The sequence below is a fragment of the Dasypus novemcinctus genome, chromosome 6, assembly GCF_030445035.2.
Source record: "Dasypus novemcinctus isolate mDasNov1 chromosome 6, mDasNov1.1.hap2, whole genome shotgun sequence".
NCBI classification, from domain to species: Eukaryota; Metazoa; Chordata; class Mammalia; order Cingulata; family Dasypodidae; genus Dasypus; species Dasypus novemcinctus.
In genome coordinates, this window is record NC_080678.1 from 27,588,145 (window position 1) to 27,720,359 (window position 132,215).

Here is a 132,215-nt window from a genome sequence, read left to right on the forward strand (position 1 = left end):
CTATCCATTGGGCCAAGTGCACTTCCCTCCCCATAGCTTTTATGGACCTTCCTTTACTTAATGAAATTTGGCAACAGAACCACTAACCACCCTTATTTTAAGGCTATCAAAATGTTTAAACTGGGGAATTACAGGGGAAACTGATTCTTAATTCCCCAGCCTAGTAGATGGAACCGGCCCCACATAGTCCCGCCCTCAAAGCTCTTGCAAAGAGAAGGGCCTTTCCCAATAGTTCCTATAATCAAATTTCTATATGACCTTTCCATCCTGCTTAGTCTAATTTGGGCTCTAGGAATATTTATTCACACATATAACTGCATATTTAACTTTTAGCAATTTGAATAGAGCTTTTTTAAGTATTTTCATTTAATTTGATACTATTATTATCCTGATGTATGAAGATATACACTGAGCAAATAGGCAGACACAAATAGAGTTAGACACAGAAACACAACTCATTGATGTTACTTATAATTTGCATTATTTTATAAATCGTTCAGTTTAATTTAGGTTCTAGAAATATATATTACTTATATAACTGCATATTTAACCAACAATTTGCGCAGATAGGCAGGCATGAATAGTTTGACACAGAAACAGAACTTAGTTACTTAATATTTTCATTTTTTACAAAACAAGTGTGACTGCAAAATAATTGAAGATTTCTAAAAGGTCTTTTCTTAATTTGTACTGTAACCGTGCAGTTTTGCACCAGAATTTTGTTTCTTAACTAATGGCTTGTAACCAAAATGTTTCCAATGCTTTAATAGAGTTTTCCTTTGTTTCAGAGCCTTATATTTTACTTTGAATTTGATGAGAGAAAGCAGGGTTACTAATACTAATAGGACAGGAGACAGGGATGTCTCACGTCTGCTTTTCCTTGGGCTATAGGGGCAGAAGCTGTTATGAAATAACCATAAGCAAAGGCAAGGGGTGAGGCTAGGTTTGAAGTGACCATAAACAAAGGTAAGGGAGACAGATTTGGCTCAACGGATAGAGCATCCACCTACCACATGGGAGGTCCAAGGTTCAAACCCAGGGCCTCCTGACTGTGTGATGAGCTGGCCCACGCACGGTGTTGATGCATGCAAGGAGTGCCCTGCCACGCAGAGGTGTCCCCCACATAGGAGAGCCTCACACACAAGGAGTGCACCCCGTAAGGAGAGCCACCCAGTGTGAAAGACGTGCAGCCTGCCCAGGAGTGGCGCCACACATGGGGAGAACTGACACAGCAAGATGATGCAACAGAAAGAGACAGATTCTTGCCTCTGACAAGAATATAAGCATAGAAGAACACACAGCAAATAGACACAGAGAGCAGACAGTTGGGGGGAGGGGGAGGGCAGAAAGGGGGAAATAAATAAATAAATAATAACAATAAAAAAGAGTGAGACAACTGAGCACCCAGTCTTCTGATCCTCAGTGCTGTCCTAAAAAATAAATAAATAAATAAACAAAGGTAAGTTTAGTTTAGAATTTACACTTACAATAATAGGTTCAGGCTAAATTCACCCAGTTATAATTTCAGTTATTATCCTTCTGCTGTTCTATAATATAAATGTGTCTATAAATGATCTTAACTCTTAGTTACAGTTTTCATTAAGTTTTAACCTTAAGGTGAATTGAATATCTTTATTAATTAAGTTACAAGAATTTTATTAGTAACAATTCTCGTGAAGTTCTGCCTTTTCCTAGTAATGGAACAAATTCTCATCTGCAAGTTATGCATTTAAATCACCAGCAAGAGAGTACTGGCATTTAAAGATTCATTTTTAAACTACATTTTATCATGAATTCTTAGGCACCTACAACTGACAAAAGACAAACACAGATTTGATTTTATTTTTCTGAGTCAACAATTGGTTTTATTTACTAATTTTTTAAATAATTGTCCTATTATTTTATTTTTTGTCTTTATTTTTTAATGTTATGTTAAAAAAATATGAGGTCCCCATATACCCCCCACCCCCCTCACCCCACTCCTCCTACAACAACAACCTCCTCCAACATCATGGGACACTCACTGCACTCGGTGAACACATCTCTGAGCACAGCTGCACCACATGGTCAATGGTGCACATTTAAGTTTACACTCTCCCCCAGTCCACCCACGGGGCCATGGGAGGACACACAATGTCCAGTAACTGTCCCCACAGCATCACCCAGGACAGCTCCAAGTCCTGAAAATGCCCCCACATCACATCTCTTCTTCCCACTCCCCACCCCCAGCAGCCATCATGGCCACTTTCTCCAATTCAGCACCACATTTACTTCCATCATTAATCACAACAATTCCAGAATAGAGCATCAGCAAGTCCACTCCAATCCATACTCCACTCCTCCATTCTGTGGACCCTGGGATGGCTATGTCCACTCCACCTCTGTACCAAGAGGGTGCTTAGATTCCACTTGGATGATGGATGCAGTTTTCCTGTTTGCAGTTGTAGGCACTCTTGGCTCCCTGGTGTGGTGGTTGACCTTCTTCACCTCTGTTAGCTGGCTGGGGTAAGTCCAATAAACCAGAGGATAGGAGTTGCAAGTCTGTTGAGGCTCAGGGCCTGGCTGTCACATGGATAGTCCAGGGATTCAGGTCCCTTGAGTATACACTAAACCCCAGCACCAACCACAGGTCTGGTAAAAGTGACAGGAGAGGCTTGTGAACAAAGATCACAGCTGAGTCCAACTCCATCACACTCAGGAACACAAACTCCAAAGTACGGCCAACTGCCATGGCACTGAACTCCATCTGCCATGACCATAGAACCTGCAAACACAGGTTTTAAAGTGGAGGTTTATCCCTTTTTTTTCCCTCTGTAGTTTTACAACACAGACATTCCCAGCCAGACCATTAAAAAAAAGGCTAGTAAGTGATTAGAGGTCTATTGTTTCAAGTGATAGCCTCCTTTCTTTAGAGAAGTTTACAGTTCTAAAACATTTTCAAGCATTTTTGCATAGACTCACAGACAAATTCAGAAAAGCAGAACCTGGGCAGGATGCAAACTTATTTTGGCCTTTGACACCTTAGGGAGGGAACTTCATTGCACTTATTTTGATCTTACTCTGCATCCCCTTCACCTCCCCCCTTCCAGGTGGTCAGGTGCACAGTGATCAAATAGGAATGCTGTTTATGAATAGAAGGCATGGACTCACTGGAAAGGGGCAAGCCGCTCCCCCCTTTCCAGCTTTCCGCAAAAATGGGCCAAAAGAACCTACTCAAATTCAGCGCCCCTCCCAGGGACCCAGCCACCGTGACTGGGGCAGCCCCAAGAAATCCAGGTGTTCAGCGCGGACACAGACAGCCCCCAAGCCCTGGACGAGGGGTGGACGAGAGACAAGACAGCAGAGTATGCGCAAGCATCCAGACTCCACAGTTTTGTCCCATAATCAATTCACCCCCTTAGGGAGGGTTCCAGCTCAACTAAATTCCACCACTTTACATAACCACACAACTCCAACACCAGTATTGAGCTAACACAGACAGAAGCACAAAGGTCACTAATCTGACCCCAAGTTCTATATATTTATATATATTCTTAGCACAGCTGCCCCCACAACCATTATAAACTTTAGAAAGAGAGAACTCTTAACATTAACATCTGATATAAAGCGAATTCGTTAGCAATTCAGCACCATAACAAAAGATTCCAGCTAGACCTTTTTTACTGTTTAATTTTACACCCAGACCAAGCTTCACTAGAAAAGCCAATTCATTTTCCTGTAACCAAGTTTTTCAAAATCCAGACCAATTTCCAGGATTTAGGACTCAAACCTATAACCATCCTTTCTTATTATAATCAAGCCTCCACTCTTTCAGTGGAGACAAGACCAATACTAGATTCTAACACACAGTTAGACAAACCCAAAATTCCAGGCTTCCCTTTTTTCTCCTTTTTCCAGACCTAAAGAGAACGGTTTCCCCCCACATTTCTGGAGGTATTAGGGCTCTCTCTCTCAGACGGTGATCAGGCTTCCACCCTAGCAATTAAAGCTAGGGTTTTCCTGATTATGCTCCCCCCGGGGAGTCTTACCTTCTTCCCTGTTTGGAGTTCTTTTTCGTTCCCAGAATTTTTTCTCTTTAGACCTTCCATTGCCCTTGATTTTCATTGGGAAGATTCCGGTGGAACCCACATCTTTTCTGGATTAAATTTAATCCAGGGACACCCTGATGATTGGGGTTCACCTGATCTGGAAGGGGCAGCAAAATGGTATCGTCTCTGGCCTTCATTTGCAATCCTGGGAGAGCCCTGTTAATGTTGTAGAAGACGAGAGAGGTTCAGTTATTTGCGTATAGTAAGGCCAGGACTCAGGAATGATTTTTAGGGAAGGAAAAATGATTTATTTATGACCGGCTGGGCTTGGAGCTTCTCATTCCAAAACCCAAGCCCCGAACAAGATTTTTTGAGTTCCTTTTATACAGAGGAAGGGCCAAAAGGTTCTTTGTTTCAGTGCTCAATAGGCTCAAATTAGCATATATCTTCCACATCCTAGGTAAGCTTCTAGCATGGCCTTCATGCATTCTAGATAAGCTTTTAGCACATTTGGTTTGCATTTCCCCTGAATATTTAAAGTTTATAGAGTCTGCATTGCTAAACTGTTTCTCCGGGGACTGGAGTTGTTGTCATGGTTACTAAGGGCAGGGCTGCAGCCTTTCACTGTCCCAAACGCATGGCTCAGAAAACATACAGCTCAGGTTATCTACAGAAATATGAACAGCCCCCACCCATAGCCTATATCAAAATAAGTTCAGAAACCCGAATAAGATCATACAGCAGAGCTAGGGTGCAAAACTAGGGTTTTGGCTTTCTGAGACCAGGGCTCACTCTACTATACCTGAGCGCAGACCCAGGACATCAGACTTTGAAGATTGCGCTCTAAGTTCTTACCCTGAGGCAGCACTGCTGTTCCAAGCACAGAAAAGTAGTAGGTAAAAGATGAAAAGAATCCTTGCCCAAATGCATGACAAATATCTCCATGGGCTACCCAAAATGAGTCTGAAAACCAAAATTTGTCATCACATGAAGAAGCCTAATTCTAAGAAAGAAGGCCAAAAAAAAATCAAATGATTGGAAAGAAAATTTAATACAAACAAAATATTAGGGTTGTCTGTCAAAGATTTTTAAATAATATGATTAGGTTGCTGAAGTGAAGGAATACCATACACACAGAAACAAAACATTATGAGCCAAAAACAAACAAACAAACAAACAAAAACAGGCCAAAAAAAAAAAGAAGAGGTGGATTATGAAAGAAAACTGACTAGAAATCTTGATTATATACAGAGTCAAAATTAAAAACAGACTTCTACTTCTGGCAAAGCTGAAGTAACAGAGGCCATATTCATCCTCCAGAAACAAACAAACAAACACCAGAAAAGAACAAAACGATGACACTATGGTTTTCAAGACGCTGAACATCAGGCAACAAAGGACAGTGATCCCTGGAAGATGGCAAACACACACAGTGAGCCCCCCTGCTCCGGCTGACTGCCTCAAGAAAGCTCAGAAAGGGAGTGGTTAGGCAGAGCCCGGGGGCTCCCTGAGTTGAGGAGGCAGAGCTGAGAGCCTGGAACACCGAGTCGGCTGAAGTTCAGAGGACAGAGCACCAAAGATGAGAGCTGTGCACGCAGAGAGCAGCTCAGAGACCCGCGGAGGGTTCCCCTCACGTGCTGCCGGGCGTCAGTCAGTGACTGTGTGTGAGGAACCTGCCTGAGTTGGAAGAGCCATCGGGAGGACGGGAGAGCTTGCACCTGGCAGCACCAGGGGCTGGAACCGCGCCTGTTCCCGCCAACCAGAACAGAAACGCTCCTCTCCCACAGGCTGCCAGGTAGTCAGGGGGACCCTGCCCTGGGGAATATTAGCCTAAGGCTGAGCACTGCTCTGCAGCCACCCTACTAAGTGTAAAAGACCCAGAAGGATTAAACTCTTTCCAAGTAACTTAGCTGCATTCCAAAATAAAGTGCATGAAGGTTTGCAGGAAGACAAAAACATCCAGTACCCAGCAGGGTAAAATTCACAATGTCTGGCAGCCGTCAGATTCCTAGGCCTGCAACGAAAAAGGAAAGTGTAACCCGTAGTAGGGCTGACCGTCAACCAACTGAGGCCAGTCCAGCAGTGACACAGGTGAGGGAACCTGGCCCAGGGCACACGGGTCGGGGTCCAAGCTCAGGCCCCGCCTGAATTTCAAAAGCTCTGGCAGAAAGGGTGCGGGAGGCCCAGTGTCTCCCTGGGAGGGTGCTGCCTGCTGAAGGTCTCTGGCCGGCCACCGCAGAGCCCAGGCTCTCGGCTGGGCAACCTCAGTTCTCAGGCAGAGGGAGTCAGTGAAGGAGACAGGAGAAAAAAGCCGAAGCCACCATCCAACAAGTGTGGGGGTGCACGGCGGATCCAGGTCCCCCACGCTGGAGCCAGGGCACTGCGGATAAAGGGGTCCTCTACCCCTGAAGAGCAACTCGCCCTCATCTTTCCCAGGTCCACCTCTCCAGCCCCCCAAAGGGCAGCCAGCTCCACCAGCCCTCGGAGTCCCTGGAGGCAGCGCTTCCACATCCCGCGTCCCATTGGCAGATGTTCTCCTCCTTTATGACCCCAAGAAATGCACCAATAGTTCATTTAGCCTTAATTAAGAACTGTGGCTCGGAAGCAGCGATGAGAAGAGCCTCTGGGGTCTGACTATCACCATTAGAGTTAAAGCTCTTGGCTTTCTGCCCCGCCTCGCGCCTCCCCATTTCCACAGCCTCTGAACTCACGGTGACACCTTCTCGCTTCATTAGGTGCTGATCAAGGTCTTCGGTGATTTCTGGGGCCTGATCTTATAGCAGTAACGGTTCCCATTCACTGAGGGCTCACCCTGGGCCAAACTCCACACCAGACACATGACCTGCTATCCTACCGATTCCTCATGGTCATCCAGGAAAGAAGTACCCTTACTGGGGCCATGAAACTCAGAGAGGTTTTTTGTTTGGTTTTTACTTTTTTTATTGCCCACCCACTTTGCAGCTTGCTTGCTGCCTGCTCTCTGTGTCCAATTGCTGTGCGTTCCTCTGTGTGTCTGTATTTTATTTTTATTTATTCCCCCCTTGTGGCTTGCTTTTTGTCTGCTCTCTGTGTCCATTTGCTGCATGCTCTTCTGTGTTTCTGCTTGTCCCCCTTTTTTGTTGTTGTTGCATCACCTTGCTGAGTTGGCTCTCCATGGCGTGCAGATGAACTTGTCTTCACAAGGACACCCTGGGACGCGAACCCAGGGCCTCCCATATGGTAGACGGGAGCCAAACTGATTGAGCCACAGCTGCTTCCTTCTCAGAGAGGTTTTTAACTCGTCAGAGTTCATACAGCAAGTCAGTGGCATAGACTCTAAATCATATGTATTTTCCTCTGAGCTACCTGCCTTGGTCAGCTGATGGTATGCCAGGAGCTCCACAAATGTAGGGCAAGGACTCCAGCCGCCTTAGGTAATTTCTGGACCCAGGAGGGAAGAACTGAAAGTCAGAGTCACCTGCCGTTTCCTCTAGGCCCTCCAGCACAGTGATTACCCTCACAGGCCTGAGCCCAACAGGCATTGAGATAAATCCTGGCTTTGACGCTTCTGGGCTGTGTGACTTTGGACAAGGTACTTAAGTTCTTTGAGCCTGAATTTCCTCACCTGTGAAATGGAGCAATCTCCTCTATTGTGCACCGCAGACTTGCAGGGTTGGATCTGAATCAATTCACCTGGCAGTGATAGCAAGGAAGCCCTAATGAGTATGCTACAGCCTAAGAGGCATGAGCAGGCTCTGGAGCCAGACTTGTCGGGTTCGAATCCCATCTCTGACACTTACGGGCTGGTGACTTAGCCTCTCTAAGCTTCAGTTTCTTCAATTATTGAAAAAAGAAACTGTTAGGCTCTGCATCTTCCTCTTCTCTCCCCTCTCCTTCCTGAACAATTCTTGGGGAACTTGCGGGGTTGGGCTGCTGCAACTCAGAGCCCAAGCTGTGAGAGGAGCACATCCATGTGGGACGTCCTCCAGCCGGTTGTGAGAGAACAGAAAGGGGGCAGAGAAGACGCCTTGTGGAGGGGTGGCCTGGCATAGATTGTTGGAAACCAAGCAGGTGAGGAGGGAAGCCACTGGGAGGGGGACGTGGAGCCCAAGGCAGGGAGCTCAGAGATCAGGTGCACTGAGGGTGAGAGTCACGTGGGACAGCCTGGAACAAGGTGTCAGAATCTAAGTGGTGTGAAGGGCATGGCCATGTGGGGGCCAGGTGTGGGGAGCCTGAGCCCACAAGCCTGATGAGGAGGGGGAACAGCTCTGCGTGCTGGAGACGGCAGCCTAGAATGGGGAGTCAGAGTCCAGGCAGTGACAGATCACCTGTGTGAGGCAGGCACTGGTGGAGGACATGGGACATGGGACATGGGTGACATACTGGGTGTGTGTGTGTGTGTGTGAGATTAAATACGTGAGCATATTAAGGGTAATGGAAGCATTTCTTGCAAATCCCAAGTCCTTCACACACTGAAATACATTTGTTGTTGGGTTCATGCTATGCCTCAGTTTTCCTGAGAAGGGCCCAGAAAGTCTCATTTTTGTACACCCTGGGAGAGCTAGCAAGTTAAAGGACTCCTGCTATGAATCTATTTCTAAATGCATCATATATCTCTTCCCTGTTGAGTTTTGTAACGCTGCTCTTCTGTGACTTGCCAAAGGCAAGAGGTACACAAACATCACTGGTCATTGCCTGGAAAATTGGCATTAAACAGGCAGGCCTTTCTCAGTTTTTCCCAAGGTGCAGATGTTGGTACCAGCACAGGGTGTTGGCGCTGAGAAAAGACTCAGTGGGTAGCAAGTCTAAGCGCCTTCTCACTCTACTGCCAAGAAGGTGAGGCCCTGAGAAGGGACCTGACCTGCCTAGATCGCTCCCATTAGAAGCAGGTCGAGGTGGAGACCTAACCCAGAAAACTCTCTCCCTATGTCTGTATTCTCAGCATCAGACATAGGGCCTTGAGGGTTATTGGAACTCAAAGTGATGGTTGGCTGGATTCAAATCCTGGTTTCCTGGTGGCCAGTCCCAAAGATGCCACTGGAAAAGTTCTATACCAAGCAATACTTTGTCAGAGCCTATTTGCAGGTAACTGTGGTAGATTAAAGATGGCAATATCTTGGCCATTCTTCCCGTCGAGAAGTAGAGTCCAATTTCCCCTGCACTTGAAACTGGGTTTGCCATAGGGACTTGCTTGACAAATTGAATGGTATCAAAATGATATTCTGGGACTTTCAAAGTTATGTTGTAAGAAGTCTAGCAGCTTGCACTCTAGCCTCTCTCTTGGAATCTTGAACTGCCATGTAAAATGTCCAACCACCCTGAAACCTTCACACTGGCGAGTCGATGTGTAGGCCTCAGGCTGGCAGTCCCAGCTGCCTTCAGCCTTCTGGCCATGCCTAACAATGCATCAGACATGTGAGCAGAGCCCTCTTGAACACTCCAGACAAGTGCATTCACCAGCTGAGTATCACCAAGTGACCGCCGGCAATGCCACATGGAGCAGATGATTTGCCTGGCTGAGCCCCACCTAAATTCCTGACCCACAAAATGGGGAGATGTAATAAGATTGTTCTTGTTTTAAGCTACCGAGTTTGGGAAGTTTGTTACACAATAATAGATAAGTATATGGTAACTTTACATCTTAAACATGCCAGAAAATAGAGGAGCTAGCTGCTGAGCCCTTTCTAAAGTGAGTACATACACCCCAGAGGTTTTTTTAAAGATTTTATTTATTTATTCCTGTCCCCCATCCCCCACTGTTTGGGGTGGCTGGCTGTTCTCTGTGTCCATTCATTGTGTGCTCTCTGTGTCTGCTCATCTCTTTAGGAGGCACCAGGAACTGAACCTGGGACCTCCCATGTGGGAGAGAAGGGCTCAATCGCTTGAGCCACTTTAGCTCCCTGGTTTATTGTGCCTCTCATTGTTTTTCCTCTTTGTGTCTCTTTGTTGTGTCATCTTGTTGCGTCAGCTTGCTGCACCTCCCTGTCATGCCAGCTCACCTTCTCCGGGCACTGGGAACTGAACCCGAAACCTCCCATGTGGTAGGTGGGAGACCAATTGCTGGAGCCACATCCACTTCCCAACACCCCTGAATTTCATACTTTATAAGCATGGATTTCATTAAAGTTCTTCTTAAACTTGTCCCTGACCCCAAATATTATAAATGTAACTTGAATGTCAATTGACACAGATAATTAAACCTAATTTTTATGGAGTATCTACTGTGTGCAAAGCACTGTTATTTAATTCTCAAACCACCTTTTTAGATAGTTCCAGGTGGTGGCTCCAGTTTACCAGGGAGAAAATGGAGACAAAGAGGTTAACAAACTTGTTCAAGACCATACAACCAGCAAAGGAAGGATAGGTTTTTAAAACCCAGGCTTTTTCCCCCAGACTCTATGTTTATTGACTCCCCTGTTGGGGAGGAGCTTCCCTGAGGCCCTCCCCACAAATGTGACAACAGGTCCCATTGTCTGGGCAGGGTCTATTGGCGACTCCAGGGACTCTGGCATAGACACTGGATTGAGGGTCCCAGAACCCAGGAGAGCCACCTCAAGAATGATGAATGAGTACAGCCCCAGGCCCAGCCTTTCTCCACCTGCCCAGGCTTGGGTGCCCAAGCCCCCTCCTCTGACTGTTGTGCAGCTGTCACCAGCACAGCCTCTGATCCGATTACAGGACCACACAGCCCCCCACCTCCCTGGTGCCTCCTCCTCCTTCCAGTCCACAGCGGGGAAGAGACCCATACTTCCTGGGAACAATGTCGAAGGCTGAGGACAAATCTGTCAAAGGCGCTTTCAGCTGCCATCACTCTCTGAGCTCATTCCCTGGGGTATTAGATGACTGGTGTTGAGGAGGGACGGAGTGAGGGCTGCCCTGGGGCTATGTGGGCTCCTGCGGTGGGCTTTGTGTAGCCGTGTAAGACCACACCAGGCCTGGGCCTGCACCTGCTGCTGGAGGAAGTCGCCTCCTACCTTCCGCCCAGCGCAGGCACCTCGAGCCTCACCTCCCACCTCCACCCAGCATGTGCACACTCACAGCATCACCTCCTACCTCCCACCCCGCATTTTCACGGATACACACAGTGTCCCTCCTGCCTCCCACTCGGCTTGCTCACAGACAGCGTCACCTCCTATCTCCACCACTGGGCACCCACACTGTGTTACTTACCTCACCCCCAGCAGCAGGAGACCACACAGGACTGGATTAACTCTGGACTTCATCAGTTCTTAGTTGGGGGACTCTGGGCTTGTTTCTAAGCTCAGTTTCCTCATCTGTAAAATGGATTTAATCATAACACCTAATTCACAGGCTTTTACATCAAATGCGTGTGGAATAAAACCAGTGTCACCACCCAAATCTACCCATTCATACGCTACCGCGCAGATCTCAAACTCCCCACCGTCGTCCACACTTCCCCTTCCTCCCCAGGACCCTTACCACTCAACTGTACTTGACCTGGGTTGCTCTCTATTAGGCCCCAACCCTCCCCTACAACCATAAGAGTCCTTGAGCTACTTTCCTCAAGGTCACACGTCTGAGGGCAAGGGCGAGTGGTCAGAGCAATTTAAGAGGTTTAGGAAATGTCTCCCATACTTAGATAGAACGCCGCGGCTTACTGGATGCTCTTTCCAAGCCACACCTGAGCACCAGGAACGGCCCTCCCAACAAGCCCCTGAAGGGTCATCTGACTCTCTAGAGCAGGGATTCTTAACAAGGGCCCCGTGAGCGTGAATTGAGACTCAAGAAAGCATTCTTGTGGGGACGTGATGGTGCAGGTGTGATTTTAATTAACAATCCACAATATAGTGTGGACTTAGTAAAGGACACGTGGTTTTCACCTGACTGGTAAAGAAGTCTGTGGAACAAAAAAGGTTAAGAACCCCTGTTCTAGGGAAAAGCAACTTTGACTCACTCTTTACTACTGAATTGGGCCCCAATTCTGTAAAACTAGATGTTTAACTTATAGAAAATTAGAGGATTGGTAAGTTGGAAATGATTCTTGTTCACTAGAAATGATAACCTCAAAGGTTACGGTTTTATTGCCCTATAGAATCAGCCTTGTCACCCTACTGGTTCCCCCTTAATGAGATGACTCCATGTGGAGGAGAAGGTGAGTCAGAGTGAGGCCTGTGGCAGACTCAGGCCTAGGGCTTCCTACTAGCACAGGCTGCTGGACAAGGGCCACTGCTGTTTTCAAGGTGGCAGGACTCACACTGCTGGGCTAGAGGAGACCACCACAGAGTTGACCCTTTCCCAGATGTTGGGTTCTGGCCGTTGGCTTTCAACGAAAGCTCCCTAGAATACCACTGGTTGTAAGAAAGGTATCAGGGCCGAGGTGAGCAGCTGTAGAGTCCTCTAGCTGCAAACACTGTAATTCCCCTGTCCCACCCCCACCCCCCAAATCCTGCCCACGGAATTGCCTGCAGGCATAGACTCTTCAGGTCTCTCTTACTGAGAAGGGCTCTTGGTGACTTAAGCTTGTAAATTTTAAAACCATTTCTTATCAAAATAGGCATTCGCTTAAAAAGCCCCCAGTAAATGGGGGAGGCAACTACCGCTGTGCTGGCCCGGAGGTAGGAGACCTGGGTTTACTCCTGCCAGTAATCCCAGCCCTCTAGCTTGGGGGCCTTTCTTTCCGAGGTTTTCTCCCAGTTGCAGAGACTCCTCTTCTGTAACTAGCTGCTGCCCCAACAGTTACCTTAGTTAAGGTAACCTTAATTAAAGTGAAAGCTTCAGTTTCCTCTGGGTAAAAACTGAAACAAAAAACTCTGGCGCTTTCCTTGGTATGGATGCCTCAGAAATGATTTCTCCCAGGTTCACAGACCAAACTTTGTTTCAAAGTTCAAAAGTCTCATCAGGTCTGACCCCACTCCGAGGCCAATAGATGTTCCTGCTGATTGAGAATCTCCAGAGGGAGAGCCTGGAGAAAAGGCATTTTTAACAACCACCCCCAGTGAATTTGATGATGAGGCAAAGCTTGGGTTAACATAGGTTTAGATTAGAAGCCCTCCAGTGTGCTCATGAAATAGTATATGGAGTCTTGCATACATTTCTAGACAGAGTTCAGACTAAATTAGTCTAGATTCTTATCTAGCTGCTAGGGTCAGTCCTAGGGTGGGGTAAAACTCTGTAGGGCAAATACAATTATTACCCCATATCCCTGCACTAATGTGTCTAATAGTTTGGCAACCTGGAACTCTTCTTAGAGCAACTTCCATTTCCCTTCCTACCTTAAATATCCCAAGTTTCTTCTCTAAAATCCCTCCGATACATGCAAACTACAAAGAGAAGCATAATTAAATGATTTGAGGGCCAAAAGACAAAAAGGAGGAGGCAAAATCATAGTCCTGCTCTTCAGAATTGAACGATGCCGGAGAACTGACCCCAGCTCTCCTTAGGAAAAGCGGAGCTCTAAGGGGCAGGGGCGGGGGCAGGGAGGGGGTGGGGTGGGAGTGTTCTGCCTGTAACCCTTCCAGTCCAGCCCATAACCTTTCCCTTTTTTAAGCTGGGAGGAGAGAACAGAGTTGGGGGAGGTGAGAGGAGCTGAAGGTTAACTCTTGGAGAACATAGAAGCAAAGGTGCTCAGCCAGCAAACTACTCTGCGAAGACAAAATAGGCATCATACGGAGTGAGAAGGAAGCAGCAGCTCTGAGCTCTGGATTTGCAACTCCTTCTCAGGTGCCCTCTGAAAGAGATCGCATAACCCAGGATGCAACAAAGCTGCCTGCTTTTGTGAACGGGACATGGAGGGAAGGGGCAGGAGGCACAGGCAGGAAATAACAAAGTTCCACAAATACACCCCAAATTTTAGACAGCTCTGAAACCCACTGGTTCCGAGGTGCCTTTCACTCTTCATTGTGGCTAGTCAATCTGCAAGTGTTGGCAATGACTTCATTTTGAGTTTTAAAATGGAGGTCAGAAAGGTCTGGTGGAGTAAGCTGAGCCCAGATTGTACCCTCAGCTCCACCACTTTCGAACAAGAACTTTTAGGCCAGTTACGCCACCAAACCTGTTTCCTCCTCTGCAGACTGGGGTTGACACCACCCACCTGAAAGTTTTTACCCTTCCTGGAGATGTTTAAAGGACCTGCCAGGTACTTAGTACGTGATTGACAACTACTAAGTTGCTTACACATGACTAGCCTGTACAAATCAATACACAGCAAAGGAAATATCTCCAAAAGATTGTAATTCTCCAGTTTCCCCCCCAAGCAATCAAGATAACCACCTGCAATCAAAGTCTGTTTAAATGGACAGACACCCCAGGAGCATGTCAACAAGAAAAAAGAAAACAAAGGGTAAAGATTACTGGGAAGACATTTTTGCCACTCCGCTACAGGGAGCTTTAATCTCACAATTGAGATCAAAGACAAGACATTCTCATCTCAGAACTAAAACCGCACTTTGCTTATTTAGCTACTTGCTCCTTAGTTACCACGTCTTCACCAGGCCATGCTCAATACCTGTAATCAGTCATAGGAGGACTAGCTTTATAGTTACCTGCTGTGTGACCTCGCCTAGGTACAGAAGGCAGGGGTGCCCTGCATGCACGCATGTTCCTACATACCTACTCACTGAGGGGAAGAACCATTTATACTTAGGACTCTCGAAAATGGACTTCTGGAACAATCCTAACGAGGATAATAGTGCCTTTTACAAATCTACAGGGGCTAGGTGACCTATTAGAAAACAAATGAGCAAACACTGTGTGAAAGAACATCAGAGACCCTAATTTAGACTCCAGGACTTCTAGGGAGATGATTTAGAAATTGTAAAATGAAGCAGTCAATTTAAGGCATGCACGAAAAGAGAAATAGTAAATAGTAAAACTAGGATAATTTCTTCTGGGTTGAGATTCTGAAGGCACAGGCAATAAAAACTGCTCTGAGGAGAAACAATAGGGCTGTTGCAAAGATTGACATTTTGTTGACAAGATCCCATTAAATAGCTGCGGGAGAGCTTTCTACACAGCAATACAGCCTGTTGTAAGCCCTAGGTACCTTGGCTAAAAGCATCCCATTTATGACTGAGCTGCAAGTGGTAAACATTTGGTTCATAAACTCCTACAACAGAGAACTCTCAAAATCACATCTCAACCTTCTCATTGCTCCAAAACTCTTCTAATAAAGGATGAGAAGAAACAGTACTTTGAAAAGCCAGTGAGAAAAATGAGAGGTTGGCATGTGTCAAGGGCCCCCTCTAGTGGTTCTAACTTGGCACTGAGGATAGAAGAAAAAATAGCATAGACAAAACTGAAAAAAGCGTCAACCCTCCCGACCTTTGTACTTACTTCTAATTCTGAGGTGGTTTGATAGTATCCTGTCTGAAAAATGTCTCTCAGAAAAGGTCTCTGCCTTAGAAATGTTATGGACCTTTACTATGTTACTACATGAGCTACCTCTGCAACCTTAGTCTCAAATGACTTGGTCATAAACCCATGTCTTTCAAGTTCAATTTTCTGTTTTGATTTCTTTCTTACCTGTAAGTACTTCCAAGTTTCCAGTCTTTTCAGCCATCATTTTTAATGGCTGAATAATTTCAGACTTAATTTGTGAGACTAAATCAGGACTTGGTATTACACTTGGTATCACCGCACACTTGAGTGTTTATGCTGGTGGTATAATCGACTTGCCAGCCACTGATCTGATGGCTTCTACAACCACATGAAATCCATAAAACATAACATTCAAATACTAAGGTTCAATTTGCAAAAGATTTATACCAACCGTGTTGAATGGAGAGAGTAAATACATCCATGTTCTCCTTGCAAACCTAAACTTTATGCTGCCTCATTGCTCTGTGCAATTACTGGCTGCTACATGGACTCTTACACCCAGGAGACTCTGTGTCTAGGAAGGGGAGACGGAGTGCCACATGGTGGCAGGTGGCAGATTTATGGAACAACACTGGCATCTTCCATGAAGAAGACTGGCAGCCAGGAGTATCCAGTCCCCCTAGGACATTAAGTGAGAAAAGTGATCATAGTGTCCCTAAACAGGTGAGGCCTAAAATACTGGGGACTGGCTGGACACAAAGAACACTAAAGATGGTGGTGACTCAGGTACTTAAAATGTTTCTCTCTGTAATGAAGAGGATCAATCAATAATGTACAAATGTGATAGAAGAGCTCCCTCATTTTCATGAGTGATTTGAAAGAAACAGAGTTAAAACACTAGAAAGTCTGCTCTGCTCAGACAGGAAAGCCAGGGTTTGGTAGTGGCTCTGCCAGTTACTAAGCTGAGTGTCCTCATTTAATAATTTTGGTTGCTTACCCAATCAAAGCCTCAAATTTCCTCATCTGTAAAACTGAGGTATAAAACAAAAAATTTTGTATCTCTAGATCTAAATACCCTAACTGTAAGGTCCTGATAGTTTTAACTCAGAAAAAGTATTGACATAAAACCATATTTAAGAAGAGGAAACGCTTCGCAAAATCTGAGCTCTTACCATACTCATATATATATTAAATGTAACTAAATCAATCCACTTTAGCAAGAAATACTTAGCATGACCAAAATAAAGGCCATCAGCACACTTCTAGACAATAAGACACCTGATATTAACTTATTAGTAGTTTTCCCAGAAGAGGAAGAGTTACCAGTTTCTCCTAAAAGTTTGAAACTAAGGGAACTAGGGTATCACTATTGCTTAATCTTCACACACAAAAAGGGGATAAATATCTAATTACATATAAAATGGAAAAAGCCTCACATAGAGAAATAGACTCCTAATTTCTAGGTATTAGGTTAACAGTGACACCATTGCTGTCACCAGTTTTAACTGTGTGACTGTGCTTCTAGTTTCCATTTACTCTTCCCCTACTTAACAAACTACACTCAGAATGAATATGCAAACTTGGATTATTAATGTTCCAGGATAAGGAGATATGCCTGAGTAAGAAGTGAAGAGAAATAAAAAATGAATACTATTTCTACTGTAACAAATCCTTAAGACAGAACATACTCTCTGCACCTCTGTGGCAATCATCTCAGCAACCCGACGCTGCTCCTGTATAGGGGCAACAGTGAGATCTTAATAATGTTTTCTTTTCCTGAACACCAGAATTCTCCTTTACAGTGAACTGAATGAAAGTGCTAGTCCCTATCTAGACAGTTGTTAGCAGAGAAACTGCTTTTAAGAAGTAACTGAGTTTTTATTTTTTTTAAAGATTTATTTCTCTCCCCAAACCCCTTCCCACCACCCCAGTTATCTGTTCTCTGTGTCCTTTTGCTGCGTGTTCTTTTTTTTGTCCGCTTCTGTTATTGTCAGCGGCATGGAAATCTGTGTTTCTTTTTGTTGCATCATCTTGCTGCGTCAACTCTCCGTGTGTGCGGCGCCATTCCTAGGCAGGCTGCACTTTCACACTGGGCAGCTCTCCTTATGGGGTGCACCCCCTATGCGTGGGGCTCCCCCCATGGCAGGGCACTTCCTGCGCACATCAGCACTGCAAGTGGGCCAGCTCCACACGGGCCAAGGAGGCCCAGGGTTTGAACCACAGATGTCCCATGTGGTAGATGGATGCCCCATGCTCTGGGCCAAGTCCGCTTCCCAAAAACAGATTTACTATTGCCTAAATACTTTTAAAAGGGGGAAAAAAATCCTCCAAAAGTCAGCTTTCACACCTTTTCCATACATCTAGTACTTTACTATTATGCTATTATTCACAGTAAAACCATTGCTTCTATCATTGAAATTGCATCACTTTCTAAGAAAATTAATATCTTTTCACTTATTTTGAGTAGATAAATCATTAACCCACTCTGCATACTAATATTCCATATTTTACATTTTAAAAAGTATATAAAATTATATCAAAAGCTTTATAAATGTTCATATTCTAGGACTCTATCTTGAGAAAATTAACCTAAATTTCCAGAGTTTTCTATATGTAAAAACATCAGTTTGGGGTTTGTTTTTGCTATTACAGCTATAAGGAAGCAATCTAAGCATCCAACAAGAGATATTTAGATAAATTATGCTACTTCAATTTGACAGAATATTACGACTACTAAAATTTAGTTTATCCAAGGTTTTTTTTGGGTTTTTTTGAGGTAACAGGGCTGGGGATTCAACCCAGGACCTTGTATATAGGAAGCCAGCACTCAACCACTGAGTCACATTGGCTCCCAAGTTGGCTTTTTCATTTGTGGTTTTTAGGAGGCACTGGGAACCGAACCCAGGACCATCCCATGTGGGAAGCAGGCACTCAACCACCTGAGCTACATCAACTCCCCCCAAAGAGGTTTAAGCAGAATATTTTATATTGTACTACTAAAGGGAAACAAAGCAAGATATAAAATTGTGTACTTGTATAAACAACATAAAATTTGTATGAAGACTTGAAGAAAGGGTCCCCAAATGTTAACAGAGAAGTCTGGCTGGTATAGTGATTTAAAAATATATTGTATTTTTTCAAATTTAATATGATGAACATAACAAATTAATGGTATTAACAAAATCTCGAAGTGTAAGAACCATTACTACTCTGAGGACAGGACTATCCAGCCACAAATTCAGTAGCTCTTTAGATTTTAGAATCACTGGCTAATTTCTTGTGTGAATTTCTGTCCTTCTTCTAAGATTCTGGGCTGACTATATATGGCCAGGTTTTTCACAACTTTCTATTCAATCTCAGTAGAATTAATGACTTATGACTAAGGTACAGCAAAGAATATGAGCTTTTAAAAAAACTTACAGTCATTAGGTGCTACTTGTTACAAATTCACTGGCGTGTCCTTATACTAATATCCTTGGGGATGCTAAAGGACAATATCGAGACATTCCAAAATGATGGTATGCCTGTAACAACCCTTGAATCATGACTTAGATGGAACTGAACTTACCCAAATTTTGTATTGAGGAGGGTTGGTTATGAAAGAACAAAGTTATAGATCATAAACTGTATACCAACCATTTCAATCTCTATGGATATTCAGCGACTCATAATGAATATTCTTGGGGAGATGCTTAAGACACATAATAGGATTATTAGAAAGATACTGTGCTTATGTAACCCATACACCAGATTCTCAATTTTGGAAGAACATACCTTACATTAGATTCTCTATTATGGAAGATCAGTTATAGTAAAGTCATAACATTTAAACTCTATAAATTCAGCTAGTCAAAATGAAAACAAATGAATGCAGATTTTAAACTCAATTTAAATCACATTTGTATTTCCTCATTTTAAAAGTACTTCTTTGGGAATTCCTGGCTTCCAGTAATGGAGGAGGTAACACCCAATATACCAGCCCCACTCCTGTAGATAAGAACTATAATCTCGGAAAGGGGGAAGGGAGTCAGAAATAAAAACGGCATATATATTGGAGAGGAAGAAATAAAACTCTCTTTGCAGATGACATCATTGAATATCATTGTATCACTGTCTATGGAACACCCCTCTCCCCCAACAAAAAACACACAAAAAAGCTACTAGACAAAGGGCGTTTTCCAAGGTGCAATGTCAATATACAAAACCAAATGTATTCTTATATACTAGGAATGAAGGAAGGGAAATTTAAACTAAAAAAAAAAAAAAAAGACACCGGACTCACCAGACAACCAACAAAAGGATGATGATGGATAACACCCATCCCCTCGAAACAAAGAGCACAACTGCAAGCAAGAAACTTCCAACCATCCACCCCATGGGTTCTAAGCCCGCTCTCAATCAGCACCAGAGTGGGCATCAACATCCCCAAATCCTCAAGACTGAGGAATGAACAAACGTAAGGGGGAATGCAACTATGGACTAACGTAGACATTATTATTCTAGTAATGGAAGAACTTTAACCTAATATAAAGGCAGTGATCGTCAGAAGTTGAGGGGAGAGGAAAGAATAGGTATAACATGGGACATACTGGGACACTGGAATTGTTCTGCATGATATTGCAGCAATGGATATAGGTCATTATACATTTTGTCAAAACCTATAAAATTGGGGAGAGCAAAGTGTAAACCATAATGTAAACTACAGACCATGGTTAGTAGCAATGCTTCTGTATATGTTCATCAATTCTAACAATGTTCCACACTAATGAAAGATGTTAATAGAGAAAAGTGTGGGAGGGGGAAGGGGTAAGGTATATGGGAATCCCATATATATATATAAGATTTATTTTTATTCCCCTTTCCCCCCCACCAGTAGTCTGTTCTCTGGGTCCATTCACTGTGTGTTCTTCTGTGTCCGCTTATATTCTTGTCAGTGGCACCCAGAATCTGTCTCTTTTTGTTGTTGTTGTTGTGTCATCTTGCTGCGTCAGCTCTCCGTGTGTGGCGCCACTCCTGGGCAGGCTGCATTTGTATCACGCTGGGCGGCTCTTCTTACAGGGTGCACTCCCTGCGAGTGGGGCTCCCCTTTGCGGGGGACACCCATGTGGCATGGCACTCCTTGTGCGCATCAGCACTGCGCGTGGGCCAGCTCATCACACGGGTCAGGAGGCCCTGGGTTTCAACCTTGGACCTCCCATGTGGTAGGCAGACGCCCTATCCTTTGGGTCAAATCCGCTTCCCCCTATATTTTCTATGTAACATTTATGTCATCTAAAGCTTCTTTAAAAATAAAAATTTTTATGGGGTTGGAGTTGTCCTGGGTGGTGCTGCAGGGATAGTTACTGGACATTGTATGTCCTCCCATGGGCCCACTGGGTGGACTTTGGGAGCGTGTGGGCTATGGTGTGGACCATTGACCATGAGGTGCAGCGGTCCTCAGAGATGTATTCACCAAATGCAATGAATGTCTCATGATGATGGAGGAGGTTGTTGTTACAGGGGGAGGAGTAGGGTGATGGGGGTGGGGGGTATATGGGGACCTCATATTTTTTTTAATGTAACATTAAAAAAATAGAGACAAAAAATAATAAAAATTTTTAGAGTCATTTACAATAGTACTAAAAGACATGGAACACTTGGGAATAATTCAACAAAATATGTGTAAGATCTGTATGTTGGAAGAAAAAAACACTAATGAGAGAAATAAAAAAAATATAAATAGGAAGAGTTACCACGTTCTTAAGATAACTCAATATTGTTAAGCTGTCAGTTCTTCCCAAACTGATCTGCAGATTCTATGCAATCCCAATCAAAATCCCAGAAGGTTGTGTGATAGAGTGTAAACTACAATGTAAACTATAACCAGTGCTTAGTAACAATGCTCCAAAATGTTTTCATCAATTTTATCGAAAGGACCACATTAACGAAGGATGTTGTTAATGTGGGAATATGTGGAAGGTATAGGGAGCAGGGCATTACATTTATGTAATCTATCTTTTTTTTAAAAAAAAGTGAAAAAATATATATATAAAAAATCCCAGGAGGAATACTTGGAGAAACCAGCAAAGTAATCCTGAAATGTATATAAAAACCAAAGAAATAAGAATAGCCAAAATAACTGAAAAGAACAAGTCGGAGGACTCATACTACCTAATTTCAAGACTTTATAAAGCTACAGTCCGTCAGTGTGATATTGGCAAAGGAGAGACACAAAAATCCATAGAAAAGAACAGTCCAGAAATAGAGCCACACTAATTTGGCCAAATGTGCAAAGGCAATGAAACAACAAAAAATAAATAAACCTTGACCAATGCCTCATATCCTATACAAAATTTAACTCTAAGTGGATCACAGAGCTAAATGCAACACATAAAACAAAAAATTTCTAGAAGAAAAACTGACCTTCCAACATTTGTGACTTTGGGTCAGGCAAAGACTTCTTAGATACAACACAGGAGCACAATATATTAAATAAAAATTTGATGGGAGTGGATGTGGCTCAAGCAGATTGAGTGCCCACCTCCCACATGGGAGGTCCTGGTGCCTCCTAAAGAAGATAAACAAACAACGTGCAGACAATAAGCAAACATTGATCAAAAATGAGCAAAAATGAGCAGAGTGTATGTGGCTTAAGGAACTGAGCACCCACCTCCCATATGGAGGTCCCATGTTCGGTTCCCAGTGCCTCTTAAAGAAAAAAGAGACAACTAGCAGAAAACAAGCCAAAAAAAAACACCCAAAAACCCTGAGCAGACAATGAGCAAAAATGAGCAGATGAGAGAAAACAATGAGCAAAAAAGAGCAAAAGCAAACAGATGAGGACACCATCTTGGGGGTGGGGGGGAAACTTGATAAACTGAACTTTCTCAAAATTAAAATCATCTTCTCTCCCATATACACTACTAAGAAAATGGACAAGCCATAGTAGGAAAAAATATTTGCAAAACTTATCTAGGTAAAGGACATATCCAGAATATACTAAGAAGTCTCAAAACTCAATAATGAAAAAACTACTCAATTTGAAAATAGGCAAAAGATACGGCTATCTAAGGAAGATATATGGATGGCAAATAAGCACATGAAAAAGTTGTTCAACATTATCAGTCATTAGGGAAATGCAAGTTAAAACTCTATGGCGTTACCATCATATGCTTATCAGAATGACTTTAATTAAAAAACTGCTGAAGGTATGGCACAGGCTCTCTCATACTTTGTTGGTGGGAATGCAAAATGGTGTAGCCTCTAAGGAAAATGGGTGAAAGTTTCTTATGAAGTTAAAAATACACTTACCATACAACCCAGCAACCCCTCTTCTAGGTTATTTACCCAAGACAAATAGCATGTGTTCATACAAAGACCTGTATGCAAATGTTGTAACAACTTCATTCATATTTGCCAAAAAAAAAAAAAAAAAACCAACTGGAAACCAAGTGTTCAACCGTTGAATGGATAAAACTGTGGTACATCCATCATACACTGGTTTACTACTCAGCAACAAAAAGGGAGCAAGCTACTAATACATGCCACATGAATGAATCTCAAATGAATTATGGTAAGTGAAAGAAAACAGATTCAAGAAGTGACAAACTATATTAATTCCATTTTTATGAATTCTGGAAACAGAAAAACTGTAGGGTTGGAAAACAAGTAATTGGATGCCAGGGCTTTTAGAAGGGGAGTGGGATTGTCTACAAAGGGGATGTACAGTGGAATTTTTATGGCGGTAGAACTATTCTGTAAGGTAATGAGTTGGTAGAAACATATTATACCACTGCAAAAAGTCCATAGAAATTTACTCAAAACTTACAAAAAGTAAACTCTATTTTGACCAAAAACTTTAAGCTACAGACAAAAGAAACTGTACAGAAACAGTCCTTTAGTTGGTAAAGCTGTTTCTTATAGGAGTAAGCATTAAAATTTCTGAAAATTCTTTACATGTATACTGGGTTGAATTATTAAGTGGATTGTGGGAGAAAGGCTCGGTTGCTGTGGAAAGTTAGATCAAAGGGGAATGCTAGAATAAACCCTGTAGTACTGGATCAGACTTGGGATATGAATTCATGTTTAGCTTAATATAGATATGAATGGCTAGACACAGGAGTAATTGTAGATATATATGAAGAGTCTGGCTCCTGGCCAAAAATACCTGTGTGATCTTTCAGTCTCAGCCACAGGCAGTTACAAAGGCTTTACCTGGCAGGCCTCATGGAAGAAAGCTGCCCTCCCTGTATCAGACTTGTTACACAGTGTGCTGGTATCTCTGAAGGGAGTTGCCATCAAGGACTTGGGTGCCCCTGGACAGCCAAACCATGCTCTTAAGCGTATCTACATCTGAAGGCCAAGGTCTTTCCCAGAAACCTCTGCTGAGACCTGCTTTTCATGGGGAAACGGAGGAGGTTTTGAAGACACTTTTGGAAAAAGGACTTGGCCCAGTGGTTAGGGTGCCCGTCTACCACATGGGAGGTCTGCGGTTCAAACTCCAGGCCTCCTTGACCCGTGGGGAGCTGGCCCATGTGCAGCACTGATGTGCGCAAGGAGTGCCCTGCCACGCAGGGGTGTCCCCTGCGTAGGGGAGCCCCACGCGCAAGGAGTGCGCCTCGTAGGAGAGCCGCCCAGCACGAAAGAAAGTGCAGCCTGCCCACACTTCCCGTGCCGCTGATGATAACAGAAGCGGAGAAAGAAACAAGACGCAGCAAATAAACACAGAGAACAGACAACCAGGGGAGGAGGGGAATTAAATAAATAAATCTTAAAAAAAAAAAAAGACACCTTTGAGTCTTAATACTTTTGCACTGCTAACTATTCCCTCTCTCCTCCATCCCTTTCCTTCTCCCTTCCTGACCCTGGGCCTATAAAATAGAAGCCTCTTGTTCAGGGTTCCCTTAGCAGTGAGATGATACCCATGTCTGTGCTGTTCCACGGGGAAAAAATGGAAGAGTGTTTGTGAAGCCAGAGCTTTCCCCAGTTAGCCTCTTGTTAAGTGATTAAAGTCTTGACTGTTACTTTCATTTTGGCTTAAAGATGACATAATCTTGTATATAGAATATCCTAAGGAATACACTAAAAAACTACCAGAATAAACATGTTCAGTAGGATTGCAAGATGTAAGATCAATATTCAAAAATCAACTATATGTCTACACACTAGTGATGAACAATAAATAATGAAATTAATAAAATAATTTTAAAAGAAACTATCTAGGACTAAATTTAACAATAGAAGTGTAAGAGTTACACACTGAAAACTCAAAACATTATGGTAAGAAATTAAAGAAGACCTAAATTAATGGCAAGACGTTACATCTGTGGATTAGAAAACTTAAATTGGGAAGATAGCAATACTCCCTTGATTGATCTACCATTCAATGCAATCCCTATTAAAATTGCACCTTGTTCTTTTGCAGAAACTTAAAAGCTGATTCTAAAATTGATATGGAAATGCAAGGGATCAGAATAGCCAAAACATTCTTGAACAACAACAACAGCAAAAAGAATTTAACTTGAGGACACAGAGTTCCCAATTTCAAAACTTACTACAAAGCTACATTAATCAAGACAGCATGGTACTGGCAAGAGGATAAATGTGTAGATCAAGGGAAGAGAACTCAAGAGTAGAGAAATAAATCCTTACCTTTATGATTAACTGATTTTCAACAAGGGTGCCAAGACAATTCAATGGGGAAAAGACAATCTTTTCAAAACACGGTGATGGGACAACAGATAGCTACGTGCAAAACAAAGAATTTAGACCCCTATCTGACACCTACACAAAAATTAACTCAAAATGCATCATTGAACCCAAATGTAAGAGCTAAAACTATAAAACTCTTAGAAGAAAATATATGAGTTAGGGAAGTGGACATGGATCACCTAATAGAGCATCTGCCTACCATATGGAAGGTCCAGGGTTCTATACTCAGGACCTTGACTGTGTGGTGAGCTGGCCCATGCACAGTGCTGATGCACGCAAGGAGTGCCATGCCATGCAGGGGCGCCCCTGTGTAGGGATGCCCCACGCACAAGGAGTGTGCCCCGCAAGGAGAGATGTCCCGTGTGAAAAAAGCACAGCCTGCCCAGGAATGGTGCCACACACACAGAGAGCTGATGCAGCAATATAACACAACAAAAAAGAGACAGTTTCCCTGTGCTGCAGCAGACAACGGGGGGGGGGGGGGGGGGGGCAGTAAGGGGAGAGAAATAAATAATAAATCTTGAAAAAAAGTATATATATATATTAGGCAATGATTTCTTTAAAATGACAAAAGCACAAGTGACAAAAGAAAAAAATAATAAACTAGACTTTACACAAAATTAAAAATTTAAAAAGACCACCATCAGGAAAATGAAGGTAAGTCACAGACTGGAAAAATATGCAAATCATATACCTGATAAGGAATTTGTTGTATCCAAAATACAACCCAATGAAAACATGGGCAAAAGCCTGAATAGGCATTTCTCCAAAGATATACAAATGGATGAGTATATGAAAAGATGATCAACATCATTAGTTGTCAGGAAAATGCAAATCAAAACCACAAGACATTACTTCAAACCCACCTGAATATACTCAGAAAAAGCAGACAGACAATAACAAATGTTGGTGGAGGTGTGGAGAACTGGAACCCTCATGTTTTGCTGGAGGGAATGAAAAATGGTACAGCTGTTTTGGAAAACAGATTGGCAGATCCTCAAGATGTTAAACCTAGAGGTACCAAATGACTTGGCAATTTAACTCGTAGGTATATCCCCATGAGAAACAACAATCTATGTCCACACAAAAACTTTTATACATATGCTCAAGGCACCATTATTCAGAATAGCCAACAAGGAGAAAACCCTAAATGTCCATCAGCTGATGAATAAATAAAACATGGTTTGGCCAACAATAGGATATTCAGCATTAAAAAGGAATGAAATACTGATACATGCTACAACATGGATGACCCTTGAAAACACTTTGCTAAGTGAAAAAAGAATCACAAAAGACCACATATTATATGATTTCATTTATATGAAATGTCCACAACAGGCAAATCTAGAGACATATTTGTGCTTGCCAGAGGATAAGGAGAAGGGGAAATGTGCAGTAACTGTTAAAAAGGTACAGGGTTTCTTTTTAGGATAACAAAATGTTCTCAAATTAGATGGTGGATATGGCTGTATAAATGGAAATATATTAAAAACCATTGAATTACAAGACTTAATAAACAAGAAAATAAAGATCTCATCTAGGGGAAAAACCTATGGTTTCAACTTTTTTTTCAGATTTTTAAAATTTTATTTCTCTCTCCTCCCCCCAGTCGTCTGCTCTCTGTGTCCATTCGCTGTGTGTTCTTCTGTGACTGCTTCTATCCTTAGCAGCAGCACCGGGAATCTGTGTTTCTTTTTGTTGTGTCATCTTGCTCCATCAGCTCTCCGTGCGTGCAGCGCCATTCTTGGGCAGGCTGTACTTTCGCGCTGGGCGGCTCTCCTTATGGGGCGCATTCCTTGTGCGTGGGGCTTCCCTGTGTGGGGGGTACTCCTGCACGGCACGGCACTCCTTGCGCGCATCAGCACTGCACATGGGCCAGCTCGACATGGGTCAAGGAGGCCTGGGGTTTGAACCGCGGACCTCCCATTGGCAGGTCCTACCCATTGGGCCAAGTTTGCTTCCCCTATGGTTTTAATTTAGAAGTTTTCTAAAACTACTCCTATATCCAGAATAATAAGGGAATTTAAGTTTCATGGTTCAATTTCCTGGCCATTGGGATTTTGGTTACACTTCTCAAATACTCAAATTCTATCAAATACATTGCTTTGTGAACCTCAAAATAATTTTTCAAGAATTGTTATATTGAGTTAAATCAACCCTCATTGAGCATCAGAATTAAATGGGGGACTTTAAAAATACCAATGACTTGAATCCCCACCCTCTAGAGATTTTAACTAATCTAGGAAGAGACCCCAGAAGTGTTAATTTTTTTTGAGGTACTGGAGGCTGGGGATTGAACCCAAGTCCTTGTATGTGGGAAGCTGGCACTCAGCCACTGAGCCACATAGGCATCCTTGAGTTGGTTTTTATTTTTTTCAAGAGGCACGGGGAACTGAACCCAGGACCTCCCATGTGGGAGGTGGCCACTCAACTGCTTGAGCTTCATCCACTCCCAGTGTTACATTTTTTCCTTTTAAAAAGATTATCAGCAGAATATCCCTGTCTACATATAATAACATGACTTCAAAATGCTGTTTGACCTAATGTAAGGGGGAAATGGAAAGCAGAAATGAGATTATAAGGCTATGAGTCTCTAAAGAGAGTCTGGAGGTTGTCAGAAGGAATGCCCTTATGCACAACTGAGCAGAGTCTAAGAGACAGATAAACTAGATACAACCCCAGGTATTGGTTCTTTTGAGGGATAAAGAGACCCACGGGTTCTATGGTCATGGCAGATGGCCCTTCTTTGGAGCTGGTGTTTCTGCATAATGGAATTGGACTTAGACGGGATCTCTTCTCACAAGACTTGCATGCTACTTCATTGGAATTGTAGTTGGTGCTGGGGTTTAAGATATATTTAGGAGATTTGAATCTCTGATAATAATAATCTCTGATAATGACAGATAATAAGACACCCAGGCCCAGAGCTTCAACAGACTTCAGCTCCTACACTTTGATTTATTGGACTTACCCCACTCAGCTAACATGGAGTTGAAGAAGGTCAACCACCACACCATGGAGCCTAGAGTGTCTACAACTGAAAGCAGGAGTGCATCCAGTATCCATGTGGAATCTAAGCCCCCACTTGACATAGATGTGCAATGGACACAACCAATTCAATGTCCACAGAGAAAATGTGGAATTGGTGTGGGAACGGTAGCCATGGGGGCTGCTCGGTTTGGGGAATGGGAGGAAGAGATGAGATGTGGAGGCATTTTCGGGATGTGGAGTTGTCCTGGGTGGTGCTTCACGACAATTACGGGACATTGTAGATCCCCCCAGGGCCCACTGGATGGAACGTGGGAGAGTGTGGGCTATGATGCGGACCATTGACTATGGGGTGCAGTGATGTTCAGAGATGTACTTACCGGGTGCAATGGATGTGTCACGATGATGGGAGAGAGTGTTGCTGTGGGGGGAGTGGGCGGTGGGGTTGATTGGGACCTCATATTTTTTTAATGTAATTTTTAAAAATAAATAAATAATTTTAAAAAAAATTTATTTCTCTCTCTTTCTCCCCCTTTCCCCCGACAGTTGTATGTTCTCTGTGTTCATTTGCTGTGTGTTCTTCTGTGTCCACTTATATTCTTGTCAGCGGCACCAGGAATTTGTGTCTCTTTTTGTTGTGTCATCTTGCTGCATCAGCTCTCCATGTGTGTGGCCCCACTCCTGGGCAGGCTCCACTTTTTTCGCGTGGGGTGGCTCTCCTTACGGGGTGCACTCCTGATGCATGGGGCTCCCCTACACAGGGGACACCCCTGCATAGCATGGCACTCCTTGCATGCATCAGCACTGTGTGGGCCAGCTTCACCACACAGGTCAGGAGGCCCTGGGTTTGAACCTTGTACCTCCCAAGTGGCAGGCAGATGCTCAATCCATTGAGCCAAATCTGCTTCCCCAGTGTTACATTTTTAAAAGTTCCCCAGGTAATTAAAATGTGTAGCCTGGATTGAAAACCACTGATGTAATAAACAGAATATGAAATGTAATTTATTTTTCAATCTTCCTTAAGTGAAGACATTTTCTTAGGTAAAATGAGAAATAGATATTAAGAAAAATTTGTTTCCAATCCGTACTACTATAAAATGAGATACCACAAAAAAACTCTAAATTAGTCATAAAACCAATTATTTAATTGAAGCTATAAAAAAGAGGCAGTATACTTGATAAAATTAAGAACATTTAGCATGTTTCAGAAGATTTAAAACAGGAGGACACTTTACAAAACATTGTGTGGGAAATAAAATTCTGAAACCATAAGTAGAAACGTAACATTACAGGGTATCTTATAAAAAAACTGAGACAAATATAAAAGGAGTATTTATGCTCTAAGTCTGAAAACTATTAATAATGATGAAATATTTAAGGTTTACATTTACAGTTCTCGAGTATGTGACTCATATTACTATACACATTGTCCAAAAGAGCAGGCAGTATTTTCCAATTAACCATGAGTGGTGTCATCTTCTACAAAGTCTTTGGCCATCTCTGCTGTGATCACATCAATATGACTAACCTGAAGAAACAATGAGTGTGAAAACGAAATCTGTTTAATCTTAAATTAAAGAAAGAAAAATATCAGTGCTTGTACTGTACAGGGTAATAAAATATACAGCCTATCTTCTATATCAAATCAAATAATTCTGAAGCATTGACTGATAAAACCTTTATTTACAATGGTGTGTGTTCAATGGTAGAGAAATACATGGGTTTAAAAAAATACTCTGCATTTTAACCTTCTGAAGACACTAAAATAAGTGCTAATGCCTAAATCTCTTGGAACAATCTCTTTTGTTAAATTTTATATACTCAAATCTGGCCCAACTTTACCTTCAACAAAGAAGCTTAAGGCTAGAAGAAATCAGGAGGGCTGTTTGGTCCAGCCAAATAGAAAACAAGTAAATAATTATTAAAGCTGTGCTTTAAAGAAGCACTGAAGTAGACCAAAAAGTAAGATACTGTATCTCTTTTTTTTAAGGAGGTACCAGGGATTGAACCCAGGACCTCATACATGGGAAGCAGGAGCTTAACTACCCACTGAGCTACATCTGCTCCCCAAAGATACTATCTCTTAATGACAATGAAAATAAAATCAGTGCTATGAATGCCACAAAAAAATTGCTAAACTTCACAGGCATTTGAAGGAAGAGGTTTTTCTTTACATAGATATCATCAGATAAACAACGGCTTTCTAAATTTTCTTTCAGGACTTAAGTGACATAAACCAGAATTCAACAAATATAATGGACTGAATACTACACAGAACTAAATTTCATTTAAAAAATTACCTTATTTCTGAACTTTACACCATAGAATTTGTCAGCTGACTCAAGCAGTTCAGGCCTAAAAGTAGTTGTAATAAATTGAGCATGTACAGCAAGTTCCATTATCATATCTGTAAAAAGAAATAATCTAATAAACTCCTTTTTTTCACAAACCTGAAAATTCAAAAAGTATCTTTACTCTTACCCAAAATTCAAAGCTGTCAAAAGAGATGGTGACTCTTTTATATATATATATATATATCTGTAAAAATTACCCACTTGTTTTCTTGAGAGATAAAATTTTTAACCCCATTACTGTAGAGAACAGTTTTAAAATTTAATATAAAAAAAACTTCTAGCACAGCATTAAAAATGTCAGAGCAAAACAAGTTTTTCTCACACAAAAAGCATAACCAATGCTTCCTGTGTTCCCCATTTCTCCAACTATCTTTCAAAATTATCAAAGAACAGAATTAAGTTCTTTAAACACAGAATCAACACTGTTTTTGACAAGGGCTATTCATGCATTGAGAAAAAACAAGTTTTAAAATGAAAGATTTTTGCATAAAAATTTTAAGTGGAGTAGGATTTTTAACTGATTCAAATAATTACCTATTTCTCGCAAAACTAAACTTTGCAAAACCAAATGTAGTTTAAATACTACATGTTAAAAAAACCTGTTAAAGAGAAATTGTTTTATTTACTGAATACATAACCCAACTAGACCTCTGATACCTCTGGCAACAAGAAATCATTACAAAAGAAGTAAACTATCATCTTTAAGCAAGTTTTCATTTTCAACACCAAAACTGTACCTGACACAGCCTTCCTGTGCTGAGCATCCAGAGCCTGGTCAATCTCATCAAACAAATAAAAAGGAGCTGGGTCACATTTCTGAATTGCAAAAATCAGAGCAAGAGCTACCAAGGATTTCTGTCCACCTGAGAGCTGCTGCATTTCTCTCATTTCACCTTGTTTTCCTGTAAATGACACCTAAGAAAACATTTAATGAGTTAACATCCTAAAAGGGAAGAATCGCCATCACTTCTTAAAATTGTCAAATAATGCTTCAATTTAGATTTGCATAATAGTCTACAAATTCTACTCTTCTATGGTAATATTCTGGGGAAAATTGAATGTAAGAATATTTTACCCTAATTCCAACTCCAGTGAACTGGTCAACTGATGGGACACTGCTCTGTGACCCAGAACCCCTCTCACTTTCACCACTTCCTTCTCCTTCGTCCTGAGACTGACTGCCCTCCACATCCCCTTTCTTCATCACCAAAGTAGCTTTGCCACCAGGTACCAACTTCTGGAATACTTCACTGAAGTTCTTGGATACCTAAACAAAAAAAAACAAAAAGAAAACATAACAAAACAAAAGCTGGGTGGGTGTCAATTCAAATATATATTTTGCTTGGGCAGAATTATACATATTACTGCTTAAAGAAAGAAATCTTTAAAGCTATAATAGTTGTTAGTCTGAAGTAAAGAACAATGATAACAACAGATTAGACCCTTTTAAGAGCTGTGTAAAACATCCAGGTTACTATATGTTAGCAACCTACCTACGTGCTGCGTTTGTTCACATTTATTAGGTCTACCTGTCAAGTGGGAAGACTGCTTTAAAATCTTTAGAAACTGAATATCATCTACATACCAGTGACTATGTGCGTTTTAATTATGGACAGGAACGTACCTGTTTGAAAGTTAACTGAATGGCCTCATATTTTCGGAGTTCAAGTACATTCATCAGTTCCATGATTGATTTGTACCCCCTATCCAACTCTTCTTGTCGCTTTATTAACTTTTCTTTCTGCTCAGAGAAATTTACAAACTGATCTAAAGCTTTTTTGTTAACATGGCTGTACTTCTTCAATTCTGTGTTGCACTGTTCAAGTTTTCGAAACAACTAGAAAGTGAAAAAATTGTATCAGTAAGTAAGCTCAATTCTAATGAAGCTCTCAGAGGGAAATTTGCAATAAGCCTTCACATTTAAAACCAACAACAGTTACCTGTTTGAGGCTCAGTGTCTGGTATTTTTCAAATGCTTCCTGGGGAAGTGACCCAAGTTCTCGAATTTTCTTCATACACTCTTCTTTCTTCTTTAGCAGCATGCCTTGTCGATTTGTCATCTTTTCCAATTCTTTAGTATCATGATTTATAGCATCCATGTGTTCTTTTTCCATATTTTTCCAGCGTTCCATACTCTTCTGAAGCTCCTTAATTCCAGCTTCTGTTTTATCAATGGAATTGTCCAGATCTAAGATGGGAAGGAAAAAAATTAGGCCATAATACCTATCTTAAAGCCAGAATACTAGCTGAGAAAGGATTTTATTTTAATGTAACAACTAAATCTATCAGTTTGATTATATAATTTTACTGTGAAAATTCACAAATCACATATATTAGGACAATATTGGGAGGAGTGTACATAAAAGAAAAAAATCACAGAGCTTTCATTACTTAATGTTTCACATGTTTATAAAAAAAAACTGAAAAAAAATTTTCCCCTTCCTCTTAGCAACTAAATAATATGAGACTTGATTCAGCTATTTCATATTTTGGTCAGAAATTAGAGTAGAATAAATGTACAATTTATAGTCTCTAATAATTGTCACAAATATTTCCACAAAACAAAGGTTACAATTTACAATCAACCCATCAAACTCCATTCACCATGAATTATTTATGATGGAAACACATAAAATTATTAACATATGCTTTTGCCTACTGGGATATTTCATTTTGTAGTAAACAATTTTATAAAATGAATAATGTACATTTAACTAAATACGCCAATTTTTTTATCAAATAAAAATTCACCTTCTGATCGTGCCATAGTATCTTTTACTCTTTTATTGATGGCTTCAAGTTCTGATGTTGTGGCAGTGAGAACAGTGCCCCCTTCTGTTTCTCTCAGTTCATTAAGTTCCTGCAACACAAAAAGCAATAAACCATAAAATATGAACTCTGTTAGTTTCAAAATATAAAGCTGCCAACAATTTCTACAGTTGTTAGGTTTGAATAAACAATAAAAAAAACCAAGGAAATACTTCAAATAATTGCAAATACAGTATCCATTAAAAAAAAAAAGTAATGCATCTGACTACTACTAAGAAATATTAAATAACAAATATTAATATGAATTAATATTTAACATCTATAATGTGCCAGGGTAGTAATCATACAAAACATTCTGTTCCCAAAGGTTATGTTCTCCATTCAAACCTCTCATATTACCACTTTCAGTAAATTTTATGGTAATCAAGGAAAATCAAGAATGAACACACCTGCTCTACTTGATCCAACCGTTTTCTCAAGTTCTCATTGAGATATGTCTCTACTCGTGTAATAATACCTTCTAATTTAATTCTTTCATTCAGCAACTGTCTGTTTTCCTAAAATTAGAAAGAAAATAAGTTGTCCACATAACCATACATATTTCTTCGTACAAAGGAATTCTGTCCTCTCCATTACTGGCATTCAAATGAGTTGAAATTGGGGTTTATACTCTTCAAAAATATACTATATATTCTCCATTTTCTGTCTCTTACGTATTAACTCTCTCTTACCTATTCCAACTGTTTTCTGAGTTTTTATGCCTGGTTCTTTTTCTTTTTTTGCTTTTTAGTTTTTGGACTCAGTATTGGATATTTACATCTTTGCATCTAAAATGCAAATGTTATTGAAATGTTTAATCCAGACAATATTACTAAATGTGTAATGGTAGTCAGATCAATAAATATGGCAACACTAACAAGCTCAAGTTTACTAATGGTAAACATGCTTTAAGTAAGATGGAAGAAAATAAAGATTTCTTGTATAATCCTAACATATCTAGAATGGTGTAGCAAAACTTATTAAGAATTTAATTACTCTGATGGACATTAGAAGTCCAACGTTGCATTTTTATATTTTCCTTAATATTCTGTTCTTCCATGTTCCTTTATTTTGCAAGAAAGATGCTTTTTACAATAGCTAACGTCAACCAAAGTTTTTTCCTGTCAATTTTACTTGCCTGCTGAAGCTGACGAATTTCATCATTCAGTGCATCTACTCTCTTTTGATCTTCCAGACTAAGTTGAGAAAGCAAGTCGGTTCCCAGTTCTGCTTTCAACGATTCTCTGGTAGATTCCATGGCATGCAAACTTGCCTCCAAACTTTGTAAGCTACGTTGCTATTACGACAGATTATCCATTTATTAATAAACTATAGTCACTGCATTACTTACATAGTAGTGAAAAACTGGAAGCAATCTTTGAGATAAAAGTGGGTTAAATAACCATAACTCAATTAATTATCATGTACCTCTTGATATTCGGGACTATCCAACAAGAAAAATGTTTATGATACAACTCTATGGAGAGGGTTGTGAAACACCATATGCTTTGATTAAACTATATAAAAATAATCACACATACAAGAAAAAGAAAAGCTGCTATATGTGGTATGGTAGTAAAATAGTGGGAAATTTTTTTTTCACTCTTTCATGATTCAGTAATGCTTATGTATTAAATAAAAGGCTTTTTTTATAACCGCTTCAAGTTTATGGGACCAATATCCATTATTACTTGCAGTAGAGATAACAATTTGCTTTCTACTCATCTTAACACAATCTGGACAAAATGCAATCAAATATTAAAATATTTCCATAAATAGTACTTTTTAAAAAAAAACCCATACAATTTTTTAATTTTTTATTTCTCTCCCCTCCCCCTCCAGGTTGTCAGCTCTCTGTGTCCATTCACTGTGTGTTCTTCTGTGACTGCTTTTGTCCTTATTAGCAGCACCCAGAATCTGTGTTTCTTTCTGTTGCGTCATCTTGTAGTGTCAGCTCTCCGTGTATGTGGCGCCATTCCTGGGCAGGCTGCACTTTCTTTCACGCTGGGCGGCTCTCCTTACGGGGTGCACTCCTTGCACGTGGGGCTCCCTTACACGGGGGACACCCCTGTGTGACAGGGCACTCCTTGCGTGCATCAGCACTGTGCATGGGCCAGCTCCACATTGGTCAAGGAGGCCCGAGGTTTGAACCGCGGACCTCCCATGTGGTAGGTGGACGCCCTATCCATTGGGCCATGTCTGCCCCCCCCCCATAAATAGTACTTTAAAAATAAAAGACAAAAATGGTTATTGACAAAGTTAAACACTGTCGAAAAGTACTATATCCCGTAAGGAGAGCTGCCCAGCGCAAAAAAAGGGCAGCCTGTCCAGGAGTGGCACTGCACACATGAAGAGCTCACACTGCAAGATGACACAACAGAAAGAGACACAGATTTCCTGGTGCTACTGACAAGAATACAAGCGGACACAGAGGAACATACAGTGAATGGACACAGAGAGCAGACAACTGGGGGAGGTGGGGAAGGGGAGAAAAATAAAATTTTTAAAATCTAAAAAAAAAACAAAACAAAACCAGAAACACTTGAAAAAAAGAAAAAGTACTATATTATGCCATAGCTCAAGATGCCTATTTGTTCACTGACTTTCAAAGTTTGAATGTGGCCTATGAAAGGAGACTTTGAGAGCCCAATGGTGTTAAGTCTGATATTACAGATAAATGTAAATGGACCCAAAAGTAAGGGTCCCAACAAAATTGAACATATGAAACTCAAGTAAACTCCATAAAACACATTATCCAGGTCTAATTCTATACAATTAAAATAAATCAACAACAAAAGCATATTTACAAACCTTAGGCATAAAAGTTTTCTCTGACTGCTGCCTCTTCTCTTTAAGCATCTTCATTTCTGATAATATGCTATCTCGGGATGCTTTAAATTTCCTCTGCTGCGTCTCTATCTGTTGCATTTGGTTCATCAACTGATCAATTTCATTATTAATCCATATACAAGGCTAAGGAAAATTCACTCCAAGTTGTAAATATATTATATGCTTTGAATTATCTTTAGTTCTTATAAACACAAATTGATTAGTCCCTCCTATATACTTTTTTCACCCCTATATAAAGTGAATATAAAGTTATTTCCTCAAATATGTGACCCAAAACAATACTGAATAAAAACTAAATGAGTTCAATCATAAAAGCTTAAAACATTTCACTCTTAAAATAATATACTACTTTACTATTAGCTATACAAAAACAAAACAAAACTTAGGAAATCTTGAAAGGAAGCTAATCTTATATTTCATATCTTTCCATTCAACAAATATTTATTGTATCTTTATTATGCTTAAGGCAATATGTTAGGGAGTTATATATAAAGAGTGGACCTTGTCCAATGTGAAAAAATAATTCAATCTAGCTGGTTTATGACCAAGGCAATTGGTCGTTATTCTGTCAATATCCTCCTTTTTCTTAGTGTTTAGCCATATTTTTTTGGGGCTTACATTTTGCCAAACTTGAAGAGTTCCCAAATTATGCAAGGTGAAAACTGAGATGATTATTTGCCTTTTTCTCTGGGCTGATGGCAAAGAAGCTATAAACTTGCAGTAAAAAATAAAATAAAAATTCCAGTTTCACTTAAGAATGTCCTTGATGAAGCAGTAAAAAATTAACTTATTTCTGATGTTTGAATACCGTATTTTTAATATTGTGTAACAGTGAAAAGTATACATAAAGCATTTCTACCTTATACCAAGGTACCATGGTTATTTTAAGGAAAAGCACTTGCACAGTTGTGTCAAGAGTGAACTGATCAACCCACTTTTTTTCATGTACCATGGTTTTTATTTGAAAGAAAGACTGAGAGACCAATTATGGTTACTCAAATGTGGGTATCTGTGCAGCCACTTCCTTGAAAATAAATAAGTCTATCACTTTAAGGAAAATTGAAAGTAGTTATCAATGATAAATTTGAAGCAAAAATTTGAAATGTGGAAAATCTGTTATATGAACTTGACAATTTCCCCCTAGACTTTTCTCAGGATATTGGCTAGGATATTAATGAATGTGATTTTTCAATATTATATAATAAAACTGATAAAACATTTGGAAGATCCACATAGCTCCGTGAATCAATTATTTTCCAAATGACCAATGCAAAATGGATTTTGTAAAATATCCATTTGAAGTGTATGACAGACCAATGGATTTCAATGTATCAGGGTATGAACAGCTTGCAGATATGATTTCAGATTCTACATTAAATCCAATCTTTAAGAAATTATTACTTATTGAGTACTGGTGTACTATCAAAGAGGAAAATCAGCAATCATGGGGCAAGATTTTCTCCATATACTTCACCAAAGCAACATATTACAAAAGACAGAAATAGATGAGAATTGGCTGTCTTCTCTTAAGACAAACACTAGAAATTTGCAAAAAAGCAAAAAGCCATTCTTCTTATTAAATGTTTTAGAAAAGAACTGATTTTCATTAAGAAAATGTTATATCTGTTAACATGTTAATAGCTTATTGTTACTTTTTAGTGAATTATTTTTAAATTTCCCAGTTTTAGTATCAAATTAAATATTAATAAAAATAACCCACTTAAAGAAAAGTTCTTTAAGCCCTCATTACAAAGTATGACACCAAAGAGTTGAAATACACCAGTCTGTTATATAATCTAAATTTGCATTCTATGTATCTGACATTAACTGTCAAATCTGTATCAAGGACTCATTATGGGGAAAACAATGGGTTGTCTTATAGCTTGGTCACAAGTTCATGATTTGTTAAAGCTAAATGAGAGGTACATGGGGGTTCATTATATTATTCTCTGTACAAGTCTTTTATGTTTGAATTTCTCATAACTAAAGTTCATTATGCATTTAGTATACCAGTTTTTTCGATAATATATACTGGAATCGGAGTGGAGCAGTGTTAATTATTCCTACTGTAATCTAAGACAAGTGTTCCTCTTAGTTGTGGGGACAGATACGGGAGTCTTAAGTTTTTATTTTGCAAAGGACATATAAAAATCAATTGTCATCTACCACCACAATATTTCATAAAAAGATGTTTTAATACTCAAAAATGAAGGGTTGAATCGCCAAGAAAGAATAGGCTTTAAAATGAAGATATCTACATGGCTAAAAGACTTCAAAGTGAGTCGAGAGTTCATACCAGAGGTTACAATTATACACATCTCAGCAGGCTCTTATTGACTGCCAAAGTAAATATTGCCTCAAATAGCGGAGACATCCAGATACTACAGGCAGGGCAGACAGCTCAGGAGTTTGGTGCTCTGCCAGTAGGCCCTACTTGGGAATTTATGTTCTCCATTTGAAAGAGTTGGACTCAGTTGTGGTTTTCCTATACACAGCTCTTCTACCCCTTCTATCTGAACCTATAGTTAGTGCTAGAGTTAATAAGTGTGTGTCCAAGTCTTAAATCTTTGGACTGTCCAGGTGCTGGCTGAGCCCTAAATCTCAATAGAGTTGCAACACCTACTCTCCAGTTCATTGGACTCACCCAGAAAAACTAACAAGGAGATGATGATGGATAACACCCATCCCAAGGAACAGAGGGAACCTTAAACTGCAAGCAAGTTAGTCCCATCCATTTGCCCTGTGGGATCTATGCCCCTTCAATTACAGGTAGAATAGGCATCACCATCCCAGAATCCTCAGGTCTGGGGAATGAATGATGGCCTAGAGTAGACTTATTGGTATTCTAGTATAGACTGATTTTAATTCTAGCAATGGAAGAACTTTTATCATTGATGTGGAGGCAGTGGTCACTGGAGGTTCTGAGGGGAAAGGGAAAAACAAATTTAATATGGGGACATTTTTGGGACTTGGGAATTGTCCTGAACGACACTGAAATGACAGATACAAGCCATTATATGTCTTGTCATAACTTACAAGAGTAAGTTATGTAGGAGAGAGTATAAACTACAATGTAAACTATAATCTGTGCTTAGTGGCAATGCTCCAAAATACGTTCATCAATGGTAACAAATGTACCACACTAATGAAAAGATGTTGTTAATGTCGGAGGGGTTGGGAGCAGGGCATATGGGAATCCCCTATATTTTTTATGTAACATTTATGTAATCTAAGTATCTTTTCAAAAAAATTTTAAAAGTGTATAAAAAATAATACTAAAGTGAATATATATATACCTTAAAAAATACTATATTGTTTTAATTTTTTTCATGCATCCATAGATTGGTAAAATTTTGGTTTCTAGAATGACATCCAAATTAATAAAGAATTTTACAAATGCTATGCGAACAGATGGTTCTGTTTTATCAAAATACCATTAACTCTTACAAGAGTCAAGTCTAAAAGATTCAATCTCAGAAATTCCCCAAAATCTACCTCCTGCCTTCTCCTCAGTGGTAGTCATTTCATAGCTTGTCATGTATTCAAACAGCTCACTTCTACTTAAAATATTACAACCCACCTTCTAAGGACAAAATACATTTATTTACGAGCACAGTAACAGAACAATGAAATAATAATGTACCAAAGAAGGAAACTGCAAGCCCAAAAGAAAGTGCTAGCCACGAAATCTGGGAATAATTTTTAAAGTCATATCTAAGATGATTAAATATCACAAATGAGGATAAAATCACATTATGTCTCTATCATTCTTCTCTAACCCCACATTCTTCCCCTTCACATTCAGATGACTTTACCTTCATAAGGTAAAATTAAGAGCCATCAGACAAGAGCTCTAAATTTCTTCCACCTATCTTATATCTTTCACATCTCTGTGTCTTTCTTTTTGTTAAGAGTAAAAACTCTTTCCCTGCCTTAAGTCTTACCCTTTTTCCTCTGGATCTCACACTTTCTCATTTTCACAGGGAACTTACTCTTCCTATTATGCTTTATCTCTCTTCCACCTCTCCCTGGTAGCAGGTTTCCATTAGAGTTTAAAGATATCCAAGCCTCTCCAACTGTTAAATGCAAAACAAAAAACAAAAAACTTTCCCCTACCCCACAAAGCTCCCTCAACTACCACTCTTCAGTTTTTCTGCTTCTAACAACCAAACTTTTAAAACATATCTACAGTCTCTACTCCATTTTCTCATCTCTTCACTCAATTTTCTACTTCTGCAACCCAGTTACTATTCCTAGTGCTCCACTAATACTAACTCTGTACCAAATACCTCAAAATTGTAAAATTTCATAAATATTTTTCAATGCTTTTATATTTGACTTCTATGCAGTGTGTGTCATTACTAACACTCCATCCCCTTCCTTTTTCAAACACTATATCCTGATTTTCCTTCTGCAAATCTCTGGTCAATCTTAGTTTTCTTTTTGATTGCCTGATAGCAAATTTTGGTGTTCCTCAGGTTCTTTTCTCTAAAAAATAGACTCACTGGTATTTGCAATTTAACAGCTCAGCAAAGGATCAACAATAAAAGTTTTCAGTTTTCTTCCCCTTAGTATTCAGAAGTTAAACAGTATAACCTCTTGTACTTAAATAAAGCGTAACACATGGAAATGTCCCCCACTATTTATGAGAAAAAAAGATTATATATGTAACTAAAATGCAGTTCTTTCTTCACAGTATCTACCTTTAAGTACAATAAAAAAAGATATTTTCAATATTTCTGCGGAGGTTTTCATTGAGCTTTGCTTCAAGCTCACCTAATTCTTCTTCTGCTTTTCTAACATCTTTTTGTAATTCAAGTCTAGACTTCCTTGTGTCATAATAACCTCCAGTTAGAGCACCCCGATGACTAACTTGGTCACCTATGAACAAAACATAAAAAAGTAGTTAATTATATATAACTTCTTTATTCAATGATAAATTACCTTATAATCAAACATTTAAACATAAGGATATAAATATTTAATGAGAATAAAAAAGAAAAGTTAAGAAGTTAAGCCACCCTGAATAAATTTTGCTTTCCAATGTTAAAATTTGCAGTCTTCAAAAAAATGTTTCTTTCTAGGTAATCCTGTATCTCTGCCAGAAAGCAAGGAAGTGCTAAAGACTAACAGGGACATGTCAATAGGAACTTAGGGTTCAGCTCGGAGGAGTTCCCACTGGCTGTACTGGAGATGTGGCTCAAGTATTTGGGTGCCCACTTATCACATGGGAGGTCCCGGGTTCAGTTCCTGGTGCCTCCTAGAGAAGATAAGCAAGACAGCGAACTAACCTGACAGGTTGGCGCAGTAAGCTGATGCACAAGATGACGAAATGAGGAGACACAAAGAGGAAACACAATGAGAGACACAACAAAGCAGCAAGTGGAGGGGGCTCAAGTGACTGAGTACCTCTCTTCCACATGGGAGGTCCCGGGTTCGGTTCCCAGTGCCTCCTAAAAATGAGCAGACACAGAAAGCAAACAAATGGATAGAGAGAGCGGACAGGTAGTGCAAACAATGAAGGGGGGGGCGATAAATAAAATCTTTGAAAAAATAATAATGGTAATGAGGTATACAATGAATAAAATAAAATCCATGAGTTAGTGAGATCTAAAAAAAAGGGAGAGAACACAAGAGTGAAGAAGACTTCTTTACAGCTAATAAATGTAGAAGCAATGATAGAATTAAAAAGAAAAATCATTTTAAAATCCTCAGTGTAGTAACTGATTCAGGCAAGGGTCAAGCAAAAGATACTAATGCTAAAACCAGTGAAAAGAAAATGGTTGGGGAAAACCTGATATTCACGTGGTCTTAAAGGATAATTTCACATATCATTTATTACTTATAGGGTTTTCATCATTACATCATTACAGGTGAGAGATCTATTTGCCAGCGATCAAACTTAGCATCACTAATAGTGGGGAAAAAGTGACATTATATGATGTGAAGAAGGAAATATCACTTATGAAGTATTCATGCCAAGAATGTTCAACTCAAATTTAATCACATGGAAATAGTAAGACAAATCCAGAAAATGGGACATTTCAGAAGAAAGCCATCACAATGGGGAGAAAAATGGGAACAAGGGAACTGTATTAAATTAGAAGAATCTAAAGAGAAGAGACAATGTATGGACCCTTGATTGATGCTGGATAGAAAATTATTTGGGGACAATTGGGAAAATTTGATTACAGATACTTATTAGATGATATTATAGAGTTAATGCTAAATTCTTAACAGTGATAATGTACTTACTGTCCTTATTTTTAGGAGATGCAGGCTTAAGTTTTAGAGATCATGTCATGATATTTGCAACTTACACTCAAATGATTCAACAACAAAAAAAATGTACATATATAAAACCCTGGCACAGGGAGCAGGATTTATCTCCTTTCTTCAACATACTAATTACAAAGAGAAGGAAAAAAACAAAAAACAAGGGCAGGGGAACTTATAAACCAGGGGTTCTTATTCCTAACCTGGGTTCCACAGATAAAGTTGAGAGGGTTTATGACTTGGATAAGGCAAAAAAAATGACATCTTTATTTTTACTATAATCTTACTGGATTTTAATTTTTCCTCCCATAATGAATGAGACAAGAACCACAGTAATATTAACATTACCTGTAACTCTAATACCAAGAGAAATCACAGCTATTTTCATATCAGATTATATTTGTCACAGATCTCAAAATATTGTTTATATGCATCACTACTTCAAAATTATGGTAGTTATTAAATGCACTGGTAAACCCTATTCTGGATTACATTCAAGAACAAACATTTTACTATATTCTATTTTTTAAAATAGTGTGATAACCATGTCAATATAATTGGTTTCCTTTCTGATCCAAAATATTTTATTTTTATGCATTTAAAAACATTATTTTGAGAAAGGGTTTCACCAAACAGCTCAAGGAGTCCACAGTGGGGCGGGGGGTGGGGGGAGATGGGGGTGGGGGGTAGGTGGGGGTGGGGAGGAGGTGGGGGTGAGTGGGAAGCTAAGAGCCTCTGCTATAGCCAAAAGATTAGACTTAAGCAAAATATCAACTAAATACGAAGTATGTCTCCCCTTTGGACTCTGAATTGAACCAGCTATTTTTTAAAATGTGAAATAATTAGAAAAAATTAATATTGGCTAGCTACCTGAAAAAGAAATTACTGGTTAATAGTTTAAGGTGCAAAAAGAAAATCTCACTGTTTTGTTCAAGAATTCAGAGATTTAAAAATCTGCTCTCAGTTTTTGACACTGTTTCTCACCAAGGATATGACTTTTCTTTTAATATTTCTTTATTTCTCTCTGACCACACCCCCCAAAGTCTGCTCTCTGTGTCCATTCACTGTGTGTCTTCTGTGTCTACTTGCTTTCTGTCGGTGGTACTGAGAATCTATGTCTCTTTTTTGTTGCGTCATCTTGCCACATCAGCTCTCTGTGTGTGGCGCCACTCCTAGGCAGGCTGCACTTTTTTTTTTTCGTGTGGGGCGGCTCTCCTTGCATGGCACACTCCTTGTGTGTGGGGTTCCCCTACGCAGGGGGACACCCGTGTGGCATGGCACTCTTTGCGCGCATCAGCACTGTGTGTGAGCCAGCTCACCACACAGGTCAGGAAACCCTGGGTTTTGAACCCTGGACCTTCCATGTGGTAGGTAGAGGCTCTGTCAGCTGAGCCAAATCTGCTTCCCTGAATTTTCAAATACTCTAAAAACGAACATGACTCTGAATTACAAGATACACTCTTAAAGACATGCAACACTTAAATGTATTACATATTATATATATATATGCAAAAAAAAAAAAATATATATATATACACCAAGTGATTTATTAGAATTTGTTCAAAGCTATGAATTAGTATTACAAACCTTCCAAAGTAATGCAGTCCATAGTGAAAGCACGGGCCAGCTGGGTTGAAACTTCCATGCTACGACAAATAAGTGTTTTTCCAAAAACATGCTTAAAAGCTTTGTCAAACCTGGGATTGTACCTCAGTTTACTGATCATAGGAATAGCATCCTAAAAAAGAAGTAATATTCAATGTTTGTCAACAAGCAACAGATCACAACACAGTTAAGTAGAAGAATCACTGCACTGAAATATCCTGGAAATTATACTCATGTGATAGAGAGCTTTATGGCTCTGGAGCCAGAGTGCTCAAGTTCAAATCCTGATTCTACCGCTTATTAGAGGAGTATTCTGGACAAATTGCTTAACTTCTCTAGCTATCAGTTACTTCATTTATCCATTTGGGAAAACAGTACTTTATGGCCACATAGAAGAGCTACTCAAAGATAAACAGCATTTCCTAAAAACATTTTAATTATACAAATTACATACATCTAAACTAAACATTCAGGAAAATGTATTTTTGAGATAAAAATTATTTCCTTTTTTCTCTTCTAAACTGTTAGAACAAGATTTTTGGAACTTTATGAAATGTATTCATATACACAAAAAATGCAATAAATAAATGTTAAGCTTCATGACTAATTATTAAGAGAAAACTAGTATCATCATCATGCAGGACAAAGAAACAGAAGACTGCCAAAACCCCAGAAGCCATGAGTGTGCCCCTTTCCTAATCACAAAGTGGTTACCTCCACTGGTTGCTATTATTACTTTGTGATAATCACTTCCTTGCATCTTTCTAATTCTACCACCTGTGTTTAGCTTTGTTTAGGAGTTGGTGTAAATGGAATTCCACTACATGTATTCTTTTGTGTCTTGCTTCATTCACACATCATTTATGAGACTCATTTATTCCTCCTCCAAACTTCAAAGATAATTGTAGATATAAAAGTAGAAAAAGGCTGATTCCTTTAGTAACTAATATCTTCACTGTTGCACTTAAATTGTTGATCATTCTCACAGGGTTTCTTGCTTTAACTTTAGAGGATGGTAAAACAGTTGCCGCTACAGCTAACATGCTGAAGCCAAATACCTTGAAACAATTATATTTTTTCAAGAACAGTATATGAAGAATATTTTTAATCCATTTAAAGTGTACCAGCTAGTAATGAAAGCATTACGCTGAGTTCACTATCTTGCGTGGTATTTTTTATATAACTTGTAAACAAATATATAAATATTTTCAAGCATATCAAAAGAACTTAAAAATATTCACACTTTAATAATTCTTCAGGTTAATCTTCAACTCCCCGCTTTAAATCTGTCACCCAAAATATACTCTGAGTATCATGTACTTATGCTTTTTAACACTTTTCACATTTGCAATAATTTGTTTCATGTCTTGGCTGTGACCTTTTCCCCCTCCCCAATCCCACTTAGCATCAAGTATGCTCTAAAAGAAGAGGGGCATGTTCTTCTCACTGACCACTGAATCCTAATGCAAAGTATCTGACACCTGCATGAGCCAACAGATCAAATGAAGAAAAAGTAACTGAAAGAGAGATAGAGCTTAACACACTGACTCACATTGGTTTCAGGATAGGCAGTATCCCTGACATCCAACTTGTTAAGAGGCAAAAAAGTTACTTCTCCAGGAAGATTCATTTTATTAAACTCCATTAAAATTTTTGTGCTGACTTCATCTGAATCAACAATATGATAAAATAACCTACATGTAAGCAGAACAAGAAACATCTTTATTGCTAGACTTTAAAGTGTGATAAACTTAAATTTAACTAACAAAACCTTTTTCAATGCAACCCAATTTGTATTTTAAAAAAAAAAAAATTATTTAGAAAATTCCAATGGGGTAAAGAAAAAGTCCCAAAGGGCAAAAGTTCTAGCTTCTATGATTAGGAACAAGTAGCACCTACATTATTTAACTAGAAAGTTAAATAAGGAAATGAGGATGCAAGACGATAATGGCAGACATATTGTACTAAAACTATAAAAAGTTGTTTCTTAGGTAATTTTTATTCCCTCTTTCCTCTGAAAACCCTAAATACCAAGAAAAAAAATTACCTGTTTCCAGCAGTGACTTCCACGCATGTGTAGAAAGCTGGCTCACATTCAAAGTTATTCATCACAATGCCATGATAGCCATTTTGAACATGCTGGTTTATTCCTTTTCGACGGAAGTGGTCCAGCACTTTGTTTATGCTATCTATGCCATTTAAAATGGCCTGTAAGACGTAAAAAAAACATCACTGCTGGTAAGAAATGAGCCCATTACTCTACACATTTGAAAATCTATCACATATTAAACTAAACACCCCTCCCCAAACACATCACCCCCTTAAAATATGCCAACTATATGCAACACCTTATGGGTTCTTTTCTATCCCGCTAATATTATAAAGAGGCTTTTCATCTAAATATTAAAAGCACTACCATTAATAGTATAAAGGTGTCAGTGAGCTGCTTAAACAATAGCTATCATTTCATATTTACAGAACAAATGTTTGGCACTCTACTCTCTTATTTATTATCTGGAACTAATGCCCTACAACTCGAAAACTAATGATGGTAAGCAGAGTTGGCTCAACTGATAAGAGTGTTCGCCTACCACATGGGAGGTCCAGGGTTCAAACCTAGGGCCTCCTGACCCATGTGGTGAGCTAGCCCATGCGCAGTGCTGATGCACGCAAGGAGTGCCGCGCCATGCAGGGGTGTCCCCAGTGTAGGGGAGCCCCATGTGCAAGGAGTGCATCCCGTAAGGAGAGCCGCCCCATGTGAAAAAAGTGCAGCCCGCTCAGGAGTGGCGCTGCATATACAGCTGACAAGGCAAGACGATGCAACAAAAAGGGACAGTTTCCTAGTGCCGCTGACAAGAATACAAGCGGACACAGGGAGCAGACAACTTGGGGGGAGGGAGGGGGTAAAGGGAGAGAAATGAATTAAAAAAAAAAAAAAGCCCAATGCAAAAAATTCCCACTAATGATGGACTCAATGACTCACTGTAAACTGAGGTAATGAAAACAACTGCCCACCTTTCCGGTTGCTGCTCTAAGAAGTTGCTGCTTCTTTTCAAGATCTTCTCTTTTAGCAGCAAGTGCTTGCTGTTCTGCATTTTCCTCTCTCCATAAGTAACTAAGCAGTAAAAATTAAGGCTGCCTTTAATTTTAAAAGCATAAAAAGATACACTAAGAGTATACAATAGAATAAAACACTGAAATCAAATCTGAACAACTGACATATATTAAAACACCATGTTGTAGACAGTAACTAGCATTACTCAAAAAAATTAAGATAGATTTTAGTCTATACTAACTTTCTTTCACTTTGTAATTCATCTTTCTTATTTTTTACTTCATAATATTTTCTGTCCAGTTCTTCTACTCGAGCTTTGACTTCATTAAGATCCTGATCCAGTTTCTATGGAAATAAAAATAATTCAAATTTAAAATACAATTTTATGCAAAAGAATCCATAGTAATAGAAAGCAGATCAGTTGTTGCCTAAGATGGGGGGAGTGGGAAGGGGAAGGGAAAGAAGAATTACAAAGGGTCAGAAGAAAACGTTTGGGAGTAGTGAACATGCATATTATCTTAACTGTGGAGATGGTTCGACAGGTGTACACATATGTTGAAACTTATCAAATTATTCACTTTAAATATGTGTAACTTACTGTATATCAGTTATACCTCAGTTATTTAAAAATCCAATTTCAAGTTGTTACTGTCTATGCAAAGAAAGTACACTATCAAAAAACACAAACCATGAGTTAGAAAATATTGCTAAAATATTGACTTAACCCTACTAATTCTATATAAACACATAACCCAGAATTTTATAAAAGAAAATGAATTCATAAGTTCTAAAAAACTGCACTGCTTACTTGTCATATTATCCTCTTTGCATTTATTCAATAGAACACAAAAGTTATTTTGGATTATTATTATAATCAATACAAATAATGTCCCAAGAAGTATTTAAGAAAGAAAGGCAATGGTTTTTTAAGGATTATTACATGTAAAATGTAAAATCTTTACATTTTAGGGGAACAAGAGGCAAGGTAAATCTGAAATTCAACCATCATCCTTTGCAAGGGCAAGAGGGATGATGAGGGGTTCACAGGACAGGGACATCAAATTACGCGCTGTGAAATAATTATATCCATCTGTTCAGTAACCAATTACTACAAAGCAATTACACATACTACAACAGAGTATAAAAAAGTATTAGTCCTTAATAGTAAGTTAACATATGCACAGATACTATATAATACTCTCATTTTTATTTCACTCTATGTGTCAACAAACTCAGGTAATATGAAATATCCTGTTTATTATCTTTTGTTCAATTAGATTCTCTGCCAAACGAGGGATGGTAGAATGGGAGAGGAGTAAACCAGGCAAGTGAACTATTTATGAGGATAATTAAACTAACCCTTTTTTCTACATGTGAAGATTTTGAGACTCAGGGCTATCTGAAATCACAAAAGAATAAAATGTAATTTTTCAAGAGCAGTGACTCATTTAGTCCCCAGAATATTTGTTTATATGCTAGAAAAGTGTAGATCTTTAAGAGTCTGCTTTCTAAATGTAACATATTAGACTAATACGGAAAAAAAAATTAATGTTCAATTTTAGATTTGTATAATATGTTGAAATTAGGCTATATCAGGCACATACAACCAATTCATAAAAACATATTTTAAAACATCCTCAGATTACATAAATACTTGCTGAATGTGGAAAAAAAAATTCTTAAAAAAAAAAAATGAGTACTATGTGGCTTAACATTGAATTGTTCTGGCCTTTTCTAAATAAGTATCTCTTCTGCATACTTCAAGAGTAGCATACAACTTGTTTAAAAACAGAACTTAAACAGATAAAACTATAAAATTTAAGAATTTAAGGGGTAGTTCTTACATTGTACTGCTCCAGATTTTTCTCTTTATTTGCTTCAGTGTCCTCCAAATCTTTATGTATAGCAGCAATCTGTCTTTTCTTGTCATTAATAGCCTGATCTAAAGACTTGAGTTCTTTTTTAATCCATTTATCCCTTTCTTCTTTTGATGTAAACTGGCTTCCTCGACCCTGTTTTGCATAAAGATCCGTTCTTTCCTGAGTAGCTTGGGCCAATCTACGTAAGATAGAGGTTGAAAAAGAGAACAGAAAATATAACCAAGTGAACTGCAATCAATAATGTCATCTGTACAGAGAAGCGATAAAACGGTTTTTTTAAATTACCCAAAAAGAAGGAATTACGTATATAAAAAGAAGGTGCTAAGTCACTGAGCCCCGCAGACTAGTTGGTTTTAGGTAATACTAATTTAACTTCAAAAACATAAAGTCAGGTATACTAAGCCCATATACCCTAAGGATTTCAGAGGGACCCCATTTTCATTCCAAGTCTAGATTAGTCAGTATATCAGACTTTCAGTCCTAGTGCTCTATCTCAGGAACTTTAAAAAATGGCGCAACTATATTTGACACATAAACATTTTCAACTTCTTACAATAAAAGTAAAAGGCAAAAGAAAGATAGAGAAAATATTTACAACCTGTAGAGCAAAGATTAATGTCCAGATTACATAAACATTCTTATAAAATAGTAAGGAAAATATAAAAACAGAAAAAAGAAAAAAGAGCAAAGGACTGATTACAGGTAATTCACTGAGCAAATATAGGTGGCTTACAAACATGAGAATGTTTAAATGTGAAAACATCAAACATTGGCAAGTCCAATCTATAGGTAGATACTAAAATGTTTAGATGTCTAATATCACTGAGTGAAAAAAAAAGAACTGCAGAAGGGAACAAAATAGAATGCCATTAAAATAAAAGAACAATGTGCTATTTAATTACTGTGCCATTGACTTATTAACCCAGAACTATGTAGAAAGTTAGTGTTGGTGAAAAATCCCAGACCTAGCAATTCCTCGTTCTTCCTTTTCTTTTACACTGTTGAATTTAGGTTCTGTTTCTGCCAACTCTTTCTGCTTTTCTTCTATTTTTTCAAGAAGCTTCTGTCTCTCTTTTAATAAGCGTTTCTGTAAATAAAGCAAGATAAGTAAAGATCAATCTCCTAAATTTATAAACCTAGCACAAAGTATTCTCAAGAAAAAAGTTCATGAGAAAACCGATCCTGCAACATGAGACTTAAATTTCTTCTAAATGTAAGAAAGAGATAGTACTGAGTTGCTACTTAACTGCAAGTTATTTTAATGTGGAAAATCTTTTACAAAAAACTCAAGCATGCACCCCTCTTGCTGCAGTTCCCACTCATATGCATTTATATCTTTCATTTTGAGCATTTTAACTTACCCTTTGTTCACTATTGCCTGCCAATTCATCTTGTAAATCCTTGGCTTTAAGTTCCAACTTAGTCCTCTGCTTAATCTGCTCTTGTCTTTCAGCGCTGAGCTGTTCCTTTTCTTCTTTCATGGCTGAAATTTTTGTTTTCAGTTCTCGAACTTGGCGCTCAATATCCTATTCAAAAGGAAATGATTCAGGCAATAACAAATTTAACAGCAGAATTATGACATCAATAATTCTTTTTTCATTTATACTTTTGGAACTACTCTGTCTTACTAGTACTCAATCCCTGTGACTCCCCCTTATAGTTATCATTCCATAATCCTGTTACAAGGATTTACTGTGGTTAAATATTATAAACTAGGTTCAGGTCAATGTATAATCTTACCTCCATTTTATCTCTGGCATCCTGCTGAGCATCTCTTAACTGTCTGGACTTTTCTCCACTGGTCTCTCGCTTAGCAGAAAGCTGGAAAAGAAACAAGCTACCATTTCTAACTCATTTTGTATTCGTGTAATATTTCATTACATCTAGTTAAAAAAAAATCGTATCCAATGAACTAAAATTAATCATTTACTTTTATAAGTTTTATAAAAATATTATTAAAATGGTTTTCTTATATGGAAAATTCCTTTAGTTTTAAATCCTGCCTAGAACACAGTTCCTTTTTTAATTAATTTTTTTTAGGAATTCATTTTTGAATGTATTTCAGCAACACTAATTATATAATACATTCTAAAAAGCGAAGGAAAAAAATCCATGAAGCCTATCATCAATTGTAATAAATGTTGCATACCAATGCAAGGTGTTGCCGTTGGTGTGGTATATGGGAATCTTGCATTTTATGCATTATTGTTCTGTAAAACTACAACTTCTTTAATAAAGAAAAAAAATCCAATGAAGTTTTAAAGGTTGCTTTCCTCTCATCCTAGTTTGTGTGATACCACCATCCACTTAGATTTCAGATACAAGGAAATAAAGGAGATACTTTCTAGAAGCATTTGGGACCACATAAGTCTAGGCACTTTCCTTCTAAGTAATCTAAAAGAAAAACATTTTTTGCCTAATGAATTCATTGAGAGTTTTTATTTTTTAAGTTCCTATTTAAAATCATTAAAAAGTAGAAATACAGCATGAGTTTAACATACTTAAAAAAATAAAATCAATCTGATTTTAAATGGCAAAGGTAAATACCTTACCTCATCAAGTTTAGCACGGGTCTCATTAAGTTCCTGATTGTAAATAGTATATTCTAGGGCTCGTCTCATTTTATCCCACTTCTGATACTGAGCTAGTTCTTCCTTTTCTTCCTCTAAGGTATGTAATCTTTCTTCAATGTACTTTAATAACTCATTGATTTTTTCCCGTTTGCCCTCTTGAAAAAAAATGGGGGTGGGATGGAGGAGTTAAATACAATTCTTTATGTAATAGTATAACTTTTCAAATACACCACTCATTAAACTGAATCTTAAGAATTTTCTTTGGTATTAATGTGGTAACCAAACTTATGATACTGAGATGGCAATTAAGATGCTTAATATGGGGAAACGGACTTGGCCCAGTGGTTAGGGCGTCCGTCTACCACATGGGAGGTCCGCGGTTCAAACCCCGGGCCTCCTTGACCTGTGTGGAGCTGGCCCATGCGCAGTGCTGATGCGCGCAAGGAGTGCCCTGACACGCAGGGGTGTCCCCCGCGTAGGGGAGCCCCACGCTCAAGGAGTGCGCCCGGAAGGAGAGCTGCCCAGCGCGAAAGAAGCCGCAGCCTGCCCAGGAATGGTGCCGCCCACACTTCCCGTGCCGCTGACGACAACAGAAGCGGACAAAGAAACAAGATGCAGCCAACAGACACAGAGAAGAGACAACCGGGGGGAGGGGGGGAATTAAATAAATAAATCTTAAAAAAAAAAAAAAAGATGCTTAATATGCAGGAAGCGGACTTGGCCCAGTGGTTAGGGCATACGTCTACCACATAGGAGGTCCGCCGTTCAAACCCCAGGCCTCCTTGACCCGTGTGGAGCTGGCCCATGCACAGTGCTGATGCATGCAAGGAGTGCCCTGCCACGCAAGGGTGTCCCTGCGTAGGAGAGCCCCATGCGCAAGGAGTGTACCCCGTAAGGAGAGCCACCCACCGCAAAAGAAAGTGTAGCCTGCCCGGGAATGGCACCACACACACGGAGAGCTGACACAAGATGACCCAACAAAAAGAAACAGATTCCCGTGATGCTGACAACAACAGAAGTGGACAAAGAACAACACACAGCAGATAGACAGAGAACAGACAACTGGGGGGGGGGGGGGAAGGGGAGAGAAATAAAATAAATCTTTAAAAAAACAAAACAAAACAGATGCTTAATATGAAAAGCAGAGAACACACATGCGAAAACCCTGATTCTTTCTTAATTTTTACTAATAGCATTATCTAGAGCTGCTATATATTGAATACACATGCGAAAACCCTGATTCTTTCTTAATTTTTACTAATAGCATTATCTAGAGCTGCTATATATTGAATACCTACTATATTCCAGTCACAGTGCTACTCTGCTCCACTACTCACTACCATAAACTATGAGATAGAATTTTACAGATGGGAAAGCTTTGGATTAGAGAGGTCAAATCTAAAGTTATAATGTCAATTACTTATTACTCAGGCTTGAAACTAGGACTGTGATTTTAAGCCATAGTAACAGGCCACTTGAAAAGCAAGGAAGGTTTCCACGATAAAGGTACTAATGAAGAAGACTCCAAGTTGAAAGTTTTACACTCATTTGCTCCTCCTGAGCAACTTCAAATTTAAGGACAACTAATAATCCAATATATTTTTTTGGAATGCATCCACATTTGTTGTCCTAATAATGATGAGGAAGTTAAGAGGCACAAAGTGGCTGAGATAAATGATCTGCAAAGGGATGCTTATCTAACAGCAGTTTTCTTTATTCAAAGAGATAAATTACTGAAAATGAAACTGCTTCAAGCTAATTTTCTTTCCACTGAGTACATAGGCCAATTATCATGCAAATAACACTCCTGAGAACAGACATAACTCCTTTGAACTATTTTAACAGGATGATAAAATAATTTGCAACAAAAAGAAATAAGGTAGAATCACATTTATTTTACCTGTTTCTTTCATTAAAGAAATGCTTTCTTCTTTCCGTTCATCATATACTCTAGTACCAGCTACTTCTCTTAACAGCTTTAGTCTCTGAGAATCTGGTGCAGTTGCCATCTGGTTAATCTATAAAATTTTAGAAAAATAATTTTCTAAATACCTAGAGATGGCTCTTTAATAACAAGAGCCCCACCTTGAAAGGGTTTTTAATACATATATTCACATACTAAGTTCTTTGTATGTTTCAATTATGAGCTGGCTAATGAAGATACACCTACACATCTTTATGTCCTTTACTTAAATACAATTTGCCAAATAAATTGCATTTGTTAGCTTTTATGAAAAAGACCCTCTAACTTACAAATAGAGGACTATCCAACACCACATTTCATCTTAATCAATATGATAACGTATAAAACAACTTCATTCTCAAAGATCAAAGGATTTTTATAAGGGGAACTATCATTGATGGTACATTTTTAAAATCTACAATAATACAATAAAAAACTTAACAAAATGAGATACTACTTTACACTCACTAGGATGACTATTTAAAAAACAGCAAAACAAAACAGAAAATAAGAAATGATATCCAGGATGTGGAGAAATCAAAACCCTCTTGCCTTGCTGGTAGGAATGTAAAGTTGTGCAGTATTATGGAAAAGAGTTTGGTGATCCCTCAAAATTTGAACACAGAATTAATGTATGACGCAGCAATTCCACTCCTAGGTATATACCCAAAAGAAATGAAACAGGGACTCAAACAAATACTTGTATCTTATGTTCGTAGCAACATTATTCACAATAGCCAAAAGGTGGAAACAACCCAAATGTCCATCAACAGCTGAATGGAAAAATAAAATGTAGTACATATATACAATGTATCATTCAGTCATTAAAAAAATAAAGTTTTAACATGCTACAACATGAACAATGAAAACATCATGCCAAGTGACATATGCTAGACACAAAAGGACAAATGTTTTATAATTCCACCTATACAAAATATCTAGAATAATCAAATCCCTAGAGACAGAAAAAAGATTAGAGGTGACCAGGAGCTGGAGGGAGGGGGGAATGGGGAGTTATTGTTTAATAGATAGTTTCTGTTCCGGGTAGAGAAAAAGTTCTAGTAATGGACAGTGGTGATAGCAGCATCCTGTAAATGTAATTAATGCCACTGCCTTGCATTGTTAAAGATAGTTAAAATGGCAAATTTTATGTTATATATGTTACCACAGTAAGATTTCTTTTTAAAAGCCTCCAATAGAAAAGAATTAGACATCCTTCAAGAATTATCCTCTAATCCAGAACAGCAAAGACAAAAAAACAAACCCACTACTGAAACTATTAGGGCATTGGAAGGTAAGTATTAAGGGAAAAAAGCTTTTTTAGATATAAAGTATTATGAGGGGGCATAAAACAATGAGCTAAAGTTTATCGTTTAGCTGCTAAAATCTATAAAGAACATTATCAGGGAAAATAATATGTTTCATTATGGTAGATGTCTGATATGTAAGCTTCTTAATACTATAGTTCTGCAATAAACTTAGTAACACAGATTATTTAACTTTGTAATATTATGTTTTCTTTTGTTTACATAATTGTTTTCAAATGTGATTTTTATACAATTTCTACAATATTCTTAAATGACTATTGTTAACTTCCACAAACCAAAATATCTTTCAGTATACTATACCTCAGTGAATAATATAGGTCATTAAGAAACAAGATCTACTTAACCAACTGAACTATTTCTATCCCATTACACAACAGATCTCTACTTGGTACTTTATAGCCAATAAAAGATAATACTGACTTCAATACAAAATAAGTCACAATGAAAACAAAAGAAAATAAAAGATTGTATCACTTCAACTTAATCACTAGACTGAATAAACCAAATTCATCATTCAAGTGAAGAATAAAGTCAGAAAACAAATTTTATAAAACAACGACATACAATGTTTTTACCTTTCCTTGTTTAACAATATAATAAGGATTGCTTCGAGAAAAACCAGCACTTTCAAGGAGGTTCATCACATCATTTTTCCTGTTAATAAAAAGAATGAATTTTTGGTTTTAGGTAGGTAGTTTAAAAGCCTCTAACAAGGGAGACAGACTTTGGCCCAGTGGTTAGGGCGTCCGTCTACCACATGGGAGGTCTGCGGTTCAAGCCCCGGGCCTCCTTGACCCGTGTGGAGCTGGCCCAAGCGCAGTGCTGATGCGCGCAAGGAGTGCCCTGCCACACGGGTGTCCCCCACGTAGGGGAGCCCCACGCACAAGGAGTGCACCCAATAAGGAGAGCCGCCCAGCGCGAAGGAGGGAGCAGCCTGCCAAGGAATGGCGCCGCCCACACTTCCCGTGCCGCTGACGACAACAGAAGCGGACAGAGAAACAAGACGCAGCAAATAGACTCAGAAAACAGACAACCAGGGGAGGGGAGGGGAATTAAATAAATAAAAATAAATCTAAAAAAAAAAAAAAAAAAAAGCCTCTAACAAAAGCAAAAAATAGACTAAGCAGCATAAGTTAGTCTATACTATTAGTACTATTAGTACAGAACAGTCATTAAACCATCTCCTGTGTCACGTGAGGAAAATAAAAGAATACTTTAACTTTCTTGCAAAGGAATTGTAAAATGTAAAGAAAAATATTTACGTGACCATTTTCTTGTCTAAGAAATACTGATCCTTTTTAGCACCAATAACTCTTCGCAGTGAAACTTCCTCTTTATCAATCTAAGAAATAAAGTAAAAGCACAAAGTTAATTTAATAAAACAGTGAGAAACTTTTTCATTAATAAGGGCATTTTAAAGTTCTGTGACCATAAAACTATTTTTCATTTTTAAAAATCTAAATAATCTCATAAGGATATGTTGTTCATACACAATTCTCATGAACATTTTTCACAGTAGCTTCCATAGGTCATTTGTTGTTTTTTTCAGAAGGTTTGCCATAATTTTAAGACAAAAATCAATATGTGAACTGTGTAATTATTTTAACATAAGTTAATTATAAAAGCTTAAGTATAACTATAAATAAATGTTCCAAAGTATGAAAAAATTTAACTACATCAATAAATTCTCAATGTTATTACTGAAAAAAAACACAGTAACTCACTGGTAACCGGTTGTCTGAATTGTCAAAAATAATTTCCACAAAAGCAGAAATAACACGAGGACCAGTACCTTCCTAAAAGAAGAGAAAAACACATTTATTGTCTAAATGGTGTTTTCATATTCTTTAAACATTTTTAAAATTTAGTGAATGGTAACAACCTGATTCCATGGAGATAAAATTCTATCAGACTAGTATACATCTGTCTTGCCAAAACAGCAGAGACACTGGATTAGAATTAATGTAAGAGTTTACATCCAAATAGCTTCTGATTTTGGATAAACAATGAGAATTATGTTGGAGTTGTCAAAGTTAGACGTTCTAAGATCTTGGTCTGCAGACCACTTTACCAGACCATATGACCCCCAAAGCTACCTAATTTTATCTACTGCTATTATCTAAAATACCTTAATCACTTCTCTTCTAGACACGTGTTAATGCTAGAAAGAAACCCTAAGAAATCATGTGGTAATTCCTGAAACTCTAGTTATTAAAACATGTTGAGACATTCTATGTAGTTTTAAATCTGCTATGGAAAAAGACATATTTAACGTGTCACATTTAGATCAATCTATGACTTAATCACTACATACCAAGTCCAAGCAATTTCTACAGTCTAGAAACTGTTTTTACTAGGTGGTGGTTAAATACAATGGAGAACAATACTTCAAGAGTTATTAATTATTTTAATACCAATCTCAGTAACCTAAAAAAGAGAATTTTCTATAGGGAATCAGTGCTGATTACTGGGCTACAAATTCAAATTGAAGAAGAAAAAATAATTACAGTTAAGCAAAAAGAACATCCTTAATGTGAGAGACACTGTTGCCAAACATATTAAGGTATCTCCCTTTCTGGTCTTAAAATGAATTAAAAGCCATTTTCAAACAAGAAGATAAAATATCTCATTTTAGTATAGCCCTTTATAGTTTTTAATCCTAAAATTATTTTAGCTCATTATTCAAAATTATCTAATGAAAAATTCAATTTTCATTACACTTTCTTTCATATTAAAAAATGATACTACTATTTAAGTACAAATATGGCTAAAAATAAGACCTCTATGTTGTTTAGTTTGCAATGTTTGCTTCCCTATAGCCCATCTGGTTCTGTCTCTCAAAATTCTTAATTTTCAACACCAAACTCTTCTTTTTCCCAGCAAACCTGCTTCTAGAGCCTTATCAGATGCCATCCATAATAAGAGATAAAAAATTACCTCATTTACATTAATATGGAAGACAGATCCATCTACAGACAAATAATAAAATTTTCTTATAACCATTATATAAAAAATAAAGTTTTATCCTGAATTCAGGTAGTAGGCTAAATTTCAGAGCAGAACACGCCTTTACATGTTCACAAAAGATCTGAAACTTGAAAAAATTATTTTGTTCACCAGGACTAACAATGGAATTTTAAAAATATATAATATCGCTAATGTCTTAAGTAGCCTTACTCACATGCAACAAAGCCAATCGCTGTTCTGGACGAAGATGACTAAATTCATCACTGAGAACAAACTGAATTGCTAGAAATATATAAACATAACTATTAGCACAGTTTAAAAAAGGATTTATGAGTTACTTAAAATTTCCTATACCTTATTAAAATGTCATGTAATGAACAAGGCAGATAATGTGTTACCTATTAGATGTAGACAAAAGGAATGAAGAAAATATGCTTGTACTTCAGACTAATAAGCTAGGAAATGAAGATATAAGGAAAATATTAAGAAGGTGTTCACTGAAACACTTAAGGCAAGAAAGTAAAGAGAAAACATTAAGGTAGAGAAAGACATAAGCAGGAGCACTATGATCTACTTCTCGACCAAAGTGTACACTGACTGATTAGGTTAATTCTATTTGCGTCCTTTTACTAGACATAATATAAATTAAAATCTTTATTAACAAAAAAGGATGTACTCTGACAATATACTTGGTTGGCTATTTTGCCAAAAGAAATAAAACTAAGTAAGAAATATGGGGAAAATAAAAATAAAAGAAACACAAGGAAATGTTTCAGATTTCCTCTTCCTAATGTATTGTTTGCACTGCCTTACCTTCTTTAAGAAGGAGACATTCCTATTTCCATAGAGAGTACCTAACTGGACCACCCTGCCCTAGAAGTAGAACATTTTACTTAACGTTTCCAACCTATTCTTTATATAGGCTAATACTGTTAAAACGTTTTTTCTTCATAAAGGATTTGTTAATGAAGCCAACATTAAAACGTCTTTTGCCTTTAGAGAGAATTTTCAAAGCCATATTTACTTTTTTCAAAATGACAGCAGTCTTTGTTTAGTCTAAACTTTTAAAAACCCTTCCATCCTTTATAAAAATAATAATAACTGCTTCACAAAACATTTTTTTAAAAAAGGGAAACAGGAAGATGAAATATTTTCCAAAAAAGTACAACTATTCAACTACATTTCTACACATTTATATATACAACCCATCTAAGGTGGACAGGGCAAACATCTCCATTTTCAGGGTAAAATACTAATCAGAGAGGTTAAATGTTTTCCCAGTCTCACATACCTAATAAACTACTGAGTATAGAACAGAACTCAGACTTTTAGATTCTAAGCCCTCCACACTAAACTGCATCCCAGTGAGAAGAAGCATTTCTTAGGTTTCATGCAGACATAACCTCAGAAAGCCAATGACTTTCGTGAACTACCTTAAGATACATTAGGCATAAAATATTTAGAACTTAAAAACAATACCTACCATAAAAAAAGTTACTTTTTCCGGATCCATTTCTGCCCACTATAAATTTTCAAAAAGTACACATTATTTTTTCTATAAAAACAACATATAAAATTAAAACTGTTTACCAAAATTATTTGAAATTTATAAATCCAAATTCCTAACTTAACATCAATAATTGAAATTTAAATACAAAAAAAACTACATTTAGTCACCAAACGAGTGCAAGTTTTCCATAAGTTTTTAAAAGAAATACATTGTTTTTTTTGTTCTTTCCCAATTTAAAACTAATTGAAATAACTAAATATAGTACTTAGCATTCATTATACATAATCATTATAATAGACACAAAATTCTATTTTATTGTATATAAGAAAATATTTTTAACAATTTAAAGATAGATGCATAGATACCTTCCAAAATGTTAAAACTGTTTATGACCAACTCCATATATCATTTCTAGTCTCAGAGAACCACAAAAGCATAGACAATATAGACAACTATAAAGCACTTTTTTTCCAATTTGAATGCAGAAAGAAGTAATTCTATACATAAAAGTATATCAAATGTTTCTAATTCAGTGTATTTGTATTTTTTGTTTGGCAAGATTTTCAAAATTAAGAGTTATAAATAATTGGGAAACGGACTTTGGCCCAGTGGTTAGGGCGTCCGTCTACCATATGGGAGGTCCGCGGTTCAAACCCCGGGCCTCCTTGACCCGTGTGGAGCTGGCCATGCGCAGTGCTGATGCGCGCAAGGAGTGCCGTGCCACGCAAGGGTGTCCCCCGCGTGGGGGAGCCCCCACGCGCAAGGAGTGCGCCCGTGAGGAAAGCCGCCCAGCGTGAAAAGAAAGAGCAGCCTGCCCAGGAATGGTGCCGCCCACACTTCCCGTGCCGCTGACCACAACAGAAGCGGACAAAGAAACAAAAGCAGACAAAGAAACAAGATGCAACAAATAGACACCAAGAACAGACAACCAGGGGAGGGGGGAAATTAAATAAAATAAATAAATCTTTAAAAAAAAAAAAAAAAAAAGAGTTATAAATAATTATGCCAATATCTCTCAATATTGACCAAAATATCCTTAACAAATTGACTCAAAAGTTATTAGCTTTAATGCAAAATAAGAGATAATTTAGGTTATGCCAGAAAGGCAAGAAATGCTAAAAAAAAAAAAAAAAAAAAAAAAATGGGGTAGCATATAACAAAGACAGAGGAACCAGTCTGAAAGGGGCTCCCACTGGCCAAATCTGGATCGATTTGAGAACCAAAATATCAAAGAACAGTAACAAATTATAATTCTTTGGAGGAAGCAGGGAGCGCAGGGGAGTTATCCATGAATCCATATTAATAATAAAAGGATAAATAAATAATAGCAAAAAGGAAAGAATCATCAATGAATGCTAAATCTAGGGAGAAATTTTGATGAGGTGCACAATATTTGTATGATCTTGACGTGTTTCCTCATACTGCTTATTAGTTGCCAGGGAGAAAAAAAACAGTTAACTGTGTAGTGGAGAAATTAGAAACTACCTGACTGGGTGATCAAAGGTAACATCAGCAATAAGAGGTAGATGGATATCATGATACCACATCACTTACGAAGTATTTCTCAAAAACAATGTTATAAAAGACAAAGAAAGGCTGTGGAAATAATCTAGATTAAAGGGGACCAAACAGACTTGACCACTAAATATAATACCTAATTTTAAATTAGATCTTATACTGGAAGGGAAAATGCTAGAAAGGACATTCCTAGGTCAATCATCATAACTGGGATATGGAGAGCAAATTATTATATTAATGTTAAATTTACTGAAGTTGGTAAATATACTATCATGTAAGAGAATACTCCTATTCTTAGAAAATACACATTGAAGTCTTCAAAGGTAAAGGGCCATGATGTACATAACTGACTCTAGGGAGGAAAAAAAAAATGTGTGCGGTATGAGAACAAGTGGGAAAATGCAAAGGATGTATGAATATTCTCTGTATGGTTCATATTCTGCAACTTTTCTATAAATCTGAAATTTCCAAATGAAAAGTTAAAAAAGATAATTTACCAATAAATGAATACACATAAACTATAATCCACTTCATAATTAAGTAACTGAGGTTTTTAAAATTTCCCTTTAAAAATTACTCCTGCCTATAGAATGGCACACTATATAGCAATTTTAAAGGCTGCTGAATATTTAATCATAAAGATATCCAAAATTTATTCTGAAGGAGAAAAACATAGATTACCAATAAATTACACTATAAACTCTTTTATTTAAAAAGGCCTACTTACAGATGTACGGAAAGACTGAATGCGTACTAAGGTAGACCTCTCAGATTCATAGCCCCAGTGTAGGCCATGGCCATGGGTCGGTGGAGAGCCTCAAGTCTCTTAACACCTCTAGTGCTACCTGGAGGTACATTCAGGTCAGATCTATAAAGACCTAAAAGAGGCCATGGATTCCCAACTACTTGTGGAGTTTATTCTTTTGCTCTTTTCCAATTATTTAACATTAATATGAATAACTAAATATACTACCTGGCTCTCACAGTAACACAACCCAGAGGCATGAGAAAACTAATGTACAAGGTGGTAAATTGACCAGTGCAAGAGGAGCCAGCAGAAAAAACCCTCTTCCTTTCCAAGGTGCAGTGGGAACATAAAATCTATCTGGGAGTTATCCAATGTGACCACAAACCAGCTGTGTTTTCGATAAAGCTGAGACCAGCTTTCCCCCTCATTCTTGCCCTCAGACTGTACCTCCCATTAAAGCTTTAATAGCTAAGCCTGCCTCAGGCTCTGTTTTCTAGGAAACCAGGGCCCACACAAGTATAAATCATTAATATTAAAAATGGTTGGAGCATTACTCTAAAAAATTCTGTCCAGGCACATTTATATTTAATACTAAAAACAAGCTCAACTGTTTCTCCAGTGTTCAGAAAGATATAAATAAATGAGCACAGATTGGATTAAAAAAAAAAAAGGTTGGAAAAGTTTTTGTAATGGATGATGGTGATAGTAGCACAACATTGTGAACATAAATAACAGCAATGAATTATATATTCGAACGTGGTTAAAAGAGAAAATTTTAGGTAATATATGTTATTAGAATTTTTAAAAATCCATGAAACTGTACAACACAAACTGTGACCCCTAAGTTAAACCATATAATACAATTATAAAAATGTGTTTTGATCAATTATAACAAATGTACCACACCAATGAAGATGTTAATAATAGGATGGTATATGGGAATCCTGTATTTTAAGCATGATTTATAAAAATTTTAGTGGGAAATAAAAAACAGCTATCTCTGAGTAAAGGAACTAAGGTATTTTAATTTTCCTCCTTTAGCTTTTTTGCTTTTCCATAATGCTCTAAACCTAACATGTATTTCTTTTGTTAAAAGGCTATGAAAAATTAAAAATTTAGAAAAAAGGAAAAAAGTTACGTTTAGTATAAAACATTTGATCATCAGCACAAGAGATAGCCTTCACATCTTGTGTGTGTGTGTTTTTCTTGAGTGTCAAAAATCATTAAACAACAGCAACAAAAATCATTTAACAATCAAAGTGGTATACTTGGAACAAATATTTTAGGGTCAATCTCCGTATAAACTAGTGTCTTTTTTTACACAATTAAAAATACCTGGAGATTACAGCAAGATGGTGGCAGAGTAAGGAGCTCCTAGAGTCAGTTCCTGCTACAGGGCAGTTAGTAAATATGCTGAGCTAGCTGAAGTACCTATTTGGGGGCTTCAGGAGGCCAGAAGGGCATCCTACAACATCCTTGAAGGAATGGTAGAAGAAGAATGCCCATTTGCAGAAAAGACTTGTTAAGTACAGCGTTCCACACCTGAGAGGCCAGTGCCCATCCTCCACTGGAGGAGGCTCGGGAGCTGTTCCGTGGCTGGAATTGAAAGCTCCACTTCCCAAAAGCAGGGGAGGAAAAGACAGTTGGGCACCAACTTCAGCTACTGATGAGTAAAATTTAGCGGGCTAAAGTATAATCCAGAGAACAGCTAAAGTTTGGGCCTGTTCAAGTCAGAAAGAGGCCAGGAGCCACCCATCTTTACTCCACGCCTGGCGCAAGGGCATGTGGGGCGGACTGAAAATCCAAGTGCTGGTGGAGACTGACTTCTTTCCATCCAGATCAGATTGCAGGTCTAACCTAAGCCCCAGGGCTACCTCCAAGAGGGAGGAAGCTGCAGGGACCTGTCCCAGCCTCTCTGGGAAATTACCGGCTAAGCTGCAGAGGCAGGTGATTGTCCTACTCTGGTGGCGCAAGCTACCTCAGGAGCGGTTCTGTGACTGGAATTGGAAGTTCCATTTCCCAAAAACAGGGGAGGAGGAGACGGCTGGCTGCTGATTTCAGCTACTGATCGGTACACTCAGATGGCTAAGGAATAACCCTAGGAACAGCTGGGATGTGAATGTGTCCAAGTCGGAAAGAGGCCAGTGGCCACCATTCTGACTCTGCCCTAGCCTGAGGGGAAGAGCCGGCCTGACCAAATATCACAGTGACAGTAGGAACCGGTTTCTTTCACCCAGGTCAGCCTGCAGCCCTAGCCTAGGCTTCAGTCCCACATCTGGCAGGGAGGAGGCTGGCTAGCTCTGCACCAGTCTATCCGGGTACCTGAGGGTAGCTTTGGCTGGCACAAACTGAATAATCGGAAGTCTACTGGGGCAACTGCGGTCATCTTGGACCCGCGCTGCACAGATTGCTGCCCACACCTCAGCTCCATCCATGCCCCAGGCAGGGGAGAAAGGGGAGTGAGGCTTCATCAGTCTCTCTGGGCAACTACAGTCTAGGCCTGTATGACCTGGATTATTCCACACAACTGTGACTCTATCCCTACCTCTGGGAAAGGAGAAAGTTGGGAGAAGCTTCATCGGTCCTGGGGCAATGAGGGCAGCTTGAGCCTCCTAGTTTATAGCACCAATTACATCCTTGGCTCCTACTGCACAACCAACAAGGGATAAAGGACAGGAAGCCCTAAACTAAAGAGAAATACTGGACCCCAAATAAATATTCTAGGAATCCAGATGCCAAGACACCGAAAAAAAAAAAAAATTACAATCCACACCAAGAAACAGGAAGATATGGTCCAGTTAAAGGAACAAGATAAGCCTCCAGATGACATAAAGGAGTTGAGATAACTAATCGGAGATGTTCAAACAAATTTCCTTAATAAATTCAATGAGATGGCTAAAGAGATTAAGAATATTAAGACCACACTGGATGAGCACAAAGAAGAATTTGAAAGTATGCATAGAAAAATAGCAGAACTTATGGGAATGAAAGGCACAATAAATGAAATTAAAAAAAAAAAAACATTGGAATCACGTAAAAGCAGATTTGAGGAGGCAGAACAAAGGATTGGTGAGCTTAAAGAAATGGCCTCTGAAAGTGAACATACAAAGGAACAGAAGAAAAGAATGGAAAAAATTGAACAAGGTCTCAGGGAACTAAATGACAGCCAGAGATGTGCAAACATATGTGTCATGGGTGTCCCAGAAGGAGAAGAAAAGGAAAAAGGGGCAGAAGGAATATTTAAAGAAATAATGGTAGAAAATTTCCCAACCCTATTGAAGGACATAGATATCCATGTCCAAGAAGCACAACATACTCCCATCTGAAAAAATCCGAATAGACCAACTCCGAGACACACACGAATCAGATTGTCAAATGTCAAAGACAAAGAGAGAATTCTGAGAACAGCAAGAGGAAAGCAATGCATAACATATAAGAGATACCCAATAAGATTAAGTGCTGATTTCTCACAAGAAACCATGGAGGCAAGACGACAGTGGTCTGATATATTTAAGATTCTACGAGAGAAACACTTCCAGCCAAGAATTTTATATCCAGCAAGACTATCTTTCAAAAATGAGGGCAAGATTAGAATATTTGCAGATAAACAGAAACTGAGAGAATTTCTAAGCAAGAGCCCAGATTTTCAGGACTTACTAGGGGGTGTGCTAGTGCCTGAAAAGACAGGAGAGAGGACGGGAAAAGAGTCTAGAAATGAATGTTATATCAATAAAAGTAACTAAAAGTCTCAAAAGAGTGGTGAAAATAAAATACAACAGATAAAACTCAAATAGGAATAAACTTAACCAACGATGTAAAGCACTTGTATTCAGAAAATTTCAACACAATGTTAAAAGAAATTTTAAAAAGCCCTAAATAACTGGAAAAACATTCCATGCTCATGGATTGGAAGACTAAATATCATTACAATGCCAATTCTACTCAAATTGATATACAGATTCAATGCAACCCCGATTAAAATTCTGCCAGCATTTTTTAAAAAATTGAAAACACAATTATCAAGTTTATTTGGGGGAAGCGGACTTGGCCCAGCGGTTGGGGCATCTCTCTACCACATGGGAGGTCTGCAGTTTAAACCCCAGGCCTCTTTGACCCGTGTGGAGCTGGCCCATGCGCAGTGCTGATGCGCACGAGTGCCCTGCCACACGGGTGTCCCCTGCATAGGGGAGCCCCACGCGCAAGGAGTGTGCCCCGTAAGGAGAGCCACCCAATATGAAAGAAAGTGCAGCCTGCCCAAGAATGGTGCCGCACAAACGGAGAGTTGGTGCAGCAAGATGACGCAACAACAAAGAGACAGATTCCAGTGCCGCTGATGACAAAAGAGGCAGACAAGAACATGCAGCAAAAAAAAAAAGAGAGAGAGCAGACAACTGGGAGGGGGAGGGGAGAGAAATAAATAAAATAATAAATCTTAAAAAAAAAATTTCTTTGGAAGGATAAAGGATCTTGAACCGCCAGAAATATCATAAAAGGAAAAGTGAACCCTCATCTCCGGGTTTTAAATCATGCTTCCAAACTATAGTGGGAGGTCCCGGGTTCATTCCCCAGTGCCTACTAAACACTAACAAACTAAAAAATAAAAAAAAAAAAAAATGAAAAAACTAACTCAGGGGAGGCGATATGGCTCAGAGGTTAAATGTAGGCTTCCCACATGAGGTCCTGGGTTCAATCTCTGGCCCGGTACCACAAAACAAACAAAACAAAACAACACAACCTGAATATGCTGTTACATCTTTAAAGCAGATAAATCCACAAACTTCTATTCAGTTTATTTGCTTTCGTTAAAACAAACAATATACAGAACACTAGACAATTTTCCTTTGTAACAATTACTACCGAGAATGCTAATGATGCAACCAGTTTACTAGTAAAACACCTGTCTGATAGGAGTTAATACAAAAATACCTGACAGACCCTAAAGAAGTAATTTTCTCATTTTAGATGAAAGGCTATCATTTTAAAGGTCATTTGTAAAACTATACAATTGAAATATTAAGACATTTACTATTTTTTAACTTAAGATAAAAAATACAAATCTAGTAATTGCTCACTTTTCCCCATTTCTGAAGATTTTCTGATTGATGAAAATCAGAAAGCACCTGTAATCAAAATGTAAGCTAAACTCCAGTAGCTGGTGCAGGAAAAAACATATTCTCTTTAGGATCCCTACTACAAGGTTACAACTAATGTAATGAGGACAGGAAAAAAACCCACACAGAATAATGGAAATGTGATTCTCCAAGGGTCTTTAGGGAATATTACCATTCAATGTTCATTCTACTAATTTTCTATATAAATCTGACCCAGTAATAAAAACACTGTATGATAGAACTCCTACTGTGTCAACACCACAGTCTCTTTTTTGGTACCTAAAAGCATTTGCTTCATCTATCCTTTAAAAACTCAACAGATTATCAGAAAACACTTTTGTTGGCTCTATCAGCAAGATGGATATTAAAATCTGAAAAATCTATAAAAACTAAATATGGTATAATGGCAATCTCCAATTACTTAGCCCCTTAGCCTCATACTTACATGTTTTCTCATTTAATCTCCCCAAAAATCCTATGAGATGAGATGGTATTTTTATCTCTACTTTACAAATGAGAAAGTTTCTTAGAGAGTAAAGTTTGAAAAAGAATACTTGCCAGAACCGAGATTTGAACCCCATTCTGCTATCCATAAGTTTGTGCTCTTTCTACAAAGCTATATTGTCTGTCCTTAGACATCATGGCTGGGGGAAAAATCTGAGAATCATCTCATTTGTGAATAAAAAAATGATCTTTTAAATAAGGTAATGAGCATTTTTAACTAGGATATGGCATATCAACAACAGAATAGCTCAAATGGGTCACTCACTGTAAATTTAAAGGATAGATCTTCAAGCTTTTAAAACACATTTTGTGCATACAAAGCTACCCAAAAAACAACTTATGATTCTCTTACCCAAGCATTTTAAGCTTATAAAATAAGCAATTCATCAGTGCAGATAAGGGTACAGAAGTTACTTCATACAGAAAAAAACACATACAAATTTACAGAAAATTCAGAGACAATTCCTGTCCCTTTAAACCTACAGAGATTTATACCTAGATATAAATCTGCCCTGGTAAACCAGGAACACTTACCAATAACATTATGCTTTGAACTGAAGGGATCTACAATTGTTTGATCTCTATAACTTCGAAAACCCTGGATAATAACCTGTTAAATAAGAGATATTTTTTAGAACACACACAAAAAAATTTCTAAACTATTTTTTTTCCCATTTCTGTCCTTTGTGGTTTCTCATATAACTCAAGACAGAAAACTTTCAATTTCTTTTAAGAAAAACTGATTTTGTAAGGTGGTGATTAAAAATCCTTTTTAAAAATTATTTTGTCAGTAACCCTTGCCAAAAAAGTATTTTCTTTTTTTTTAGGAATCTGAATTAGTAAACTGACATCTAACTCTCCAAAGATGAAGTTCACTGTTTAAGCTTAACTGGAAGGCTAAACATAAAGTACTACAGTAAGAGTATACCATGCAGGCACTCCAAGACCAGTGAATGCTCCCTTCATAGTCACACCGGCCAACCAAAAAGAGTAACCGTTCCAAAGAAGGAGTCCTCAGAGCCTAACATGTCCAATAAAAAAAACTTTCCCAAAACAGTATGAATGGGCTCATTTTTGTGGTGGACTCTTGCGCGGGAAGATCATTTTGACAGGAGTAAACAACTGAATGAGGAAGCGCTACACATTCTGCCAGAAGGAGGGTCCTTTGTACGACTCCGGTAAATCGAGCAGGGTAAAGACCCCCTCCCCTAGTTACGGCTGACATCCCACCCCCGAGGGGCGCCTCCCGGCCAAGGAGCCACACTCTCCACACATTCTTCCTGAAAGGCCGTGCGGGACAATCCCGCAGGATAACACAACCCTTCCCGCCCCCGGCCCGGCCCCCAGCCAGCTCCCGGCCCTCTCCCCGAGCGCTCCCGCCTTGGCCCCCGGCCGGCGGGAAAAGTCCATTCTCTCCAAGCGGCCCGCCCGGCCGAGCCTCCACAACCCGCCGGGACTCTGCCTCCCTCACGCCAGCGCCCGGCCGGGAGGCCCGGGCTACGAGGAGCGTACCACTTCGCCGCCGCCCCCGAGGCCCGGGCCCTCGCGGGGCGGAGCCTCTCTCCCCTCCCCCACAGGCCTCTGTGCAGCCCCGGGTCCAGCCCGAGGGGCGAGGTGAGAGGCCGAGGGCAGCACCGCGACACCCCGCCTCAAGAAGCAGTCCTCACGCGCCAGTAAAGGGCGTGAGGGACGCGCAGGCCTTACCTGCTTTATGTACATGGTTTCGCGCCCCTAACCGAGGAGCAGGCCTCTCCGCCAAGAAAGACCAAGGCGACCGCGGGGGCAGGTGAGGCGCGAACGAGACCCCTCCCCCAGAGCGCCGCTGGCTCCCCTGCAGCCAAACAAAATGGCGGCCGCCGCGAGGGCGGAGTCCGCCCCTTGGGCGGAACCACCCTCGCGACCTCCAGAGAGCGTAGGTAGAGACGGGTTCAGGCTTGCTCTCTCTTTTTAGAGAAACGGGGCTTAAATAGCGTTATTAGGTGAATTTAATTTAGTCCATTATATATATATGGCTGAACTCTTCCTGAGAATTTGTCGGAAGCTTCATTCAGGGAAGGCTTTACCGTGAGGTTGACCCGTGCTCCCTCCGAGCGCGGAGCCGATGGTCGCGTCCGCAAGGGGGGAAAGGTTCGGCGCCAAAGCCAAGTGTGAGAGTCGGTGGGCCAGTTGCGGAGTGGGTTGGCGGCCACGTGGTTCCGGGCTGTTTAAAAATGCGGACCCGGCGCGGACAGCACCAGTCCCTGGACCCGCGGAACTCTGGTGAGAGCTGGAACGCTGCTGTGCCGAATCCCTGCCACTCCATTCTCCCTGACTGAAGAGACTTTGACAAACTTAGAACGCCCTCCGCTGGCTCCGGACAGCCCACTCGTAGGACAGCCCCGAAGGGACTAGTCGATGCGTGAGAATTTGTTTTTAATAATGTGATAATTAGTACCTCGAGAGCTGTTATTCTTCTGCCATGTTTATAAATTTAAGCAGACCTGGACAACTGCAGCAAAATGATTTAGAGGAATTTAAAGACAACTTATTTTTTACAGCCCGAAGCATGTAACATCGCTAGGTATGTATGATCCTTACCAATGATCTTGGGGAGAAACCATTATTTGTTTAGAAATTGGATCTCTGGGCGGTTCTGAAATTACCTGCCGGGAAGAAAACAAAAACACCAAATCTCTTTAAACACTGCGCTTTTTACCCTAGCCGTTTTTAACCGGGTTTTAGGCATGTTATTAATATGTGAAGTTTTAAGCTTCGTTTCCCTGGTCTATAAAATGAGGATGATAAAACTACAGCGTATTTACAATTAAAGACAGGATGTATAATAAATCCTATTTAAACTTAGAGAAAAGGAAGGTCACCAAAACATTTGTGATATTTTCACAGTGATGGGATTTCTATTTTCTTCCTTAGATGTTTCCATATTAAATGAATCCTAGTCCAAAGGAAAAGGGGCTGTTTTGTTCCTGCTGTTTTCTTAGTTACTTGTTCATGGAGAATACTCAATAAATGTGAATGACAAATTCAGGAAAGCAAACCACCTACCACAGTACCAGGCTCAGAAATGCCAGCTATTGGTATTAAAAGTCTCCCCATTGCCCCACCCACCCATCTCCCATCCTCTATAGCATCATCCTTTTCTTCTGGGAATCCTGTAACCCTTGATTGCCTTTAGCCCCAGATGAAGAGTTCATCAAAGTCATATGCTATCTGGGGGGCAAAGGGACATTCCCAAATAACCATAAAGAGGAAGACTGAAGACACAATACTTACAAGCAAGCAAACGAAAATTGCTACAGGCTTTTTACATCAAAACATCCCATTAACAACACATGGTATCGTCTTCCATATTTTTGCTTCTCTCCCCTACTTTCACCTCAGATTTATTCAATATGATCCTCAGACATACTGGAGGAGGGGGAGGAAAAAAAAAAAGAGGCAATAATCATAAACTCTCTTTAAGAGCAAAATCTGGGAGCAGATGTCGCTCCAGCAGTTGAGCGCCTGCTTCCCACACGGGAGGTCCCAGGTTCACTTTGTGTGTCTTCTAAAAGCAAAAAAGCAACAAGCAAACCAATGGAAAAACCAACTCAGGGGTGCCAGAGTGGCTGTGTGGTTGAGCACTGTCTCCCATTACGAGGTCCCAGGTTCAATCCCTTGCCAGTACCTCAAAAAGAAACAAAAAAGACACAACGAATTCTCTTTAATATCCAAAGTGTATACACTCAAAAATCATCAGAACCCCTTATATTTCTGTGACTCTTTATCAGCTTCACAGTGCTGCCATGTTCTCCCTCACATTTTTCTCACCACAGTGCTATGAGGACCAGTGGCACTTATTAGTCCAAATTGGATTGGTAACTCAGCAGTTTTAAACTGACTCCATTTTTAAAATTCCACTATTCAGGACAGGCCTTTTACTCTATGACCTTAGCTTTCCTATAATTAAAATGGAAACACTCTTTGCCCTTCCAGGCCACGGAGACACACACAGGTCTGCTCTGACACCAGGAGTCTGAGTAGGCTGTGGGTTGGAGCTTGGAAGTCCAGGGTCACAGCTCTGCCTGTTGCTAACGATCTGACTGGGAAGATTAACCTATCAGAGCCTCTTTTTCCTCATCTGTAAAATGGGGATTATAATGATACACATTGAAATTTCTGTGCAGATAAACTGAGATGACTTATGGAAAACAGCTGGCACAAGAGATAATAAAGGTTAGCTGTTTTTCTTATTAGTTCTTAGCCAAGTTCTTATCCAGTAAGTTCCTTAAGAAAAGACAACCGCTAAACTGGAAGTTCAAAACACCAAGTTTCTGGGTCCCCTTCCTCATTCATTCATTCATTCCCTTAAAAGATGTTTATTGAGTACCTCATGTGTCTCACTAGGGTATCCAGAGTACTTGTCACTTCTTTCCCAGGTCTGAGGAACATGATATCAATATTTTATTTTTTTATTTTAAAAAAAATACTTAGATTACATAAATGTTATGTTAAAAATGTAGGGGATGGGCGGTGGACTTGACCCAGTGGTTGGCGCGTCTGTCTACCACATGGGAGGTCTGAGGTTCCGACCCCGGGCCTCCTTCACCGGTGTGGAGCTGGCCCAAGGGCAGTGCTGATGTGCACAGGGAGTGCCGTGCCACGCAGGGGTGTCCCCCGTGTAGGGGAGCCCCACGCTCAAGGAGTGCGCCCCGTAAGGAGAGCCGCCCAGCGCAAAAGAAAGTGCAGCCTGCCCAGGAGTGGTGCCACACACACACGGAGAGCTGACAGAAACAAGGTGACGCAACAAAAAGAAACAGATTCCTGTGCCGCTGACAACAACAGAAGCGGACAAAGAAGATGCAGCATATAGACACAGAGAACAGACAACTGGGGCTGGGGAGGGGGAGAGAGAAATAAATAAATAAATCTTTAAAAAAAAGAACAATATGTTCTTAGAGGAATGAAATATGGAATAGAGTGGAAAACAAAACAAAAAAAACATTTTACGGTAGTTACAGGTTTTTTTCTATGCAGATTTATACATATGCAGATTTATAAAATTGAATTTTACTATGTATTATAATCTAATTGATTTAATAACTATATTGTTGAACATAACTCCCTGTTTATATTTCTATGTCATATTTCTAAATGGCTATCAAATGTAAAAAAAAAAATTCCTAGAAATATTGAGATAAACGGGCATTCAGATAAGAAAATGTGCCAAAAACCTAGGGGTGTTCAGAAAATATAAAATTGCATGTGTGTGTTTATGTAGTCCTTCTAGAAGAATATTCTTTGAAATATATCTTATGGAGGTGGAAAAAACAAAACAAAAAAACACATTATGGTCTGTTCAATGATGAAATGATCAAGATGATCTCTTCAGATTATGTTCAATTTAGCCCCAGGGTCAGACCTTGAATGTGAACTGTTGCCTTTCCCAAAGGAATCTCATCCTTCTTCCAGATAAAGATGGAAAAGAACGAATTAGCCAGAGAATAGCTGCATGAGTGCCAAAGACTGCGTTGATCTATTCTAGTAAAGATTCCACAACCAGCATGGCAGCTGAGATTGGAGTTACCTCTTGTTTAACTGCCACCATCATCTGTCTCAATCCATCTGGTTTTTGCAAGGACTGGACTGTTGAATTAAATGGGGATATAATGGTCCTTTAAGCTTTTGAGAGAGGGAATAATCTCTGCCATTCTGCCCAAGATATAGTATTGTGTCAGATTTATTATCTCAGTTGGGCTGAAACTTTTTTTTTTTTTAAAGGTACTGGTGGCTGGGGATTGAACCCAGGATCTTGTGTGTGGGAAGCCAGCACTCAACCACTGAGTTGCATTAGCTCCTCTGAGTCAGTTTTTGGTTTTTTTGCTTGTGTTTGAATTTGGACTTTTTAGGAGGCACTGGGAACTGAACCCAGGACCTTCCATGTGGGAAGCAGGCACTCAACTGTTAAGCCACATCTGCTGGGGCTGAAGCATTTTTAGGGACTTCCACTTGCCCTTGCCTACCATCCTGGCTCTTGGTCCACAGGTTAGCAAACTAATGTGGCATTGCTACCAGTTGGCAATGTATCTATCCTGACTGTGCCCTCAGAGACCAGAGAAATGACCACGGGGTAGGTTTGTGAACCCACTGAAACCACAGGGAAGCAAACTTGTGCCAGGATTTCATTTGTCACCTGGCCTCTGTACAGCTCCGTTTTATCAGGGAAACCATGCATGTGTTTCAGCTCTCCTGGTGTCCTGTTGTCAGGGTTGGTTTGGATCTGTATCTAATAGCCTGCAAAGTATCTCCTTTCCCGCCAGGTTCAGTTACTCTTGTAACTTTTTATGGTAAGATCGGAGGAATTGGTACACTTGAGGAAGGAATATAGCTTCCTTAGGACCCAGTCTCCCCCTTCAGTCCATGGACCATGGTGTGAGATCTGACTCCGGTATTGAAACTGAGTAAAGACTTGAGATTTTCACTGTAGTGACTAACAACAGCCTCAACTCACCCAAGCTTAATCTGATTTGGTATATAAGTGACACTGCACCATCATTGACTGCCTATCTATCTTTCTCCTAGGAACAACATGGTTTATTAGCCTTAGCCACAGATCCTGTGGTCAGGGCCTGCTGGTTACCGTTCTGACTTTGCTTCCTATTATGGCAATTGGTACACCTTGCCCATGATAGTGTAGTGTTGCTACCTGGCCACTGCTATTCCAGAGTCATCCCCATTGACGCTAGGGAGTATAGTTCCCTAGCAGCCGTTCCCTCTACTAGATGATAGCCACCATCTTCTTTTCGGTGATGCTAGAATTCTCAACACATTTTTTTTGTTGTTGCTTCAGAGAAAGGAATGTCCTTGGCAACTGTAACAGTTTGGTATTATTTATGAATTTAAAAAATAGATGTATTATGTTTGTAAATTGGTCTATTCCTCTAGGTATATTAGATTGTATTAAATTCAGAAGTTTCACTTTTACTTGATTAAATAATGATTAAGGCTTTGATTGGGCCATTTCAGTAGGATGTTGAATCCCTGCCCCCTTCTTGGGCAGGGTCTCACAGAGTAAACTACATGGCAGAGGAGTTAATTGGAGTTTTTGGATGCTGGTGTCCTGGGAAGTAAATACACAAAAAGAAGAACAGAAAGGAATAGAGACGGCTCCATAGACGTGGGAGAGGCCCCGGGAAGAGAGAGAGCCTGACAGTCTACAGCTGACCTTGTAGAAAGAAAAGAGCAGCTGAGCCCAGAGAGAAACAAGTCCCAGGAAAGAGACGAGACTTATCCTAGCCTACAGCTGATATTGGAAGAAACCGGGACCACAGAGCCTTAAAAGGAAGAGGAAGCCTGAACCCTTGTAGATGTTGGCAGCCATCTTGCTCCAACACAAGGCAAGAGACATTCATGAGGAAATGAACTTATGCTTTATGGCCTGGTAACTATAAGCTTCTATCCCAAATAAATACCCTTTATAAAAGCCAGCAGATTTCTGGTACTTTGCATCACCTGCCAGGGTGAATGGTATGAGGGGCAATGAGACTAATGATAGTACCCTTAGCCTGCCCAGCAGCAGTGCTGAGAGCTAGGGCTGGACTGGGTGATTGGGATCCTATGCAGCTGCTATGGTAGCATAACTGTCTTGGGCTGCGCTCAGTGCTAGGGGACAGAAGTTTTGCCCAAGGAGTGTCATAAACCAGGCTCATATGCTTAAAAAATAATGAAATATCAAATCAAATCAGTGAAGGAGATGGGGCAGATCTTGAGGAGGGGAAGCATCAACTTGCAAGATATGTACTGCATGTGAGGGTACAGATTCTCCAGGTATTTAAGTTTGCTAAAAACTTCTGGGAGCCATATACCAGAAATGGGTTGGCTTTTACAATGGAGATTTATTAGGTTAAAAGCTTACAGTCTGTGGCCTTTCTACCTGAGCTTCAGCTGTGGGTGATCAGGCACATAGCAGCATCCACTCATCTCTCCCCTCTCCAGACCTTGTTGCTTTCAGCTTCTGGCTAACATGGCTTCCTTTTAGTCTCTGTGTTCCATTGATTCCAGCTTCTGGTTCCAGGGTCTTCTCTCAGCTCCTGGGTTCTTTTCTATCTCTTTAGCTTTTTTCTGTATCTGCAGCTTTTTATTCCTCCATTTATAAAGGACTCCAGTAAGAGGGGTAAGATCTACCCTGGGTCATGCAATGTAGGTCCCACCTACAATAGGTTTACAGGCACAGGAATGGATTAGCTTTTAGAACAGTATTTTCTGGTGTCCACAAAAGATTCAAACTGTCACACCAGGCACAGGGAGGCTGTTATCATTTAGCAAGGTGGGAAAGGGGGCATTTATGCCACCTCAAAGGATTTGAGGACGTTTGAGAGTTCAAGGTTCTCAAGTACATTCACCCAGATGTCTAATCCCAGTTTTTAGAAGACTTGCCAAGGTATGAATTCATCATCGGCCATGCTTATAATCAGTTCCTGAGTCTGATATACATTGTAGTCTTCCATCCAGCTGAAGAAGATTAGAATCTCTACAAATGTTGCCACTGAGTCCTTCTGACTTTCACACCATGCCCTGAGTTGATAGTTGGGTGATCTGAGCCTGTCATTTTTTTTTCCTTCAGCACTTTTCACTTACCACAGCCAACCAACTTAGCAGTGCCCATAATTATCAATGCCCTTTATATTTTTCACCTTCTAGGGTTTATCTTATAAAGCCTATGCATGTTATTCCACCGGTATAGCATCCCTATGTTGAGTTGTAATTAAACTGCTACAGTGTGACAGTTTGAGATTATTTATGAATCCCAAAAAGAGAAAGGTTGTTTGTAAACTAATCTATTCCTCTGGTTGTGATACCCTTTGATTGTATTAAATTCAGTGAGGGGCTGTGATTGTTTACTTGATAAAAATCATATTAGAGCTTGTGATTGGGCTACATCAGTAAGGTGTGACTCAGGTTGAGTCCCCACCCCATTGGTGGGCTGATATAAATGGATACTCACTCAAGAAGACATGTGAGAAGAAAGAGAGCTCTGTCATTTTGATCCTGCTATGTGACTGAAAGGGGAAGGCTCAAATAGCTGAAGTTCTAGGGAAAGATGGACCATTTGCCTGATAGCCTACAGCTGACTTGGGAAGCAAGCCAAGACTGGTATAGAAGGCCCAGAAAGAAATGAGCCCTTTGCCAGGAGAAAGAGAAGCCCTGAGAGGCAAACCCTATGCCAGCCTGCAGCTGGGAGAGAGGAAGCCCAGAGGGGAAGACTGAACTGTTGCAGAAATCAGCGACCATCTTGCTTCAACATGTGGCAACTGACTTTGATGAGAAAGCAACCTTGAGTTGGACTCTTTAGGGCCTTATAACTGTTAGCTTTTACCCCAAATAAATATCCTTTATAAAGGTCAATAGGTTTCTGGTACTTTACTTCAGCACCCTTTTGGCAAATTAATACATAGAGCATGCCAAAGGTTATCATCATTCCTCTTACTACCTGCAACTACCTCCTTGTAGACATCTTGCGGCCAGAATTCAGTTCCAATATCCCATCTTAAGGATTTGCTTTCTAGGACATTTCTGGTACTAATTGACTCAGTTTTAGTTTCCATAGACGCTCATAAGAATTTGAGTTCAGGTATGTATTTGGGGGTTGATCCACTGAAACTAGTACAGGAATGGGCGAAAGGTGGGTGTTTTAGTTTCCTAAAGGCTACCAATGCAAAAATACCAGAAATTGGTTGGCTTCTATTATGGGAATTTGTTAGAGTAACATCTTACAGTTCTGAGGCTGTGAAAATGTCCAAATTAAGGTATCATCAGAAATGCTGTCTCACCAAAAGTCAGCTGCTCTGCTGATCCTGGACTCCTGCCATATGGTAAGGCAAAATGGCAACCAATCTCCAGGCTCACTTTCTCCCCAAGCTCAGTTGTGGGTGATCAGGTATATGGCGTGTCTCTTCCCTCTCCTCAGGGCTCTTTCTTTTTAAGCCTCTTGAGAGCCTCTTTCTGTGCCTCTGTGTTCTGCTGATTCCAGCCTCTTGGGGTTTATCTGTGTTTCTGCAGCTGCAGGGGATCCCGGAGTCCTCTCTCATGCCGGGGTAAAATGGCAGATCTCTTTCTCTGCCCTCTCCTCCATTTATGTAGGACTCCAGTAACAGGATTAGGACCCACCTGGCCCTTGTAATCTAATCAAAGGCACTTAACTGAATTGATGTAATCAAAAGACCCCTTTACTGAATTTAACCCGAAAGTTCCACATACAAAAGGCTTACATGTACAGGAATGGGTTAGCTTAAGAATGTAATTTTCTGGGGTCTACAAAAGACTCAAACTAGGACCATACATTTTTAACACCTTTGGAAAATATCTAGGAGCACAATAATTTGTTTTTAAAAAACTTTGCTAAAGGCACTCATGAGCTTTCAAGATTTTTCATTTATTTTGCTGCGTTAAAAGGTCTTCTAGGGAAACGGACTTTGGCCCAGTGGTTAGGGCGTCCGTCTACCATATGGGAGGTCCGAGGTTCAAACCCCGGGCCTCCTTGACCCGTGTGGAGCTGGCCATGCGCAGTGCTGATGCGCGCAAGGAGTGCCGTGCCACGCAAGGGTGTCCCCCGCGTGGGGGAGCCCCACGCGCAAGGAGTGCGCCCGTGAGGAAAGCCGCCCAGCGTGAAAAGAAAGAGCAGCCTGCCCAGGAATGGCGCCGCCCACACTTCCCGTGCCGCTGATGACAACAGAAGCGGACAAAGAAACAAGACGCAGCAAATAGACACCAAGAACAGACAACCAGGGGAGGGGGGGAATTAAATAAATAAATAAATCTTTTTAAAAAAAAAAAAAAAGGTCTTCTATATTTTATAGTATATTACGTTTCCTAACAAACTTAGTGTGCTAAGGATTGTGTTACCAAGATATACAACACATAAGTCCGAATGATTCTCCCAATTAGTACTATCTTGGCTTTAATTAAGAGACAATGAGCTTTTGCTTGAAATTATCTTTTAACTCAGAGACAAAATGAGATTTTGTTTTGTATATAAGTACCCTCATTTTGGACATATAGACCAATGGAATAGAATGAGGAGTACAGAAAAAAACCTATACATCTATGGCCAATTGATATTTGACAAGATTTCTGTGGTGGTTTGCAGTTGTGTATTCCAGAAAAACATGTTCTTAACCCATTCCTGTGGGTGTGAAGCTATTGTAAATAGGAAATTTTGATGATGCTATTTCAGCTAAAGTGTGGCCCACCTCAATTAGGATGGGGCTTGATCCTATTCCTGGAGTCCTTTATAAGTGGAATGAATTCAGACCGATGGAGAGAAAGCCCTGGAAGGCAGGAAATTATTAATCCAAACCCAAATGAGAACTGAGAGGCCAGGAGAAGCCACCATGTGCATTGCCATTGACAGAGGAAGTCAAGACCATGCAATACCAGCAGCCAGCCCCAGACCACAGTCTTTGGGAGAGAAAGCATCACCTTAATGAAGCCTTGATTTGGACTTTTTCCTGGCTTCAAAACTCTGAGCCATTAAATTCCCATTTTTTATGTCTTCCCTTTGCATGATATTTTGCTTGAGCAGCCCAGGAAACTAAAAGAGGTACCAAGTACATTAATTGGGGAAAGAATGGTCTCATCAACAAATGGGTTTGGGAAAACTGATATCCACATGTAAAAGAATGAAATTGGACCTCTGTCTGATGCCATATTAAAAAAAAAAAGAATTCTAAATGGATCAAGGACCTAAACATAAATGCTATTAAAACCATAAATCTCTAGAAAGAAAACATCAGAGGAAACCTTCATAATCTTGGATTTGGAAGAGATTTCTTAAGTATGACACCAAAACACAAGCAACAAAGGAAAAATATAGCTAAAATGGCCTTCATCAAAATTAAAAACATTTTTACATCAAAGGACATAATTAAGAAAGTGAAAACAACCTACAGAATGGGAGAAAATAACTGTTAACCATATATCTGATAAGGGTCTAATATCTAGAATATATGAAGTACTGCTACAATTCAATGACAAAACAAATAACCCAATTTAAAAATGGACAAATGACATGAATAGGCATTTCTTTAAAGAAGATATACAAGGATGACTTCTGGGAAGATGGAGGGTTAGGGCAGCAGAGGAATCACTTCTCTCACAGAAAAAAATAGCTAGAAGACAGGCAGAGACTGTCTGGAGGGCTGCTCTGGGGCTCAGGACACCAGGGGAAGGTGAGAAACCACCCAGAAGAGAGAGGGGTGAAGGAAAGGAGTCTCAGCTGGCTGGAAAAATCTTGTGAGTCTTTAAAGCTATAGCAGCAGTAGCTGCACCCATCCCCCTTCACTCAGATCAAACAGCAATCTTCAGACTGCAGCGCCTGTGGACTACAGTGGCTGCAACTAAGGGGGTTGCAAGGGTAATCTTCCTCAAGAAAGGGGGGGGGGGGGACAAACCCTATAGCAAATTTAGGTTTTGGCCAGCAAACTTGGTCTTCTGCACTGAAGGGGTTGCACACTTCCAGACTTCCAGGTTGGGTGGGGCTGTGACCTTGTACGAGTGGGGCTGTGACATTGTAATGGTAATTTGCCTTCTCAAACATCCTCCTCACTGCCCTGGGCAAGTATCTGAGGAGGCAGAGGGAGAGAGGGTTTAGCCAGCCGAGAGAGGAGAATAGCTTCTGAGAAAGTTTGTTTGTGAGGCTTGGTAAGCCCTGAGGATGTTGCTTCTGCACAACCCACCGTAGAGTTAGACCAAGCGCCTTCCCTCCCTAGTACCTGGGTCTGAGCTGAGAGGTATTCCAAAGAGCACGATCTCCTGGCAGGCCAGAAAAGTACATGAAAAGGGGAAAAAATAATAGACAATCAGGTGCCTTTACTGCCCCCTCTCCAAGGACCTTGGAAACTGGCCTACCCTCATTAATGGGTCCTTGGCCCTGGTTCGAGCAATTAAATAGAGGCAATCCTAAATATCTAGAACAAATTGAACCAAAAGTCAAAGAATAGTGATAGGAGCACACAGCTACTTAACAGTAAATCCATAGGCAACCGAGAGAAACTGAACATCAGAGTAAACCCAGCATCAAAATCAGATGCCTAGACATCAGCAAAAAGTTACAAGCCACACTAAGAAAAAGGAAGATATGACTCAGGCAAAGGAACAAATCAAAGCCCCAAATGAGATCCAGGACTTGAAACAACCAACCGAGGTTCACACAAATCTCCTGAATCAATACATAGAGTTGAAGGACAACATGGCTAAAAGACATTGGGGGGGGGGGGGGGGAGAGAATAAATAAATCTTTAAAAAAACTAATCTTATATAAAAAAAATAAAAGACATTAAGAAGACACTGGATAAGGGGAATGGATGTGGCTCAAGCAGCTGGGGCTCCTGCCTATCACACAGGGAGTCCTGGGTTTGGTTCCTGGTGCCTCCTAAAGAAGAGGAGCAAGACAGCTGATGCAACAGGTTGGTGCAGCGAGCTGACACAAGAAGATGATGCAGTGAGATGATGCAACCAAGAGACACATTGAGGAAACAATGACAGACATGACAAACAGGGAGTGGAGGTGGTTCAAGCAATTAGGCATCTCTCTCCTTCATGGGAGGAGGTAAGGTTCTGGGTAAGGTTCCTGGTGCCTCCTTAAAAAGGGGAGGAGGGGGCAAGCAGACAGTGAGCACAAACAATGAGGGGGGGGGGGAGAAATAAATAAAAATTGTTAAAAAAAAAAATAGAAGACACTGGGTAAGCACAAAGGAAAATTTGAAATCTTGGATAGAAAAATAACAGCGTATTGGAATAAAAGATTCAATAAGTCAGCTTAAAAATACAGTAGATGCAGAGTGGATGTAGGTCAGTGGTTGAGTGCCTGCCTCACATGAGGTTCAATCCCCAGTACCTCCTGAAAAAAATAGTAGAGGCACACAACAGCAGATTTGAAATATGGAGGAAAGGATTGGTGATGTAGAGGACAGAACACCTGAAATTAAAGAAAGAACAAAGAAAAGAAGGGAAAAATTTGAGCAGGGGCTCAGGGAGTTGAATGATAGCACAAAATGCACCAACATACGTGTTATGAGAATTCCAGAAGGAGAAGAGAAGGGAAGAGGGGCCGAAAGAGAATTTGAGGAAATAATGGCTGAAAATTTCTCAACTGTCATGAAAAACATGAATATATGTGTCCAGGATTAAAATAAATTAAAATAAACTCAAAAAGATATACCCCAAGACACATAACATTCAGAAAGTCAAATGACAAAGGTAAAAGAGAAAATTCGGAAAGCAGCAAGGAAGAAGGGAAACATCACATACAAGAGACGTCCGATAAGACTTAGTGTGGATTTCTCTTCAGAGACCATGGAAGTAAGAAGGCAGTGGTATGATATAATTAAGATACTGAAAGAGAAAACTAACAGCAAAGAATTCTTTGTCTGGCAAAACTGTCCTTCAAATATGACAGTTTAAAATATTCACAAATAAGCAGAAACTAAGAGTTTGAAATCAAGAATTGAGCTCTGCAGGAAACACTAAATGGAGTTCTATAGCTAGGGGGAAAAAAGAGGGAGAAGAGAGAGAGACTTGGGGGAGAAAGGAGAAGTGAAGACTATCAGAAAGGTAATAAAAAGGGTAAAAAGATGGACGAAATTAAGAATGACATATGAGGGAAGCAGGCTTGGCCCAATGGATAGGGCGTCCGCCTACCACATGGGAGGTCCGCGGTTCAAACCCCGGGCCTCCTTGACCCACTTGGAGCTGGCCCATGCACAGTGCTGATGCGCACAAGGAGTGCCCTGCCATTCAGGGGTGTCCTCCGCGTAGGGGAGCTCCACGCACAAGGAGTGCACCCCATAAGGAGAGCCGCCCAGTGCAAAAGAAGAGTGCAGCCTGCCCAAGAATGGCACTGCACACACGGAGAGCTGACACAAGATGATGCAACAAAAAGAAACACAGATTCCTGGTGTTGCTGATAAGGATAGAAGTGGTCACAGAAGAACATGCAGCGAATGGACACAGAGAACAGATAACTGGGGGGAGGAAGGGGAGAGAAATAAATTAAAAAAAAAAAAAAGAATGACATATGAAAGTCAAAGGATAAAATGGTGAAGTAAGTAAATGCCTTTACTGTAATGCATTGAATGTTAATGGATTAAACATCCGAATCAAAAGACATAGGCTGAGGAGCAGGTGTAGCTCAAGTGGTTGAGCACCTGCTACCATCTATGAGGTCCTGGGTTCAATCTCCAAAACTTCCTAAAAACAAACAAACAAATGAAAAACCAACTTGGGGTAGCTGGTTTAGCTCAGTGGTTGAGTGCCCGCTTCTCAAATATGGGGTCCAGAGTTCAATCCCTGGCCCTGGTACCAAAAAAAAAAAAAGCCTGCAGAATGGATAAGAAAACATAAGCCACCTAAATGCTGTCTGCAGGAGACTCACCTTACTTACCTCAGTTAGACCAAAGGATGCAAATAAACTGAAAATGAAAGGTTGGAAAAAGATATTTCATGCCAATAGTAACCAAAAGAGAACACGGGTAGCTCAAATGGTGCTAGACAAAACAGTCTTTAAATGCAAAAAAGTAAGAAGAGATACAGAAGGCCATTATGTATTAATAAAAGGGACAACACACCAGGAAGAGAAACAGCCATCATAAATATATATGCAACAAACCAGGATGCCCCAAAGTACATGACGCAAACTCTGGCAAAACTGAAAGAAATAGATATCTCTACAATAGTAGTTGGAGAATTCAACTTGCCACTCACATAAATACATCGAACAACTAGACAGAAGATCAACAAGAAAACAGAGAACTTGAACAATATGATGAATGAGCTGGACCTGACAGACATAAACGCAACATTACACCCCAAATTAACAGGTTACACATTCTTCTCAAGTGCTCATTGAACATTCTCCAGGATAGACCACATGTTGGGCCTCAAAATAACTCTCAATAAATTTAAGAAGATTCAAATTATACAAAGCATCTTCTCTGACCATAATGGAATAAAGCTGGAAATCAATAGGTGGGAAAGGGGGAAACTGCAAATATATGGAGGCAAACAACCCACTTCTAAACGATCAGTGGGTCAAAGAAGAAATATCCTGCCATAACCCACTGAATGGACTGGGGGAGAGTGTAAACTACAATGTAAACTATAATCCATGCATTGTAGCAGTGATCCAAAATGTATTCACCAAATACAATGAATGTGCCACAATGATGAAAGAGGTGGTTGTTGTGGGAGGAGTGGGGTGGGGTATGGGGTATATGGGAACCTCATATTTTTTAATGTAACATTTTTTGTGATTTATGTATCTTTTTAAAAAAGACAAAAATTAAATTAAAGAGGTTACTAGATATCTCAAGATGAAAATGAGAATACAACTTGTCAAAACTTATGGGATACAGCAAAGGCAGTGCTGAGAGGGAAATTTGCAGCCCTAAATACCTACATTAAAAAAGAAGAGGGGAAGTGGCTGTGGCTTGAGCAATTGAGCTCCCTTTTACCATATGGAGGACCCAGGTTCAATCCCTAGGACCTCCTGGTAAAAAAAAAAAAAAGGCATTCCAGACCTGTGCAGAGAGGTGCAGACCCCATGTTCAGGGAAGTGATGCACCAAAAAACGATGATGGGAAGCGGACTTGGCTCCATTGATAGAGCATGCACCTACCATATGGAGGGTACAGGGTTCGATCCCTAGGGCCTCCTGACCCGTGTGGTAAGCTGGGCCATGTGCAGTGCTGCCGCATGCAAGGAGTGCCGTGCCACACAGGGGTGCCCCTGTGTAGGAGAGCCCCACACACAAGGAATGTGCCCCGCAAGGAGAGCCATCCTGTGTGAAAAGGGCAGCCTGCCCAGGAGTGGCACCACACACACAGAGAGCTGACACAGCAAGATGATGCAACAAAAAGAGATACAGATTCCCAGTGCCACCTGATAATGCAAGCGGATGCAGAACACACAGTGAATGGATACAGAGAGCAGACAACAAGGGGAAGGGAAAAGGAAAAAAAAAGACAATGACGCAACCAGATAGAAAAAAGAAGAAAAGAAGAGCTAAAATCAAAGATCTAACTGAAAAACCAGAGAAATTAGAAAAAGAACAGCAAACCAATCCCAAAGCAAGCAGAAAGAAAGAAATAATAAAAATTAGAGCAGAAATAAATGAGATTGAAAATGAGATAACAATAGAGAAAAATCAACAAACCAAAAGTTTGTTCTTTGAGAATATCGATAAAATCAAGAAACCCTTAGTAAGACTAACAAAAGAAAAAGGAGAAAAAATGCCAATAAATAAAATCAGGAATGAAAGAGGGTTCATTATGACTGACTCCACAGAAATAAAAAGGATCATAAGAGGATATTATGAGAAACTATAAGCCAACAAATTACACAACCTAGATGAAATGGACAAATTCCTAAAAATGCACAACCTATATTGACTCTATAAAGATAGAATCAGTCATCAAAAATCTTCCAACAGGGAAGAGGATTTGGATCAATGGATAGAGCATCTGCCTACCACATGGGAGGTCCAGGGTTCAAACCCAGGGCCTTCTGACCCATGTGATGAGCTGGCCCATGCACAGTGCTGATGCGTGCAAGGAGTGCCCTGCCACGCAGGGGTTGCCCCCGTGTAGGGGAGCCCCACATGGAAGGAATGTGCCTTGTAAGGAGAGCTGCCCAGCATGAAAAAAGTGCAGCCTGCCCAGGGTGGCGCCGCACACACGGAGAGCTGATGCAGCAAGATGACGCAACAAAAAGAAACACAGATTCCCGGTGCCACTGACAAGAATACAAGCGAACACAGAAGAACACACAGTGAGTGGACACAGAGAGCAGACAACGGGGTGGGGGGTGGGGTGGGGAAGGGCAGAGAAACAAAAAATAAATTAAAAAAAAAAAATCTTCCAACAAAGAAAAGTTCAGGACCAGATGGCTTCACAGGTGAATTCTACCAAATATTTTGAGAAAAATTAATACCAATCCTGTTTAAACTCTACCAAAAAAAAAAAAAGAAAAAAAAAGGGAAAATTACCCACACATTTAACACATTTCCTGAAACATCACTCTAATACCAAAGCCAGATAAAAAGAAAATGACAGACCAATCTCTCTAATGAACATACATAAAAAAATTCTCAACAGAGTACCTGCAAATAGAATCTAGCAGCATATTAAAAGAATTACACATGATGACTGAGTGGGTTTTATTCCTGGTATGCAAGGGTGTTTCAACATAAGAAAATCAATTACTGTAATATACCATATTAACAAACTAAAGGGAAAAAACATGATCATCTCGATTAAGGCAGAAAAAGCATTTGACAAAATCCAGCATCCTTCTTTTTTATTAATTAGTTAATTAATTTTAGGAGGTACCAGGGATTGAACCCAGGATCTTTCACATGTGAAGCAGGCACTCAACCACTGAGCTACACCTGCTCCCCTAGCATCCTTCCTTCATAAATACACTTCAAAAGACAGGTATAGAAGAAAAGTTCCTCAACATAATAAAGGACATATATGAAAATCCTATAGCCCACATCATATTCAATGGGGAAGAGGGAAAAGCTTTCCCTCTAAGATCATAACAAGACAAGGATGTCCACTGTCATGACTGTTATTCAACATTGTGCTAGAAATTCTAGCTAGAGAAATTAAGCAAGAGAAAGAAATAAAAGGCATCCAAATTGGAAAAGAGGGTGTAAAACTATTTTCAGATGACATGATCCTATATATAGAAAATCCTGAAATATCTACAACAAAGTTATTAGAGCTAATAAATGAATTCAGCAAAGTGGCAGGATACAAGATCAACATGCAAAAATCAGCATTTCTATACATTAGTAATGAGCAATTTGAGGAGGAAACCAAGAAAAAATTCCATTTATAATAGCAACAAAAAGTCAAATATCTAGAAATTAATTTAACCAGGAATGTAAAGGATCTGTATTCAGAAAACTATAAAACACTACCAAAAGAAATCAAAGAAGACCTAATCATAAAGAAGGATATTCTGTGTTCATGGATTGGAAGACTAAACATTGAGAAGATGTCAATTCTACCCAAGTTGATTTATAGATTCAGTTCAGTACGAATCAAAATTCTAACAGCGCCCTTTATAGAAATAGAAAAGTCAATTACCAAATTTATTTGGAAGGGAAAGGGGTCCCAAAGAGTGAGAAACATCCTAAAAATGACAAGTGAATTTGGAGGACTCATGCTTTCTGACCTTGAATTGTATTATAAATTTACAGTGGTCAAAAAGCATGATATTGGCATGAAGATAGACACACTGATAATGGAATAGAATTGAGAGTGCAGAAATAGACCCTCACCTCTATGGTCAACAGATTTTTGATAAGCCTACCAATCTACTTTTCTGAGACAGAACAGTCTCTTCAACAAATAGTGCTGGGAGAACTGGATATCTATAACCAAAAGAATGAAAGAAGACCCCTATCTCACTTCCTGTACAAAAATCAACTCAAAATGGAACAAAGTCCTAAACATAAAAGCCAGGATGTAAAACCCCTAGTAAATAATGTAGGGAAACGTGTACAGGACTTTGTAGTAGGTGGAGGTCTCTTGAACCTTATACCCTAAAGCACGAGCAGCAAAAGGAAAAACATAAATGGGACATCATCAAAATTAAACACTTATACACCTCAGATGACTTCATGAAGAAGGTAAAAAGGCAGCCTACTTAAAGGGAGAAAATATTTGGAAATCACACATTCAACAAGGGTCTAATATCCAAGATATATAAAGAGATCCTACAACTCAACAAGAAAAACACAAATGACCTGATTAAAAAATGGGCAAAACACTTGAATAGACATTTTTCTAAAGAATTACAAATGGCAAAAAACAAACAACAACATGTGAAAAAATGTTCAACATCACTAGTGATTAGGGAAATGCAAATCAAAGCTACAATGATATCTCATTTCACACCTACTAGCATTCCATTAAAAAAAACAGAAAACCCAAAGTGTTGGAAAGGATGTGGAGAGATAGGAATGTTTATTCACTGTTGGTGGTAATGTAGAATGGTACAGTCACTGTGGAGGACTGTTTGGTGGTTCCTAAGGAAGTTAGATATTGCTCTACCATGTGATCCAGCAGTACCACTGTATATACCCAGAAGAACTGAGAGCAGTGACAAGAACAGAGATCTCTACGCTGATATTCATAGGGACATTATTCACAATTGCCAAAAGATGGAAATAACCGAGGTGTCCATCAACTGATGAATGGATAAACCAATTGTGGTATATACACATGGTAGAATATTATTTAGCTATAAGAAGAAATGAAGTCATGAAGCATATGACAACATGGATGAACCTGAAAGACATCATGTTGAGGGAAGCAAGCCAGTCATAAAAGGACGAATATTGTATGATTTTGCTGTTATGAACTAAATATATTGAGCAACTCATGGAATTAAATAGCTAGAATATAAGTGACCAGAGAATAGAATGTGGTTAGATAATGCAAAGCTGAGGTTTAATCTATGCAGAATTGGTAAAAAGTTGTTTGGAAATGTTTGGAAATGAATAGAAATGGTGAAAGCACACCATAGAATTTGTAATTGGTAATGTTAACAGACAGGTATAATAGTGGTGTTTTTGGGAGTTTTTATCTGTTTTTTTGGAGTAAGGAAGATGCTCTAGGGTTGATTGGGTGATGAATGCACAGCTCTTTGATTGTATCAAATGACATTGATTGTGCACCTTGGATGGATTGTATGGTTTATGAACAAAAACAAAAAAATAGGGTGGGTTGGGGGAAAATACACCCAATGTAAGATATCGACTATAGTTAGTAGTAATACTTTGATGATGTTCTTTCACAATTTGTTACAAACGTTTCACAATAATGCAAGATATTTGTGGTGGGGTGATGTGTGGGAGCCCTGTATAATGTTATACATGTTTGTTTTGTGAAGTCACAACTTTTACTATATACTTATTGTTTAGGTATGTTCATGTATAAATTATATACTTCAAAAAATTGTTTTTAAAATGAAAAAAAAAAGGTATGCACATGGCCAATAAGCACATGAAAAGATGTAAAATGATGCTCCACGTCATTGGTCATTAAGGAAATGCAAAGCAAAACCACAATGGGATACCACTTTATACCCACTAGGATGGCTATTAACAAAAACAAAACAAAACAGAAAATAACAAGTGTTGGCAAGAATGTGGAGAAATTGGAACCCTTATACATTGTTGGTGGAATTGTAAAATGGTGCAGCCACTGTGAAAATCAGCCTGATGGTTCTTCAGAAAATTGAACATAGAATTAGCATATGATTTGGCTTTGGTATATTGTCTGATTATATTATACTATCTAAACTGGTTTTATAATCACCACAGTAACTTTCCTGGGAGGTACGCTGGTGAGTCTATCATCTGGGAGGAAAGACTCTGTGCCCACTGCCAAGACTTGGCCTTGGCTAGTCTAGACAACGCCACTGTATACATCTGTGTAGACTGCACTGCATGGATCCTGGGGGCACCATTCTCATAACACCGTAATATGGAGATCTGTACATAAAGATGTATATGGCAGCTCCTTCTCAACAGGTAGGACTGAGAAAGATGGTGGAACAGTTTGATATTATTAATGAATTCCAAAAATAAACCAGTTTGTAAACTGGTCTGTTCCTCTGGGCATATTATATTTTATTGGATTCAGAGGTTTCACTCTTAGTTGATTAAATTATAATTAAGGCTTTAATTGGGCCACATCAGTAGGACGTTGAGTCCCTGCCCACCAAGGGGAAATGACACGGCAGAGGAGAAAGCTGGAGTTTTGATCCTGGAGCCCGGAAAGTAAGCACACAGAGAAACAGATATATGAGGAAAGAGAGAAGGCTCCATTAGACAAGGCAGAGTCCCCAGAAAGAGAGACAAGCCGTTTGCCTGATAGTTTACAGCTGGCCTTGTGGAGAGAGCAGTGCAGCTGAACACAGAGAGAAACAAGCTCCAGGAGAGAGGTGAGACTTAACCCCAGCTTACAGCTGATATTGGAAGAAGCTGGGACCATGGAGCCTTAAGGAAGAAGAAGAGGAAGCCTGAACCCTTGTAGACTTCATAAGCCATCTTGCTCCAATACGTGGCAACAGACTTGGGTGAGAGAAGTTAACTTCTGCTTTATGGCCTATAAGCTTCTACCCCAAAGAAACATTCTTTTATAAAAGCCAACCGATTTCTGGTATTTTACATCAGCACCCCTTTGGCTGACTAATACAGACAGCAAATAGTGGTGGATGTCCTTGATCATTGAATGGTGCCAATTAACTGACCCTTCCCCCTAAGACTTTGTCCCAAGGGAGACTGGAAGGCCGAGACTCTGGTTGGTGAGATACCAGTCTCCTTTGAACCTTGTGGGTTGATATTAATAGTCAGAGCATCTACTTTGTACAAGGCTTTATGGTAAATACTTCTCATGGGTAATGCCACTTAATGTTCTCAATAACTAATTTAATAGATGAACTGAGAAAGAAAAGGAAATGAGGAAGGCTTGAGATTGGGAGAAAGGTGGTCTACCACTTATTCACTAGTAGACCTTGCAGTCCATAAACTATCATTTCACAGTAAGAGCAGCACAGAAATTGAAGGTAGGTTTTTGGAAACTTTTACAGCAATTCAATTTTTATAGTAATTCATGTGTGATCAGGGAACTTGTTGAACAGAGTATAAGCCAGTTTGTGTGCTGTTGATAAGTCATGTGTATCAAGAGCTATGCATGCAGTAGAACCACATAATATGTGATATTTTAACATTACTTGGTCACCTGTAAACTAAAGTAAAAAAGTCTGAGAATGGGAAGCAGATGTGGTTCAAGTGATTAGGCTCCCACCTACCACATGGGAGGTCCATGGTTTGGTTCCCAGTGCTTCCTAAAGAAGACAGTGAGCTGCCACAAAAGGCAGGTGCAGCAAGCTGACACAACAAGATGACGCAACAAGAGATACAAGAAGAAAAACATAATAAGAGAAAACAATGCATGGAGCAGAGGTTCCTAGTGCCAGAACCTCTAAAGAGGACGAGCAGGACAGAGAGCTGGCGCCATGGGCAGGTGCAGGAAGCTGATGTGACAGATGACTCAACAAGAAGACACAAGAAGAAAAACATAATTAGAGACACAACAGAGCAAGGAAGGGAGGTGGCTTAAATGATTAGGTGCCTCCCTCTCACTTTGGAGGTCCTGGGTTCAGTTCCTTTGTTTCTTAAAGAAACAAAGAAGATGAACAGACATAGCAAGTGCAAACAATGAGGGTGTGGGGAGAGATAAATAAATAAAATATATTTTTTTAAATCTGAAAAAAAAATTTATTTTTAATGTATATTTTTTATTAGAGAAGTTGTGAGCTTACAAAACAATCATGTATAATGTATAGAATTCCCATACATCACCCCTCCACCAATACCTTACATTGTTGTGGAACATTTTTTACAGATTATGAAAGAACATCATCAGACGATTACCACTAACTATGGGCCATAGCATACATTTGGTACGCCTATTATTAACACCGCATATTAGTATTGTACATTTGTTATAGTTCATGAGAGAATATTCTCATATTTGTACTGTTAACCACTCTCCATCTTCTATCACTTGGTTCATTGTGTTAACATTCATTTTTATAATTTGTTATCTTTGTTTATTTAATATAGCATTTTAGTAAAACACCTGTTTTTTTAATTTATAATTTAAAAATATTAGCTAAATGAGGGAAGCCAATTTTTGTAATACTTATTTTTAACTATAATTTACAAGTATTAAATCAAGTTTCATTAGACTTCTTTTAGTCAAGAAAAGACACATCTTTCCTAAAATACAGCAGCAATAGTAAAACAAATAATGACTATGGAAGTCATTCTGAAGAGATGAAAACCAAAGAGCTTGTACTAGTGTTATGCAGAAGTATGATCCCTCATGTCTTGAGTAGCATAATTGATGATGAAGTACTAAACCTGAGTGTGTTATTTGCAGAATTGTACTAGCTAATAAGGCTTATACATGAAACCATCAAAATTTGGGCAGCATTTATATACAAAACCAAAGGAATCAGTCCAAAATCTAAAGAGCACTTAGAAAGAAAGAATATTTAATTAAAAAATTGATAGAAGCAGATAAGCAGGTGTACATTTCACATTTGAGCAGTAGTGATTTGTGAGCTTCTTATAAAGTAGTACTTTGAGATGCTAAAATTAAAAAAAGAAAAGTATTAATGCAAGACTGCATCAAAGATCTTGAAAATGGATGAATCTGCAAAGAAGGTAGCTCAGATATCGTTTTTCATAGCTTGACAAATTCAGCGACTGGCTAATGAAATTCATATTAACTCAAAACAAATACAGTTTGCAAAATATTTTTCATTGCAATTTCTTGAATGCTCAGATATTGACAATATGACAGTTAATTTAGTATTTGTGCAACTTGAACATGATGGAGAGATGAGGATGAATTCTTTTTTTCAGCTTCATTGATGACAAACACAACTAGCTCTGAAGCTATGAAGGATTTCACCTTCAACAAATGTGGCTTGAGTTTACGTTTTGTATAGCAATGTGTTTTAATGGTGCAGCTACACTGACAGAAAGACAATCTGCAGTTATCCAGATTAATGAACTTGCAGGAGAACGTAAATCAATACACAACTTCCTTCATCAAGAATGTCTTGCAATGAAAAAAATGCCACCTTAACTAAACAGTATGCCTAGTGACATGGTAAAAAAAATTGCAAATTAAGCAAAGGCTACTGCATAAAATTTAAGGTCATTCTCTTTGTTGTGTGCTAATGTGGAAGCCAATCATAAACAACTGTTGTTGCACTCTGAGGTAGGATTCTTACTGAAGGGAAAAGTTCTGTCAGGAATGTTTGAATACGGAACAAACTTTCTAGAAAGTGAAAAAGAATACGGAACAAACTTTCTAGAAAGTGAAAAAAAACCAAAACAAAACATGGGAAGCAGATATGGCTCAAGGAATTGGGTGCCTGTCTACCACTTGGGAGATCCCACGTTTGGTTCACAGTGCCTCCTAAAGAAAATGAGCAAGACAGTGAGCTGATGTGACAGGTTGGTAGGGAGAGCTGGCGTGACGGGCTGGCACAACAAGATGATGCAACAAGGTGATGCAACAAGGAGACACAATGAGAGACACAGAAAGCAGGGAGCAGAGGTGGCTCAAGCAATTGGGTGCCTCCCTCCCACATGGGAGGTCCTGGGTTTGGTTCCTGGTGTCTCCTAAAAAGAAGACAAGCAGACACAGAACACACAAGGAGGAAACAGTGAATGCAAACAATGGGGGGTTAGGGATAAAATCTAAAAAAAAAAACATTATTTTTTAGTTAATCTATGCCTTCCATATATGACTGTCAACTTTTGGAAAGAAAACACATTTAAGAGGTTCCAGTCTTTACAAAATGTGAATTGGACAATCAGAGTTTATTTGTGTGATATCTTTGGTATTACTAAGGGTCTTACTACTTCCAAGCAAGGAAATAATGCAACATGATTTTGAATGGCTGGTAAGATTGAGGAGAGAAAATGAAAGAAACTTGGAAGAAGTTTTTTCCAGTGGTACATGTTCCATAATTTAACAACAATCACCAATGAAGTTGGTGATGATCTCGATGTTACACATCTGTGAAACAGTATGACCAAATGCCTTTTGGATTTGTTAGTACATTGTAAATTTTATTTCTATCAAAAGAAGATCTATGTGTGAGAAATTCATGAATCCCTAATCCATTGCTTTCATTGAAAGATAATTTGATTTAACTTTAAAGGATAAACTGTTGGAACTGGTTAATGATGGAGAATTGAATATGAATTTAAGAAATACAGAATCACTTTGGGATAGAAGTGAAAGATGAAAACCCTGAGGTTTTAAAATTGCTTTAAAAATCTCTTGTTGTGTTCCCACCAACAAACCTTTGTGAGCCTGTTTTCTCCACTAAAGTTCTTATTGGAACAAAACATAGAAATAGTTTCAATACACAATTATTCCTTGGGAGTAGCATTGTAGACCATCCTGTCTGGATTAGATAGGTTAGCAAGTAATAAGCATGTGCAATTGTTACATTAAAAACCCTAAATATTGATGTATTGTTGTTTAGTCCAAAAGAAGTGGGGAAACACTATTTTGCATGCGATTTTTTGTTTTGTTATGATTGCAGAATAACAAAATGGTATGAGAGTAATAGCAATACTCTCCATTGATAGACCAACATTTACAGAATTTGCAGTTACTTATTTTCCCCTATATTATGTTTACTCTAATTATACTTATTGAAATGCAATTTTGTGTCTGTTAAATTTGATAGTAAGAAATAGGTTTGTATTTTATATGTCTCTGTTTTTTATGTAATTTATCTAGTAATTCATTCTTTAAAAATATTTATTTCTTTATTTTCCCCCCTTCCCTTCCTCCTACCCTGCTGTTTTTGCTGTCTGTGTTGTCTTCTCTTCTCATTTTCTCTCCTGTAGGATTCAGTGGGATTCAATCCTGGAGACCTCTGATGGGGAGAGAGGTTCCCTGTCAGCTGTACCACCACAGTTGCTGGTTTCTGCTGCGCTTCATCTTGGCTCTCCTCTTGTCTCTCTTTTGATGCATCATCATCTTGCTGCGTGACTCACTTGCGTCAGTCCACTGGCTCACCATGTGGGCACTCGCATGGGCCCTGGCTTACCATGTGGGCATGCTTTCTCTTTTTTCTTTTTCATAAGAAGGCCCCAGGGATTGAACCCAGGCCCTCCCACATGGTAGGTGGAAGCTCTATCAGTTGAGCCACATCCGCTTCCCTACTAATTCATTTTTATTGAGTTTTTCAAATGCATTGATTTGCAATAAATTAAAAATTTTTAAAAACTGGTCCTTGAAGCACTGCTTTAGGCATCGATTTCATCTGTAAAGCAGGGATGAATTCCCCACAATGAAATGTGAAAATGGCCAACTTTGGATCGATCACAACTTTGGATTGTGTGAAGCCAGGGAGTTCACAGGAACTGCTTCTTGAAACCCTCCACCTGGTAAGTGGGATGGATAGCTCTGAGTGTCAATTCCTCATCATTAACACTAGAGGGCAGTCGAGAAGTACTTAGAATCCTAAATCCAAAATTCCATCAAGAGACTGAAGCATGCAGGAAAAAATAAAACTTGGATCACTCCTTAGAGGACAGTTATCAAGCACCTGTACTGTGCTGTACCACAGTACCACTCAGCAAAGAGTTCAAAACCCAATCCCTATGTATTAGTAGCTAAAGTCCAAGACAGTAGGTGAAAATGGGGTGAAAACAAGAAGAGACTGTGACATTCTCCAGGCTGGTAGACTGGGGTGGGCAGGAACTGCCTTGCCTGCTCCAGCTCCCACGGTGCAGAGGGGAGAGGCGTGCACAGGGCTGGTCAAGCTCTCAGACGTGCACTTTTGTTCTGGGTCGCTACTACAAATCTGACCCCAGTTTGATTACTTTAGGGAGCTGACTATCCAGAGACAATCTCCTCTTTCCAAAATCAGTCAGTTTGTTCAATCATTCAACATGTACTGAGGCCTCCTCTGCTCCAGGCATCTTGCAAGACACTAGGGGTTACAGCCATGAATGAGAAAGACAGCTTCTGCCCTGGAGGTGTTTAAAGAACACAGCTCTTTCTGGTAGAGACCTCAAAGGTCCTGGGAACTGTTTTTTAGAATCGGCATCTTCTTACGTCATTGACAAACGGGCCCTTCAGAGTTACCATCACTAGTGCTCTCTTGAAATAGCAGGAAAACAAGTAAGAGCAGTATAACTAGAGAATCACAGAGTGATAGAGGGTGGCCTTGACAAGAGATCGGAAAAAATTGCCAAGCCCTTGAGGTGCCAGGGCTGGACTCTCGCCTTGGCCAACTCTCCAGGGAAGGATGTCACCTTTTGACTCTTAGAGAACTTCACTGAAGCGAGTCTTTGAAATCCAAAGGAAGAGGAGCCCACGCATTGAGGAACTCATCTCACGGCTACTCCGGCCTGGTTCCGATTCTGTGGGAACACAGGATGTCCTTACCCCAAAGGCTGCCGGAGACAGCTGGAGGTGGTAGAGGGTGATGGTTAAGAGTTGGCTTAGGAATCAAACAGGCCCCAGTTAAAACAGTCTGGGCTGCATGGGAGCCGTGTAACTTTGGGCAATATGTGCATTGTCTGAACCTCGGCTTCCCTACTATAAAGTGGAAACAGTAATAGTACCCCTCAAAAGGTTGTTGTGAGGATGAAGTTATATAATATATGTCAAGTTCTTAGCATAGTGCATGCCATGTGATGAGCATGTAAGACTGATTTTTAAAAAAAGCTGAGTGGACCTAGAGGCCATCTCACTCACCCAACCTTTTTATTCTGTAGGTGAGAGAAATGAGGCCCAGTAGTCTGGTAATGGTGGAAAGATAATGGATCATGGAGTTAGACAGACCTGGTTTTAAATCCTGGTTCTACTCATGGACTTTGAAAAGTTCACTTAATTTGTCTAAACCTCAGAAAAATGAGACAATAAGGTTGTTTTGAGGACTAAATAAGATATACTGTGTAAAGCACCTGGCACCAGGACTGGCACAAAGAAGTTGTTCAATAAAAAGTTCTTTTGCTTTCTTCCTTCTCTTTGGTTGTCCAGAGATACACTTGGACCTAACTTCAAAAAATGCAGGCCTCACCAAGTTTGTCCTCACCTTCGTAGTGAAAGCTTGGAAGTCCAGCAGACCTAAACTCAAATCCTAAGTCCTGTACTTGGGTAGGTTTCTTGGCCTCTTTCTGGCTCCGTTTATTCACCTGTGAAATGAGGATAATAGTAGTATAGTAATAACACCTACCTCCTGGGCTTGGCATGAGGGTCATGGTCTTTTGAAGTGTCCCATGAATGTTTCTTATGCCCTTCTGCAACCACGGCCCTCATCTACAAGAGACATTCAGATAGACAAGTTCTTAGGCCCATTTGTCTGTGTTTTTGCTCATTCGTTTGTGTGCTAGTCTGTTAACAGAGCTGCGATTCACAGAGTTAGACAAGTCTCCTGCTCTCAAGCAGCTCACAGCCCGGTAGGGAGAGGAGACTTAAATGATGGCCACGTGACTCTGAGTCAAGGGCTTTGAGGATAGGCTGGGGAGCCAGCAGTTTAGAGCACAGACTCAGGAGCCAGAGAGTCCAGGTTTGAAGCTCAAGGCTACCACCCTGTGCTCTTGTACAAGTTACTTAACCTCTCTGTGCTTCTATAAAATAGGGTTTACCACAGTACTTCATTCAAGGGATTGCTATGAGGGTTCAATGAATTCATGTTTGCCAAGTGCTTAGAACAGTGCCTGGCACATAGTAAGTGTGCTCTGCAAGCTTGTTCAGTTTACAACAGCATAAGAACAAGTTCCTGTAGTAGCATGCAGTGGAGAGGATAGAATTCTAAAGGAGGAAATAGAGAAAACCAAGAGAAATTCAGTGCTCTTCCTATACTTCAGCGCCCTTGGACTTCACATTTCAAAATGTTCAAAACCCCACAGCTTTCAAAGGAGAAGACTCAGGCCAGAAAGGGAAAGGCTTGCCCAGGTGTGGGAGGGAGAAAAGTGGTCCCCAAAGATGTCCACGTCCTAGTGTCCAGAATCTGTGAAAATATGACCTTCCATGGCAAAAACGACTTTGTTGATGTGACCAAATTAAGAGCCTTGAGATGGGAGATAATCCTAGATTATCCCAGTGGGCCCAAAGTAATCGCAAAAGTTCTTATAAGGCAAAGGAGATGGGACTCAGAGGAGTTGTGATGACAGAAGGAGAGTAGAGGGATGCGGGGCCAAGGAATACAGGTGGCTTCTAGAAGCTGGAAAAAGCAAGGGAAGGAATTCTCCCTAGAGCTTCCAGAAGGAATGCAGTCCTGGTGACCATATCAGAATTCTGACCTCTGGAGCTGTAAGATAATAAATTCGTGTGGTGTTAAACCGCTAAGGTTGGGGTCATTTGTTACAGCCATATTAGGAAACAAATACACCAGGGCCAAAGAGCAAGTCTGTGGTTAAGCTGAAACAAGAACCCTAAATCCCAAGCCTTGGCTACTTCCAGGCTGCTGCTGTAGTTGGAGCATAAGGACACATAAACCTGGAATAAAACAGAACCACAAACTGCCAGGCAAAGGGACACTGAAGGGTACAGAGGGCAACCTGTTTCCAGGTGCCAGTCTAGGGGGACCTGCAAAGACGCCACCTTGGCAAGTTCTGGTGTCAGGTTGCAGCTTGGAGAGAGAGGGGACAGAAGTATTACTTTGACCCGAAGACACCCTTCGCTCTTATTCTACCTGTGAGGGCAGTGTTCTGTGCAGGATACCAACATTTTTTAAATGTCCAAATTGTAAATTCTGATTTTAGAAAATGGAACAAATTTTAACAGGAGCCTCTTCTTCAGTCACGGTTTTGTGCTGGCCCCTGCCAGCCACTGCCCCATCCCCAGCCTGTGGAGATGGACAGAAACGGAGCTCCACCGTCAAGGGCACTGCCCTGGCCCTTTTTGTGGGTGACCAGGGGCCTATGCTTTCCCACATCCCCTTCCCTTATGGGTGCCGTTTCTTTGATCTCAGCCCTCATTTCCTGCTATTTGTCCCAGGAACCAAATTTAGCTTTGATAAAATACCCACCTCCCCGCCCCCGCCAAGGGACAAGGTTGAGAGCCTCTCCCTCGGAAACGGAAACCAGGAGTGTAAACAGAAAATGAGTGATATTAGTTATCTGTGGAAATCTTCTCAGGAAAGAACCCCCGCCCCCTCCGCAAGCCGATGGGAAGCGCAGCCACGAGGAGATAAGCAGTAATCCAATTAATTGCCATGGGTCCTCAGTGAGACCAGACTTAGGGGCTGAGGTGGAAAACTGGAGACCAACCAGACCTGTGCCTCCAAAACCAGACAGGGCAGAAGAGGCCTTGTAAAGTGGGGAGACCAAATTCAGGAATTGTGCAGAATGATGTCTACAGTGAAGAAGAGACAGCGATCAGGCTACGGCTACTGAAGAGAAAAGAATGACAAAACCCAGGTTTGGTCCGGGTTCAAGACAATGGACCTGCGCAACAAAGTCGATGCTTTTATTTTATTTTTATTTTTATTTTTTATTTACTTTATTTATTTTCATTTCTCTCCCCTTCCCCCACCCCCCACCCCAGTTATTTGTTCTCTGTGTCTATTTGCTGCGTCTTCTTTGTCTGCTTCTGTTGTTGTCAGTGGCACGGGAATCTGTGTTTCTTTTGGTTGCGTTCATCTTGTTGTGTCAGCTCTCCATGTGTGCTGCGCCATTCCTGGGAAGGCTGTACTTTCTTTCGCACTGGGCAGCTCTCCTTATGGGGCACACTCCTTGTGCGTGGGGCTCCCCTACGTGGGGGACACCCCTGCGTGGCAGGGCACTCCTTGTGTACATCAGCACTGCTCATGGGCCAGCTCCACACGGGTCAAGGAGGCCCGGGATTTGAACCGCAGACCTCCCATGTGGTAGACAGACGCCCTATCTATTGGGCCAAATCTGCTTCCCCACAGAGTTAGTCAATGCTTTTAGAAGGTGGATTGTCAGTAGGGAGCAACAATTCTTCAGGAAATTTGTCATTGGAGAGTAATAAAAGATGATCCATTGCAAGGATGTAAATTTCAGCATTGTTTATACTGGTGAAAATGCTTAACAATATGAGATTGGTTGTATAACTGATGATTTGGCCATTTGGTGAGGTATGATGTCAGACATTAAAAAACAGCTGCAGGGGAGCGGGTGTAGCTCAGTGGTTTGAAGCCTGCTTCCCATGTACAAGGTCCCAGTTTCAATCCCTGGTAACTCCCACAACTACAAAAACAAAACAGCTATAGAAGAACATTTAAAGACATGAAATTGTTAATGCATACTTGTAAGTGAAAATAACAGGTTGTAAAACAACAGGAGAGTAGGATCTCATTTTGTTTTAAAAATAACAATATGTAAAAAGCCTGGAAGGACAGATTCTTAAAGGCTGCCAACAGTTACCTCTGACTGATGGAATTATGGGAGGTTTAAATGTTCTCTTTTTGGCTTATCAAATTTTTGACATATTTGGTAATGAACATGTATTACCTTTGCAGATAAAAGTTATTATAAGAACTTATTAAAAGAAAGTGACCACTTGGTGATATCTACATTGTGTTTGGATCTTCCCTTAGGTTATCTCCCTTACATTTCAAAACAGCTGTTGAGTTAGGTGTTATTGTGCCCATTTTACTTACTGGGAAACTGGCAATTTGCCCAAGGTCACACAGCAAATAAGTGCTGAAGCCATGGTTTCCAGCCAATTCCATCTGACCCTAAGGCCGCTCTCTTTTTACGACATCACTTTCCTCCCTTTAAAGAATTTGCAGGTCCCTTGGTGTTCTTTCTATGTTTTGATCAACCTTCTGCATCTATTGTTGCCTTATCCGTCAGGTCAGGAGAGAGAACAATCTGCTGAGGCTGGACTCAGGGAATTGCCTTATAAGCAAATCCATTCATTTCCTGTTTCATTATTCCCACTCATGTGGATGAATTAGAATGAATCGGCCTCTGGGGACCTGGTTAAATTTGGGGGAGCTGGTGGATCAAAGCCCTGAAGCTGCCAAACAAAGGCCCAGACCTGGGGACCACGCTCCTAGACTCTGGCTCCCCTTGCTGGTTCTCTGCCCAGCTTTCTTCATTCAAGCTCCCGTGAGTCCTTCAAAATAAGCCTGTGGCTTCTACAAATACCTACAGGTGGGTGACCCACCATCATGCTAACACAAGTTTCCAGCATTCCAGCTGACCGAGGGAGGGACGTGTCTATCTGGACTCAGTATTAACACCACTTAGCACGGTGCTTGGCATGGAGAAGATGCTGGGTCAACCATGAGTGAATTAATCCTTGGCCACAGGAAATCAGCCAGGTCACTCTCCCTGCCCTTGCCTGTGGGGAAACCCAAAGGAAATGACTTCTGTTGTGCCCACAGCTACCTTTTGTTTACTTGTGTAAATTTGCCAGAATTTCCTAAACTCAGTATTGTGTTAAACTCCGTGTGGGGTAAATCAGAGAGAGACGCCAAAGGAAATACATATTGGAATAAACCAGCCTCAGCACTTTGGGTTAGATTAATCACTCCAGTGTTTAATAGCTTGAGTGATTTAGGTAAGTTAAATCACTGGATTAAACTCCCTGGGCCTCAGTTTCCAAATCTGTAAAGCAGGAAAAAGTACAACGCTGTTTGCTGTGTTATTGTAAGGATCAAATTAAAATGCCATGCAATGCATATTTATTAACTAGCAGCTGCCTTTTCTCTTCCCGGGGAAAACATTGCCCAAGTGCTCAGAGAACCAGCAAGCAGTTCGTGTTTTCTAAACATCTGCACCATGTCCTGTTTTCTGAAATGATTAAAGGGAAAGTGGCAGAAACTAGCAACTATTCAGTGCCTGCATCGGGTTATCACTCTGTTCTCTCTAATGTTTATTCATTCATTCAATCAAAATGCAGCTTGTTGAATGTCTACTGTGAGCTAGACCTTGTACTGGATTCTAGAAACAATACACAGGTAAGCAAAGATGCCACATAAAGAGCTTCTCACTTAATTTTCACATGATCCTTCAATGTAAGGTTTAAAAAATTTTTGTGTTTAGAATTGCCATTCAGTACAGTTGACCTTTTTATTTTTCAGTGTACAGTTCTGTGCATTTTAACACAAGTATTGATTCCTGTAACTATCATCACAATCAGGACACAGAACAAATTGTAGGAATTCTAACTTCCAACTGACTGTTTTTTTGTTTTTTTTTTTTAAAGATTTATTTATTTATTTAATCCCCCCCCCCCCCCTCCCCTGGTTGTCTGTTCTTGGTGTCTATTTGCTGCGTCTTGTTTCTTTGTCCGCTTCTGTTGTCGTCAGCAGCACGGGAAGTGTGGGCGACGCCATTCCTGGACAGGCTGCTCTTTCTTTTCACGCTGGGCGGCTCTCCTCACGGGCGCACTCCTTGTGCGTGGGGCTCCCTCACGCAGGGGACACCCTTGCGTGGCACGGCACTCCTTGCGTGCATCAGCACTGCGCATGGCCAGCTCCACACGGGTCAAGGAGGCCCGGGGCTTGAACCGTGGACCTCCCATGTGGTAGACGGACGCCCTAACCACTGGGCCAAAGTCCGTTTCCCCCAACTGACTGTTGAGGACACTGAAGTCCAGGGAGTTTGAGGGACGCCCACAGTCAAGGACACAGACGACGGAAATGTGGGTTTTGCCCTGGAGCTGGTCAGAGAAGAGGAGGAAAAGCTGGGTGGCACAGCATTGATCCTTGAAGCAGAAATGCCCTCTTTTCAGCTCTCTTCTCATGTGCAATTGCAGATGTCCTGGTGTCAGTGAGGTCTACTCTGTAGAATTTGAGAAAGCCTGGAATTTAGAGTCTAGAATTTAGCTAGGACCACAGTTTACTCTCCTGCTTCACTGTCCAGCCTCAAGGTGTACAGATTGTCTAGATTTGCTGGTTTTGGCTAGGAGGTATCTTGACTCTCTTTAAAAACATGTGAACACAATGTAATCTTTTGCTGATAACTCTTGGTTAATTCTGTGATTGTCAAATGATGTACCCAAAATGAAACAGAATCCTTTTTTAGACTCCTCTCTTGGGTTAAGTGTACTTGCCTGCCCTTATCACAGGCCTGCTTTTAATCTGATGATTTAATGAGCTCTACATCAGAAAATAAACATTTCAGCGTTTTAAAAATTGTTTGTAGGTTCAAAGTCAATAAATATTGAGAAAATGTTGAGAGCCTCTTTAACCTTTGGAGTGTCACATACTTGCTACATCCACTGAAATTATCTCCTGTGGTGGCTGAAGGCACTTTGGAAACTTTTGAACCCAGTGTTTTTAGTTTATATAACTAATACATACATAAAATAAAAAGGACACAAAGTGACAAATAGTATCTTTCCTTTCCTGAACTCTAGTTCCCTGGCCCCTTTTTCCAGAGGCAGCCCCTATGACCAGTTTCCTGTGAATCATTTTGGAAAGGCATTAAACGGCTCTCAGGCATTTTATTTATTGTCTCTAAGGTGTGAATATATATGCCACCTAAAAGAAATATGCCTCCCCACTTGTCCTGCTTCATTCAATTAATTCAACTGAGGGTTGGCTCCAGGGATACAAGGATCAATAAGGAAGACGTGGCTTTCAAGAAGCTCACAGTAGAGCAGTGTGGCAAACACTGGGTGAAAACAGGGCTGAAAACAGAGTGCTCTGGTTGGTCACCAAAATGTTCCTTCATCCCACCCAACCTTTCTGTGGCAGTGTGGCTATTTTCGCGCTCATGACTGGTCAAAGACCTGTAAGGCAGGGCTAAGCTTGTCTATGCCATGAAAAAAAGAGAAATTCTCCTCACAGTCCCCAAAAGGACCCCAGAGCCTTATCCCACAGCTGGTGACCCTCATCCTGGACCAGACATCATGGATGCTTTCCCTCCAAAGCACTTGGAATCCCACCCTAGCTCCACCTGAGTGTGGTTCACTCCCTTTCCAGACTCCTCCTCCCACACATCCCATCTCCATCACAGGGATTCTAGCCTCAATGCGAACGCATCAGTGAGCTGGGCACTCCCTCCCCAGGGAAGCCCACTCAGTGGCCACATGACACAAGTGGTTACAAAGCTCTTCCCCATGCTAACTGATTGCATGGCCCAGGAATGCCCACCCACTTCTCCCAGTGCAGAATTACCCAACTGGAGGACCAAGCAGGAACTTACAGCACTTCAGCACCAGCAAAGCTGAGTCAGCTGAGCAAACAAAGTCAAAGGACATTGATAATTAATAGTACCAAAAAAGCACTGAAGGGAAACGGACTTTGGCCCAGTGGTTAGGGCGTCCGTCTACCACATGGGAGGTCCGCGGTTCAAGCCCCGGGCCTCCTTGACCCGTGTGGAGCTGGCCCATGCGCAGTGCTGATGCGCACAAGGAGTGCAGTGCCACACAGGGGTGTCCCCCGCGTAGGGGAGCCCCACGCGCAAGGAGTGCACCCATAAGGAGAGCCGCCCAGCGCGAAGGAGGGAGCAGCCTGCCGAGGAATGGTGCCGCCCACACTTCCCGTGCCGCTGACGACAACAGAAGCGGACAAAGAAACAAGACGCAGCAAAAAGACACAGAAAACAGACAACCGGGGGAGGGGAATTAAATAAATAAAAATAAATCTTTAAAAAAAAAAAAAAAAAAGCACTGAAGTGATCATCATGAGAAAGATCAAAACTTTACTAGACTTCCTATCCTTGCTTTTAGGGTTTTCGATGGTTGCGTTTTGATTACCTATAGAAGTGGGGCTGGAGCAATAAACACCATAATCTTTAGAGGTTTAGGAGTTCTGAAGATCTTTATACAACTCTGATGGTCCTAGATTCTGCTCACTGCATTTACTAGAGAAAGTTTCCTTCTCCAGACAGGCCCTCCAATACCCGACAAGAGTCCCTCGACTCTCAGATTCATAATTTATTTCAGTTTGCCTCCAGGAAGCCCTTTCTGAGCAAAAGGGAGTAAAGCGGGGTTTCCCCTAAAGACATGCAACCCTGCTCTGTATTTATCTTTCCACCCAGTGTCCTGACCTATGTGCTTGAAGACAACAACTTCCCCCAGCTGGCACCTCCGATGTGCCTACGGGGTCAGTGACTACCTCCTGTGCTTCATGGCTGAGGCTGGAACACCCACCCGCCTGTCCCTGTCAGCCTCACATCACCAGGCCAGAGGGAGAGGGATCTGTCCTTTGGCCTCATTACACAGGGTCTCCCACCAGGGCTCCCCAGAGCAGGGCTGTGGAACGAGACTTGGGGGCAGCCTAGAGTTGAGAGTTGGTGCCCCTCAGCCTAGCAGGATGAGGCGGTAGGAAGCCGTGACTAAGTGTCCCTAGGAGACCAGGGATGTGAGTACTGTGGCTCATTACTAACCAGGGCATCACAGCAGAGTGTGAGCCCTAGAGATGAGGGACCCTGAACGGAACAGGAAGTGGTCACTGTGATTCAACCACAGAGCTTTTCCCTGAGTGTCATCTGTTAAGAGTGACACAGCCTTTAGGGAAAGTCACTGTGCTGAGGTGGGGGCGTGGGTGGGTGGGGGGATGTTCAAGTTATGGGCTGGTGCTGCTGCAGAAACTAGGCAATGAAACCAGGAAGGAGATCAGCCTCCTACGACATGGTAATTCTGGGGAGATGGGACGAGCCGAGGAAATGCCTCTCTGTTGAGAGGGACAGCCCCCAGCAGCATCCTTCTGCCTTCCTGGGGCCAGAGCTTCTACGTACCAGAATTGGGCAGGTTATTTTATTTCTCTGAGCCTCTTATTTCCTCATCTGTGTAGTGGGAGTAATAATGGAGTCCACTCAGGGTTGTTATGAAAATTAAATGAGATGCCACGTGTAAATCACTTAGAAGAGAGAGTGGGTAAAGGTAAGTGAGCATTAAACAATGACTGTTATTATTTTATGCTTATTATAATCAGAGGTGGAAACCTTAGCCTAAACCACCCATTTTTTTAAAAAGGTATTGTTGTGATACATATACAGACATTTCCCATTTTAGCAACTCTTGAGTTTACTATCCAGTGGTGTTAATTACCTTCACAATGCATGCCGCCTTCACCAAAATCCATTGCCCCAAATTTTCTATCACCCCAAACAGAAACTGTACCCATTAAGCATTAACTCCCCATTCCCCATCCTTACCCACCATGGTACCTAGTACTATACTTTCCATCTAAATTAATTTGAATATTCTAGTTATTTCATATAAGTGAGACCATATATTTGTCCTTTTGTGTCTGGCTTCTTTCATTCAACATGATGTCTTCAATGTTCAGCCATCTTGTAGCATGTATCAGAACTTCATTTCTTTTTACAGCTAAATAATATCCCATTGTATGTACACTCCACATTTGTTTATCCATTCATCTGTTGATGGACTTGGTTTGCTCCCATCTTTTGGCAATTGTGAATAGTGCTCCCATGAGTATTGGTGTACAGATATCTCTTTGAGTCCCTGCTTTCAATCCTTTTTAGTATATACCTAGAAGTGGGATTTCCAGGTAATAGGGTAGTTCTATGTTTAACTTTTTGAGTCACTACCAAGTATTTTCCACAACAGCTATACCATTTTACATTCCTACCAACAATGTCCTAAGGTTCCTATTTATTTGCTTCTTTGCCAGCACTTGTTATTTTTAGTTTTAAAAATAATAGCCATTCTAGTGGGTGTAAAATAGTATCTCATTGTGGTTTTGATTTGCATTTCCCTAATGGCTTATGATGTAGAACATTTTTTAATGTGGTTATTGGCCATTTGTATATTGTGTTAGTCAGAGTTCTCTAGGGAAACAGAACCAACATATATAAAATGAAAAATTTTTTTACTAGGAATTAGAGCACGTGACTGTGGGGATGGGCAAGTCCAAATTCCATAGGGCAGGCTGCAAGCTGGGTTCTCTGATGAAGATTTTCAGTGAATTCCCCAGAAGAAGCTGGCTGGGTTCCTGGGTGTTCAGCTGCTGTCTGCTCCCTCTGTGGCCTTCTCTCTTCACCTGAATTTTATTCTGCTTATAAGGGACTCTGTAATAGGATTAAGACCCATCCTGACTGAGGAGGGGCCACGCCTTAACTGAAGCAATCTCATCAAAAGGTCCTACTTACAATGGATTCACACCCACATGAATGGATTAAGTTTAGGAACATGGTTTTCTGGGGGTATATAAAGCTCCAAACCAACACATATACCCTCTATAGAGAAATGTCTATTCAAGTCCTTTGCCTATTTAAAAATACTGGGTTGTCTTTTTGTTGTTGAGTTATAGACATTTGAAAATATATAATCTGTATATTAAGCATCAGATATATGGTTTCCAAATATTTTCTCCCATTCTGTAGGATCCACTGGTCTGTATGTTTATATGTCTGTCCTTGTGCCAGCACCACACTGTGTTGATTTCTGTAGGTCAATTTTCTTGATAATGTCCTTTGATGCACAAAAGTTAATTTTGATAAGGTCCAATTTATCTATTTTTTCTTTTGTTGGTGGTGTTTTAGTGTAGAATTCATTGCCAGATACAAGGTCCTGATGATATTTCCCTATGTTTTCTTCTAGGAGTTTTATAATTTTAGTTCTTATATTTAGGTCTTTGGTCCATTTAGAGTTAATTTGTGTATATGGTATCAGGTAGGGGTCCACTTCCATTCTTTTGAATGTGGATTATCCAGGTGCCACAGCACATTTGTGAAGACACTATTCTTTCACCACCGAGTGGATTTGGCACCCTTGTCAAAAATCAGTTGACCAGGAAGCGGATGTGGCTCAAGCACTTGGGCTTCTGCCTACCACATGGGAGGTCCCAGGTTCGATCCCAGTGCCTCCCGGAGAAGGCAAGTTGGCACAGCAGGCAGGAACGGCTAGGTGATGCAAAAAGATGATGTGACAAAAGAGACACAGAGAGGAAAGACAAGAGACACAACAAACCAGGGAGCTGAGGTGGCTCAGGTGATTGAGCACCTTTCTTCCACATGGGAGGTTCTGGGTTTGGTTCCCGGTGCCTCCTAAAGAGAAGATGAGGGAAGCAGATTTGGCTCAATGGACAGAGCATCCGCCTACCACATGGGAGGTCCAGGGTTCAAACCCAGGGCCTCCTGACCCATGTGATGAGCTGGCTCACATGCAGTGGTGACGCATGCAAGGAGTGCCATGCCATGCAGTGGTGTCCCTCACATAGGGGAGTACCATGCACAAGGGGTGCGCCCCATAAGGAAAGCCACCCAGTGTGAAAAAAGTGCAGCCTGCCCAGGAGTGGCACCACACACATGGAGAGCTGACGCAGCAAGATGATGCAACAAAAAGAGACACAGATTTCCAGTGCTGCTGACAAGAATATAAGCAGACACTGAAGAACACACAGCGAATGGACTCAGAGAGCAGACAACTGGGGGGGGGGGGAGGGCAGGGAAGTGGAGAGAAATGAAAAATAAAATGAAAAAAAAAAAAGAAGATGAACAGGCACAGAGAGCATACAACATATGGATACAAATAGCAGATGATGAGTACAAACAATGGAGGGGGGGATAAATAAAAAATAAATCTTAAAAAAAATCAGTTGACCTTGCTGTACAAGTTTATTTCTGAACTCTCAATTTGATTCCACTGGTCTATATGTCTGTCTCTGTGCCAGTGCCACACTGTTTTGGTTTCTGTAGGTTTGTAGTATGTTTTGAAATCAAAGTGTGAGTCCCCCAACTTCGTTATTTTTCAAAATGGTTTTGGCTATTTGGTGCTCCTTACCCTTCCATATGAAACTGATGATTGACTCTTCCATTTCTGCAAAGAATGTTGTGGGAATTTTTATTGGGATTGCATTTAATCTGTTAATCACTTTAGGTAATATTGACATCTTTATATTTAGCCTTCCAATCCATGAGTATAGAATGTCTTTCCATTTCTTTAGGTCTTTAATTTCTTTCAGCAGTGTTTTTTTTTTTTAAGATTAATTTTATTTAAACTTCCCCCCCACCCCCCGCCAATTGTTTGCACTTGCTATCTGTTCTTTGTGTCCATATGTTGTGTGCTTTCTGGGCCTGCTCATCTTCTCTTTAGGAGGCACTAGAAACTGAAACTGGGACCTCCTATGTGGGAGAGAGGTGCTCAATTGCTTGAGCCACCTCAGTTCCCTGGTTTGTTGTGTCTTTCATTGTTTTTCTTCTTTGTGTCTCTTTATTGCATCATCTTGTTGCGCCTGCTTACGATGCCTGCCAGTTGCTTCAGTTTGCTGTCTTGCTCACCTTCTCCAGGAGGCCCTGGGAACCAAAACTGGGACCTCCCATGTGGTAGGCAAGAGATCAGTCGCTTGAGCCACATCTGCTTCCCCTTTCAGCGATGTTTTGTAGTTTTTGTGAACAAGTCCTTCACCTCTTTGGTTAAATTTATTCCTAGATATTTGATTATTTTAGTTGCTATGGAATATGTAGCAGTTTGACACAGTTATGAATTCCAAAAATAGATATTGGACTATGTTTGTAAACTGGTCTGTACCGGGGCATGATTAAATTATGATTAGGGCTTTGATTGAGCCATGTCAGTATGGTGTTGAGTCCCTGCCCCTTGGTGGGTGGGGACTCACAGATAAAAGGCATGGCAAAGGACAGAGTTGGAGCTTTTCGATGCTGGAAGATTTTCGATGTTGGAGTTTGATGCTGAAGTCTTAAGCTGGAGCCCCAAGAAGTAAGAACACAGAGAAGAGAGAAGCAAGCCCCAGTAAGAGAGGAAATCTGATGCTGGAGAGAAGCAAGACCTGGGAAGAGAGGAACCCAGGAAGCCTGAACCCTGGCAGATGTTGGCAGCTGTCTTGCCCCAACACGTTAAAATAGATTTTGGTAAGGGAAGTAACTTGTGCTTTATGGCCTGGTATCTGTAAACGCCTACTCCAAATAAATACCCTTTATAAAAGCCAGCAGAATTCTGGTATTTTGCATCAGCACCTCTTTTTTTTTTTTAAAGATTTATTTTTTATTTATTTCTCTCCCCTCACCCCCCACTCCAGTTGTCTGCTCTTTGTGTCCATTCACTGTGTGTTCTTTTGTGACCACTTCTATCCTTATCAGTGGCACAGGGAATCTGTGTTTCTTTTTGTTGCATCATCTTGTTGTGTCAGCTCTCCGTGTGTGCGGTGCCACTCCTGGGCAGGCTGCACTTTCTTTCATGCAGGGCGGCTCTACTTACGGGGTGCACTACTTGTGAGTGGGGCTCCCCTACGTGGGGCCCGTCACTCCTTGAGTGCATCAGCAGTGCGCATGGGCCAGCTCCACATGGGTCAAGGAGGCCCGGGGTTTGAATTGTGGACCTCCCATGTGGTAGGCGGATGCCCTATCCATTGGGCCAAGTCCACTTCCCATCAGCACCTCTTTGGCTGACTAATACTGTATATGAAATTGTTTTCTTGATATCCTTTTTGGATTGTCCATTGCTGGTGTATAGAAATACCAGTGACTTTTGTGTGTTGACCCCCACCACTTTGCTGAATTTGTTTATTAGCTTTAGCAGCTTGCTTGTAGATTCTTCAAGACTTTCTATATGTAGGATCATATCATCCCCACATAGGAAAAATTTTACTTCTTCCTTTGGAATTCAGATGCCTTTTATTTCTTTTTCTTGCCTAATCACTATGTTGAGTATTAGTGGTGACATTGGGCATCCTTGACTGGGTCCTGGTCTTAGGCAGGATACTTTCAGTCTTTCACTATTGAGTATGATGTTAGCCTCAGGTTTTTCATATGTTCCCTTTATCCCTTTATCCCTTTATCAGGTTGAGAAAGTTTCCTTCTGTTACTAGTTATCTGAATGTTTTTTTTTGCTTGGTTGGTTTTTTAGTTTTTTTTATTTCTTTTTTTTTTTTTCTGAGTGCTTTAAACTATCCATTTTAAAGAAAAGAAATCTGAGTTATCAAGAGGGGCAACGATATCCCTAAGGTGCCCCTTAGCTAATCAGAGGCACAGCTATGCTTAAAACAGCAGTCTCCTGCTTCTCAGCCCCTTTCTCTCTTTCTCATCCACTTTCCTTTCTCCTTCATCACTGACCATACACTGGGTCCTTCCTTGTTGATGCTAACCATTCTATATACATGATCTTGTTCATTCTCACATAAGGTGTGGAAAACTGCTCCATCTTTCAGATGCCATGTCATTCAGAACCAACAGCAATCCTTTATCTATTCTACCCCAAACTCCCCCTCTCCAGGAAGACTTCCTGTATTCAACCTCCCTCAGGACTCTAACCCTTTCTGAACAACACATCCCCTCAGCTATGAACTTACAGCCTGGGCTAGCAGGCACTTCCACAACCACCAGCAATCAACACAAACTGAAGGGAAAGGGGACAACGTCCTTCCAACATATGGTGAAGGGTCCTTCAAGCCATAACTTTCACAATAATTATATTAGTACTTTTATAACAAAGGTAAAGTCACAATAGTCATCAGTGTTGAGTATTTCTTCTATGCCACGCTCTGGTCTAAGTAATCTATATGGAGTATCTTTGAATACACCTCCTGTCATATTCTCAGCAAGTGAGGTGAACTCCGCAGCAGCTGCAGCCCTCACAAGGCTTTCCCTGGCTTCCACAGCTCAGCCAAGGCAGCAACTTCTACCCTGAGGAGGGGTTGAGTCACAGATGAGGCTCCAGAGCACGAGGGTGGGGACAAGGACTGGAGGTGGACACATACCCCAGGTACACCTAGGGACAATCACATGCCTGCCCCTCTGGTTTGTGTCTGATACCCTGAGTATCAGCCTCAGAAGAGGCAGCCTTTCTGTGGTGTAAAGTCCAAATCCTTGGCTGACAGCCTCAGCCCGGTGGGCCCTGCACTACCTCGCCCCACCCCATCACCTCTGCCCCGGCCTCTTCCACTCCTTTCCAGGCTCCTTGCCTTCTTTCTGCGCCACCACCCAGCTTCAATGCCATTTCTCCCCACAAAATGGCTGAGTTATACAGCTGGGCCTTTGCAGTTCCCCTTCTGGCCTTGAGTGCTCTCCGCCCCCCACTCCTTGCCTGAGGACATTCATGGAGAATGAAATAAATGCTCCCTTTGGGTCTGTCTCTCCTGACTAAATGGTGAGCTCCCTAAGAACAGAGACTAGGATTTATCTTAATAAAACTTTACACTAGGCTGCAGGCCTGTGGACCATAGTTTGCTCATTTAATTTTTTTTTAAAGCACTGCATTAAAATATTATTTATCCTGGGAAGCAGATGTGGCTGAAGCGCTTAAGCTCCCACTTACCACATGGGAGGTCCCAGGTTTAGTTCCTGGTGTCTCCTAAAGAAGCTGAGCAAGAAGTGAGTTGGTGCCACGGGCTGATGCAGTGAGCTGATGCAACAAGATGATGCAACAGAGACACAAGGAGGAAAACACAATTGGGGAGGGAGGAATAGAATAGATGGAAGAGGGGGTAGTTAGGGGGCAATGGAAGTGTTCTGCATGATCTTGCAATGATGAATACAGGCCATGTTAAATTTCATCAGAAATTTATGAAAGTGTATGGTCTAAAATGTAAACCATAATGTAAACTACTGACCATGGTTAGTAGCTATGTTTCAATATTTGTACATCAGTTGTAATAAATGTACCATCCACATGTAAAAAGGTCATTAATAGGGAAGAGGGAAAAGGGGGAGGATGTTGGGTGTATGGGAGTCCCCTATATCAGTATGTGACTTAACTGTGACTTAAAACTTCTTTGAAGACATAATAAAAAAAACTAAGACACTGAGAAAGAAATGGAAAAAATTGCAACTGTACATAGAGGACAACAGTTATTACAGTGATGAAAGGCAAAATGTCAAAAAAAAATTTTTAAGTATTTTTCACTTTTTAATACCCTAATTTTTTAAAACTTTATTTTAGTTTTAGTTTTTCTAAATTATTATGTATTTTGTTATTTCTTATGTTTAAACCTATCATTACTATCTCATTTTCCTATTAATTGAATTTGGCAATATACTTGGCTTGATTTTTGATGAAATTTTGGATCACAGAAGGCTTACAACTACAGGAAGAGAGGATCATTGGTGTGGGGTGTCAGTGATGGGAGATACATGGGAAGAAGTTCACCTGGACATACATATATGGTATATTAATATGTTCAAATGTCATGGGGCATTGCCACAATGGGTAGAGATTCACATAACAACCAAAAGAATACTGAATTCCCATCCTGTGGAGCTCTGCCACATTCCCTAATGGAAAAGCAACAATCCCCCAAGTATAGGGGCAAGGACAAGTGAAGAAGGATGGTCCATTGATGGGCCCTTGATACTGATGACTATGCTTATGAGGCTTTTGCTCTTGAAATTTCAACTTAGCCTAGTGTTGTAGGGTGCCTAAGAGTTACTTCCTGAAAGCCTCCATGTTGCTCAAATGTGACAACTCTCTAAGTCAAACAGCATATAAATTCATGACCTTCCCCACAGTGTGGGACATGACTCCTGGGGATGAACCTCCCTAGCGCCGAGGGATTACTACCAAGCACCGGCTGGTGATGCAATTGGAAAAAGACCTTGAATAAAAGGGGGGAATGGCAAAGACAAATGAGTTTATATGGCTAGGTGATTTCAAAATGAGTCAGTAGGTCATCAGAGAGGTAAAACTTATGCGCATCTCACCAAGATCTCATAGATAGCCAAAGTAAATACGACCCGAAATAGTGGGGGTCTTGAGGGCTATGGAGACACCCAGGTCCTATGGTCTTGGCAGATAGCTCCAGAGTTTGGTGCCATGCCAGTGGGCCCTACTTTGGATTTTGTGTTCCTGAGTGTGACAGAGATGGACTCAGATGTGACTTCTCTACACATGTCTCTTCTGTGCCTTTTATTGAACCTATAGTTGATGCTGGAGTTGGTAGGTGTATGTCCAAGAGACTTGAATCTCTGGGCTGTCCATGTGCCAGCTGGGCCCTGATCCTCAGCAGAGTTGCAACACCTACTCTCCAGTTCATTGGACTGACCCAGGACAACAAACAAGGAGTTGAGGTTGGACAACCACCACAGTAAGGAAGCCAGAGAGTCTACAACTGCAAGCAAGAAAGTCTCATCCATCAGCCACATGGGATTGAAGCCCCCTCTCAATCAGAGGTGGAGTGGACATTACCATCCCAGAATCCTCAGGATTGGGGAATAAAATATGGACTAGAGTGGACTTACTGGTATTCTACTACAGACTTACTGTGATTCTAGTAATGGAAGAAATTGTATCACTGATGTGGAGACAGTGACAGTTGCTGAAGATAAGGAGAAGGAGAAAGAGGTGTAATATGGGGGCATTTTGAGGACTTGGAATTGTCCTAAATGACATTGTAAAGACATATTCAGAAAATTATATATCCTGCCATAAACTACAGAATGGAGTGGGAGAGAGTGTAAACTACAATGTAAACTATAATCCATGCTATATAGTAATGCTCCAAAACGTGTTAATCAATTGCAATGAATGTACCACGATAATGAAAGAAATTGTTAATCTGGGGAAAAGTGGGAGGTGTGGGGAGTGGGGCATATGGGAATCCCTTATATTTTTTAATGTAACATTTTATGTAATCTAAGTATCTTTTATAAATAAATAAAAGATATATTTAAAAAATAAAAACAAAACAAAGAAAAAAACACAATGAAAGGTACAACAAAGCAGGGAGCAGAGGTGGCACAAGTGATTAGGTGCCTCCCTGCCACATGGGAGGTCCCTGGTTTGGTTCCAGTACCTCCTAAAAAGAAGATGAGGGAAGCAGATGTGGCTCAAGTAATCGGGCTTCCGCCTACCATACGGGAGGACCAAGGTTCAATCCCTGGGGCCTCCTGGTAAAAAAAAAAGAGAAAGAGAAAGTGTTCCTGCTTGGCGAGCCAGTGCCTGCGTTGTGAGCCGAGTGCCTGCACAGCAAGCCAAGTGCCTGTATGATCAGCCAGTGCTTGTGCAAGTGAGACATGCAGCAAGATGATGATGCAACAAAAGAGAGATGAAGGGCAGAGTCAAGGTGAAGCGCAGCAGAAACCAGGAACTGAGGTAGTGCTGGTGGCAAGGAACCTCTCTCCACATCAGAGGTCCCCAGGATCGAATCCCGGTGAATCCTAGAGGAGAAAAAACAAGAAGACAAAAAGAGAAATAGATACAGAAGATCACACAGTGAATGGACACAGACAGCAAAAACAGCAGTGCAGAGGGAGGGGGGGAAATAAAAGAAGATGAGCACCCAACGGACAGACACAGCAAGCGCAAACAACAAGGAGGGAAAGATAAATAAATAAACCTTTTAAAAATATATCTATATTATTTATCCTAACTTCTGAGTTTTTTGGTACACCCCTTGGATTTTGTATCCAAGGCAATATACCTCACTCTCCTCACTCTAATTCCTTCCCTGCTTATTTGCATTTCCAGAGCCCACCATAATGCCTAGTAGTGTGTTAGCTTAGTTGGTGTAGTTGGATAAAGGGATGCATGGAAGGATGGATGGATGGATGGATGGATGGATGGATGGATGGATGGATGAGTGAAAAGGACTCCAGACTGGGAATTGGGAGCTCTGAGGTCCAAGCTCTACCACTAACTATGTGTGATCTGGGTATATCCCTTAATTGCTCTGGTTTCCGTTTCTCATCTGTAAAAATGCACAGGCTGTATTAGATGATCTTGTGGGGCTCTTTTTGCAAACACTCAACAGCCTTTTATAGATAAAGTAATGAATCAAACATAGAAAGGGATTACCTGGATCCTTCCCCTGGAGGTTCTCACCATTTAGTGAATTTAGTAAATCTCTGAACCTTTGTTTTTTCCTCTGTAAAATGGGTTGATATGTGCCTAGGGCTGTTGTGAGGCCTAAATGAGAGATGGCAAGCATTCTGCATTGTATTGCTCCAAACCCTTTCAACACTTGAACGCTGGGACTTGCTATCACACTTTTCTCTACACCAATTGATAAAAATACCCACAGCACAGTCTTCCACCGGGCTGTGAGGATCAGCCGAGAGCCTCTATTTCAAGCCTCCCCGGAGCACTCACTAACTGCACGGTTTAGGGAGACTTACTTAAAGGCATCCATGTCCTCATCAGCTGAGTGGGAATGACAGCTGGGCTTCTCCACACCTTAGCGTGTTGGCGTGAAGGGGACTAGAGGTTGCCGTGCAAGTGCCTTGGAATCAGAACGGTGCTGTAGTTGGGAGGTCTTATATAGACTCTCAGGCCATGTTGAGGTTTTCTGTGCTCTCCCTCGTTCCCTCCACCTGGCTCTGCTCTCTGGAGAAGAACAGAAACTCCTTCACATTGACACATTCTTTGTGCAGGGGAAGAGTACCTTTTAATTGGCAACAAATCATTAAAGCAAAAGAAATGAGATTCTAAAGGTGGAATTTCAGGTACTGAGGAGTAGAGGGGAGAAGGCGTCTGGGGGTTGGGGAGCCTCTCCGAGTCCCTGAGGTTGCATCCACTAAGCCATGCCATGGACAGGGCTTTCAAAAGCTCCCGCCACCCTCCCCATGTGGCCCCTTGTTACAGAGTGTGGAGCAGAGCAGTCTGCTTGGCCTTGGGCCTGTTTCCTCCTCCACGAAATGAGTGAGTGGGACAAGAAGATCTCTGGGCCTCCCTCACCTTTCAGGTTCTCACGATGCTTTGGCAGGTTGGGGAGTGGGGTGCTGCGGATGGGAGGAGGACGATGTTCACTTCCCGTGCCCCCCACCTGCCCCAGCTACTGTTTCTGCCCTGAGCATTTCACTCCTACACCCATGTTTGGGCAGGCAGCATGGGGCCTGGGTGGGCCCAGGGGTGGACCCAGGCCCACGTGGGTGTCCTGGCTCACGAGACTGGCAGGTGAAAAGCCTCTAGTGCAGGGAGCGTGGGACAAGGCTGGTGAGCATGTTCTGCCCGCCCCGCCAACCCCAGAGCCCGTTGCCCAATCTCTGCCCCAGGAATGCAGCCAGGGCAGCTCTCACCCAGCTCCCAGTGTGGGGTGGGACACCCGTCCTTGGTGGGGCGACTGGAATCACACTTGGCAAAATAGTAATTATTGTTGCTCCCAAAGCCCTACCCGCAGCGGGTGCTGGGCCCTGCCCAGGAAGTCCAAACAATCAGCATCACCGGCATTTTAGTCACCCCTGTGGGGAGATGGGTCACGTGACACACCTGCTGCTCAGAACCGGCCCTTGGTACTAGCCACATCCTGGAACCCAGCCTCTGACCCACTAGTTTATGTGGGGGTGTGTGGGGGGGCAACCCAGGCACGGGCTCCTGAGCTGGGGGCCCAGGGGCGGGTGAGGGAGAAGAGGAGAATATGAAACCAGAGAGGAAGAAACAAGGAAGAAAAACCTCCTCTCTAAGTGCATTGGTATGTTTCTCTTTAATCTTGTAACATAGACATGATTCTATGCATTTTCCAGAAGAGGTTGAGATGTACGAAAATTGGCCCCAAGTCCCAAGCTGGCACGAGGCAGAGCTGGGGCACTTCCCACTGCACTAATGGCAGATAATTTCAGACTGGATAAACTACCCCAGTCTAATCAGTGGTTGAGAATATTGGGAACGTGAGAAAGCAGTGGGCAGACGAGTGGTGCCAGGTGACAGTGGAGCTGTGGGATTCTCACGCCCTTCCTCGGTGGCAGTGAAAATGCCCCATGAAAACACATGCCCATTTTGCGAAGGGCAGGGTGCTAGCGCCACAGCCCTGGGCGAGGAGCCAGCCCAGTCCCAGGGACTGGGGCGCAAATCAGATCTAGAAGGAGGAAGCGGAGGCAGAAGCAGAGGCGTTTCAGGCCTCGTTGGCACTTCCTGGCCGGTGCCAACGGACTGACTCGACACAGGATCCCTCCCCTGGAAGGCTTCCTAGGGCTTAGGAGTCTGGGAGAGGGTGCCCCGGTCTGCACCCCCATGGCACTTTGCACTTCCCCCTCCCTCACGGCGCTGTGACAGCTGGTTTACGTGTCCATTCCCGTGCTACTGCGAACGAGGACTAGGAACGAGGACTTGAGGACAAGGACTGGATCTTTCCCACCGCTGTTCCCCTGATGCCTGGCATAAAAATGTTATTGGGACAAATTAGAGAATGAATGAATGAATGAATGAATGAATACAGAGCTCTCCCCATCCCTGTGCCAAGCAGTGGGCAACATAAAGTCTGGGACTTTCCCAAGGCATCGTGGCAAAATAGAACAACTCTGGGCTTTGGAGTTGATAAACCTTGCTTCGAATCCTGGCTCTCTTACCTACAGGGTCCTCTTTACCCTCTCTGAATGTCAGTTTCCTTGTCTGCAATGTGGGGACAGTGCCTAACCCTCTCACTGAGCAGTTGGGGAGACGTGAAAAGTGACGGGCGCACCGTAGGCCCCAGTATATCGTACCCGCTTCAATGCACACAGAAGGCCCCACTATATCCCAGCTTGCTTCCTCTTCCTAGACTCCATCTGACTTGCTTCCCTCTTCCTGCTGCTGTGCCCCACTCCTTCCCCTTCACCTGAGCTAAATGCCCAACAACAGGGAAAACGTTAAGTAAATGATGGCACATAAATAAGATAAAGTAATAGGCAGTCAATTAAAATGTTGATCAGCCAATAATGGCACTGAAAAAATGCTCATGTATCCACGTGAAGAAAAGACTAAATTATTCACATAGTAGTACCTCACTCATGTAAAATGAGCATGCATATGCAAGCTTTTACATGCAATAGATTTTTCTGGATGGATACACAGAAATTCTTCACAGTGTTTTTCACCTGCATGGGAACAGAAAGGCGGGGGCTGGACTTTGACTTTTCCCTTTATAACAATCCGTTCTATTTTTTTTTTTTTCACTCTTATTGTATTTTTTTTTAAGTCACATAGATGACTAAAAATGTTACATTAAAAAATATAAGAGGTTCCCACATACCCCATCCCCCACCCCCTCACTCCTCCCACATCATATGCATATATAATTTTTTCCATAGTACTCACTTTAAAATCAAAAGCAAAAAATCATAGAGAACAGTAGATAAGGAACATAACAAGATTTCCGTAGTTATTTAGGCCGTCGCAGGATTATGGGTAATTATTAAAATAATTTGCTTCTTTATATCTTCCAAGTTTTCTTCAATGAGCATATCAGAGTCAAAGGCACAAATCACTCCGGGGAGCTTCCCTGGGGTGGGGGGAGGAGGGCAGAAGAGCAGGTGACTGTGTCCAATGGGCAAAGGGAGCACGGAACCCAGCAGAGGCAGTTGTATTTTGGGAGCCATGAGGTTCCTGCTGAGTCAACTAACAAGTTGTTTGGCCCCAGCCTGCCAGCGGAGGCAGGAGCCAGGATGACTGGTTCACTCTTAGTCATCCTCTGGGAGAGCAGAGCAGGGGTGGGGGCAGGAGACGGCAGGGAGGCTCTATCTGCCGCTGAAGCCTTCTAGGCAGAGAGGTCCAGGAGGGCCTCTAAGACCTAAGAGTCCTCTTCTACCAGCACTGGCACCTTGGGCCTGGCGCCAGCCGGAAGTGGGCAGGAAGTCTGGGGAGAGGGATTCTAGGAAAATGTCCGTCTGGCCTTTGGCATTCAGCACCACATCCTCTTGTTGTGAAATTTAATTACCGTTTGTTCAGGGCTTTGAGCTTCCCCAGATGAAAGACACAGCAAAGGCGTGTCAGGATGAATACGTGTTTAAGGTATTGACTTTCATTCCAAACACTGGCTCCTGACCCTCATGTGTCTTTGCCCCAACCTCCCACTGTCCCAACCTCCTGGCCTCAAAATACCAGAAGGATCAGAGTTGAATGTCACTGAAGAGGGAGGAGGGACAGGCAGGGGAGGGGCCCTCGCCCAGCTCCTGTGAATTTCAGATGGGTCAACTGAGATGCTCCATTCCCCCACGGGTTAAAAGGAGGAAACCTAGACAAAGGCCCAGGAAGCCAAAAAAGGAAGCTTAGAGAGCGAGGCTGTAAAGTACTCTGCACCCAGCCCCTGATTGTACCACTATTCCAGAGCCTGGGACTCCCATTCTCTTGTGCATTGAGATATGGGAAGAATTCTAGAACTCCCTGGCTCAGGACTCCAGAAGGTTTGTTCCTGGATCCTCAAGGCAGATGGAGTTCATTCCAATTTCTAATTCCTTTAGCAAATTGAACTGACTTGTTGTTTATGCTCTGAACACTTTTAATCACAGATGAATTCTATCATCTCCTTGTTGTGTAACTTTGAGTGGGAAACTCTTTGGTTTTCTGGAAATTTTCTCATTCTTTACCTCCTTCTTCATTTCAAACAGGAAGACAATTAATTGCTCTGTCTACACTTTAATGTATATAGAGGGTAGGTGTATACCCTCCAATGGCAAGAAGATAATGAAAGAACCAGCCTGTCCCTCAAGATAAATGCATTCTTTTTTGGAGAGACATACTCTGCTTATAACGCATTTAAACAGCCTAAGGGGGAAACTGATGTGGCTCAATCAATTGGGTTCCTATCTACCATGCCCAGGGCCTCCTGGTGAGGGCAAGCTGACCCACAGGGTGAGCTGGCCCACACGGAGTGCTGGCCCACGCGGGAATGCTGCCCTGCACAGGAGTGCCAGCTGCTGTGGAGAGCTGGTGCAGCAAGATTACGCAACAAGAGACACAGAGGAGAGAAAATAAGAAGATGTAGTAGAACAGGGAGTTGAGGAGGCTCAAGAGAGTAATCGCCTCTTTCCCACTCTGGAATGTCCCAGGATCGGTTCCTGGAGCCACCTAATGAAAATACAAGCAGACACAGAAGAACACACTGCAAATGGACACACAGAGCAGACAACGGGGGGGGGGGGGGGGGGGAGAGAGGGAGAGGAGAAATAAATAAAACAAACAAACAAACAGGAGGCAGGCAGGCCAATAAAAGACCAGGGCCCCAAGAAGAGGGCAGTTGTGGACTAGATAGCTCAGGAAAATTTCCTATGACCCAAGTATGAAGGTGTAAAAGGACAGGGCCTAAATGGAGACAGTGAAGAGCCCACTGAGGCCAGATTGGGGGGTGTGGGGGTGTGGGGGTATGGGGGGTGGGCAGGCAGGCTGGGAAAGATTGGCAAGGCCCTTCAATGCCAAGCTAAAGAACTGGGATTTTGCCCGGAGGGCAATGGAAACCCACTGGAAGTTTTTGAGCCAGGGAATGATATGATAAAGAGTTTGAGAAGAGATTAAAGTATTTTCACCAGGAGGTAGATCTTAATATCTCTGAATCAGCGCACTAACACAAATTCATCATCTCCCTCCTCAGTCTAGCCCTTGACTTCTATTTCAGCTAATGACACATCAGCACAAATGCCACTTCCCCAGCTGCTCTCTGACACATTATCCAGTTTTATTTTCTTCATAACACTTATCACCATTGGTAGTGATTTTGTTTATGTACTTATTTCTTTTTCTCTGTTGTCTCCTAGAATGTAAATAAAATGGGGTAGGTGGAAGGATCACTGTCTGTTTTGTTCACTGTTGCATCTCCAACATCTATGACATACCAGGCACATGAGAGATGTTCAATGTATATTTGTGGGATGGATGGATGGATTGATAAATGGATTAATGGTGTCACTATTTTCCCAGTCACCTGAATCCCAAACTCCATGATGATCTTTGGCTTGTTTTTCTTCCTCCTCTATAGTCAATCCCACATCTATGCCTGCTTTCCCGCATCCCTCCCTGTCACACCCTCCCCCTTTGCATCTATGCCAGACCTTCTCAAACAACTCTAAGCTACTTGAGGGCAGCAGCTCCTCACCATCATGTCCCCCCTGGAGCTCAGTATAGGAACTTGGCAATGACAATTCCTACTGATCCGGTCTTTACAGTTATCCAAGGGCTTTCACACACGTATTTCACATCATCCTGGTATATCTAGGACAGTTTCAGCACTTGAACCTCAGTCATCAACTCTGCACACCACACTTCTTCCATTATTGCTCTGATTTATGCATAATTTATGATGAACGAACCATAGGAGTGCTCAAGATTGATTGCAGTGGGAGAAACTGGAAGTGGGAAACCAGTTGGGGAAAATGTTGGTCATCTTGACACAAAAGAAGGCAAAAGGATGGAGAGTGAATGGGGGTGGGGGTGGAGTGGGGAGCCCAGAATAGCCGAAAGCTATCTGGAGAGGGCTGAGCTCCCAGAGGTTGGATTGCTCTGTCCCATGAGGCACATACTCCTTCCCCACTGTTTTGTATTTAAGATGGAAAGACAAGTAGCCACCTGCAGGGAAGACTCTAGACACAAAGTTAAAGGGAGAGTCTGAGTGCAAAGGAGACATTATTTATTAGTTGGCCAGCTTATTGTTTATAAGCAATAAGTATTTAAAGTATAAGCAGTTCCAATGGGAAAAAAAATTACAAAGGGCAAAAATGCATAAAGGAAAAATGAAATGAAGAACTCTAGCCCTTTCATCATCCAGAACTAATCATTCCTAACATTTCGGTATATACTCTTTCAGACTATATAAATGTAAACATAAATACAAATGTAGGTATAAATACACATATTTGTTGTTAATAAAATGGGATACATACTATTTTGCAACCTGCTTTTCACTCGCTTAATAATAGGCAGGGAACATAAAGCAGATTTTATAAACCCAAAGGGCAGTTTGAAAAGATAACCTTTGGGATAAACAGGAAGCCAGAGAAGATATATGAGCCTAAAGTGAGTGGCTCAGCTCTGTGGTTTTGATAAATATTATTAAAGTAAATAAATCTTAGATGTCCTGCCAGGTTAGGTAATTATTAGCTCTCTATCAGCAAGGCCACTAATTCATAGACTCATAGGATGTTGGTACTTGAAGGAGACTTTGAGATTATCTGAAGCAATCCCTTTACCTGAGGCATTGAGAACATAAAAGCCTTGAGATGTTAAGTAACACACCAGGAGATATGGCTGGTAAGCCCTGGGGCTGGAATGAGAACCTAGTCTCCTGATTCCCAATCCCCAACTCTTACCACTAAACCACACTGACTGACGTTGTATGTGTGATTCAGCTATGCACACTGATGAGCAGATTGGAACTGGTAGAGATGAGACCCTAAACCCAGTGGTTCTCCAGGTATATAACACTGGTGGCGGTATGGATGTTAAAAAAGGCAGCAAAATATCCCTGGGCAGGTCGCTGCGGAGACAGTAGAGCACGGGAGTGGCTGGCTCTGATACCAGGCCATGGGAACCAAATCTTGGTTCATTTACTGAACATGCTGTATGACCTCAGATAATTTACTTAAACCATCTTGCCTCCAATTTCACATCTGTAAAAAGGGGAAGATAACAGCATCTACCCTATCAGGTTGCAGTGAGAATTAAATGAGATAATGCACACAAGGGGCTCAGCAAGATTTCTGGCACATAGAAAGAGCTCAGTAAGTGTGAGCCATCATGATTTTTTAATTGTCTGGCATAAAGGTCAATATCCTCGTAAACTTAACGAAGAACTCAAGGTCATGTCCTAGAGAGCTGGTTGCAGGCATCTTCAGAAAGAAGCCCAACTATGGACCATACAAAAAGTATCAATACATTTAAAATAATTAAAATCATACAAAGGATGTTCCCTGATCACCATAAAATTAAACTAGAAATCAGTAACAGAAAGATATCTGGAAAACCCTCCAATTTTTAGAATTTAAATAAATCAAATAAACTATTAGGGAAATTAGAAAATATTTTTAATTGGATGACTATGAAGACACAACATATTAAAATGTGTGGGATGGTGGGGAGCAAATGTAGCTCACTGGTTGAGCACCTGCTTCCCATGCATGAAGTCCTGGGATCAATCCCCGGTACCTCCTAAAAAAATATGGGATGCTTAGAGAAAAATTTAGAGCTTTAAGAGCTTGCAATAGGAAAGAAGAAAGGTATAAAAATCTATAGGTTTCCACCACGAGAAACACCAGGAAAAACTAGAAAAAGAAGAGCAAATTAAACCCAAAGCAAACAGGAGGAAGGGAAAACAATGAGTGGAAATCAATGGAAATAAAAAATGGACAAATAATAGAGAAAAGTCAACGAAACCAAAAGCAAGTTCTTTGACAATATAAATAAAGTTAATACATGTCTAGTCAGACCGATCAGGAAAAGGTAAGAAAAGATGAAACTACTAGTATTAGGAATGAGAGCAGGGACACCAGAATAGATCCTATTACAGCCTTATGCTAAATAAATTCAGCAATGCAGATGAAATGAACAAATTATTTGAAAGACAAAGAGCCAAAACTCATTTAAGAAGAAACAAATAACTGGAATGGCTCTATATTTATTAAAGAAATGGAATTCATAGTTTAAAATCTTCATGGAAAGAAAACTTCAGGCATAAATGACTTCACTGGTAAATTCTACCAAACATCTAAGGAAGAAATAATACCAATTTTATACACTCTCTTACAGAAAATGGCAGAGGAAGGAGCTCTTCCCAAATCATTTTATAAGAAACTTATCCCAATACCAAAACCAGGTAAATATATAACAAGAGAAGAAAAAAGATTAGAGACCAATACCCTCATAACAGAGAAATGTTTAACAAAATATCAGCAATCAAATCCAGCAATAAATAAAAAAGATCATGGGGAAGCAGTTGTGGCTCAACTGATAGAGCACTCGACTACCATATGGAGGGGCCAGGGCTCGATATTCAGGGTCTCCTGACCCATGTGGTAAGCTGGTCCACGCGCAGTGCTGATGCGTGCAAGGAGTGCTGTGCCATGCAGGGGTGTCCCCCACGTAGGGGAGCCCCACGCGCAAGGAGTGCACCCTGCAAGGAGAGCCGCCCTGTGCAAAAAAAGCGCAACCCGCCCAGGAGTGGCGCCCCACACACAGAGAGCTGACGCAGCAAGATGACGCAACGAAGAAAAGCGACACAGTTTTCCGGTGCCGAATGACAAGAACGCAAATGGACACAGAAGAAGAACAACACAGAGTGAATGGACAGAGAGAGCTGACAATGGGGGCGGGGGGGGCGGGGAGGGGGGAGAAATAAATAAAATAAATCTTTAAAAAAAAAAAAAAAAGATCATGGTCAAGTTGGATTTATCCCAGAAATAAGTTAGATTTATCCCAGAAATACAAGGTTTGATCAACATTCAAAAATCAGCCCATGTAATGACATTAAGAAAAGAATTCCATCTACAGTAGTACCGAAAAGAATAAAATACTTAGGAATAAGTTAACAAAAGAAGTGCAGGACCTGTACACTTAAACTACAAAGCATTATTGAAAGAAATTAAAGAAGACCTAAAAAATGGAATGTCATCCATGTTCATGGATTGAAAGATTAAATATTTTTAAAATGGCAAAAAAGACCCCCAAATTGATCTAAAGATTCAATGGAAACCTTCTCAAAATCCCAGCTGACTTCTTTGCAGAAATCAACAAACTGATCCTAAATTCATATGAAAATTCAAGGGAACTAGAATAGCAAAAACAATCTTAAAAAAAAAAAAAAAAGAATAAAAAGCTGGAGGACACACAGTTCCTTATTACAAAACTTACTACACAGTTACTGTAATCAAGATAGTGTGGTACTGCCATAAGGAAAAACAGAGACCAAAGGATTATGTAAGTAATTCTTACAACTCAACGATAAGGCAACCAGTTGATTTTCAACAGACAGTTTACCAAAGAAGATACATGAATGGCCAATCAGCACATGAAAAAATTCTCAGCATCATTAGTAATTAGGGAAATGCAAATTAAAAAGCCCAAAATTCATGTTTTTTGCTTTTCTTTTTTTCCAAACAGCTTTATTGAGATGCACACACACCATAAAGTTCACCTATTTAAAGGGTACAATTCAGTGTTTTCTAGGATGTTCACAGAGTTCTGCCACCATCTCCATTGTCTAAGTTTCTTTTTTTTTTTAAGATTTATTTTATTTATTTCTCTCCCCTCCCCCCATTGTCTGTCTCTGTGTCCATTTGCTGTGTGTTCTTCTGCGTCCACTTGTATTATCAGGCAGCACTGGGAAACTGTGTCTCTTTTTTGTTGTGTCATCTTGCTGCTTCAGCTCTCTGTGTGTGCAGTGCCACTCCTGGGCGGGCTGCACTTTTTCACACCGGGCGGCTCTCCTTGTGGGGCATACTCTCTTGCGTGTGGGGCTCCCCTACGTGGGGGACACCCCTGCATGGCACGGCACTCCTTGCACATGGCAGCACTGTGCATGGGCCAGCTCATCACACCAGTCAGGAGGTCCTGGGTAGTGAACCCTGGACCTCCTACATGGTAGGTGGACACTCTATCAGTTGAGCCACGTCCACTTTCCACCATTATCTAAGTTTCGAGCATTTCCATCACCCCCCAAAGAAACCCTGTGCCCATTGGCAGCCATTTCTCATTTTCCTCTGCCCCCAGTCCCTGGCAAATACCTGTCTACTTTCTGTCTCTATGAATTTGCCTATTCTGGATATTTCATATAAATAGAATTAAATAATCTGTGTCCTTTTGTGTCTGACTTCTTTTAGTTAGCACATTGTCTTCAAGTTTCATCCACATGGACCAGAGCTCTATTCCCTTTTATGGCAGAATAATTTTCAATGATATATATTGAATATACACCACAATTTGTCCATTCATCAATTGATGGGTGTTTGGGCTGTTTCCACTTTGGGGCTTATGATGAAAAATGTTCTGTATTAGTCAGTGTTCTCTAGGGAAACAGACTGACTGGAGATATCTGTAAATAGTATGAGATTTTATAAAATTCTCATGCAATCATTGGGATGCACAAGTTCAAATTCTGCAGGGCGGGCTGCAAACCAGTGGTACCGATGAAGGTCCTTGATGAGTTCCCAGGAGATGCTGGCTGTCTAAAGTAGAGATGGGAATTCTTTCTCTGAATGCTGAAATCATGTCCCCATTTAAGGCCTTCAACTGACTGGATGAGCCATCATTCATTGCTGATGGCAATCTCCTTAGTTTTTTGTTTTTTTCTCCTTAGTTGATTGTAGATGTAAACAGCCATCTGTGCAATCAACAATTCACTGATAATATTCATGGTTTAGAAGATGAAATATTGCTAAGATGGCTACATATACTACAACTACTATTACATACTACTAGAATGGCTAAAGCAAAAGCAAAAAAATTTGACAATACCAAACATTAACTAGGATATGAAGCAAATGGAACTCATTCATTGTTGCTGAGAATACAAACAGTGCAACCACTATGGAAAACAAGTAGGTAGCTTCTTCTAAAATTAGACATATAGGGAAGCGGACTTGGCCAATGGATAGGGCGTCCGCCTACCACATGGGAGGTCCACGGTTCAAACCCCGGGCCTCCTTGACCCGTGTGGAGCTGGCCCATGCGCAGTGCTGATGCATGCAAGGAGTGTCGTGCCACGCAGGGGTGTCCCCCATGTAGGGGAGCCCCATGTGCAAGCAGTGTGCCCCGTAAGGAAAGCCACCCAGCGCAAAAGAAAGTGCAACCTGCCCAAGAATGGAGCCACACAGATGGAGAGCTGACACAGCAAGATGATGCAACAAAAAGAAACACAGATTCCTGGTGCTGCTGATAAGGATAGAAGCAGACACAGAAAAACATGCAGTGAATGGACACAGAGAGTGGACAACTGGGTGGGGTGGGGGGAGGAAGGGGAGAGAAATAAATAAAAAATAAATCTTAAAAAATAAAATAGAATAAAATGAGACATATACTTACTATACAACCTAGAAACATTTCCACACATGTCCATAGTCCATAGTAGTTGTATCCACACATTTATCCAAATGTCTATCAGTATGTGAGTTGATAAACAAATGGTGGTACACTCATACCATGAAATATTATTACAGCAATAAAAAGGGATGCATTAATACTCACAAAAACATGGATGAATTTCAAATGTATTTTTCTAAGTGATACACCTAGACTGAAAAACCTACATACTGTAAAATCTCATTTATATGAAATTCTAGAAAAGGCACAATTATAATGGAGGAAAACAGATCAGTGAGTGCCAGAGTCTGGGGGCTGGGAGAAGGGATGGAATGTAGAGGGACACAAGTAAACTTTTTGGGGTGGGAAAATAATCTATATCTTGATTTGGGGGGTGTTACAGGACAGTATATATATGTTTGTCAAAACTCATTTAACTGTAAACTTAAAACGGGTAAATTTTATTGAACATAAATTATACCTTGATAAAGCTAAAGGTGGGAATAGGTACCAGGAGGGCTTTAAAAAAATTCTTTTTAGGGGGGAATAACTTCAAATTTAGAAGAAAGTTGCAAACATAATTTTAAAAAATAATAAAGAAAACTCTATTATAACCCTACCCAGATACCATATTTCCAGAAGCGCTTTTAATATGGAAGCCTGAAATCCAAGAAGGCTTTCCTGAGGAAGGTAAATCACGGGTGAGATCCAAAGGAGACCCAAGAATGGTAGGGTGAAGAAGGGCAGGGATGAGCCTTCCAGGCAGACGGAGAGATGTATGTAAAGACCCTGGGACTTGAATCGTCTCCACAGCAGCCTCTCCAGTAGAAATCCCACTCTTGTTTGCCCAACCCTAACACCACTGAATAGCCCACTGCTGCAATTACTGCGATTAATAATCATGATCACCATTCACTGAGGACTTAACGATTGTCTGACTAGGCGATTATTCCTTACCACACTTACTTTTCAAAATTGTACTCACACATTAGATTCAATTAGTATACCCATTTCATGGATAAGGACTTTGAAGTTTAGGGATATGCAGTAAATTGTCCATGTCCACACAGCTGTGGCAGAGAAAGAATTCAGACTTAGGTCTATGAAGCTCAGTCTCTTGAGATCCTGAACACTACTCTCTACAACTTCTGTTAGACAATTCATTGACCCTTCTATCCAAGCCAAGTCTCACTACCTCTTCCAACTCTTCATTCTGTAATGCAGTCTCCAATCCCTTCCTAATGTGGGAAGAGAAGGCTTTGTAAAATGAATGAACTTTTTATATCACTTGAAACCCCACTGAGGGAACTAATAGATTTCATCACTACCCTTAAGGGATGCAGACATGGAGACACATACCTGGGAAGCTTTTGACTTTCCTTTTCAGGAAAATAGAGTAGAGTAGGGGAAAGAGTGGGTCCTTTGGAGTCCACCATGAGCAGGATATCCTGACTGACACTGACAGGGTATGCAACCTCTTAGTTCCACCTTGAAGGGTTCTTGTGGATCTTAAATGCAAAGCACCCGACATTGGGTCTGCTCATAGGAAATACTCAATACTTCGAGGTTGTCATCTCCCTCCCCTTCTTTTCTATAGAACACGGGCCATTCTGGCCTAGTTAATGGATGTGTCTATTGAGGCGGGAGATAGAACTCATGACCTTTTTTTTTTTTAAAAAGATTTATTTTTTATTTATTTTTCTCCCCTTCCCTGCCCTCCCCCTCCCAGTTGTCTGCTCTCTGTGTCCATTCACTGTGTGTTCTTCTGTGTCCACTTATATTCTTGTCAGCAGCACCGGGAATCAGTGTCTCTTTTTTTATTGCATCATCTTGCTGCGTCAGCTCTCTGTGTTTGTGGTGCCACTCCTGGGCAGGATGCACTTTTTTTGCACTGGGGGCTCTCCCTAGGGGGCGCATTCCTTGCGCATGGGGCTCCCCTATGCGGCGGACACCCCTGAGTGGCACAGCACTCCTTGCGTGCATCAGCACTGTGCGTGGGCCAGCTCAACACATGGGTCAGGAGGCCCTAGGTTTGAACCCTGGACCTTCCATATGGTAGGCAGCCACTCCATCTGTTGAGCTAAATCCACTTCCCAAACTCATGACCTTTTGAAGTTACTTTTAGCCTGGCAGGCTGTGAGGGATTAGGGGATGTCTTACTAGTACCCCACTCATCCCGCAATCGCCATGCTCATGCACTCACATACATGACGTCTTTGGGGGCAACTCCTCTTTAAGGTCCCAAGCAGTGAGAGTCCCCAGGGTCTGTATTCAGAAGCCACACTTCCCAATTCTAAGTCCACTCTTTTTTCCTCACAGGTTGGAAATACTTTTTTTTCCCATCCCACCATAATGATATATATGAGGCTTCGGAGAGGTTTGTTCTTCCTCAAAAAGCATATTTCTTTCTTTCAAACTGCGGGAGAAACCCAGAATGAGAAACATACAGATGCTTCAAGAGTCTATTTTAAGCCACCTGGGGGCCTCTTGGTTTCTGTAAACTTTATGAGTGAATGGGCATGGGGGTGGGGTGGGGTGGGGGAGGGGAATCTGGCCTGCTACTACAAATAAGCCAGCATTTTAAATTTACCAATTTCTGGTGTTCACTGACTGTGGGATAAGAGAGGGAGAGTTGAGTATTATTGTGCCCAGACTCCATGGCAATGCCCTGGGTCTTCTTAATGAACACTCAATCTGGAGATATTAATAAAGCATTTTACATGGCAAGTTGGACAAGTGCATAACACCATAGTGCCTCTTCTAGCTGAAATAGCCCTCCCTCATTGATCCTGCTCACAGAGTTTGAAAGAGACCCTTCTCAGAACTGGGTGGAAACTGATTGGTCCTGGGCTAACACCTGACCCAAGAGCAGCCCACCCATAGGCTGGCCACTGACCAATGAGGTGATGGGATGCCATAGGCTCTGATCAATAGGGTAGCAGTGGTTGATTCAGTCTAAGAAACCATTTTCTTCTAGGTTTGGGGGAGGGTTGACAAGTGGCACAAGAATAAATGAACGAACTCCTTTGCACAATGTAGCAGGGACTCTGAGAAAGATGGAGAGAGCAGCACATGGTCCTGACTGCTTTTACTCCCAATTTTTCACTCCTTCACTCCTTCACACAAACGATATTTATTAAACACCTACTCTAACTCAGGTCTGAAGCTAGTCTCTCTTGAAATGCAGTGTAATATCTGCTCTCTGGAGCCAACACTTATGAGAAGACCAACATTTATGAAATACATTTATGAAATAATCATAGATAAATGAATAACTTATAAACTTTTATGAAATATGAAGAAAAGATTTAGGGAGCTATGAGAGCTCCAACAGGAATGCCTGACCTAATTTGGGAGTCTGGGAGGGCTTCTCTGGGCAGCTGAAGTTTGGGCTAAGTGAAGGGCCAGCTGGAGTTAGTTGAAGGGGAAGTTTAAAGGAGAAAGGTGTTCCAGGCAGCAAGGCGGACATGTGCAAAGGCCCTGAGGCAGGAAGGAATGTTGGAAAGCCAGTGTGGATGGAGTAGAGTGTGGCTGGGCATTAAAGGCCATTTGCGTCTATCCACAAAACCCTTTCCTTAATGTAGCTTGAGGAGTCTCTCTCTCTCCCTTGCAAACAAAAGCCCAGTGCACAGCAGCAACTATTGTATACTCCAGGTACTCAGAGAGGCACAAAAATCAGTGAAATAGCTTCGTGCTGGCTCTACCATTTACCAGCTGTGTGACTTTGGTCAAATCGCTTAATATCTCTGAGGCTCAGTTTATGCATCTGTAAATGGAGATGATAAAAACATTTGTATGGGTTGTGGTGAAGATTAACCAAGATGATGCATGTGTACATGCCTAACTTGGTGTGTGGCATGTAGTAAGTGATTAATACACACTTTTGCTATCACCCTAATGGCAGAAAAAGGGCAAGGGCTCAGTAAGAACTCACTTCCTCTTGCACTTCAGTGAGGGTGGAAGGGGGATCAGACAATATTCACAAAAAGTTAATAAATAAGGGATGAGGCAAGGCAGGGTTCCCCCAGGAGGGAAGGTAATGCAGCCATGCCCACAGGCTGGCATATCCAGGGGAGCTTGGGCATGAAGTTAAAAATCGGGGAGAGGAAGGGACCTGGTGAGGGGACTAGTGTGGCTAGGGACATTGGCCCAAGTGTGGAGGGCAGCCATGAACTCCTTGAAGGTAGGGCCACGGGTATCTTGCTCCCCATTGCACTCCAGCTTCCAGCAGGTGCTCAGTGTTAAATGGATGGTACAGGAATCACATCTGGGGGGTGGGCATTAGGAGGAACTTCACAGTGGCTTTGAACAATTTGTCCGTCCACGTCAGGGCTCCCCCTCAGAAGAGGCAATCGCAGCAAAATACAGCATTGCTCAGGTCAGAGATTCTGAGGCAAGGAATCAGGACCTGCTATGGGGTTTGGGTTCTGGACAGGACCTATTCCAGAAAGAACCCAGAACTCAGGAGAATTACCTAGAAAGCAAAGGAGTCCAGTCTCACAGATGAATCATTTAGAGTGGAATGGAGAATAGCAACATTGAGGATGTATGGACTTCTCTTTATGTATTTATACCCCAACCACATTCTATAAAAGCATTGTTGTGTATTTAATGTTTACTACCCTCCAATTTTTTTTTTTTAAGTCACTGAGGAAATGGAGGTTGAAGGGAAATGAAGTTGGGAAACTTTAATGGAAATGGGGTGGAGCCAATACACAAAGTACATGTCTTAAAGTCCTATAAAAATACCAGAAGTGGGCTAAAATTTTGATTCTGAGCTGCCTAGTGGCCTGAGCAAGGAAGGAACTGGATCAGGCATGAGTTTCATGGTGTTCAGAAGATAAAGCACCAGCAGCTCAGAGAGGTACAGAAGTTCAGGGTATTGAGCCCTGGGGGATGTTCCTACCAGGGACCTCACACAAAAGAGACCATGGTTCACAGGGCTCCTGCCAGCCCACTGGATTCTTGTATGAGGCTGCTCATATACTTCCTCCCCATATCAGGCCCAACCCAGGAGCTAGGGTGGACCTGTGGGGGCTCACCCACAGACCTACCTGGGAAACTGAATAGGAAAGAACTAAACATCTCTGCTCCCCCTGACACATCTCTACCTGAGACGATTCTGAAGACCAAGGATGAAGGAACTGGGGCACTACCAGCTTGAATTCCCCAACTGGCACTGGAGGCCAGTATGAAGTTGGCCTGGACAAAAATGGAGGCATAAGTGATGAGAAGACCATTAAATGGAAAGAGAGTTACAGAGCCATCCCAGCTAGGGGTCTTCGCTTGCTGTAGCAGTATGATATGAATTATGAATTCCAAAAATAGATATTGGATTATGTTTGTAATCTGGTCTGACCTGGGCATGATTAAGTTATGATTAAGGCCTTGATTGGGCCACGTCATTAGGGCATTGAGTCCCCACCCACAAAGGGTGGGGACTCACAGATAAAAGGCATGGCAAAGGACAGAGTTGAGGGTTCTTAATGTTGGAGTTTTGATGTTGGAGTTTGATGCTGAAGCCTTAACCTGGAGTCCCGGGAGGTAAGATCACAGAGGAAAGAGAAGCAAGCCCCAAGAAGAGAGGAAACTTGAACCCAGAAAGAAGCAAGATCCTGGAAGGGAGGAACCCAGGAAGCATAAACCCTTGCAGCCGCCTTGCTCCAACACGTGAAAATAGACTTTGGGGTGGGAAGTAACTTATGCTTTCTGGCCTGCTATCTGTAAGTTCCTACCCCAAATAAATACCCTTTATAAAAACCAACCAATTTCTGGTATTTTACATCAGCACCCCTTTGGTTAACTAATACTCTTGCCTAACCCTCTAGTGACTCACAGGCTTATGAGCCATCTTTGCACGCGTGATTTAGAGGGCTTACTCACCCTTCGGAGAAAGACTTTAATGCAATCAGGTGAATGCCAGCAAGTGGGATGTTGCTTAGCACACCACCTTAGCTGGCACCCAGCTGCCCGCTTCAGGCTCCTCCAGCCCCTTGGTTCCTGGTTAGGCCTGCACAAACACTCCACAGCCTATCAGAGACTCAGAGATGCAAAACCTGAGC

General features: G+C 40.9%; 1 protein-coding gene and 1 long non-coding RNA gene across 3 annotated transcripts; one reads left to right on the top strand and one right to left on the bottom strand.

Moving 5' to 3' along the window:
• Positions 1-29,085: 29,085 nt before the first annotated feature.
• Positions 29,086-68,842, bottom strand: SMC3 (structural maintenance of chromosomes 3). 2 transcript variants are annotated; one of them, XM_058298442.2, is made up of 29 exons: positions 68,717-68,842; positions 67,547-67,622; positions 59,105-59,143; positions 57,836-57,903; positions 56,379-56,450; positions 55,917-55,996; positions 55,230-55,308; positions 53,264-53,381; positions 51,343-51,518; positions 50,531-50,611; positions 50,152-50,316; positions 49,756-49,877; positions 48,755-48,968; positions 47,152-47,255; positions 46,871-46,970; positions 45,903-46,063; positions 45,408-45,549; positions 43,838-43,988; positions 40,703-40,855; positions 35,936-36,087; positions 34,263-34,421; positions 33,535-33,642; positions 33,068-33,176; positions 32,257-32,504; positions 31,941-32,153; positions 31,392-31,583; positions 31,054-31,231; positions 30,263-30,369; positions 29,086-29,490 (listed from the first exon to the last, which is right to left on the bottom strand). In XM_058298442.2, exons 1-29 carry the CDS (start codon positions 68,729-68,731, stop codon positions 29,419-29,421), a joined length of 3,654 nt encoding a protein of 1,217 aa, XP_058154425.1. In that variant the 5' UTR covers positions 68,732-68,842; the 3' UTR covers positions 29,086-29,418. The 2 variants fall into 2 exon arrangements, with proteins under 2 accessions (XP_058154425.1, XP_058154426.1); XM_058298443.2 differs by lacking the exons at positions 57,836-57,903; positions 59,105-59,143; positions 67,547-67,622; positions 68,717-68,842 and having other exon boundaries at positions 55,219-55,308.
• A 12-nt stretch (positions 68,843-68,854) lies between these two features.
• On the top strand, positions 68,855-100,279 carry LOC131278685 (uncharacterized). Its single transcript, XR_009186083.1, has 2 exons — positions 68,855-69,572; positions 93,510-100,279. It is a non-coding gene; the product is annotated as an uncharacterized lncRNA (long non-coding RNA).
• The last annotated feature ends 31,936 nt before the right edge of the window (positions 100,280-132,215 follow it).

Coding starts and splice junctions, on each gene's coding strand:
- SMC3 (XM_058298442.2), bottom strand. Junction 50,317..50,530: donor ATGCCAGAGATAAAATGGAG/GTAAGATTATAC, acceptor CCTTTTGAATAG/GATATTGAGCGCCAAGTTCG. Junction 45,550..45,902: donor GAAGTCACTGCTGGAAACAG/GTAATTTTTTTT, acceptor GCTTACATGTAG/GTTATTTTATCATATTGTTG.